Source organism: Cheilinus undulatus, linkage group 10, assembly GCF_018320785.1.
Source record: "Cheilinus undulatus linkage group 10, ASM1832078v1, whole genome shotgun sequence".
NCBI lineage: Eukaryota > Metazoa > Chordata > Actinopteri > Labriformes > Labridae > Cheilinus > Cheilinus undulatus.
This window is the reverse complement of record NC_054874.1, coordinates 18,814,704-18,958,882: the sequence shown is the minus strand read 5'-3', so window position 1 is coordinate 18,958,882 and position 144,179 is coordinate 18,814,704. Positions and strand designations below refer to the sequence as shown.

General features: G+C 39.8%; 6 protein-coding genes across 10 annotated transcripts; 2 read left to right on the top strand and 4 right to left on the bottom strand.

Annotated features, from left to right (window-relative positions):
* Positions 1 to 29,886: 29,886 nt before the first annotated feature.
* Positions 29,887 to 39,153, bottom strand: si:ch73-43g23.1 (serine-rich adhesin for platelets). Its single transcript, XM_041796852.1, has 2 exons — positions 38,918 to 39,153; positions 29,887 to 38,365 (listed from the first exon to the last, which is right to left on the bottom strand). The coding sequence occupies exon 2, from the start codon at positions 38,284 to 38,286 to the stop codon at positions 30,337 to 30,339; it is 7,950 nt and encodes a 2,649-aa protein (XP_041652786.1). The 5' UTR covers positions 38,287 to 38,365; positions 38,918 to 39,153; the 3' UTR covers positions 29,887 to 30,336.
* Positions 39,154 to 43,558: 4,405 nt separating this feature from the next.
* rmnd5b (required for meiotic nuclear division 5 homolog B) lies at positions 43,559 to 54,151 on the top strand. 2 transcript variants are annotated; one of them, XM_041797579.1, is made up of 10 exons: positions 43,559 to 43,660; positions 47,307 to 47,483; positions 47,673 to 47,815; positions 47,892 to 48,029; positions 48,234 to 48,334; positions 48,624 to 48,790; positions 48,874 to 49,039; positions 49,194 to 49,296; positions 49,379 to 49,533; positions 52,000 to 54,151. In XM_041797579.1, the coding sequence occupies exons 2-10, from the start codon at positions 47,345 to 47,347 to the stop codon at positions 52,061 to 52,063; spliced, it is 1,176 nt and encodes a 391-aa protein (XP_041653513.1). In that variant the 5' UTR covers positions 43,559 to 43,660; positions 47,307 to 47,344; the 3' UTR covers positions 52,064 to 54,151. The 2 variants fall into 2 exon arrangements, with proteins under 2 accessions (XP_041653513.1, XP_041653512.1); XM_041797578.1 differs by having other exon boundaries at positions 43,579 to 43,752.
* A 2,321-nt stretch (positions 54,152 to 56,472) lies between these two features.
* On the bottom strand, positions 56,473 to 95,837 carry n4bp3 (NEDD4 binding protein 3). The gene is made up of 10 exons (XM_041797042.1): positions 95,642 to 95,837; positions 61,661 to 61,944; positions 61,396 to 61,567; positions 60,533 to 60,745; positions 60,179 to 60,300; positions 59,868 to 60,063; positions 59,427 to 59,519; positions 59,077 to 59,328; positions 58,637 to 58,895; positions 56,473 to 58,063 (listed from the first exon to the last, which is right to left on the bottom strand). The coding sequence occupies exons 2-10, from the start codon at positions 61,909 to 61,911 to the stop codon at positions 57,672 to 57,674; spliced, it is 1,950 nt and encodes a 649-aa protein (XP_041652976.1). The 5' UTR covers positions 61,912 to 61,944; positions 95,642 to 95,837; the 3' UTR covers positions 56,473 to 57,671.
* Positions 95,838 to 97,465: 1,628 nt separating this feature from the next.
* Positions 97,466 to 105,188, bottom strand: LOC121516693 (platelet-derived growth factor receptor-like protein). Its single transcript, XM_041798082.1, has 7 exons — positions 105,074 to 105,188; positions 104,679 to 104,845; positions 100,761 to 100,903; positions 100,514 to 100,665; positions 100,095 to 100,388; positions 98,121 to 98,260; positions 97,466 to 97,900 (listed from the first exon to the last, which is right to left on the bottom strand). Exons 1-7 carry the CDS (start codon positions 105,138 to 105,140, stop codon positions 97,676 to 97,678), a joined length of 1,188 nt encoding a protein of 395 aa, XP_041654016.1. The 5' UTR covers positions 105,141 to 105,188; the 3' UTR covers positions 97,466 to 97,675.
* A 1,681-nt stretch (positions 105,189 to 106,869) lies between these two features.
* On the bottom strand, positions 106,870 to 118,063 carry LOC121515858 (cationic amino acid transporter 2-like). Of its 2 annotated transcripts, none has more exons than XM_041796784.1 (12): positions 117,922 to 118,063; positions 117,253 to 117,693; positions 112,022 to 112,177; positions 111,777 to 111,942; positions 111,532 to 111,668; positions 110,155 to 110,377; positions 109,756 to 109,892; positions 109,569 to 109,671; positions 109,357 to 109,490; positions 109,097 to 109,263; positions 108,720 to 108,828; positions 106,870 to 108,630 (listed from the first exon to the last, which is right to left on the bottom strand). In XM_041796784.1, the coding sequence occupies exons 1-12, from the start codon at positions 117,974 to 117,976 to the stop codon at positions 108,494 to 108,496; spliced, it is 1,965 nt and encodes a 654-aa protein (XP_041652718.1). In that variant the 5' UTR covers positions 117,977 to 118,063; the 3' UTR covers positions 106,870 to 108,493. The 2 variants fall into 2 exon arrangements, with proteins under 2 accessions (XP_041652718.1, XP_041652719.1); XM_041796785.1 differs by having other exon boundaries at positions 117,253 to 117,623; positions 117,922 to 118,015.
* A 7,907-nt stretch (positions 118,064 to 125,970) lies between these two features.
* On the top strand, positions 125,971 to 143,923 carry anxa6 (annexin A6). 3 transcript variants are annotated; one of them, XM_041797503.1, is made up of 25 exons: positions 125,971 to 126,106; positions 126,975 to 127,030; positions 130,160 to 130,244; positions 131,706 to 131,800; positions 131,904 to 132,017; positions 132,095 to 132,185; positions 132,270 to 132,349; positions 132,438 to 132,494; positions 132,750 to 132,843; positions 133,531 to 133,626; positions 133,710 to 133,768; positions 133,891 to 134,013; positions 134,103 to 134,161; positions 134,443 to 134,521; positions 135,135 to 135,216; positions 135,302 to 135,396; positions 135,539 to 135,652; positions 139,242 to 139,332; positions 139,419 to 139,498; positions 139,726 to 139,779; positions 139,874 to 139,967; positions 140,071 to 140,166; positions 140,263 to 140,321; positions 140,477 to 140,599; positions 143,457 to 143,923. In XM_041797503.1, the coding sequence occupies exons 2-25, from the start codon at positions 127,028 to 127,030 to the stop codon at positions 143,514 to 143,516; spliced, it is 1,983 nt and encodes a 660-aa protein (XP_041653437.1). In that variant the 5' UTR covers positions 125,971 to 126,106; positions 126,975 to 127,027; the 3' UTR covers positions 143,517 to 143,923. The 3 variants fall into 3 exon arrangements, with proteins under 3 accessions (XP_041653437.1, XP_041653435.1, XP_041653436.1); XM_041797501.1 differs by having other exon boundaries at positions 140,477 to 140,614; XM_041797502.1 differs by having other exon boundaries at positions 126,902 to 127,030; positions 140,477 to 140,614.
* Positions 143,924 to 144,179: the final 256 nt, after the last annotated feature.

Genomic DNA, 144,179 nt, shown 5'->3' with positions numbered 1-144,179 from the left:
AAGTGTAGCCTGAGGCCACCTCCTTACCTGTGTATCAGTAGCACCTGAATGGATCATAATTTACACAAGACGGGCTGACTCACAGAGACGTTACTGTTTTACACAGCTGTCAGCCTGCCCTCTCTCTCTCTTTGGCCCGCTGTGTGCAGAGCAGCTGGAGTAACTTGAGTAAACGTATGACGAGGCTGTTGCACTCAGGTAACTTCAAAGCTCCTTTTTCCAACAAACATATCATGTTTCCCTCCCTGCTTGTCCCAACGGCCACAGAAATGCTTTTAGCCGCTTTCAGGCCGTGTTTAAACGCTTTTGTTTGACATGAAAGAGAAGCAGCGGTGAACTCTTTGATCACTGTTAACACATCTCTGTTTGTTCTGACTCTCCAGGGTGGCAAAGGCCAGGTGAAGACCCTGCTGCGGTCTTGTTGGGCTTTATTGAAGTTTGATCTCTCTCATAAGCATCTGGCAAATGTAAGGGATGAACTTTATGGCCTCAGCGCCATGTTCACATAAGCAGAGCGTACATGAATGTCTCTTAAGAGGATGAAATATTTGTAAAGCTTACAGCATTCCTCTAAATACTCAGCAGAACAATCCCTGGATTATCTGAATTGTTTCCATAACATATGTTTGTCTGAGGCCTTGTAAATGCATGTCAGGTATGTTGAACATTTGAGAACCCTCATCACTGAAACCATGACCTGATAAAGTCAAACAAGAGTTCCTGGTGATGCTGGCCAACAGGGAGTGACTCACTGTCATTGCATCATATCAGAATTAGGATTATGATGCAACGTGGTGACAGTTAAGAAAGTGACATGTCACAATCGAATGAAAAATTACACTATTGAGATTAAGAGACTCAAACCAGCAGGAGGAGAGGAACTGTTGAGAAAGCATTTATTTACCATCTTTCATCACCCTTTTCTTGGTGGCAAAGTCATTACACCAAGAAATGCTGCACGCCTTTTAATGTCACATATTAAAAATCACTTTTTCAGGCTTTTCTAACAAAAACATGTGCCCCTGGCTGATCTACAATCCCCTCAAGTAACAGAAAAATCCTCCCCCCCTTCTCTTTCTCCACCTTTCAGAAAAAATGTGCTAAATCAAGCCGTTTTCAGATTTTCTCCTCATGATGTCATGGAGGGAGTTAGCACTGCCCAGGTTTGGTTGGCCCTCCCTGCTTGGAAGAAAATAACGCCCTCCTCTCCTGGGAGGGCCACATCCATTAAGCCACATCCATTTCCTGAGAGGGGCGGAGTCAGGCAGCTCAGTAACATTTAAAGCCACAGACACAGAAACAGTTCGTTCTGAGCAGTTTCACTTCTTGAAATAAATCACAGGAAAAAAACAAACTTTTCCTTGTAAAATCTATTGTAGATGCACCTGTTGCTCATAATACACAAGCGTTCATGTTATAAAGATTTGGATAAACAGAAACTTAACAAGAAGTTACTCACGTAAACAGGACCTATATTTTTTTTAGAAGTGGCTCAAGACAAGAACGTTACAATAACTAGCAACTGATCTGTAGATTGCCTGTAGCTGTTCATTACAAGACTAATCAGGAAAAACTCATTTTGGACCAGCTGCATTAGCAAAAGATGAAATTAAATATACAATCTTAATGAGTGTTTGCAAAAGAAAGAAAATATACAGAAATAGTGCAGCTGTAACCCTCTTAGCCCAAAGCGATTTTTAAACCCTTTTTCTCTCCAGGACTTGTTGTCTTAAAAAGTTTGGGAAACATCAACCCTGTGGTGCACAGTCAAGTTTAAAACATCCTTGTTTCAGGACAACAGTGGCTTTAAGAATAGGTGTGCTGCAGTAATTGCACTTGAATTTCTAAAAAGTTTCAGGAAAGGAAAAACAAAATGGAGATGAAAACTAAAATACCTTTATGTATGACATAAAGTAAACAATAATGACTAACCCCCTTTCCCCCAAGCCTGCTCTTGTATTTCTTTGAACCTTAAAAGTTAAAAAAAAAATCATTCTGTACCAAAAAGTCTTCAAATTATTCACATATTTACAAAAAAATCTTTGCGCTGTTTTGTATTGGCTGTTTTTGAGGCACTACTCAAAACAGTTCCTTTCTGCAGTTTGACAAAACATGACAGAACACCCAGCCACTGGTTGTGACATAATAATGCATTGTGGGACCACAATATGGTGGCTCATGGTAAGCTAGTGGCAGAAACTAACAAAAGTGGATTAAGAGATGGATAAAAAGATTTTCAATGTTGGAGGTAACATTGCAACCGTTTCTGCTTGTGAGCATTGGTTTGGGGTGGCTGAATAGTAGGTTTATGCACAACTGCAAGCCTCTGCAGGATCCTAAACCTTGAGGTTCGTGGGACTCCAGAGGCACCAGCAGCTTTAAATACCTTTTTTATGCTTTGTAATGGCAATTTTAATGGTAATCGTAGCAGCTGCTCTCTTAATCTGGTGAATTTGTCTGGCAGAAACCATCCTCACTGTGCCTTTATCTGCACGAACCCGTCTGTGCTGTGAATCAGCCACAGATTTCTTCACAGTACTATGATCACGCTTTTCATGAAATATCTAAGGTTTTCATGCCTTGTCCAGTGCATTGCACTATTTTACACTTTTCAGCAGCAGAGAGATCCTTTATCTTTCCCATATTGCTGAAACCTGTGGAATGCTTAATAATGTGGAATGTCCTTTTTAAGTAGTTTTCCTTCCTGCCTGGCAAACTAATTATCACAGGTGTCTGTGATTGATTTCAGTGATCCAAAGAGCCCTGGGACACAATACCATCTATGAGTTTAATTGAAAAACAGAAAATTGAATGTTTATGACACTGAAATCCAATTTCCTTTTTAATTTGGAACATGGTGTAGAATGGCACAAAAAGTGGCTACTAATTATGTTTCAAAAGTTTCAAAAACTTTAAATGACCTGTCTCTTTTTGTTGTACATGACAGTCAAGCAGCAGCTCTAACTGATGTCTATTATTTAAAATCCAAACATTGTTAAAATCATCTGACCTAAATACCTTAATCCGCAGATGTCTAATGCTTGTAATCCAACTATTCACACTGCTGTCACAGTAAGCAGGCAGCAGCAGAAAACAAAGCAAGATGAAACCCACAAATTGACTGTCTGGTTCCTCTAGAGGTAGCTTCTTGTCCCACATTTAAAGTTTTAAAAATTACATTTTCAATAACCCCTTACATTGTCAAAAAAAGTTTAAACTGTAGATAATTACTGCCATCTTTATTTCTTTGTAGAAGAATCTCTAATCTTGCAGGTTGTTTTTAAATCTGCAAAAAGCAGAATCATACCTCCTTATCTGAAGATTCCAGCTGTTTTGAGTTGCAATTTTGGATATAATCATTATTTCTTTATTCTTGAACAAAAATTTGAAAATAAAGTTGTTGAAGTAATTCCTCCATTAAATTTTATAGATACAAGCTGGGCTTTCATACCCCAAAACAAAGAGCTTTTGTAATGCATTTCCTCATCCTTTGTACTGATGATTCAACCGGGGGAATTTCATGCCCATCAAAGACTTGGAAGTCTTTCAACATACAGTCAGCTCACATTTTCTCTGCAGAGGCAGGGGCCGACTCTACTGAGAAACCTGCTCACTGTAAATTCCAAGCATTTTGTATCAGTGAGTGGAGACTGAATGAAAGCAAAACTACATTAAAGTCTGCTCCATGTGCAGCCATTACACCTGTAGTCATAACTTTGAATATTCATAGGGATCTTACTGAACTGGTCTGGGCTCTAACTGTTGTTTAGCTTTGCATGAACTCATCCACACTCTTCAGTTGAGGGTTGGGTCAAAGCAGAGCAGGATGACCCAGTGATTCAGGTAGTGTCAGTGGATGATACACCTACAGGAAGCACCAGTGGACATACCTCTGCCACAAACAACATTACATCCTATACTCACACTGAGATTTGAGGTTTTATATGTTGAGAAATGATAATTAACACCAGCCCTGAAAAAGGTTACATCCTACTTCCACTAATAGTGCTTTTTATTTGGCATAACTTCCAGGCTCTGTCAGGTTGCACAGGGATCGGGTGTGAACAGCCCTTTTCAAGTCCAGCCACAAACTGCCTATTGGATTGAGGTTTGGGCTTTGACTCAGCCTCTCCATATCATTCACCTTACTGTCTTGAAATCATTTCTGCGTAGCTTGTATGCTTCAGGTCAATGTCTTGCTGGAAAATAAATCTTCTCTTAAGACGTAGTTCTCTTGCAGACTGTGTGAGATAGTCCTATATTTTGCTGCATTCATCTTACCCTCTGCCTTTACAAGCCTTCCAGGGCCGGGTACTGAGAAGCATCCCCACAGCATGATGCTGCCACCACCATACTTTACAGTAGGGATGGGTGAAAGCACCATTTTGGTTTCATCAGACCAGACAAGAACTTTCTCACCCACTTGTCTATGGAGTCTACCATGTGCCTTCTGGCAAACTCTTGTCCATATTTATTAGGAGTTTTCTTCAACAGTGGCTTTCTCCTTTCCACTCTCCCACAAAGTTTTGACTGGTGAAGAACTCAGACAACAGCTGTGGTATGCAGACTTATGACTTACACTTTTCAGTAAGCTTTACTCTGAATTGCTTTGAGTGTTCTTTTGTTTTCATGGTGTAATGGTAGCGAGGAATACTGAATAACTACTAAATAAGTACTTTTTTTGGGGGGGGGGGTATTTATGCAATCACTTATTTTACCTTATAGATTTTTTTTAATTGACATTATTTTTGTTGAAATCTGTTTTCAATTTGACATTAATGATTTTTTGTGTATTTTTAGGCAGGTTACTATTAATGAGAAAGTCCATGGGTGAAAAAAAAAAAAAACAGTGTAATGACAAACTTTATTTTCCTTTTACCTTTATTTAGCCAGGTTTGTCCTACTGAGATCAAATATCTCTTTTTCAAAGGAGATCTGACCAAGAATGGCAGCAATACGTAGTTCATGAAACAATATACTGGGACTCATACAATACACATGGACTGATAGAAAACAATTATAAGTCACCAGTTAAAACAGTGACATTCAGAAAGTCAAGGTGCTGAGAACCTAAAAGCTATCTTTCCCAATTAGAAACTTGGCTGGGTGTGGAGGAGAAGGGGTGCAGAAAAGAGGAAGATTCATCCTTCCACCCATACATCCAATTTCTACCATGCGTCCGGAGCAAAGCAAAAGAGGAAGATAAAAGGGAAATAAAAGTGAAAACTTGCTGGTTGTGGTTCCTTCTGTATTGCTTTGTTAAGTGTTGTAAAACTCTATCCACCCTGCAGTTTCATTTCTTGGAAAGAAAAAAAAAGGGGAAAAAAGAGACTGTTTCAACAGATAACAAGCTGCATAGCTTCTTATCTTCAGATGTTGGAGTCACACAGGTAGCTTTGTTTTAAGGTTTTGACATTTTTTCTTCATAGATGCCCTTTAAATACACCCATTAACCACAAACATATCTCCGACACTGACCTATGTAACACTGTTTCTGTGGCAGCACTCAGGGCAAATATTGGACCTTGCACCATTGTGATGTTGTGTTGTATAAATTCACAGAAGTGATGGCATCAGCAGGATTTGCTCATACCCTAGTTTCTGCATCAGAAGGTTAAGCTGCTATCTTGTGAAACCACAACCTGCTTGACCTCAGTTAATATTTAATAGAAACAGTAACAGGATGGTTTGTTTTTCGGGCCTTTAAAGGAAGGCATCATTCAGTTTACATGTAGTTGGAGAACGCCAGATTATTGTGTTGATCTGACTAAAACTGGATTTTGAAATGCATGTAAACGTGCATGTTACACTGAAGTTGTACAAAATCACATTTCTCAGCATACCCAGATGATGCAGCTGAAGCTACATCTGATTGGTCTCTACAGTCACGTGACACGGAGAGCAACAAGTGGATGAGGAGCATCATTCAATATCAATACTTTTAAAAGTCAATATCATATAAGCACTTAAGTAAATATTGATATATTGTTATGCCCAGCCATAACTGGCACTCAAACAGGAAGTAGCTACTGCGGTTCACATTAAAGGGCCGTTTGTAGAACAGGCTTATGTGTGAATGGCACATCATCACTCAGTCATGCAGCCCTCAAGGTTTATTCAGTTAATAGTACATCACAGTTTCAATTAAAAGCATGTTTGGGACATAATGAAGGCATCAGCTAACTCCTAGCTCAGTACGAGACTCCTCAGGACTGTTGCTTTCTATCATTTGACAAGACAACACTTGACGCCAGAAGGTCTGCACATGAAAAATTTGTGATATTGGAACAGTTAAATTGTAGGAAAAAAAAACTTTTTTGTAAAGTGTAGGGATCATACTCAATTTATGTAGAACTTCTTTGATGATAATTGTAGTAGAGGTCCCTTACCCTTTCACTCCTTATGACATTCTCCCACTTCCTGACCCCCAAACAGACATTTGGGATCTGGTAATTGCAATCAACCTATAAAAAAAAACCCCTTGAAATAAACATTTGGGGTGTTTCGGGGCCCCCCCCCCCCCCCCCCCACACATACTGAACCGTGACCCCAAAACGGAGATATAAACTGAACCATGAACCATGAAACGTTAAACCCTCATGTATATATGTTTGAGTCTGTAGGCTAGTTGTGGATTAGCCGAGGTGGACATGCTCCTGCCAATAAAACGAATCCCCCACTGTGTTTACTGAGATAGAGAGACTGGTTCAGTCTAATCATGCTATCACCCCCGGTTTCAATTGACTAACATACTGACTGAAACCTCAGTGTCTTACTCACTCATCTCTGATATGTCTGAGACCAATAGTCATAATAAGATCAGAATCTCAGTAGTCAGCGCCTCTCAAACGCTCTCTGTTCTTATAGCTCACACACATGCTCACACTCTTTGCCTTTTATCCAGCTCTCCTCCTGTGCCCATGAAACCAGATCTGACTGTCCAGCCCTTCACAAAGAACAGAGAATGTCACAACGATAGATCAGACTCTCCTGACCTTCACACAATGCTGCTTTTCAAAGGCTAAATGTCTCTGCATACAAGCCGCCAGCTACTTTGTGTGTGTGCGTCCATGTGAGTATATGACGGGGATTCCCTGAGACAAGCTGTTTTTCACAAGCCCAGCAATTTAATGATGTGTTTTGCCAACATAAGCTTTCTCTAGACTTTGCAGACTCTTCTTTAGACAGTGTGGTTACTTTCTCTGTTCACCAAACACAATAAAATACAAGCACAGGGCACGATTGTGTGGGAATAAAGGGAGAAAACCGTATGTCATAACGAAGACGGGTCTGTCTCCTTGTGGTTCCCTGACTGAGTGCTGCCTCCCATGATGAAAGCAAAGTTTATTTTTCTATAATGGACCACACTCTCATCCTGCAGGGAGGGACTAAACTGGTGGTTTCAGCTGCACCTTGTGAATTATGTGAAAAATGTGGAAGGTGTGTGGGAGACAGACATATTCTGTTTGACGTGATAGAAATAAAACCAATCCAAGCAGACAGACAGATTTGGTCTGATGATTTGCCGACACACAGGAGCTGACCACAGTGACGAAGCAAGGTGAGCTCACCAAATTAGATAATATCAGTGTCTGCATCTGAATCTCTTGACACAGCGGTGGGAATTTTATGGCCATCATATTTCTGAACACCTTGGTAAAATACTGTGATGTGTCAGAAAATACATCAACCTACACTATAGTGCCAAAAGTATTCGCTCACCTGCCTTGGCTTGCTTATGAACTTACGTGACATCCCATTCTTAATCTATAGGGTTTAATATGACATCGGTCCACCCTTTGCAGCTATAACAGCTTCAACTCTTCTGCGAAGGCTTTCCATAAGGTGTAGGAGCGTGTTTATGGGAATTTTTGACCATTCTTCCAGAAGCACATTTGTGATGTCAGTAGAAGTCTGTAGCGATTGACTTGACAGAAAGTTGGCGACCTCTACCCACTATGCACCTCAGCATCCGCTGACCCCGCTCCATCATTTTATATGGCCTACCACTTCATGGCTGAGTTGCTGTCATTCCCAATTGCTCCCATTTTGTTATAATACCACTGACAGTTGACTGTGGAAAATTTAGGAGCCAGGAAATTTCACGACTGGACTTGTTGCACAGGTGGCATCCTACCAGTAACACGCTGGAATTCACTGAGCTCCTGAGAGCGACCCATTCTTTCACAAATGTTTGTAGAAATAGTCTGCATGCCTAGGTGCTTGATTGTATACACCTGTGGCCATGGCAGTGATTGGAACACCTGATTTCAGTTATTTGGATGGGTGAGTGAATGCTTTTGGCAATATAGTGTATTTTTTGACAGAAATCCACAGCCCTGTTAGAAAAGCTCTGTAACACTGGTCTCCAGCTATTTATTAAGGTTTTTGGTGGAGTCGTCCTGATGTCAGTGCATGTGTCAAACTGGCAGCAGTGTTTGTGAGAGACTGTTAGCCTGTCAGTGCAGGATGTGTGTGACTGTGCAAGAGAGCGAGAGAAAGTTGGGGAGTGGTTCTTGTATTCAAACAAAGAGAAGTTAAAAACTAGGGTGTTTTGGGAGGTGGGCTGTGAATACTGTGGTGGCAGAAATGAGATCTGTTTGAGGTGTGGTTTATGTTCCTGACCCACGCTGGAATAAAACAATATTTTGATAAGCAGAGGGAGTGAGGTGTCACTGTCCCATCACTTTGCACACATTTTAGCAGCAATCACAAAGATGTTATTGAGGGAGCGTAACCTGACACGCCAGATGGATGTGTTTAACAGATCCATCTGGGAAAGCTTCAATAGGGAACGTTTGAGAAAAGGCAGAGGATTTGAAAAAATTTGGAGTGTGATTGGTTGAACGTTCTGTCACATCTCCACGGGCCAAACAGAGCAACATAACACGTGACGTAGCTGCTATCGAGCGCCGCATGCGCTGCTACCGAGGATTAACGTGAAACATGAAAAGAAAACAACTCCCTGCTGATCTTTGTTCTTCTTTTCATGAAGACATGTCATCAAGTTCTGATAAAACTTATGCTTTAGCAGCATCCACACTAATCTCTTCCTCCATAACTGCCCTAGCTCTTGCTGTTGCTTGTTTACGTCACCGCACTGCCATGCCTGAAAGTACTGCAGCTCCTTGCTGATTGGTCCTGTCATTGTCTAACTGGGCCCAAACGGTTCAGATGGGAGCTTAGCAAGATGGATTCGCCAGTGAAAAACAAGGAACGGGCGTATCCATCTGCTTTGCAAGGTTAGGGGGAGCGGGCATTTTGGCTTCAATAGATGTGCAGGTTACCCATGTGGCAAGCACTAACACACCCCCAGATGCTGGCTTTTAAACTTTTTGTTGACAACAATCTGGTCTTTGTTCTGTTTAGCCCAGAGGACTCGATGGCCATTTTTTCCAAAAACAATTTGACATGTTGACCAAAGCACACAGCATACCACAACTTTCCCAGTATTTTCTAGCCCAGTTGAATATAGGGATTTGCAAATCAAATCACTGTATTCTGTTTCCCAAGTTTTTTTTAATTTGGGTTTGCATTTGGAAAAAAAATCCCTGTTTTTCTAGAGGAACTTCCAGAGGATATCATGTTCATTTAACAGCTACCTATAAAACTGTGAAAAAAGGAAAACCATTAAGTAGGAAAGTATCAGGAATAATTGGTTTCCCTCATGGTAAATACAACTTCATAAATCATACCTGTTTCTGTCGTGTATCTTTTTTCACAGTGTTATCAGTCTAATGCCTCATTGTGGAGGAAATACAACCTTCCTGTCTAGGTTAAGGTGTGCAGTGAGGTGTTGACATCAAGACTCTGCCTGAACATGTTCATGAACGCAACCTATGAACCTGTCATGATGTCACACTGAGTGATTACCCCTCTCACAACTCAGGAATGTAGCAAAGGCTTCCCCATCTTCAAGGAACCCGACACTGGTACTTTTCCAAAGCACAGCTAGAGTAAGTTTCCAAAGAAAACAAGGAGGAAAATAAAAAACAATGGCTCTTTATGTGACTCTTTACTATATTATATTTTCATACACTCTTATTTATATTGTTTTGTATTTTTTCCTCATGGTTTTGCTTCCTGAGACGGTGAGAAGAAACACGTCACAGATACCAGCTATCAACACATCCACAATTTATAGCACCTCTGTATCTGAGCCACTGTCTCTGCTCAGCCCTGAGGTCATAAAAAAAAGAGCTCACCGGGTGGAGCAGCTGTGGCTCAATTTTATTGCCAAGACTATCGTGGCCTTTATATGTTACATTCACTTTTTTAAACCACAGTGCTTCTAAAAATAAACAACCTGCACTGTAGTTTAGCAACGAGAGAAAATGACCTATGCTCTTAAAGAAGGTACAACAAAAAAAAGGTGCTTATGAAGGGAAAAAACATAAAGCAAGGCTAGTAAAGTCAAGCTGCAAGTCACAGCCATTCAGTTAATTTAACTAGACTACGGTCCTTGTCCCAGTATACATGGGGATATGTCTACGGGGACTACGCATTATTTTTTACATTCAAACAGTGCCAATAAAAAGAATTCATGCCCTTGTTTTTTTTTTTTTTTTTTTTTTTTTTTTTTTTTACAATTTGGCGTTTTTACAAAACCCCCTCTTTAATGTCAAGCTAAAAACAAATTTTTACAATGCAATGTCAATTAAAAGATATGTGTAAGGTAAAATAAGTGATTGCATAAATATTCATCTCCTATTAAGTGACTGACCTAATTCAACAGAGGTCCAACTTGTTCTAGTAATCTCACAAATAGTGAAATGAGCTCAGTGAGTGCGGTCTCAAGTGATAGTAATATAAAGACACCTGTGCCTGGAAGGTCCAGTCACCGCTTCATCAGTATTCCTTGCTACCATTACACCATGAAAAAAAGAACACTTCAAGCAACTCAGAGAAAAGGTGATTGAAAAGTGTAAGTAAGGGGATAGACACAAAAAATCCAAGGCACCAAACATCCCCCAAAGTTCAGTTCAATCCATCATCAAGAAATGGAAATGGCTTTATGGGAGAGTGGCACAGAGAAAATCCCTGTTGAAGAAAACTTACATTAAATCTGGACTAGAGTTCACCAAAAGGCATGTGGGAGACTCCATGGTTAGGTGGGAGAAAGTTCTTTGATCTGATGAGACCAAAATAATGTGTTTTGGCCATCAGTTTGGCAGACACCAAACACTGCACATCACCACACACACTATCCTCACTGTGAAGCAGCATCATGCCATAGGCATGCTTCTCGGCAGCTGGCCCTGCAAGGCTTTTAAAAAGTAGAGGGTAAAATGAATGTGACAAAATATAGGAAAATCCTGGAGGAAAAACACAAACTATGGTTAGTGACAAGACTTTGTGTCTTTTAGATTAAGCAGCACTGTAAAAGGAGGAGGCCAGTTGAATCTTATGAAACGATATGTCGGTTTCAGGCATGACTATTATTAGTGAAGTCATAAGCAATGGGAGGCAGTGATGTGCTGATTTATGGTGAAGACAAACTGCTCTCCTCTGACTGTTTCTAAGACTTATGAAGTGTTTAGTATGTCTATTCCTCATTTAAATATCTTTCTTTTCCATTGTAATTCTTACATTTTAGAGCAATGGAAGAGGATCTGTGTCTTGTCTTCAGTGCATCTGCTGAAGCATGATTTCTTTGACTAACATGTTTACATGCATTTTAAAAATTAAGTTTTTGTCAGACTACCACAATAATTTGACTCTATCTAACTGCATGTAAACGTACTGATAGATGATAGTAAACTTGGCATGCATAGCCAGAATTCCCACCACCCTTAACCTGTTTTTAGCACTCCCCCCCACCAAGTATTATCATGACCTCACCATCCAGGAGGCTCGTGCATCCACATGGTCTGGGGACGATGGGGTAGCAGTGGTGTTCATTTACGTGATGTCATTAAACTGACCACACACACACACTTATCACAGCCCAGACTTGACCCCAACATGAACATGAACCCCACACACTGTTTGCAAAGAGTACTTTTATCTTGAACACAGCATGCATGCAGCAGCGATGTGCTTTTCAGACTATCATGATCCAACCAGTTGGCATGCAATGACACCTTTTATTAGCACTCATCAGTATAAAAATTTGCTTGAGGTCATTGTTTATCAAAAGTTGGACAGGAGCGGGTATATGGGTGTGTTATTAATACCCCAGAGGCAGTCCATTGGGGGGATTTGAGAGGCTGCTTAGGTGTCAGTGTTACTAAACTCACAGATAAATATCCCTACATGGCAGTTTTCTTCTCACCCCCCTAATGTGCTAACGACTTGGCCCCACACCAAATATGCCGACTCATCACACCCTCATGCTGCAGGGCATTAATGCAACCTATATGATCTGCAAACTTGCACGTCCACACGTAGTCCAACAGCCACGCAGGGCAGAGTTTGGAAGCAAACTTGGCTCTGGATCAGGAGCTAACTTGTGACTGCAGAGCGGGATAGATGAGACCACTGTCATCTAAACTGACAATAGTTATTGTGGTAAACAAGGTACATAAGCCCTCCAACTGCCCCACTGGGACTGTTTAGTGGTCAGCAGCAGAAGACTGTGGTTACTGTGGGAAGCTCTCAGACATGAGTGTGTATGCATAGTCAGCTTTCTGTCTCTAATTTAAGTCAGCAATAATACAAGTAAAATTTACAGTTGAGTTAAAAGTATGGCTGAATTTGGGCACATGCTGTATTTAGAAGACATTTTCTTTGGTTGTGAAACATCATGTCTCCTTTCTAAAACCATATCATCATGCACAATTTTATTTTGGCTTTACTTCCCTGGCAATAAAAACATACTCTGTGTTTTTTTTTGGAGTAGTCTATGCTGCATTCATTTTTAATCTTTTCTCTGCATTTCTTTACATAGTTCTCATTCAACTATTTTCCCCTCTTACTTTATGTGAAATGTATCTTACTACTATAACTGTAAATCTGTCTGTCTGCCTGTTTGTGTCTATTTGCATGCCACACTGTTGCTCCAGTTGTCCTTGATACCCCTCAGAAAACTTCTTGGATGTACCGGTAAAAAATGGTGCCAAAATAACAAGGTCAGCAACATACTGTATGACAAAAGCCCCAGCCAGACATTAGAAAATGCTACAAATGCGGTGGAGAAAACCACTTAGCCAAAGACTGCAGGTTTGCCAAGGAAAAATGTCACAACTGGGGAAAAGTGGGACACATAAAAAGAGCCTGCAGAAACAAAACAGGGCGTATGCATTCATCTTAGCACCACCTTAACAAAGTTTCTTCTCTGAATGAAGGGGAGGTCTAAATAGCTGAAGTTGTTTACTGACCATATTTATACATCATTTATCATCATTTATTTTTAGGTCATACACAGAGGTGGAATTGTTTACTGATCTCTGGAAAGTTCATGCATCCTAAACTCTGCATCACACTTTCGTCAGCTCTCACAGACAGTAAACTGATCATCACTGCTGTAACATGATGTTACCAACATCATCATTAGATTCTTAATGCAATAAACCCAATTTGCATGGAAAGGGTTGCTTTTCCCCCAAATAACTGCATAATGGCTCAGCATCTCCAAGCGTTGGTGCGTATGTGACACATATTCAAACATGTTTACACAGTAGCTGCAACTGAAAAATAGCAGCAAAAAAAAAGTGATTTCCAACACATGTGACACATCTCCTGTGTTGTTTTGTTTATTATGAGCCTAAAGAAGTGCTTTAAAGAGGGCTTGGTTAATCAGGGATCATGGTGCAGATGTGTCATCTCATCCAGGTGTGCCAAATACATTACCCTGTGGGCGTGTGTCAGCAGAGTCCAGTTGTTTTCCAGCTCTCTTACTTGCCTCTCAGTTATTAAGAAAAAAACAGTATGAGAACAGTGTAGTTTCCATCTTTTACCACGTGTGTTTGAGAGAGAAGGCATTGTGGCAAAGTGAATGATGTGTTATGCAGTGGAAGTGACGCATTGGGGGACAGGGAGAGGGGCAAACTGAGGCAAAGGCGAAACAATTTTGAATTTTGTAGAAAATGTGTGCATATTTTTGATTTGTAGAGGTATCAAGGACAATTGAAGCAATGGTGTGGTGTGTAAATCCAGACAGACAGACAGACAGACAGACAGATGTGCTGCTAATAAGAGTAGTAGGATATCTGACGGAAGAATATTACACTTGTAGTGTGCATACATTGTTGATTTCTATAAGTTACACCTTGCCTCGAGACATTTTGAACTATGGATATGTGGAGACTGAGTTGTAGTTGTGCTTGTTTAAGAGGATTGCCTGCTCCAATTTTGAGTTTGTCTTGCAGGTAAGAAGTTCTGTATTTCATTAATAGGAAATAAATACTTCAAAATGCCTCTTTACTAGCTATGGTTGCTTTAAGCAAATCGGAGAAGGTCCTTATTTCGCTCATTGCTTTGGGCTTCCAAATAACAAACCAGCTGTGAATGGATGGATTCTCTTTGCATACAGGCTCATCTTCCACATAAGTGCCACACTTTTTCTCAAACACATAAAAAACAGGTATTAAATGGTTGTGCCCCCCTGGTTTTGAGCTATGACACAGCATGCCCATCTGTCAGTCATTCTCTGACCTTGTGCCCGTCTGTCTGTGTACTTTAACACTATCTGTCATTGCAGGCTGCCTATCTGTCTAGCCATCTATTTGCAGCAACAGACAGTCTATCCCTCCTGCATTTGACAGTTGATGTGTTATTTTGTCTGTGGGTCTGAGTGATGTCATTCAGGTGCAGTGTGCCCAAGCAGAAAGCCCTGGTGTCATCAGGTTTTATTTATTTTTTATTCCCCCCACCTTTTAGACACCATTACTCTGAGTTTTCAGGAATGCACAAACATGTGCGTGTCAGAAAACATGCAAACAGAGAAAAAGCGCAGGAAAGCACTTTTGCACGTTATGGAAAGCTGCAGACTTTATGCTGCCTTGGGGGTCCAGTTGCACAGCGTGACCTGTGACACTGTTGTGGTCTAACTGCAAAGTGATTTAAATAGGCAAACCCCAAGATTGGACAGTGGTGACTGATGGGCCACACTTTCCCTTCCTTGCTCTTGGCCTGTCTGTGCTTTTGCACTGCGATGATGGATGCCCATCACTCTGTAAATATAGCCTTGCCCCAGCTAGTTAGCATGGTTGGCATGATCCATGCCGGTGGTCACAAGCTAAATATACATCCAAAATAAATACTTCCAGATTCAATCCTCGACTGTTGTTTAGGTAGGCCATAGACTGTATCTTACATAGAAAAGAGTTACAAAACATGCTGTAATGACATGTGGTAGAAACTTACACAATCAGAGAACTTGTAAACTGTATAGTGAAACATTTTCTGGAGGCCAGTGTAGGAAAATACTATGGTTCTGCAGCCATCTTCAGGAGCTTTGCCCAGTGCTGTGGTGACTGTGGTGGCAAGTCACTGCTGTTGTAACAAGTCATTGCCATGGTTTCCGTCCAAACTCTAAATTTGTGTTTAAATGCACTGATACTGTGGAATGGATGTTGTGGGTGGAGAAATGGAGCTGGCAGCCAGTTGTGACCACAGTATGTGACGCAAGTAGAGAGGCTATGATGATAGTGTGGCACTGGAGAGTTCATTCAGGTGTTGAACTCAACCAGCACACCTGCCTGGTGTAGCACAGAAAGGAGAACAATGGCACTACCCTTAGGTGACCTGTCATCAAAGCTCTAACAGGCATGACTGTAAACATTCACGAGCACAGGACATCATGCCACTGCCAGATCAGTGAGCTGGTGTCTGAAAGTAGGCCACAGAGGTATTCAAAAGAAAGGAGACAGTTTGATCCAGCACAACAGGACAAGAGTCTCTTTGAGAGAAGTTCAGAGGAAGCTTATCATACTGCTGACTGTGTTTGTAGGATGGAATCTGACTGTGTGAGAGTTTTTTATTCTCTCCACAATAGAAAGCCTTCTCCGCCTGCTCTCACCCTGCTGACTTGCAGCATGACAATCACTCAAACATGTCTTTTTCTCTTATGCAGCTGTTTGACTTCTATCCCACATTTTCACCTGTAAGGACTAGTGCATCACTAAGATAAGCCAACTAAAATTAAAAAAGCCAAATAAGGTTACCTACTTAAGAACATCTCAACTTACTAGTCTAAAATCAGTATGTTTCCCATTCGCATAAAACCTACAAGATTTTAAAAATCTTTTGAGAGGGGGCCTGGCTGCAGACCGCACATCCCTAGTGGCCACTCTCACAGACCGTTCATCTGGGATGTCATGTCATTCAGAATGGAAATACACACTAAAGAAACTACACAACTTTCCTAATAAAATCCGATTAAACTTCAGTTTAGGGTTCGGGTAAAGGTTAAGGTAAGAGTTAAGATACTGAGAGTTAAAAGTTAAAGGGATACTTCAACATTTTGGCAAATTCGCCCATCGCCATATTTCCTATAGTCTTGGTAATAGGTTTGTTTCCTTTAGTTGTCGGTGCAAGCTGTTTCTAGAGCTGGGGGGACCGATATATCAGCTGCACAGCTAATGCTATGAAAGCAGACAGTATTTTTTGCTTTCCCTCATCAAACTCATCAAATACACGATCCAACAACTCCAAAACGCTCTCGTGGACAAGCTGTGACCTGCACATTCAACACGCTATGAAATGATAACGTGTAGTTATGTAACATTACGACACATGAAGCAAATACTCGGAAGTATTTCTTGAGTAAACCACTGGGCGGAGTGACACAGTGCAGCAGCCATGTCTGGAGTGTAGTTCCAGCTTTGCGTTTAACTTTAAAACATCTCTGTCTCGTAATGGTCCATGATTATTTCATAGCGTGGTGAATGTACAGGTCACAACTTGTCCACAAGAGTGTTTTGGAGTTGTTGGGTTGTGTATTTGATGAGTTTGATGGGGGAAAGCAAAAAATTCTGTCTGCTTAGCGTTAGCTGTGCAGCTGGTTTAACATGGGCTGTTTTATTCGCCCTGCTCAAATAAAATCAAGCCAGGAAATAGGTTAACAACTTACTGACAGTCTAAATCAAGCATTCAGTCACACATAGATCTCAGTGTTTTCACACGTGTACAGCAACCTTATTGCAACACATTTAACGTGTTAAGACACAAGTTTGGATTTTACTTTACATGGACTTGAGATATGAGAACATATTTTATTCATGACCGATTTCGTTGAGTCTGTATCTTGTCACTCAGCAACCATGCTTCAAGCCGTTCATATCACCCCTCCAAACATTTTCCAAAACATACCTTTAAGACTTTTGATGCTGTCTGTTTTTCCTAGGTTGACCTAATTTGCCCGTCTCATTATATCTAATACTAAGACTGAGCAGTGCCGCTTAGCGCTGAAGGGAAGGTATGACCAAGAGCTCATTAATCTGTTATCACTGCCTATCTCCACCCATCAACACAATAACAAAACTGAAGACTCAATGGAGCTGACTTGAAACCCTGATATGAGATGTTTTCAATCATAACTTCTATGGTTACAATGGAAATTCTTGATCTTACACCAGAGATTATGGCAGATATGTTTTAGAATCAAAAACAAAAACAAACCCTGTTTTTGGTTCAGTTAACATAAGCATTGTGTTGCATGCTACCTTGGAAAAAAGACATCATCATAGTTGGAGGTGTAAAAAAAACACTGGGTAATTCACACTTAACTGATGTTTAGCCACAACAATCCAGGGGCAACCACCTGCATGACAAATTATCCAGACAACAAAACTATTAAGTCAGGGTTCCTGTTCATAACAGTGATGTTTGCTACTGCTCCTGCTTGTCCCTGCTTGTCCCTTCTTGTCAATGCCATGATTGCTATGACCACCAGGAGTATGCTGGTTCTTAAATTCACACATTGAACCACAAATTAAAATCATACACATCCACAAGTACTGGAGAAACTTATAAAGATATAAATATTGTAAAAAAAAAAAAAAAAAATCTTTCTTTATATCAATGTATGGTGCTATCAAAAAGTGTTTGCCCTGTGGCTGATTTCTTTTTTTTCTTTTCTTTTTTTTTTGCATGTTTGTCACACTTAAATTTTGTAAAAAACAGATGAGAAACAAAGTCATTGACATCCATCAGTCTTGAAAGGGTTACAAAGACATTTCTAAGGCTTTTGGACACCAGCAACTCATGGTGAGAGCCATTATCCATAAATGGAAAAAAAATTGGAACAATTATGAACCTTCCAGGAGTGGCCAGCCTACTAAAATTAGTCCAAGATCGCGTTAATGACTCATCCAAGAGATCATTAAAAAACCCAGAACAACATCTAAAGACCTGCAGGCCTCTCTTGACTCAGTTAAGGTCAGTATTCACGATTCAGCAATAAGGATGAGGCTGGGCAAAAATAGAAACCAAAGAGAGTCCAAAGCAAAAGCTGCTGCTATCCGAAAAGAACACAAAGGCAACAAATGACATCTTGATGATCCCCAAGGCTTTTGTGAAAATATTCTGTGGACTGATAAAATTTAACTTATCGGAAGATTTCCCATTATTTTATCTTGCATGAAATTAACACAGCATTTCATTGAAAGAACATCATACTAAGCTTACTGTAATTTATAGAACTATAAATTCTACTGGAGGAGGCAGCTGCAATGCCTCCAGCAGGCACTGGGATGGTTTGTTGCTGAGTGTGAAGCAGCCAGGATGAGGGTCAGCACCTCCAAGTCCGAGGCCATGGTTCTCTCCCGGAAAACTGTGGATTGCTCCCTCCAGGTGGGGAGGGTGTCTTTGGCCCAATTGAAGGAGTTCAAGTATCCCAGGGTCTTGTTCACGAGTGAGGGTAGAGTGGATCGTGAGATCGACAGGCGGACTGGTGCAGCATTGGCAGTTTTGCAGCCAGAAGGCAAACTCTCAATTTACCTAACCCTCATCTATGGCTATGAACTCTAGGTAATGACCGAAAGAATAAGATTGCAGGTTCAAGCGGTCGAAATGAGATGTGTCTCTCGGTCGCATCCCTGTGGAGGTCTTCTTGGTGTGTCCAACTGAAAGGAGACCCTGGGGTTGACCCAGGACTCACTGGAGGGATTATATATCTCATCCGTCCTGGGAATGCCTCGGAATCCTGCAGGAAGAGCTGGAAAATGTTGCTTGGGAGAGAGATGTCTGGGTGTGCTTGCTTAGCCTGTTGAAGAAAAAGGATGGACGGATGAATTCTGCTTTCTACCAGAAAACCCTAAAGGTGTCTGACCATCAGTTGGTGACCTCAGGCTCAAGCACAGTTGGGTTATGCAGGAGGACAAAGATCTGAAACACATCAGCAAGTCCATCTCTGAATGGTTTAAAAATGAATAAAGGTTTTGGAGAGGCCTTGTCAAACCTAGAGTTGAAACTAGGAAGCACAGTAGACCCCTGGATTCAATTAATAAAAGACATTATTGAGAGTACAAAGTACACGCATGACACCTTTCTAGCTTTGCCTGCCTGTAACTTTGTCTCTTTCTATCCCTGTTTCTTGCTCTCATCTCTGTCACCTGTTTGACACTGCCCCTGCACTGACCTGCAGTGACGCTGTATAGTTTCCTGTATATTCGCTGGACTGCAGGATCTCAAGTCGTCTAAAGCATACCACAGATTTTCCAGACCACGTTTGAGATTCCACACACTACTTGATGGTTAAGAAGTCACACAGACTCTTATATGAGCAAACGAAAACATGAATATTTCTGCTTTGTCAGAAACAAGGTGGCTGATGCATTACTGTGACTGCTTTCTAATGTCTAATAACTATTCTATTAAATGTCTGCAGTGTGTGAGGCCAAGGCCACCCTGCTGTGACTCATTACTTTTACATCATGCTGGAGGAATCCAGTGACCCATACACAGACTCCTAACAGACCTGAGCACTAAACAAGAGCAAAGGTTGATTCCCAGGAGACTCCCTCACTTTAATAAATGCCAGACCTCTCTACAGTTGGCGACGGCCCGTGTGTGTAATATCTCTGTGAGACACAGTGAGGCAAATAGCTGACATGGCTGGTATCAATAAGAGTTGAGACATGTCATCAGTTGAGAGTGATTCAGGATGGAGGCTGTAAAGATCCCATCCCTGTCGATAACTCAGCCCTCTCTCTCTCTAACATTCTCCCTCTCTCTTCTCATTCCTTCCATTCCTCATTGATCTGCGACCCAGGTCCTGTGAGGAAGACGGCGACGGGTAAAGTGATCAGGCTATGACATCATGTTCTGGCTACATCATCCTCAGCTCTGGAGTGTGTTTATGTGTATAGTGTGAGTATGAGAGCTCGGTCTTAAAGAGGAGAATAGACTCATACTAACTATTTCCTCTCTAGACGTGAGGGGGGTCCCTGGACACAAGAAGGACTAGACAAGTCCAGACAAATGGTTTCCACTATAAATGAAAACATTTCCTTCAAAGCCCCTTTCTGTCTGTTTTTTTGTCCTGCAGGCAGTAAAATAGCTTGGTACAGTGGCTATAAAAAGTATTCACCCTGAGCCTTCAATATAATTTGGCTATTTTGACGAAACAAAAAATTACCACCAATAAAATGATGTCAAAGTGAAATCAGATTCTACAATGTAATGTCAATTAGATAATAATACTGACCTAATTCTACAGAGGTCCAGCCAATTGATGCTAGTATTCTCACAATTAGCAATACTCCATGCAACTCAGAGAAAAGGTTATTGAAAGGTTTAAGTCAGGGGATGGATACTTAAAAAACCTCCAAGGAACTGAACATCCCCCGGAGTTTACTTAAATCCATCATCATAAATTGAAGGAATATGGCACATGTCTTTTGGCTAAAGACATCTTGGCTTGGGTTTGCCAAAAGGCATGTGGGAGGCTGACTGATCAAGTTGAACAATATTGTTTGTTCTGATGAGACTAAAACAATGCTTTTTGGCCAAGCTATATTTGGCAGACACCAAACACTGCACATAATCGCAAACACGACAGTAAAGTACTGTGGTGGCAGCATCATGCTGTGGGGATGCTTCTTGGCAGCCTGCCCTGGAAGACTTGTAAAGGTGGAGGATAAAATGAATGTAAAGTATAGGAAAATCATGAAGGACAGTGTAATTTAGTCTGCAAGAGAACTACAGCTTGGGAGAAGATTTATTTTCCAGCAAGGCAATGACCTGAAGCATGTAGTGAAAGCTACACAGAATTGGTTTAAAGACAACAATGTGAATGTTGTGAAAAGACCAATTCAAAGCCCAGACCTCAACTCTATAGAGAATTTGTGTCTGGACTTGAAGGGGTTGTTCACGCCTGATCCACATGCAACCTGACAGAGCTTGAGTGGTTTTGCAAATAAGAATGGAGTAAAACTGAAGTGTTCAGATGTGCAAGCCTGATTGAGACCTTTCCACGCAGATGTGGATAGGTCTCATAGGTGTAAACTTATAGTACTACTTCTTTTAAATCAGAGCTTCCGACTTTATAAGGATTTTTTTTTCATGACACTGTTTAATAGAAGCCAGCAACAATGTTTGTTTTTCTCGATATCCTTACTACAGTGAAACACAAACATGTTTCATTTTTAATGTCCAGTTTAAGTCAGACAAACAATAATTCACTTTTTCTACCTTCATGTTGATGTGCTAAGTCTGGAGCTCCCAGTGAGATTAATCACCTTACCAATGACAGTAAATACAAACACAGGTATACATACAGGTGAGTCATGTCAAACTTGATCATTTATGTCTGATAGATCTCATTAACAAGTCTACAAGTGTTTTGGCTGAAGCAATCCCGGGACATGACGTGAAATCTACTCACACAGACAGGTAGGCACACCACCTGCTGGAGAGAGGGAGGTCTGTATGACACACAAAGTGGGCACACGTACACACAGGGCTTTCAACACAGTTATTATTATGGTCTGTGGTCTCTAGGCAACAAGGTGAATGCCGGGAGGCACGGTTTCAGGTGTACAGCAGTGTCTTACATAGCCCTTCTGTCTCTTATCATACGCTCCTCTTGCTTCACTCATGAGCTGTCACAATCTGCTCAGCATGTGGGCTGTGACGCCGCCCATTTCCTGCCGGAGGAAATCCTTTTATGGGCATAAACCTGGGCGTGAAGGTGTGGCAGCTCTTTGGATAAGCAGCTTATTCTTTACTCTCTCTTGTTAAATGGCATCTCTTTAAATGTTTCGTCTCTCTTTTTTATGGACTGTTTGGGGCTTGAAGGAGTGGTAGTCAGGCGGTAAATGTTCAGTATCCAACAGGAAAAGGCGTTGCTGGTAGGCATCACTGAAGGAAAGTTTCAGACGTTTTTTTCAGGTTCATAATATAGCAGATTCCACATACAAGTCTTTAATTATTCAGGCTTTGTTCTTAAAAAGTTGGATCCAGACAAAATGATCCTGATTCTGTAATCCACTTTTTGTATACAAAGGATCATGTAACCCAGCTCACTTTTATCCTGATTGTTCAAAGCAAAACTGGATAGGATTAACCTGATGTTATGCACTATCAGCTCTTCTGCTATGAGGTTTAGATTGCAAACAGACCTAATGTAGTTGTCTGATTTTTTTTACTGCATAAACTCTACTAATTCAATTATATATATTTTTTGCAATTCATACCTTTTTTAATTCATAGTTTTTTAACTATAAGAATGCTGATGATATGGATGGTTATCTAACAGCTGTTGGCACAAGTATAGAACTGGTTACCAGTCAGAAATGATAAACACTGCAGCCATGCCCCCATAGGTCCCAGACCTTCAGAAAGTACTGTCCCCTGAGCAGGGACCATCAAGGGGTAGATTTTGTACCCAAGAACTAAATTTTGACCCTGTTCCTGCAGGCAAAAAGCAAGAGGTCAAAAGGAGAACTGTGGTTAAAAGTGCAACTTTTGATACTGAAGTACAACTGCTTTCACGTGCAAATACATTTCCAAAAATCCTTTAACATACCAACTTTGCAAAAATGTAATATTGTTTGATGTGTTCGATGTGTGTGAAGGGTCCCAGTCATGCAGGTCATGATCATTTCTAGATGTGACTCAAAAGTGAACTGGACTTAGTTGACATTTTTGAGGACCCTTCACCTCTCTTCTGAAACACTCCTCTGGTTTGAAGACTTACAAAGGAGAGATGAATCATTTTCAAGAATTTCAACCTAATCTAGTTGGCCTTCAGATCAAGCCTAGGATTAATTTATTTGGCCAGTATAAAAATTTACCCTTTAATTCCAGGTTAAATACAGCCTTCTCCTGGGATCAGGGTTATCCTGATTCTTTGGATTAAAATAATCCTTACCCTGCTCAAAGGTTTTGAACAACCTGATCCCAGTCTGATAACCTGATCTTACCTGATTATGTAAAAAAAAAAATTTAATTTGAAGGTTTAATCCTAGCTGACAGCTGGAATCCTGTTAAATTTCCCTTAAACAAGTACCCAGGTTACAATAAGACATACTCAGTAGTGGTTTTCACTGATTGGGCCGATGATAAACCTGAAGGTTACAAAATTCTTACTGGGTCAGGATGGAGGAAAAAACATCACATTATGAAACTTATCATTTGTATGAATTTATTTTCTTCTTTTCTTTGGTCTTATTTTGTTCTTGTGAAACACATGTATACCTAATTATTCGACTTTCTTGTGGGCATAACTACTGCACTCGCAGGCCAAAAATTTCTGTCTCCATTTTTCATCATTTTAATTTGTTTTTCATAGGTCAGTACAAATAAATGCCCTTTAGATCTGGGAGAGTTTCTTTTTTTCTTTTTTCTTTTTTTCTTTTTTTTTTTTTTTTTTACAAATCTTAAACCAATATAAAGTGGTTCTCTTGGAGATATGAGGTTTTGGCCCAACACCAGCCACTGGTCTACCAAGGCTCCCACTACTTAATTTTTAGCTTGGACTAAATGTAGTATACAAATGTAGCATAACCTAAATTGGCTATAGATAACGTAGATACGTAGCTGCTTAGCTATCATAGATAAAAGGTGGCCGTCAGAGATAAACAGTTTGCAGCCAGACCCCTCTACAATATTAAGACAACCTAAGGGTAGAGGGACGTGGTTCACACCCTAAAAATGATTATAGGCACACCTTAGGAACACACACTAATCTGTGTGTAACCTCACTAGTACAGCTTAATCACTTCCAGACAAACACACACTTCCCCACACCTTGGGCCTGTTCCAAGGTGTGTGGAAGACTTTAAAAGCTTCATATCCTAATAACTCATTTTACTAACAGGCACAACTGCAAAGCTTTAATTTGATTGTGTTTTAACTAGTGTTTGATTAAAACAAGTTAAATAATCAATAATTTAAGCAATGTAGCTTTCTCTTAATAAATATCTATCTTGATGCACATTTTCCAGAAACATCATCCACCTCTTTGTGTGTGAGTGTGTTGAATTCCAGTTGAATGTACATATAAAACAGACAGCATGACTTCATAAGCATGGCTCTGGGCTCTTTCCAGAGCGTCTGTTATTGTTATGATTCTATTACTGCTTTTTTACCCCCCATCCCACAGTGACACACACATGCACACATACACACACGCTGTAGGAGTCCAATCATTTGTGCTGCAACCCGGGATGAGTGGGCGAGTGACTCCAAAGCCACGTTTGATGTTGACCTGCTTGGGGGCTGATGGTCAATGGAAAAGTCTGCTCCTCATTGTCTTTTGGTATCAGGAATGTAGAAAAGAGTGGGTGGCATGGGCATGGTGGATAGATAACAGGGAGGGTTCTAGGTGATGGAATAAAATGTGCTTCCTGATGCTTTCCAGTGAGCACCCTCTGTGTGTGCAGGCTGAGATGAGAGGAAAAATGTTTTAAAAGGTGAAATTTTAAACTAATGGTGACTGTATCTCCAGTAAAAGCGTGTGTTACAGGTCAGTGTGTGCGTACATGACTGTGTGTCATATATCGGCCAGTGGGATGAAATCGGATCATGAGGTGGATGTCTGGTTTTTGTCATACATTGATATTAGTAACCTCTGACTGGATAGAAACTCCTTTGGTTGAAAGTCCAGAGAAAGGTCAATCACCATTAATGAGGCCACGTTACCACTTGATTTTTAACTCCAGTCATATTCCCTCTTTTGGGTTTACAGATGCATCTCAAAAAATTGGAGTATCATGCAAAATAAATTTTTTCCCGTGACATCAAAAAGTTAAACGTATCTACGTTATCTACAGCCAGATAGTTTAGTAACTTGAGCAATAGCAAAGGCAGCTAAAGCTAGTTTAGCTACATAGATAGGATAGACAAATGGCTGCTTTGTGAGATTAACTTTAGCTATATTAGCTAAGCAACTATGTAGCTACATTATCTACAGCTGATTTAGTAATTTGAGCTTTAGCAAATGTAGCTTAAGCTAATTTAGCTATGTAGATCATGTAGATACATAGCTTAAGTAATTAATTGTGAGCTTAGCTTTAGTTACAATAGCTATGTAGCTCCATTATCTATAGCTAAGTGAGTTTTAGAAACTGGAGCTTTAGCAGATGTAGCTAAAGCTAATTTAGCTACACAGAAAACATAGATACATAGCCTATGTCACTGCTTTTTGAGCTTTACTATTCTACCTTCGCTACATAGCTATATAGCTACATTATCTATAGCTAAGTTAGCTTTAGCAACAGGAGCCCTAAGAATGCGAGCTTTAGCAAATGTAGTTAAAGCTACTTTAGCCATGTATATAACTTAGCGACATACCTTATGAGCATATCTTTAACTACATTGGCTATGTAGCTCTGTTATTTATGAAGCTTGCACAGCTAACAGAGCTACTTAGGCTATGCTAGCTGCGTTGGAATGTTTTCATGGAGTTTGAACTTTTTTCCCTGTCAGCAGACTATTAACTCAGCTTTATTAAGCTTAATTTGGTTTTGTAGGTCATGCTTTTAACTTTTGATATCCTGTTACCTTAACCCTTACCCTAACCCCAACTGAATGTGTAACCTGATTTTATTTCAAAAGTTTTAGCATGCATTTTTGTTCTTAGATATACGGCGTCCCAAATGAACGGTCTGTAAGAGTGGCCATCAAAGATAAACGGCAGCCAGACTGTCTTGTAATGTTGTGTCTACTGCTGCTGTGTCTGCTTGCCCTTGAGGATTAAAGCAGCTTACACTGAAAAAAGTACAACAATGCTGTTGTTGGATTGATGTGATTTTTCATTTTATAACAGCCTAAAATTATTGATTTGTTCATTAAATCTAAATATTCTTAATTATCTTAATGGTTGAACCTGTATTTTTTATTTAAACTGGCAGCTGGACCCCAAATTCAAATCTATCATTGGATCAATGTATTTTTATTGCATTAAGCCTGCTGTGGGCATGCACATTTGTAACAACATCCCGTAGGTCCCAAATGGATTCAAAAACACTTGATGCAACAGCAGTCATCACTTTCTGAGTGGCTCTCCCTCTACACTCCAGCACAGGCATCCAGCGAACCGACTTCAACTGAGAAGAAAGTGCCAAGTTGATAACAGAAAGGAAAAACATAAGCTTTGTGTGCAATTGAATTAATCCAAATATAATTTATCCTTAGCCTTCATGGCTCCCTCTAAGAGATTGTGGTTATTGCTGAGGTTTATCTCCAGAGGTTACAAATATGACAGTCCAAGTTCAGAGACTGTCAGCTTCTTGTTTTCTAAGATGTTCTTATTCTTAAATGGTTGCAATTTCACTGCAGCATTTTAAAGGGGACATATTATGCAAAAATCATTTTTTAGGTTTTTCTGACAAAAATATGTGCCCCTAGTCGGTCCACAATCCCCTCAAATACCAGAAAAATACATCCCATTCCACCCTCTCTTGCTCCACCTTTCAGAAAATGTGTGCTGAAACAAGCCGTTCTCAGATTTTCCCCACATGATGTCACGTCTGAGCCCCAGGTTTGGTTGACCCTCCCCATTTGGAAGAAAATTCCACTTTCCTCTCTTGATCCTCCTCTCAGCTACCAGCTGTGATGCTGGATAGCTCAATGGGTTACCCTGCTGACTTTAGACTGGGAAGTTGATGGTTAAAAATCCAGTCAGGTCCCAAACTTTGGATAGAAGTCCCTGAAACTTTAAGAGAGCTATATCCATTTCCTGCAAGAATCCTATACTGCTGATTTTTCAGCAATAAACTTCACAGGCATGTTTTGGGGACCTCTGAGACCAATATGACCATGTCTTAAAGGGCAAAATATGTCCCTTTTAATACATTTCTGCTCTCCCATCGGGACAAAGTAGCAGGAGTTTTCAGGAAAGGCACGGCAGCACAGCAAGAAGGTCACTGGTTCGTTTCCCAGTCAGGGCCTTTCTGTGCAGAGTTCGCATGTTTCCCCCGTACGCACGTGAGTTCTCTCATTAGGTTAAATGGTGACTTCCAAATTGGCTGGGATAGGCTCCAGCCCCCACCCCCACCCGCAACCCCCAATGGGATAAGTGGTATAGAAAATGGATGGATGGATAAAGGAGTGTGCTGTATTCTCTATTTAACGCATTTTTAGAAAATTTAATTTGCTTTACTTTAAATTTAAAATAAAAACAACTATTATTTCTTTATTGAAACAACCTTTAAAAAAATTACATTTCTCCAACCTTTATAAATGGTTGTATGAACTTAAATGTCATAATTTAAAATGAGTGGAATAATTAAATCGGTTGATTTAGGGAAATTTCTATTTTTAGTTTAGGACAATCTAAAATAATTAGGTTTGCTAAACCTTTAAAACATTGTTTCTATGAACTTAAAAAATGTAAATTTACCTAATCAAAAAAAAATTAATTGATTCAATTCAAAATGTTTTGTGTGATTGATTACTTCATTTTTTTAAAGTTCAACCAATGTTTTACTTTTTTCAGTGTAATTGAATATCAAACCCAAAATATATTTTAAATACAGAAAGAACCTTCTATTCATAACAAGCTACAACAGTTCTCTTTCAGTGTGTAGCAAGATGGCAAAATATCACTTGAAACCACTTTATCATAACACTCACTGTAAGGGTTTTCTAAACTTAAGTTATGCATTCTTATTATCATTACTGCTTAAATTACTACATTGTCACATGACTATTATTCTCAGGGATATTTAAAGAGCATGAAGAAGTAGCAGATATTAGCTGGAATTTATTTCAGTGCTGGCCAAGGTGGCAGGCACCAATAAATAAAATGTATTTTTATCATTATTATATTCACTGTGCAATGAAGAACCACAAACATTAGTCATCTTATATTTTTTTAATCATCACTCTGACACGGACAATGTAGGCAATAGATGAGAATAAATAAGGAAACTTGTTACAAACTGTGAAAAACATGATTAGGATGGCTCATTTTTTTTTACCATTAATATTAATATTGTGCTTTTTACAAATTCAAAACAAAAAATAAGCACTTAAATGACTTTGGAGAACCTGGCTCAATGCCCTTGGTGATTTATTGGCTTTTGTTGGGATTAAACCATTTTCTTAATAACCAGAAAGACATCACATACTGGCTTTTTTAGCACAAAAAAGACCTCCAAGGCCTCCACATTTTGCCAGGTGCCGTCAGCGTGCACATCCAGATGCAAATACACACACTCACGTTGCCTTTTCCAGATGTTTTTTTATTCAATCAGGCAGGTGCGCATACAAAGCAACACATACACACGCACTAAGACCCTCATAGCTACTGGTCAGACCTCTCATTAGTTTTACTGCCACCCACATCAAAGACAGAAAGCCAGATTTTGTCCTTCTGGGCTAACAAATTAGGTCCTGGTTTAAGTTAAGGGTCAGGTTTTGATTAGGAAGTCATTTTACTGCTCTTTATATGACTGTGTCCTGTCACGAGAGAGAAGCCCTCAGAAAAACCTGAAACGGGAGACTTCCTGTAATGCTCCGGTGGTCTGTGGCACCCTCTAGTGGTCACAGTCCTGCAGTATCCTGTAACAGAATCACAGCTGCTAGTGGGAGCCAGACTTACTCACTGAAAAAAGGCATTTTTTATGGTCTTCAGTGAATTTGTGACCTTTGATTATTACCATATAAACTTATTGAAAGATCAGCATAACAAATTTAAGCTCATGATTTTAGAGCCATTTTTGATTGCAATCCTCTCAATCAGTCGTTTCAGAATGTAGAAATAGCTTGCATAGATCGCCTTCCTGTCTAACTTCCTGTCTGCTATTGAGCTCTGCATTAATTTGCAGATTGCCCCCCAAACTATCATTAGTAAGGCAAACTAGAAATCAGAGAAAGATGCTTGGGCATCACTGCAATGTGAACATGATGCCTATGGATCGATTTTTCCTGCAAAATAAGTGTGACACTTCATGTTCAGATACATGTGTGGGTTAGGTAGAATTCCCCAGCTTTGAAATTCATTTATGCTGTTACTCACTCGTAATTGTGATCCTGCTTTTCAAATCAAGGAAAAGTGCTTTGAAAATAGTGGTAAGAGCCTAACTAGGAACTCACCAGCAGTTAAAGAGGAAATGTGAAGTGTTAAGAGAGTTAAAACATTTTTTTAACATTGCAATCTGTATAACTTTATACAGAGTCATGGATTGTTGCAATATTGTTTAGGCTGTAAGTACAGTGACAGTAGAGTTACAGTATTTAACACCTTGCTTACATGGTCTAGCAGATGAATCATAAAATAGTTAATTTTGAAAGAATTGACATAAAAATAGGTCAAAAATCGGGGCACAGATGGCCTAGTGGTTAAGGTGGGTTCAAGTCTGGCCTGTGGCTACTTTCCCGCATGTCATTCCCCGCTCTCTCATCGCTGTTTCCAACACTCTACCCACTGTCCTCCTCTATAATTAAAGGCATAAAAAGCCCCAAAAATATATATCTAAAAAAGACATGAAAAAAGAGCAATACATGTGAAATATTTTATTGGCATTATTTTTGAAGACATCACTTTTACCATCCAATAAGCAGAGACACAATAATAAAATAAATATGAGGTTATTTTTCAAACAGAATTTCAAGTTTTTTGAAGATATTTGTTGTAAAAATACACACATCAATAAACCGGTAAACTTGTTGATTTGTGATGCCTTTGCATTACATCTGAACTTTAAGATCTTCTTATCCTGTATCAAAAATGAGAAAAAATATCTAAATTTAAGGTAATGATTCAGGAAAAACACACACAAGAAATGGCTTACTCCCTCGTCTTTTCAAAACCATTACCTTAAGAATCTCGCTTGTTAAACCAGCAGAACAGGAAGCAGTAAATGAACAACAAACAAATTATTACTGTCTTCAGTTGCTATGCGAAAACTCAAATAACATTTCAGGCTAACATTAGACAGCCCCTTTATACACGGTGTATTTAAAACCCAACAGGCTCCAGGAAGGCGGCCTCTTTCCTCTATTTCAGGACCTTTTCCCCCCTGTCGGGGGTAGGTTAGGGGGGTGTTTGTGGTAATAGTCTGGTGGGGTGGGATTGGGGCTAGCATTCATCCCTGTAGGGACATAATACATACTCTCTAGATAGCTCTGGTCCAGTGGTGGATGATTCTGGGGCTCTGGCTTGGACCCCTGACCAGAGGGATTCCTGTAGCTGACCCCAGGCCCACTTGGGTGCATTGGTGCTGCTGCAGCAGAGGGCTCAGGATACCGAGGTGGCTGAGGTTGAGTCTGGGGATGAGCTGGGGGAGGAGGAGCTGCATAGGGCATGTATTGTGGGGCAGGGGCATACATGTTGGGGTTGTGTAGAGATGGGTAAGGAGCTGCTGAAGGAGGATACAGGCCTGAATGTGACATTGCTTGCTGTGGAATGAGTACTTCCACATATTGGCCAGTCTCTGGGTCATACAGCATTTTCCTAAGTGGTTGAACAGGCACCTCTATATAAAAGTACTTCCCTGTTTCAGGATCCAGGAGCACTCTGCGTGGTGCCTGTCCATAGCTGCTCTCTGAGTATAAACTGGAGGTGTCACCCCCATATTCAGAGCCATAGGAAGGCCCCAGGCTTTGAGGGCCACAAAGGTACTGGGGATCCATAGGTGGAAGGGCTGGAGAGTGGCCATGGACAGGATCACTGTAAGGCGCCCCAGATACACCTGGTGGCTGTTGCTGGGGGGATCTGTGGACAGGGGCTCGTCGTGGGTCAATGTGCTGAGATGGCTGCAGAGGACGCTCAGCAGGGCATGCATGCATTAGTGAGGGGTGGGGAGGACCGGGAGGAGGATGAAGAGACTGGTACATGGCTGGTGGCTGGCTTGGACCAAGAGGGCTTGACTTTGGAGAGCCAGGCTGGTAGGTCATTGGTTGCGGGTCTGGTCTGCACTGGTGTGGACGAAGAGGGGGTTGAGTGACTGGGTAAGGTAGTGGCTGGCCAGGAGAGTGAGTAGGGGCAGGAGGGGTGAGGTTATGGGGGCTGCGGTGATAGTGAGGAGGGGTGAGACCAGGATGGGAAGGGCAGCCAGTAGTGCAGGAGCAGGGAGGAGGGCGGGTGGAGGGTTGGTAACGGTTTGACCTTCTTGTGGCCAGGTCTGGGAGCATTAGGGGACTGAAGCTTTCTCTGTCATCGTAGCTTGGTGGATCATCTGAAGCATAAAATTGCATATCTTCTGTCCTGTGGGAGCGCTCACCAGAGAGTGACCGGCGGTATGTCTGGTGTGTGTATCCTGGCACTTGTGTTGTGGTTATAGGAGGTGGTTGTTTTGCATTGCTTGAAGCTGCTGGCATAGCTTGTTCATGAGGATATGCCATTCTGGGATGGGGTGGTCGGAAGTCTTGATCCACAACAGCTGGCTGGCTTGGCTGGTTGGCTCCAGTTGGAACAGGGGCAGGGACTTGGTTTGCATTTGGAGCAGTAACTGGACTGGGATCTGAGGTTAAACCTGTGCCAGTGGCTGACGTTTGAGGGACAGCTAAGGTTGTGGCTCTTTGTGAAGAACCAGAGCTCTGAGGAAGAGCTCCTGGCTGTTGACCTCTGTCAGTAGATGTGTCTGTATCAAATGATGCTGCTGGCTGGTTTGAGAGACTGGTGATGGTGGTGGCTGCAGTTTTGCAAGGTGGAGGTTTAATGCTGGATACTGCAGAAACAGCCAGCTTTCTTGCACTGTGCGATGTTGATGTTGAGTCACTAGAGATTTTTCTATAAATAGTTGGTGAGGACACAACAATTGTTTGAGACCTTTCCTCACCTTGTGGCTTTATAGTAGATGTTGCAGATGGTCTCTGTGCTTCATTTGGCATCATCCCTAAATCTGCAGGTTTAAATTTGCAGGTGGGTTTTGGAGGCACTATTGGCTTTTGAGAGTTTTTTGCTATTGATTTAACTTCTATTGTTTGAGGCATATTGTTTCCTGTACCATTTGTGGGTGTTTCTTGCTTCTGTGTATCTTTAGACAGTGACTTCACCTCAATTGCCTGAGGTCTGAATCTCCTTATTGCAGGGGACCTTGGGGGGAAAGTTGGATCGAGTCTTTTCACTGCTTCAAAATCTCCTAGTTCCTTAGGTTTGGTGGGAGGTTGTGTTTGCTCATTCATAGTCCTAAACGGAGAAGGACTTTTCTGTTTTGCAGGGTCTTTAACGGTAGGCTTGATGCTTACTCCCTCATCTTCTGTCTTTGTTAGGATGTCTGTATTTTCAGACACTGCTGAAGGAGTGGACTTGTTAGATGAGGCAGAGAAAGTCCTCTCTCTGTGAGACTGGATCTGACCTTCATCAGAAGAGGCAGTAGCTTGGAGAGGGATTTCGAGACTGTTTACATGCTTACAGGGAACTCCTTTTAATCCATTCTCTTTATCACCCATTACTGCTCCGATGTCAGCTTGGTAGCCTTTTTCCTTTAAAAGCATGGAAACTGAGTGACCACTGGTGCCAGGAGCGCTGCCAGAAGTAGCAGGTCCAGGTGAAGGTGAAGCAGCTGGGGCTTGGGTTTTTGTAGAAACCTCTTCCTGGGTTGCAGTTGTCTTGGTCTTGCTGGAGCCATCCCTTATCAACACTACAGCAGTGGACACCTCTCTTTCTTTACTGGACTGTCTGGGGAGGCTTCCAAGCATGGGAGGTTTTCTGTCCATTCGAACAGGTTTGCCCTCATTGTCCAACACTTTATCCAGTACTGTCACAGTCTCTGGTCTTACTGATGTTGTATTCGGATCATGTTGGCTTGGACTTATGGTTGCTGTTTCTCCACTTAATAAACTGTTTGCATTTGATGACATCTGTGATTCTGTGCTTGACTTCATGGGAAGTTTTGGAGAAGCTTGAGATTTGTCATCTAGGCTTTCTGAGTCACTCTTACTGCAAGACATTTTATTATTCCCGTCTTTTGAACATACAGCTCTATATTCTATTTGCATTGGCTGTGGACGAGACGGAGGATTTCTTTTTCTCTGAAGAGGTTGTGAGTCTTTTACTTCCTCTTTTTGTTCCTTTTTCCTCTCCATGAAGTCTTCTTTTCTGTCCTCCCTCCTCTCCTCATCTGCTTTGACCGTTTCTATCCTTTGCCCCTCTACTTTGTCTGTTATTTCCTGGTTAAAGGGCTGCATCTGTTCTTCATTTACAGTTGATGGCGCTGCAGCTCCAGTCGCCTTGAAGGAAAGATTGTAAGTGTTTTTCACAAGCCGCCTCACATCTCTTACTTTGTGAATGGGAACCTTAACTTGACTATTTCCATTTGCCTCCTCTTCTTCTATTTTGTCATCAACACCAGCCTCTTCCCTCTCCTCCTTTTCTGTAAAAGACAGATCTGGTGAAGGACCCTCAGGTTTGTCATCTGCCTCAGGGGTGAGGCAGACATTAAGAGAGGCTTTCTTTTTCTCCACAGCTTTCACTGTGATCTCCGGTGTACTTGACGTGTATGCGCTCTTGTCACCTTGTTGCAGTTGTTTATGGTCCTCTGTGTTTTCACATTCCTGGTCTCTATTTGTTGTTCTGGCTCTAGTGACAGAAGGAGCTCCTGTGTTCCCTTCAGAGGCATTTGCTGACTCACCACCCACAGTTTCGTCCCATGTTTTCTTGTCGTCTACTTTTTGTGCTTCTGTCCTTGGATGTTTGTAATCACATGGCGACTTCTTTTCTGATTTGCTTTCAAATTTTAAGGAGGTTGCATTCCTGGTGTCAGAATCCGTATCTTCACTCTCAGTCTGAGAAAAGTTCACACTTCTGCTACTGCTGGATGAACTTGGCCTGTTACTGGACTTTACTCCAAAGCTTTTTGTCATCTTGACTTTATCCTTTATGTTTGGTTCTCCTTTCACAGAAGGACCCTCAGATGAAACACTAAAATCTGACTGAAGACTTGAACTTAGAGTAGGTTTTGGGGACTCTTTGAAAGGGGACGCTACAGTCTCTGTTGGTGGGGCGGCTTCCTCAAAAGAAGGGCTTACTTCTTCACCTGCCTGCTCATTCTGTTGTTTATCCCCGCTTTGTATTTTCTTGGACAGCACACTTTGGATGAGACAAGTGGCCATCTTGGTTTTAGCACATGACTCATCCAGAGAGGCAGATTTCTGGAGTTTGTTTTGTTGATTGGGCTCAGGACTGCGTTCAGAAGGGTAGCATTCTTCCATCGCTGCAGGTGTGATCTGCTGTCTCATGAACGTCTCACTCGAGTGACTCTCAAGAGAGGAGCTTTCCACCATCACTGGTGCCCCAGGACTACTATTTTCACTGCTCTCGTCTTGCTTTACTTCAGCAGCATTCTTTCTCTTCAGCTGAATCTGTCTCTTTGGTACTCCTCTTCTCACCTTCCTATGGTCTTCTCTTTCCATGGCCACATCTACACATTCAAAGCTACCCAACTCATAGCGCCTTGATGGATCGAGGCCATCTGAGTAGTACGGATATGGCTGCTGGAAGGAGAGGTCATCATTGTCTAGTTTTTGAGCAGAACCCCTGAAGTCAGCATAGGCAGGCCAGGCAGCATTAACCCCAGCTGGACTCTCCTGTGTAGAAGATTGAGAAATGTTTGTTGATGAGTGGTGGCTGGAGTTGTACATGTCTAGGTAATCTGCCTCAGGGCTTGACAGGCTACTGAAAGCCACATCTGTAAACCACTTCACTTCATTGTCTGTCTCATCAAGTTCACTTCCCATGCTAGAGCTGGAACTCCGGCCTGGCCTGTTTGAAGCCACCCGTCTGGGAGTAGTGTTCCTGTTTTGCAGGGCAGGAGGTTGTTGCCGTCTGCTAGATCCAACACCTCTGTGGTCTTGTTGGGAAGCAAGCAGACTGTGTTGCTGTAGTCGTCTGGTTGCGAGCAAGCTCTCTGAATAGGAATGCACCGTTGGCAGTGCCTGACGAATCTCTCTGCTTGTGGGAGCTGTTCTGCAACTCACAGGCCCTTTTCTATTCCTGGCATTGAGTGACAGCTCAGCCTGTTCCCCTCTGTAAGTGGCGTCCCCCTGCCACCCCTTCCCCTTTTCAGGAACCTGCTCCTCCCTCTTTCGCTCTTTCTCTATCTCCCTATCCTTTAGCCTCTCCCTAACAACCTCTCTATCCTCCTCCAGCTGCATTTGCTTCTCCATCTCCAATTGCGTTCCTTGACTGACCCAGTGAGCCTGGCTATTATTGTCAACAAGGGCAACATTGGGTTTTTCCCTATTTGTCACCACTTTCTTTAGATTACCACTATTTGAGGATGCTAAAAACTGAGAAGGGCTACGGCTTCTGTTCTGCCACTGTCTGTATGGTTTCTCAGGGGCTATGATGTGGACAGGTGTAAACCTAGTGAGTGGAGGAGAGGGAGTTCGTCTTCTGTTTGCATGATGCGCCATGTCCTCCGTAAATATCTCTCTGTTTTCACGTCTTATAATGGTTGGGAGCAGTTTTCTTCTGCGCCCAGGTGTAAAAGCTGGTGAATTCAGGGAATATGAAGTGTGTTTAGTCAACGGGGTCCCTAGTCCTTGCAGAGGTGTGATAGAAGACGCTTTGTGCACAGTTGAAATGTTTGGACTCCTGCCTTGGGATCCGACAAGATCAGGTGAAGAAGACTTGATTTCAATTAGAAGGTTATTATAAGGTTCTTCTTTCTGAGAAATGCTGGGACAAATGGGCTCCTCTGAGAAGGAGTCCAAACTCACACTCTCTTCAAGATGTGCTCTCTTTGGTGTTGCGTCTCTCTCCAAGCTTTGTCTCAGTGAATTGTCCTCCTTTTCTTCAGGTGAGATAGTTACAGGTATAACCACTGTTGACAGGCTTTTGTTTTCTGATTTCTCCCCCCTGTTGAATGTGAAGGATGGTGACACACTTTGTTTTTCCAAAGATGCTGGTAACACTGTGTCTCGAATTCTACCTGAGGATTGATTCTCCTCAACATCAGGTGTATTTCTTAGAGGAGGTGAAGGCTGTTTATTATCTGAGCAGAAATTTGATGGTGAAGGTTGATAAAACCTCTGCTCAGGAGATTCGACGACTGATGATGGATCTTTACTTCTTTCCTGGGGTGAAGGACTGTGATACTTTTCAGTTGAGATGGTTTGATATGTCACCTCAGGAGAAGGTGTTAAATGCTTTGGCCTTGGTGAAGGTGTATGGTATCTTCGTTGCGGGACAGGGCTTGATAAGCCTGATATGTGTGTTGAGTCTTGTTGTGTGTCACTGGGTTCTGCCGTACTGCTCTGTAAACTGTCTCTGCTTGGGCTTTTTGCCTCAGGGGAGCCTGATAGTGTCCTATCAGGCTCTGGGGTGGAGAGACGCTGGAGCTCTGGAAACGGCGGACTGTCCCGATCCTCGGGCTGAACGACAGAGTAAGAAATTCCAGTGATATGAGGGGATGAAGTTGGGCTTCTTGATGAGGCCAGACTAAACTCTCGAAGGGGAGAGGCTGATGCAGACTTCACTTCAGAGAGCCACTCTCTCCTATTGGTGTCAGGTGAGGATGCTATAATCCTAATTTCAGGTGAGGGAGCAGTGGGAGAGCAGTCCCTAGTAACTTCAGGTGATGGTGATAAACTGTAACTTATTACAGGTGAAGACACCTGTGTTCCAGGTGTTGAAAATTGTCTTATTCTATTTGACTGGGCAGGAGAAGGACTTCTTGTTCCAGTTTGAGTTAGAGAAGCAGCACTAAGCAAGCAAGGTGAGGGAGACGTGTTTCTTATTTCAGATGAGGCCCTGCTCTCCACAAGCTCAGGGTATGCTGCTCTTGAAATAGGTGAGGGAGGGGTGTACTGTGGGGCAGGTGTGGACACAGTACTTAAAGGTTCAGTGGATGACCTCCTATTCTGGCTTGCAGGGGTAGTGGTTATTTCTCTTCCTGTGGTGGAAGGAGAGTGGGTAGAAGCTTCTCTATCAGGTGTGGAGCCTCTGCTGAAAAGATCAGGCAGAGAGATCCTCCCAGTAAGCTCTTGAAATGGGGATGATGCTGGTGTATCAGAGGTGTAGGACTGAGCTGATGAACCTCTTGAGTGGGGGGATGACTCTTTACCACTGAATGAAGATAGAGGGGATGAAACAGGGGTCCTAGATTTACAGGCTGGTTCGGAAAAATCTGAAGAAAAATCTTCAGATGGTGGACTTCTGGATTGACTAAAGTAGCTGCTACTTGGTTCAGGTGATGCTTGTGCTGTGACTTCTGTAAAAGATTGGGTATTTGATGGTTCAGCGGATATGCTGGCACAATTTCTAGGCAGAGAGGAGGTACTTGAAGTTAAATCCTGATCTGTATTTTTTTTATCTTTAAAGGTAGGGGTGATTCTACTTGATTCTGAATTAGCTTGCCTGGGATTATGTTGTGATGGTGAACATCTTTTTTCAACTGAGGAAGATGAGGATGATGGACTTCTAGCTGGGGTGAGGTTGAATGGGCTTTTATGTCCAGGAGGTGGGGTCCTCTCACCTGTGTTGAGGGCTTCAGATGAAGGGCTACCTGCACTGAGCTGTTGTAAGGGGGATTTGCTTTTTGGTTCTAAATTTGGGTTACTGTCCTCAGAAACCTCTGAGTGCCCTGTGCCCCCAGTCTTTGTCCTCTGTGAGTCCTCGTTCTCCAACGTGGGGCTGGAAAGCCTTTCTCCTGAATCGTCAAAGCCTTCCTCTCCTTCACTGGAGCCGTGTGCAGTGTGATAAGAGCCCGATGAGTCGTTCAGATCATCCACCGGGGGTGATGCAGCTGCCGTCCCCTCCACCTCCCTCTGAGGAGGGATGAACCGTCCTACTGCAGGGCTGCTTGAAAGAGATGGTGACTCACAGTCGTCTCCAAAAATGTCACACAGGCAGGTGGTCTCAGATATGGCACTGCTTTGATTAGGGACGTTAATGATGTCAAAGATTTCAACGTGGTTGGGGGTACCGTCACGATGGCAAAGGGAGAAAGTGCGGGGCGCACTGCGCAGGAAGGAGTAGCTGTCCCCCTGGAGAGTCCAGCTGTCCATCGCTTGTCCACAAGCTCCAATTTATCTCTGTGGCCAGTCCAGTCTGCTCTTGGAGTCGGCTCTGGGCTCTGTTCCTGGACTGGAAAAAGATATGATCACCTGGGGTGTGTGTAGCTCAGTCATTTATATCATCAGTAATAATGATGATCATTTAAACTCAAACACTTAGCTAAAGCACATATAGCTGCTAATCACTGTAAGGTGTTTTTGTGTTGTTGGCTTACCAACAGCAAATGTGGACTAAAATGTTATGAGAATACCCATGGTTCCAGGGTAACTTTAAACCTCCTAAAGGTATTCCGAATATAAATATAACTATGTCACTGTGCCTTAAAAGGTAGAGACAAGCAACCTGAAATTGTTACAAGGGACTATACCAAAATACTTCAAGTATTAAGTAAGTATTATCACTTGAAATGCAGATTACATATACATGTGCTCTCATAAAGACATGATGAGCAACCTCCTCTGAATGCCACCAAGATATAAAACTCATATATATTTCCAAAGTTACATCTAGTACACACATACCCTTTTTAAAATTTCATGACAACCTAGAGGTCAGACTGACAACAGAAAGATAGCCCACTTCTTGTGCAAATACAGAAAGACAGAATGATTGGTACTGTACCTTTGGCTGATGCGGTTTTCCTAAGGGCATTGAGTTCCTCTGTGTTGTGATATCAGCTCCTCATTCAGAGAACTGTCTCTTAAATCCACAGCTGAATCCAGGGCTGAGCAATTGGTACAACTCAGTCTGCCACTCTGGTAGACAAGTTCAAAATGCAAAAGATACTGCCATGTCCCACACTTGAATAGAAAAAGCAAAGCGGGGCATCTCACTCAGGCCCATTTCATCCTCTAACACTCCCCTCTCCATTTCTGCCCCCTCCCTCTTAAGCTGGCCTTGGGGAAATTGCTTACTGAGTTAGCCTATATCTTTTTTCTTCTCCAGGCAGGAGTTTGGCTGGACATTGGCTTTCCTGTGTGAGCTGGGCTGGGGTACAGTGCTGGGGGTTGGTGGGTGGGTTTATAGTTAGCAGCAGGTGCTGATCCGGCCAGGATAGATGACTGCGCCTGGAATCTGACACTTACCGCCAGCTCAGTCACAGGGCCCATCTAAATATAGACCCATACTATCAAGGCCAGATAGCCATTGCTTTAGCTATTTGCCTGGGCTTTGTGGGATAAGAAAGGAAAAAATACAAAGCTCCAAGTACAGCTTTAACATGTCATATATGTTCGTGATTTAGTTATTTACTCCAGTAATTGTATGCTTATAGTTACGTGCACGTGTATTCAGTATGTGTCAGTGCATGTTAATGCGAAGGTGTAGCTGGAGAACAACAGGTCAAAGGTTGACATAGACCACCCGACCTGAACATTTAACATGCAGAGCTCCTGTGCATGCATGGTGGCTGGCAAAACTTGTATAGCATGGGTGAAGTGCTCTCACATGTTTTTCCTTTTGATCTCTGGATATCTACCACAACATTGACAAAGAAGTAATCTTCCCAGTCATATGGCATTTTTTTTTAAATGTGGATCATATTATCTTTTTATGCTAATTATTTTTGAGACTACAGCAGTGTCCTTCCAGCCACATTGACACTGTCTAGGCATGCAAGATCATAGTGAGTTTGGATAAACCCTCTATGCCTCACCTAATGCCTTATGGGATTACCATTCATGCCCAGTGATTAAGTCAGTCAGTCACTCAGGGCAAGCCAATGGAAAATCTCTGATTGCAGCCGTGACTGAAAGTTGCTTGCATAATGCTGTGACTAAGGGTTTATTTTACTGTACAAGCTGGGAGATCACTTCTAACACTAGAAAGTCACCAATCTTTAAAACATCTGATGACTTTCACTGGATGCATTTAAATTCCTGTGCAACGTAAATGTCTAACTACACTGAGACCTTGGTGTTGTTTTGCAATGTGAATCTTTTCACCAAGTGGTTACTTTATTACATCATTAATGCAGTAAAAGCAAAACATCATTATCTTTCATGAAACAAATTTCAAAAGCTATACCCAAGTTTCATGTTTTCACAAAAACATCATCAATTTTTTTAATTTCCTAATGGACTTTTCAGAATTGTTTCAAGCTTTGTAAATTTGTTTTAGGCTTTTTAATAGTGTTCCAGACTTTGAAATTTTATACTGGGACTTTGTAAATTTGTTTTAATTTTTGTAGAAGTGTTTCAGACTTTGTGATTTTGTATTGGACTTTGTAAAAAGTGTCTCAGAAATTTCATATCTGACTTTGTAAACTGCTTTGAGTTTTGTAAAAGGCTTTCAGACTTGGTAAAATATATTGGACGTTATATAAGTTTTTAATACTTTGTAATCATTGCACTTTGTAAATTTGTTTCATGCTTTTAAAAGTGTTTTGAACTTTGTAATTTTGTATCTGACATTGTTACTTGTTTCAAGCTTTGCTAAAGTGTTTTGACCTAGTAATTTTATATAAGACTTTGTAAATTAGTTTGAAGCTTTTAAAAAGTGTTTCAGACTTTTTTATTCTGTATCATACTTCATAAATTTGTTTTGCCATCTGTAAAATTATTTTGCTGATGTAACTTTGTTTAAGGAAATGTTAATATTGCTTTGGTTAATGTACATTTGTTTCAAGCTTTGTAAAAGTGGTTCAGACTTTTTGATTTTGTATTGGATTTTTTAAATTTGTTTCCAGCTAATTAAAATGTTTCAGACTTTGAATTTTTATTTCTGACTTTGTAAATTGTTTTGAGTTTTGTAAAAGGGTTTCAGAATGAGTAATTTTATATCTGAATTTTGTACATTTGTTTCAAGCTTTGTATAAATGGTTCAGACTTTGTAATTTTATATCAGACTTTGTAAATTTGTTTCAAGCATTTTAAAAGTGTTTCAAACTTTTTAATTTTTTATCTCACTTTGTAAATTTGTTCCAAGCTTTTAAAAAGTGATTCAGACTTTTTAGTTTTGTGTCAGCTTGTAAATTTGGTTTTTAAATTCTAAATTTGTTTTGTCATCTGTAAAAGTCTTTTGCTAATGTAAAAGCGTTTCAGACTTTGTAATTTTGTTTCGCGCTTTGTAACTTTGGTTTGTAAAATGAAAATTTGTTTTATCATATGTGTTTTGCTAATGTTAATTTGATTTAGGAAAGGTTAATAGGTTTAGGTTGATATAATTTAAAATTGTTACAGACTTCTTAATTTTTTAATTGCGCTTCCAGGCCACCGTGTATGTGATTTGTTATTTCACATTTCACTGGAGACTCTGATGACATGTTTAATATAAATCATTCCTCTTAAATGGTATCTAAAACCTATGTTATAAATTTTATAGTAAAATTGTGGAAATTGTTTCATTATGTGGTAGAAAACCAGAAATAACTGTTAAAATGCATGAGGCAAAAATGCTTGATACAATAACAAGATTTTAAAAGATTGTAAGCAGATATGCATGCAAATGCTCAGTGTATTGTGCTTGTGCTGGACTGAAGTGTTTAGGGAGATCCAGTAAATCTGAGCCTCTGTGGCTTCTGCAGTGCCATGGACAGGGGGAGGACTCAGAGGGAAAGAATGATGAGCACCTCAGCAATGGGGAGCTTTAGGCTACATCACTGATAGATTAGTCAGCCTGCTCCAGTCACAAGACCTCACACACCCTCACCAGCAGCAACACAGAGTTCAACGAAGTGCATCATTGATATGCTGCACAGGTATAGGTGTACAATGATAGAGAGACTGATGTTCACTGTCCACCTGTCGGGCAAATGTTGAATGCAGATCATCTCCTAAATTGTGATGGAAGGTAAACATGATTTACCCTGATAAATTTGATATGGTTACTTTTCTGCTTGTGGTCTATCTATGGGACATGGATCTATTCAAGTGCTGGTATTAATGACAAACAGTAAAAATATATAATATCACATTACAAACCCATCTTTTTTGAACTGACCTAGTTTCTTTTCCAGGAGGTGCATAAGAATATGTGTGGCTAGCCCCATGCTAGATGCAGGTCTTCTGTAAGTGAAGAGCTATTTTTTATAGGAGTGACCCTGAATAGTTGAATATTCATTGATTTGTTCAAGGGACTCATTTGACTGCAAATCTCATAGTTGACCATCTCTAATCCATCCTAGCTACATGGGGGTGTAGAATACAAATTTTTAAATAGATTTCACTTTTTTGTCCAAATACAGAGTTAATTGCAGTCTATCTTGGTATGCATATCAAGACATTAATACTTTTGATGCAATTTTGAAAATAACTCATGGACTTTAAATCCGTCTCTAGTGTGTCAGCTGCTTAGATGGGAGAGACTCTGCATAAGACAACTGTTGCCTGGGTTCTTTACCAGTCAAAACTTTATATGAGAGTGACAAAGTAAAAGCCACTGTTGAAGAAAACTGATATTAAATCTTAAATTGAATTTGCAGATAAGCATATGGGAGACTCCATGGTTAGATTAAAGTTCTATGTGGCTTTTAGGCAATCAGACAGGATGCTATGTTTGGTGGACACCAAATACGGCACATCACCACAAACACATCATCCCCACTGTGAAGCACAGTGGTGGCAACATCATGCTGTGGGGATGCCTCTTAACGTCTGCATCCACTGAATACTGACTTGAAGGGGGTGAATATTTATGCAGTCTCTTATTTCACATGGTTTTTAAAATTATTTGAGTTATTTAGTAGAAGTCTGTTTCCACTCTGACATTACAGATTTTATTTTATCCTCCCCGCTTTAATTTTTCTTTCTTTTTTTTTTTTTTTTTTTTTTTGTTATTAAGAAGCAGCATGCTCTGCACATTTGACTTAAACCGTGATGCACTGCTAAAGGCACGGGGCTGAATTCCTGTATGTCTTCATCAGGGTACCAGGATAAGTAAAGAAAACCGCAATACCACGGACTAGCTTCAACGTGATTTGAGTAAAAACGCGATTAAGGCATTTGAGATAGTCTATTTCATTTGAATGTCAGACTTTTTAGACGTTTGGTAGATACAGACTTCGCATACAAAATATAGCTAGCTGAAATGTGATGCCCTGTCAGACATTAAAGTTTCTAAATTTGCTTACAATTAGTTTTACTTCAGTTAATATGGAAGCATGTTTGTTCGCATGGGGGTGAATCAGTCTGTGTATAATGGACCAACCTTTACAGTTTAAGTGATGACAGTCTCAAATCAAAGGAAACTAAAGTGGCACTCAAAAGTTGTCGGTCTCTGATGTAGCAGAGCAGAAAGCTTTTATTTTGACATGTCCAGCTAGCCCACAATGCGACACAGGAAGATCCGCATTACGACTGCTGCCGAAGTGTTGCCATAACAGGCACTCGGCTAACGCTAATGTTTGCTAACCAATTAGAAGAATAGGTGAGTGTTATTTGTCTAAACATTTCTTAAATTGAAGCTAAATCATCCCAGGCGCTGTCAGTGTTAGGACGCCAACAAAACTGCACGGACAAGTAGGTTGTCACTCTTTCCTGAAATTATTTGGGCCTTGTCAGACAGCAACTGGCTATAATCTGCCTGCTAACTCAGTGACTGCTAGCAATGGCGAGTCTTTGTAGCTATCCGGCCGCTGTCATACCGTTTGTTTATGTTAGCTGTGCGATAGCTGACATAGTATGTCTATGATACTACACCTAATCAAAATACATAACTAACACGTTGCTTTAAGTGTACATGTTCTGTGTTAAAACATTATTAAAACTAATAATTTCTTAAGGAACACACAAATGTAGCCTGCGTTTATGCTTGTTAGCTCTGTTACGGTGTCAGTTAGCTCGGTGGACATTTTCTACAGTGAACTAGCGGCGACTTAGCGAAGCTATCAACGTTTTGTTTGATTAATAGCTGAGTAGGACGTTATAAAATCATACCAATAGCTCCAAAAAAGTCATTGATCAACATTATCCTTTATTATCTGGTGATTATAACGTACATTTTAGTCGCTAGTGGCGACAGACGATGGTAAACAGCAGGCCGCAGAGTACACTGTGTCCCTTTAATATTGTTAGGGCCTGGTTAGTTGTTAGCAGTGTTTGACCAGGCCAAACTTTAATCAGGGCTGTATAGTGTCAGCTCGCCTGTCATGATGAAGTTATTTCTGTCCGTGTTTTCAAAGCCTTGGATCTTAGGGTATCTCGTTTAAGAAAATAATCATGTGATTGTCAAAATGAAATCAGCTTCATCAAGCCTTGGTGGTACCTGTTTGTGACTGTAAACAATGGACTATAATCAGACTTTTTCATTAAGTCCTCTGGTTTACGGGACCCAATCTTTTCCCAAAGCAAGTATACCCACATATATGTGTCCATATTCTCAAAATCCAAATAAGGAGATTGTTAAAGTTGTTATTTAAGAAAAAAAATTGACTGAAACAACTTGCCAGTCGACCAAAGATAAGATTTTTCCATATGTTTTTAACCACGTAACTCCACATCAACCATTTGTGGTTGATTTATTTAATTAAGATTCGAGGTAGAGGTGGAAATTTATTTGATTTTGTTGATATCAATGCCATTATTGATTCTGCTTATTGATTTAATTCTTTATCAACTCCCTCCTTCCTTTCTGTGGTTTTTTTTTTTTTTTTTTTTTTTTTTTGTAAAACAGGCTATGTTTGTTTTCATGATTAACTCAAATTGTACTGCATCTCTTTCTCTCTGAACACTGAACAAGATGTATGCCACCTTCAGTGAGAGTTAATGATAAGCACAATTTAATTACTGGGTATAATAAACAGTTTTAATAACAAAAATGTTAAACATCAAGTGTTTGGGAGGAAAATGTGCTAAAATGTCCAAAAATTCTCTTTTTTGCTGTAAAATTTCTCAATCAAAACAAATTGCTCCCTGGATCGTCAATCTCTAAACTTGAATTATGATACAATACTACTGCTCATTTTCTTTAAAAGACAAAACCTTAAAATGTATGTAAAACTAGTCTTTGGGTCCTAGATCTCTGGCCATATCAAATAAATTTAAATCTTGTGGTAAAACATCCATGCCTTGCATGGAACCGCTGTTCCACAGACTGCACATTGTGCTGTTTGTTTTAGAAGTAAACTAAAACTGCTTCAGCCTGTTTTTGTGACTGTTCGCAATGTTTACTTCCTTGACTTCTTCGCACGAGGCTGTGTTTTTCAAGCCACATGGAAGAATGACATTGATCAGGGAATTGTGAAGATTAAATGTGAATGACGTTGATGGATTGAATCAATTGGACCTGGTTCTCAACTGAATCCGGTTCTCGATTCCCATCCCTTTTTCTTCTTGTTTTGTTGCACTAATTTCTACCTAGACAAGCCACTCATGTATGAGAGATATATTCAAGTAATGGTCATCAGGAAAATGATTAACAGAATTATCCCTAAATAAAGTAACTAGTCTAAATGTTTCGCCATTAAGTAAGTATGTAAACAAACAAAAACAAAAATAAATAAATGAATAAATGCATGAATGAATGAATGAATGAATTAAAATACATACAGGTACACCTCAAAAAAATAGAATATCATGAAAAAGTTCAATATTTTTTGTCACTCATTTCAGAAAGTAAAACCCATATATTATATAGACTCATTACAAATAGAGTGAAATATTTCAAGCCTTTATTTCTCGAAATGTTGATGATTATGGCTTACAGATAATGAAAACCCAAAATTCATTGTCCCAGAAAATTAGAATATTGTGAAAAAGTTCTTATTGGAAAGTCATGGTGTCACACCCTAATCAGCTAATTAACTCAAAACACCTGCAAAGGTTTCCTGAGCCTTTAAATGGTCTCACAGTCTGGGTCAGTAGGCTACACAATCAAGGGGGAAGACTGCAGACTTGACAGATGTCCAGAAGACAGTTATTGACACCCTCCACAAGGAGGATAAGCCACAAAAGGTCACTGCTAAAGAAACTGCTTGTTCACAGCGTGCTGTACCCAAGCATATTCATGGAAAGTTAAGTGGAAGAAAAAAGTGTGGTTGGAAAAGGTGCACCAGCATAAGGGATAACCGCGGCCTAGAGAGGATTGTCAAGCAAAATCCATTCAAATTTTTTGGGGGAGCTTCACAAGGCGCGGACAGAGGCTGGAGTCAGTGCATTTTTGCATATCATTTTGAAATCAAGATCCCAGAGTCTGGAGGAAGAGTGGAGAAGCACAGAATCCACATTGCTTGAAGTCCAGTATGAGGTTTTCACAGTCAGTGATGATTTGGGCTTCTTGGCATTTGCTGGTGTTGGTCCACTGTGTTTTCTGAAGTCCACAGTCAACGCAGCCATCTACCAGGAAATTTTAGAGCACTTCATGCGTCCTTCCGCTGACAAGCTTTATGGAGATGCTGATTTCATTTTCCAGCAGGACTTGGCACCTGCCCACACTGCCAAAGCTGGTTCAGTGACCATGGTGTTACTGTGCTTGATTGGCCAGCAAACTGGCCTGACCTGAACCCCATAGACAGTCTATGGGGTATTGTCAAGAGGAAGATGAGAGACACCAGACCCAACAATGCAGATGACCTGAAGGCTGCTATTAACACAACTTTGATGCAGTAATTTATGCATAAGAAGGCCCAACCAAATATTGAGTGCATATGAAGAACATACTTTTCAGAAGCCTGGCATTTCTGTTTAAAATATACTTTTTTTATCGATCTTATGTAATATTCAAATTTTCTGAGACACTGAATTTTGGTTTTCATTATCTGTAAGCCATAATCATCAACATTTCAAGAAATAAAGGCTTGAAATATTTCATTCTATGTGTAATGAGTCTATATAATATATGGGTTTCACTCTCTGAAATGAGTGACAAAAACTATTGAACTTTTCATGATATGCTAATTTTTTGAGGTGTACCTGTATATGCACACACATTTACAAAAATCTGTCACTAAACTCTTTCCAGATCCTTGAAATTTGGTTTGGATGTTTGCCTCTGAAGTCAAAGGTAACTTAAGCTCGCTTAGTCTCGCTTTGACCTTTGTATTCTTCCTCTTGCTGTTTTCTTCTCTTATATCTAGGTGTTGCTGTCATTTGTGTGAGTGTTCCAGTCTGAACCATGGAACAGTGTGCATGTGTTGAGCGGGAGCTGGAGAAAGTGCTCCATCGCTTTGTAATGTACGGCCACCAGTCTGAGGAGAGGCTAGATGAGCTCCTGCGCAGCGTTTGTGAGATACGAGGACAGCTAGTAGCTTTCGGTAAGGGTAACTGATGCATTGTTGTTACAAATTAATGAAATTCTAATTTATCTTATGATCAATTGCTATGATTTCCTTCAGACATGGAGTTTTCCTAAATTATTTATCTCAAACTGCTTTTTATAACTATTCAGGGACATGCCATTGCTGATTTGCAATAGAAAGACTGAACCTTTTTGCCTCTTACAGGAGTACAAGATGCAGACTTATCTGTGCTATCTCAGACTATGGCACAATGTTGCAAGAATATCAAAGAAACAGTGCAGATGTTAGCATCCCGACATAAGGACATCCATGGAAGTGTGTCAAAAGTGGGAAAAGCCATTGACCGGGTAAGGACATTCAACCCCTTTCCTTTTGAATAAAGGTCTACACCACATGCATAATCTCTGATATCCTTCTCTACAGAATTTTGACGCAGAGATCAGTGCTGTCGTGGCAGAGACGGTGTGGGACACCCCAGAGAGACAGAAATATCTGAGTGAGACCATTGTGGAGCACCTGTACAGGCAAGGGATGCTCAGTGTAGCAGAGGATCTTTGTCAGGTAAATAACTTGAGACTTAAACTATTTTTTTGTGGTTCAGACATCACTTGTAAATAGCTTGAGGGTAATTTTTGTTTGAATCAATACAACACAACAGAGTTCTTGATATATTTAGAACTTATGGATAAATATATATCCTTATCCTTTTTGCCTTAAGGGTTGGGTGCCTTTTAATGAAGAAGCTCTTGTTTCCCTGTTCTCTAGGAGTCGGGTGTTGTTATAGATATGAGCATGAAGCAGCCTTTCCTGGAGCTCAACAGAATCCTTGAAGCACTGAGAATGCAGGACCTCAGGCCAGCATTGGAGTAGGTTTTCTTTTTTTCTTTTAACCAGCTTCTAACCAACTGTCTAAATAGACAGTTGCAAACTTTTCAGTGAGAATGAAATGGCTCTACTTTTTGAACTAATTAGCAGAGGTTAAAAGTGTGAAGCCAGAAACCCTCTGGCAAAATCCTAAATGGATTCTATTTAGAATATTTTCACCACTTTTTAACACACAATGAAAAAATACAGAACGATAAAGGGCTGCTGTTTATAATTTTAATTTCCTTTCAGCATAGTTGACTGTACTTATGTACCTCTATTCCTTCCTAGGTGGGCGGTGACGAATAGGCAGCGGCTTTTGGACCTTAACAGTAGTCTAGAATTCAAGTTGCATCGCTTGTACTTCATCAGCCTGCTCAGTGGGGGTATCAACAACCAAATGGAGGCACTGCAGTATGCCCGGCACTTTCAGCCCTTTGCCTCCCAGCACCAGAGAGGTAGACACATGAACCTGAGCCATTACTCCAAAAACTCTTCCTTTTGTACTTGTTAATACCTTTACTGTTTTGGGTCCCTGCAGATATTCAGATCTTGATGGGAAGTCTCGTGTACCTGCGTCATGGTATTGAGAACTCTCCGTACCGCAGCCTGCTGGAGACAGATCAGTGGGCTGAGATCTGCAACATCTTCACCAGGGATGCCTGTGCTTTACTGGGCCTTTCTGTAGAGTCACCACTCAGTGTTAGGTAGGAAATCCAACAACATCACACCAGACAGCCTTTCTTATTTCCTTTAAAACTACATTACACCAATATTGAAAATTAGGTGAAAGCAATAAAATTGGAATAAAACCTTCATGCTTCAGTCAAAGATGACCAGTACTGCCATGTTTGTCTGCAGTTTTGCATCAGGCTGTATGGCTTTGCCAGTGCTGATGAACATCAAGCAGGTGATCGAGCAGAGACAGTGCAGTGGAGTTTGGACGCATAAAGACGAGCTGCCTGTAAGTTCCTATATAATCACAAAGCACATCTATGGCTTCTTTACTGTTTCTTCATCGTCTTGTCTTGATTCTGTTCATGCAGATTGAAATTGACCTTGGGAAGAAGTGCTGGTACCACTCTGTGTTTGCCTGCCCAATCCTCAGACAGCAGACCTCAGAGAGCAATCCTCCCATGAAGCTAATCTGTGGTCATGTCATCTCCAGAGATGCCCTCAACAAACTGACTAATGCTGGGAAGTAAGTCAGACATACATTGTCATGGATATTCATATGTGTCTAGTAATGGGAATGGAAATTCTGAAAAGACAAAAAAAATCATGTTTTGTTTTAATGGGGAAGTTATTCAAGTGATAAACTACATGGAAATTATAGCATTGTAGGCAGCTGCAGAATTACAATTTTAACCACACTACTTATATTTAACAAATACCTAAGTAGGACAAAAAAGGATTATTAACACTCCCCCCCAGAAACTTTCACTTTTTTAAAACTATTACCCAAACACTGTTAAACAGAGCAAGAGATTTTTAACACGACTTTTCCAAGCATCCTGCTTTTATTTTGGATGCTGTAAATTACTTTACTTTGCTAAAAAAACAAACCAGTCAGCACTCTTCATAAAGTTTACACTTTTTATTTAAAGGAAATGTAAGCAGCAAATGAAAACGTATGCGTTTCAGCCCAAGGCTTTCATCTTGATATTTATAACAACCAACACCAGGTGGCAACTCATTGCCAGAACAGTCCAATAGGGAACCCAAATAATACAATAGGAAGCAAACAATGAAATACAACTTGATGAGGATGTGCGTACATCAGCAGAGAAAAAAGAAATTGATGATAATAATGATAATAATAATACCAACAAGGCATTTAAATCACATTATACAATCCCCAAACGTTTAAATCTCTGTCAACTCAGGGAATGAAGTAAAGTAAAAAAACAAAATCTCAGACAGAATCATAATATGAGTGACCCTTCCAAATAAGAATGTATCAAAACATGTTGATTCCTAGTACATGTCAGTCAAAACAAAGAACCCCACTTAATAATGGCAAGACTTATAAAAGAAATGGAAGAACCAGCTCCTCATTTAAACCTCTAGGAAACTCAGTCTGTAGATGATGAATCCAGAAGGCTTTCCTTAGGGGGAGTCTTTTGTCTCTATCACCTCCTCTCAGGCGTGGCCCCACAGACTCAATCCCCATAAACCTAAACATGCACACTCCATGTCCAGCAGAGTTAAAATGTCTGGCAAGCAGTGACCTTTTGTCATGATTTCTTATGTTACTTTTATGTTTGGATATACAGATCCTGAGTCCCCTTTTGTTTTCCTGTCATAATAAAGCTGTATGGACATTTAAGAAGATAATCCACATGTGTGCTTCTGCATGTTATTCTGCCTTTAACTTTAATTTTTCTCCCAGTATGAGGATGTGACAGCTGATCTGATCTAATCATGGCATTACAGTTCACACAGTTAGAACAGGGGTAGTTATCTGGAGTTGAGTTGAACTTGCCTTCTTCAGTCAGTTATTTTACTTTGCACACTGAAACAAAATTGTAAAAAAAAAAAAACAAAGAAAGAATGTTTATCCCCCGATGCTAATAGTCAGTTGTGCCTCCTTTTTGCTGGATAACAGCCTGAATTCATTAGTTGTAGTTTTCAGCTAGTCTCTGACACATCTTCTGAGGAATCCCAGCCCATTCTTCTTTAGCCAATCTCTCAAGCTCCTCCAGATTTGATGGTCTTCTTAAAGGACTTTGGTCTTCAGTTCACCCCACATCTTATCAATGGGATTAAAATTGGGGCTTTGTGCAGGCCAGTCAATAATGTTCACTTTGGTCTTCTGGAGGGAGTTCTTCACCAGGAGCAACTTATGTTTTGGACGTTGTTGTGTTGAGAGACAATGCAACGACCCAGACCTAGTTTTGAAAAACATTAACAGACTCTTCCACTCCTCAGTGGCTGCCCTTATGTGGGTCTCTGTGGTGTGACAGTTTCATAAGAACTCTATTATTAGTGCTGAACACAAATCCAGAGTTTTAACTTCTCTGCCAGCACTTTACAGATTAGATACAGATGTCATGGAGACTTACTCATACAACCTGTTTCGCTTTTAATTTTGTGCCACGATAGTTTTATTTTAGCTCAACGATTACCTTCAACTTTACAAAAGTACTTTAACTTCTCTGTATGGGTGGCATCTCAAAGTCGCATACCAACACTCCTAGCAGATAAGCTGAAGAGGAATTTTGCCTTATTTTAAGTTTCATCATTGGGATTTTGAAAGAAGAAAACTTTGAGCAAGTTATTTTTTGTTTTATTTTAGAGCTCCTGATCGAGTTTTAAAGTGTTAACACACTGACGTCACTTTACTATCGGATCACTTCACTAGTATTCTTCTTCATTTAATCATTAATGCTATTATATAACCAGCAAATTACCTGGCTGGAAACCCCTGTTGCATGGTCAATGGCAGAGTGGGAAAGAAAGGTGATTTAAGTGAATTACAACACTGAAAGCTACAAGTGGCAGCTTGTGTCATTGTTTGAACTGTTTAGATATTCAGATAACTTTTTCATTTCTATATTCATAACAAAATAAAATAGAAATTTCCAACTTCACTGGCAATTATTTTAGTTTAACTTAGCACTCAAGAAGTCATACCCAACCCTAACATCTGGTCCCCTCTCCTCAGGTTGAAATGTCCGTACTGCCCCATGGAGCAGAATCCGTCACATGCCAAGCAGATCTACTTTTGATACCGCACACCCTCCTCCCGAGTAAGGATGAAGTTCCCTGGAGCTATTTGCTTTTCCAGGACCATTTGCTCTGGCCCTTTTTCTTCTGTCCCTGGCCTCTCGGCCTGTTTCTGTAAGCATTAAGGTTTTACCCCAGTGCTCCTCCGGACAGCCTCGGCCACCCTTTAACCCACCTAGGACCACCCAACTTTGCGTAATATACAGAGACAGTCCAGCGGGAAAGGTCCAGCTACAACCTTGTAGTAGAGTGAGGAGTCTGTCAGTAATGAGAAACCTCCTCGTGAAGAAGCACCTCTGAGAAAGGATCATTCATTGAGAGTCATTTGCAAATGCCTGCAGACTTATAGGCTTATCTTTTTAAAGTATGTGATACTTTATAGTGTTTGTTTTCTCGGCTTAAGCGACTGTTTGAGTTGGATGACTGCTTCTTTTTTTTCTTTTGTTTTTGTGACAGAAGCAGTTGAATGGTTGTGCATGAGTGAGTGTGGGTGAAAGTGGTATAGATCAGCAGTTTCTGATTTCAGGAGGTTAAAAACGTCTATTTAACATACCACAGAGAACAAACTGTTGGTTTATTATTTGCAGGTAATGGGACATATGGAGGTCTATCTTGAATTGAACTCTATTGTGACCCTGGATACTACTTCTTAATGTAATAAAGGCCTCACGTAGCTTGAAAGTCTGATTTGTTGGCTGATGTTTGATCAGTTAAACTCATCAAAGGTGGAACAGCTTTTTTTTCTTTTTGGACTGAGTGCACCAGCAAGAATTTTCCTCATTGTAGAAGCCATTTGTCTTGTTCCATGTATGTATTTAACAAACAATGACAACAAGGAAACACAAATATATACTACTGTGAAATGTGCTTTGTTTCTACTTCTCATTGCGACCGCCACATGTAAAATAGTAACTTAAACTGAACAGAAAAATGCATTTATCAACACTACTGCGTAACTTACTCAACTAACGACCTGACAGCTTACAACTCAGCTGTGCCATCGCTCCCCTCTGTCCCGCGTTATGTACCCTAAGCTTGCACGCCATGTGATTTGAAGATGTTAAAGTGGTGTGATGGTAGCCGTATGGTCTGACTTGCAGTGGCTGTAGGCTTGTGATTCAGCTTTACTTGTCGTGGGTGGGGGAGTCCTCTGATCATTGTGGCTGTTGTTTATTAATATACTTAGAAAATGCCTCTGCTGCGTAGGTTTTTGCTTTTGTTTGGGAATGAGTCAGATAAGAAACATAGAAATCCATACATTTCCTCAGGGCTCATTGTTATGGTTCAAACCACACTTTGCAGTTAGTATTAGAGGTGTACATTTATATAAGGAGCAAATCTTGATTTTAAACAAAGATTACACAGATTTAGAGGCTGATAGTTTGGGGTGTTAAAAGGAGTTTGTAAATATAATATTCATCCGATGATGTGTATTCATACACTTGGGTAAAGCCTGTCACGACCTCCAAGGCATGGATGTTCAAAGCGTAGAATTCCTGGTGTCATCTTAACAATAGTGATGTCAGCTCACGCTCAAGTGAGGCTCATTTGTTCAGAAAGCACCGCACCAGCATAGCTCACACAGATGACGCAACATTACACTCGCTTTCAGTTCAGAGTTTAACCATTTTATCTCGATTTCTTTTGGAATGAGTTTAAGCACATGTTTTGTGTGGACTTTCACTGAATTTCCTGTTTTTCTTTCTTTGACAATCATTCATCAATTCTTCCAGCGTTCCCTCAGATAAACTGCTAGCGCTTTCTACTTCTTCTGTCATTAATTTTGTTGAATGTTTGCATTTCCTGCTTTTGTGTGTGCAACTTTTATTGTAAATATTTATCCTCTAACATGTTTCATATACTTGCATCTGAAATTAAAATAAAAATTTATACTCCAAGGTGACATTGGAGGTGTTTTCTGGCATTTGGTGGTAGCCTTCTCAGATCCTGACTAACTGATCCTTTCCCTTCATGGTTCCTTTTAAACACATGGACAAAATTGTTGGTGCCCTGCAGTTACAGAAAAAAAAAAAGAAAACACAATGGTGACTGAAAAAACTTAAAGGAACAAAAACAATAATTACAGAAAATTATTAAATTGTGGTTCAGCAGAATTATTTTAAAGAACAAACTAATGAAACTGGGCTGGACAAAACTGATGGTACTGCTAGAAAAGATTGAAAATAATTTTACCATGGAGGTATGTTTAACTAAGGTGTGTCCTGTAATCAGAATCGCAGCTGTCTTCAAACTTGTAACCAGTCAGTCTGGCTGTGTAAAGAGGGAAAGGTAGTCGCTGTGCTGTTTGGTATCATGGTGTGTACAACACTGAACATGGACCACAGAAAGCTAAGGAGACAGCTGTGACAGGAGATTAGAAACAATTATAGACACGCATGTTAACGATAAAGGCTATAAGACCATCTCCAAGCAGCTTGATGCTCATCTGACAACAGTTGCACATATTCAGAGGTTTAAGATCCACAGGGCAATAGCCAACCTCCCTGGATGTGGCAGCAAGAGTGAAATTGATGTCAAATTAAATTGACAGATAATACGAATGGTATCCAAAGAGCCTGGAACAATTTGGTGAACTCGAAGGTCAAAGTACATCAGTGCCAGAACGCACCATTGGTTGCTGCTTGAGCCCAAGTGGACTTAATGAAGACAACCAAGGGAACTCCACTGTTAAAAGCAAATTGCAAAAAAGCAAGACTGGAATTTGTCAAAAATGCATATTGACAAGCCACCAAACTCCTGGGAGAATGTCCTTTGGACAGATGAAACAAAGAGCTTTTTTTGGCAAGTCACATCAACTCTATGTACACAAAAACAAAAATGAAACATACAAAGAAAAGAACCTACAGTGAAACATGGAGGAGGCTCGGTTATGTTCTGGAGCTGCTTTGGGTATCTTGCATCTGCAGGGTGCAGGGTACAACATTCAGTTGCAAAATGTGCTACCCAGTGTCAGAAAGCTTGATCTAATTTGCAGGTCATGGGTTCTCTAACAGCATAATTACCCAAAACACACAGCTAAAAACACCCAAGAACAGCTAAGAACAAACACTAGACTATTCTGAAGTGGCCTTCTATAAGTCCTGATCCAAATCCTTATTGAACATCTGTGGAAAGAGCTGAAACATTCAGTCTGGAGAAGGAACCCTTCAAACCTGATACAGCTGCAGCAGTTTGCTCACAAGGAGTGAGCTAAAATACCTGTGGACAGGTGCAGAAATCACTTGATTGCAGCAATAGCCTTAAAAGGTAGTGCAACAAAATATTAAGTTAGGGGTACCCTCAATTTTGTCCAGGCCAGTTTTATTAGTTTGTTTTTTAGATTGATTCAGTTGAACCACAATTCAAAAGCAATGTTTGATTCTCAGTTAATTTTCAGTATTTTTTTTATAATTACTTTTTGTGAGTTTCAAGTTATTTCAGTGACCATTGTGGGGTTTTCTTTCTCTAACAGAAGGGCACCAACAATTTTGTCCATGTGTTTATCTCCACTTGGTGGCACCATTGCTGCATTTTTCAGACTTTGACCTCCTAGCCTTAATGTCTTTTAGATCTCAATCCAAACGTTTAAATCTAGGTGATGCTCATTTGCCATTTTTATGATACATTGATTTTTAATAATCTGTAAATGTAATAATATGGAGATTCATCAGATAAAAAAGACTGCTGTTACACTGCACTGCATCCCTCCTACATAGTGAAAGATAACGTGTGAGATTTTCTCATCCCACTTCTGCACACCACTCCTGAGCTGTGCAGTTATATTAAGCCCAGTTTATATAATGTTTTAAATGCCAAAGTAAGGGCCATGTGAGTCAGCTGCAGCTCTATTTAGTTTATGAAACAGCATAAAATAAGTAAATGTCTATTGGACTTGCATGTGCCCTGTTCCTTTTCATGCTTTTACAGTATAGTCTTTCTCTCACATATGTTCCTATGAGCATAACACATGGATAAAAAAGTATCAAGATAACCCTGGCATTTTATTGTACTTTTTACATTTTTCCCCTCCTGTATTTCTAAATCTGCTGACCTCCCACCCCTCTACCGTGCAGGAGATGATACGTGAGGACTGCGCTGGGGTTGAGCAGGGAGGGCCTTAGGGAGAGGCTGAGATAAGGATTGAAGGCTAAACCTCTAAAAGCCACATTAGTCCCAAAAGCCTCCACTGCTCTGTTCATTCTGTCATAAAGCTCCTGTCCTTGGATTTTATTGGCACGCTCTGTGGAGATTTTCAGCCAACTTGGTGCAGGCGAGAGTCTGAGCCCTCTGGTCAAAGCATCAGTTACACCTCTTAAATTTTCACAAGTGATTTCTCTTCAGACAGAAAGGTCTTCTTTAGAGCCTTTTGCAGCTTTGATTAAAGCATCATCTTCACATTTTTTTACACCACTTCATAAATGTTTATTTTGAATACAAACCAAACATATATACTTATACTGTACAGGTTTTATTCCAGTAAATAGACAAGAGTCACAGTATGTTGAAAGGTCGATAGAGAGCTGGCTTTTGAATGCTTATATATTAACAATAAACAATAATAGAGAACAACTTCATTTAGGGCATGCATCCGATGTTATTGGCTGGATTTGAGCAACAAATTGAACCAATAAGCAGGGCAGACATGTTCATCCTTACTTATTGATCTTTTTCATTGCATTTAAAGGATGCAAAAACATACCCACTTAAGACGACAGTGTGCTTTGAATCAATGAAAAAAGGCAAATAAAGTCAAAATTACAATATGTACAAAAAGTATAGACCTGACACAGGCAGGAAACCAAATGAAAAGTTCCTTAAGTAGGGTACAGTGTTTTCTTAATGGCAAACAAATAGTATTTGTACCTTGGCACCGAATCGCTCTAATCCACAACACTTAACCCAAAGATGCAGCCTTCCGCCATAAGCCCAGGTGGATCCTTAATCAACAAAAACCTCCTGCACAGACTGAACAGGTGCTTACATGTAATAAATCCCTTTGAAGCCTTTGGTTACTGTCAAGACTGTACAGCAGCCCAAACCAAGAAGTAACTCAACATAAGGTTAGCATACTAATCAAACATTTACAGGTTTATTACAGATAAAACATAAATCAGTTCAGGTGCCTGTTTTATTAGTTGACAGTATTTCTGTGCTGATAACTTCAGTATTATTGAGCACTGCAGAGGGTTGTTGGTCTGGTCTGTGCTGGATAAGGGCTTCACATAGTTAACAAAGGTGTGTGGGTAGAGAACTGCGAAAGGAGGGGAACATACTCAACCCATTTCACCAGAAAAAGAAAAAAATTGTATGCCTGATATAAAAGGGAACTAATCTAGTCAAAATTAAAGGATAAGAATCAAACACATTCAGTGTTTTGACCTTCAGGTTTGAAGCAACAGTTTAACCAAGGTATAAAATTAACCGCTTGGTATCTTTTGATGTTTTTTTTTGTCCGAGTGAATTCTGAAGTTTCTCACAATCTTGACTTTCTGATATTATTCATGTAACTCATCTTAAATGTTCAGCTTTTTTTTCTGTTCCTGGTCAAATAGGCTTCTGTGGATGTCTTACTACAGGGAGAAAATAGTTTGCATTGCAAATCAGCCACATTCAAATTTCCGATGATTCAATTCTTTCTATCCAGGGCAAACCAGAGGAAGGCCTGTCCTCTTGTTTTTTGTCCTCCCGCTCACTCGTCAGGTCTGGTACTTCTTTTTCCAGTGTCCCACTTCTGCTCCCTCCACCCCCACCACCTCCTTCTCCTCCTCCTCCTTGCTCCCTGCATAACCTCAGCTGGTGCAGCTCCCTCTCCAGCTCCTTGTTGCGGTAGTACATGTCTAAGTAGCTGGCCTGCAGCTCCTTCTGGTAGCGGATGACCTTATCTTTTTCTGTCTGCCATGTCTGCTTCTCCTCCTCAAAAGCCATGGCCTGGGCCTCGCTCTGGCGTCGCTCCAGCAGGAGCTCGGCGCGCAGACGCTCCTCCGTAGGGCCCCCGCATCCTCCTGCAATGAGGTTCACATGGCTTTAACTTAAAGTTCAACGGAGCCGTAGGGGAAATGTAATGAAAGACACAGGCTGCTTTTTAAAGGCGCACAAAATTCTCCTGATGACCTGGTTAGTGGAATAACCTGATTTTACATCCAAGAATGTAAACATCAAAACCTAAAATAGCCCAAACAACCCTATCCATGTTGATAAGAAACCCAAATTAGATGCCTCACTGACTGAAATGCCATAAGGCAGACATGTGACATGTAATTATCTTTACGACTTGTTTTATCTTAATTTTAAAGTGCACATGAATTTGGTTTATGTAAGGCTTATTTACATCTGAAATAGCTTTTTGTCTGGCATTGCACAGGTTTATTTTTCCTTATTCCATTTTTATCCTTTTATTTAGTAACTTTTGAGTCTTTGAAACTTGATTTTGCTTGGGTGCTATGTCAACATATATCAAAACCTTTTCTATAGCTTATGTATGACTCATGTACAATGTTTTCCTTTGAAGCATTGAAGTATGCCATTTAGACATCAACAGTGGAAAATGTAATCGCAGGTTAGAGAATTAAAATCACCTGTTGCCCCAGCTGAAGGACTCTCCTCAGATCCTTTTCCATCATCATGTGCAGTCTGTGAGAGGACTCTGCGTCGCTGTGTCCCCTGCAGAACCAGCTTCAGTGCATCTAGCTGGCTCTCCTTGTTGCGCAGCTCTGTGCGAGTCTCCCTGAGCTGCGTCTTCAGCTGGAAGAGCTCACTCAGTTTCTGGGTCACCTCTGCCTGGGAGTCCCTCAGATGCTGCTTCAATAAGGAGATCTCCCCTGACTTCTGGCAAACCTGAGAGAATATAAAGACAAAAGGGACAAGGAGTGGATGGACACACATCTTTACAAGCCTTGTGTGGATCATTTTTACGGGACAAACAAGGAAAGAATTCAGTTATCTCTGCCGTCCCCTGTAATTACCAGCCCTTCTCCCAGCTATAAAATGTCTCTCCCCTGACTCTCTAAGGCCTCACCTCCCACTGCGTCTCCTCCAGAGTGGGACTGGTTGGCTTTACCATGGCTACAACCTCCTGGGTCCTTTCCCTTCTCAGGTTGTCGAGCTCCTCTTGCAGTCGGCTCTTCTCCTGCTGGGCCCTGAACAGCTGTAACTGCAGGTTGCGCTGCGAGCGCTGTGCATGCTGAGACACCTGACGCAGCTTGGCAGCATACAGGCGTTTTAGCTCCTCCACCTCCTTCTCCCACAGACGCTGTTTTCCTTCGAAAACCTGAATGCAGCCAGCAGATGGGGGTCAGACTTCAAAAGATAAGCTGATGGATGTACAATATTTATGGCTTGATGAAAAACAGACAGAATGAGGTTCACCTGAGCAATGGCTCCCTCACTCTCATCCAGGTTTCTTCTCATCTGTTTCAGCTCATGTTCTTTCTCCACCAAGCGCTCTTCTAGATCTCGAACCTGAAACGACAACATTTATAGCTTATACATCTGTAAAACATATCCATCTACCTGTCCATCTATCTATCCATCCTTCCATAAACATCCATCCTTCCAAAAACATCCATTGTTTCATCTGTCCATCAAGTCATTTTCCATTTATGCATCCATCCATCCATCTATCGATTGTTCCAAATTTATGCATCCATCCATAAACAACCATCCATGCATGCACCCATCAATTCATTTTCCCAATCCATATCATCCCTTCCTCCTATTCTTTCTCACCATCCATCCATCCATCCATCCATCCATCTCTTGAAGCCTCAAATTAGCCATTCTCTATCTTTCCACCTGCCCTTCACTCACCACTTCTTCAACAGACATGGAGAGTGTCCATTCATAAGGAGGTGGAGCCTCTCCACCATATGGAGCCAGACGACTAAGAGTTGCCATACTGCGACAGGCCATCTCTCCTATGACCACACCCCCTGACCCTGCACCCTTTGGACTCAGAGATGTTCGGTCCAGAGATCCGATGGTGTTGATGTGGCCCATAGATGCACTTCAGTAAGAAAGGAAAAATTAAAAGTCTTACATCATCACTGCCTACACAGTCATTAAGTACAAAAAGTCAATGACAACAACACTGAATAAAAAGTAGAGCTGCAGCAGCAGACCTGATGTGAGCCAGGTGTGGGCGGAATGGAGGCCGGTATGGCGGCAGGCTGCTCATAGAGTTATGGCCTGAGTCTGACAGGTTATCATCCTCCTGGCTCATCCCACGCACAGAAGAGACAGCCTGCATGGTCAAAATTATAGTTACTGTTCATTGTTAAAGTAAATAACTGAGAAAAATACACAACAGTCACAAATTAAGTTTAGTGAAATGAAAAATATGGGCATACAAAATGAGGAGATAACTGATTTGCTTGTTTCTTGGCCTGAAGCTCAAATTTCGAAACAACTGAATATGAACAAAGTTTCGAAGGTTTTCTGATCAAGCCTTAAAGTTATATAGTGTGTTAGGATACCTTGTTAGCACTAGATGTAGGCCCACCATGGCGGGACGGTGAAGACGAGGACGAGGAGGTGGAGACAGCCTTTGGGACATTGGCATATGCTCTGTGTAGCCCATTGGACACGCCATGGTCCACATCTTCTGACTTGGAAGACGGATAGAGGTTTTGCATGGAGCTGAAATTTTTGGGGGTGACAGGCTTGAAGGCAGAGGACCTAAAACGAGCCTAGTGAGACAAAAAAAAAAGTTAAGGGCACCTTAAGAAGAAGCAAAGATAAAAAAGTAGCTGAAGAACACCTTGTTTTCAGTAGAGGGGCTGTGCTATGGATCATAAATCTTAATGTTTCTATTAAATCAATACACTTTCACCTTCTGTGTTCTTAGTGTTGATCAATCCAGGCAAAAAAGGTGAGATTTTATTGCTGCAATAAATTCAGAACATGGCAAGTGGCAGATTTTCAATCTAGGCTGCTGAGCTGGAGAAGAATAAGGCTGATTTATGCCGGTAAGATGCTATGCTATGAGGTTGTTGCATCACACTGCCAGAGATGTATAAATGTGAAACTCATCAATTTAACATTGCCTAAGAAGCTAGACATGGGCTTTAATTTTAAGAAGTCATTTATCTGAATCTGTGCATGAATCAATGAATGAGTCCCCCTCCTTCTTATGCCTGCTGCTTTAAAGAATCCCTAAGGGTACAAAAAATGTATTACTATAAAGCTGGCTGAGCTGAAAATGAGATTGAACTGCTTTCTTAACCAAATCAAGGCTTTTAACTATTCAGAAAAAGTTTAATGGTTTAATGCTTCAATAAGTACAGTAAATAATTACAGTAATAGATGTAATATAAGTAGTAAGTACAGAAATATTCACCTTTTCATACTTGCCCGAGCTTGGCAGTGAATTTTTAGTCAAGTCGACCTCAGTGCCGTCTTTATTGTACACCTTTGCATATAGGTTCTCGTTGTCTAGTCCATCGGTAGAGCCGACACCAGAGATGATGTCCTTCTTGCTGTCACTGCTTTGGCTTGCTTTAGGCTCTTTCCTGTTACAAGCACAGTCAGTCAGGTCAAGCCCTGTCATGTTTAAGTATACCTTGTAAATGACTCTGCAGCATGTGTGTGTGTTTCTTCTTCACCTGGTGATATTGAGGTAGTTGAGGAGCTCTCTCTGGGTGAAGCCTTTCTTCAGGAGGCCGTTGGTCTGTTTGGGTCTCACCTGGGGCACCGCACGACTGCCTTTAGTTGGAGAAACATCTGGCCGCTCCACCAGACTACCTACGCTTCCCATGCCGCAACGGGATGAGGAGAGGGGTGGGGCCGGGAAGGGGTCACGGAAATTTTTGCTGGGGCCACGGGTCAGAGGAAGTGTCTGGACTGAGGTTGCCATTGGTTACAGGACTCTGTAAGGCGGTGAGGTGCTCTGTAAAAAAGAAAAAGGAGATATGAGCTGAATGTTCAAAGGACAGAAGAAGATGTTGTAATGAGTTTATGCCTATAGTTTTGAGGGCAGACTGTGTTTTTTTTTTTTTGTTTGTTTTGTTTTGTTTTGCTTGCAGGACCGATTCCACTGCTGTCAGTGACCCTAATGAAGACCCTTGCAGGCTGCAGCACATTGGCTATTTTTAATACATTCTGCCAAGTAAGCTTACATTATTTTCATTATACAGTAATCCACAATGCACCTTGGATTGCTTTTTAAAGATAGCTGCAGTTTGCAATTGAATTTAAGTTTCCAAAGGGCACCGGTATCCCCATTAATCTTGCAAAGCAGATGGATTGGCCAGATTCATTCCAAATTTTGACATTGATGGCAGAGGCTGCTATGAAGGACTGATAATCAGTCTTAGCTAATCCCATTCACACCGAAGCATACATATTTTCATGCCACAGATGCAGTGGTGGAAGCAAATTGTGGTAAGTAAGTGTCTTGCACAAGGACATATGGACATGTGAGTGGAGGAGCTGAGGATCCAACCAGTGACCTTCTGATTGACACAACCTACTCTACCTACTGATCCACGGTCGCATATATTGGTAATATGAGAAGGACTGCATTACAAGTGTATTTAATAATACTACTAATGAATTGATCTGAAAAACATGCTTCCAAATGACATCAGAATTTTATACAAGCTTTGTAAACAGCAAAATAGATTCATATTAAAGGCTTATATATATGCGTTGAAAATACATACGGATGCAGACAGAACTTTTGTCCGTGTTTGTGTTCATTTTGTCTGTATTTCTGCATGTTCTCCTGCAGCTAACAGATATGTATCAAATGTTGCAATATCACTGTTAAACGTGGGGGCAGTGTTGAGCAATAAAGCAAACAACTCAAGATAGAGTAGCATAACACAACAAAGAAGAATAATTTGGGGAAAAAAATGGCTGAAATATACTTGAGCTTTCTTGGAGAGGGGTCTGTCTGCAGACTGTTTATTTCTGAGGGCCACTGTCACAGACTGTTCATCTCAGAAAGCAAGTGCTGTAATTTGCCGGTACATCTAAATTCCGGTTTTAGATTTTTCTTGAATTCAACTTTATCCAGAAAAAAAAATCTGGCTGTTATATTTATGAAATAACCATAAAGAAAACGTTACAGACTAAGGAGCATTTCATAAATAAAACAGAAAAAGATCAGAGATCTAATCTAGGATTCAATAATGCATCGAGCAGTTTTACAGATAAACGGTGGCTTGCTTTAGCTTTGCTAGTTTTAGCTGAAGCTAACATAGCTATGCTAGCTATGCAATTAATGTTACTACATTTTAAAATGTAGCAAATTTAGCTTTAGCAATGTGAGCTTCAACAAACATAGCCAATGCTAATGCAGCTACTGAGCCTTTCTGTGTGGAGTTTGCATGTCCTCCCCGTGCACGCGTGGGTTCTCTCCAGGTACTCCGGCATTCTCCCACCACCAAAAACATGCTCATTAGGTTAATTGGTGACTCTAAAATTGGCCGTAGGTGTGAGTGTGAGTGTGCCTGGTTGTCTGTCTCTATATGTCAGCCCTGCGATTGACTGGCGACCAGTCCAGGGTGTACCCCGCCTCTCACCCAATGCCAGCTGCGATAGCCTCCAGCCTCCCATGACCCCAAACGGGATAAGCGGTATAGCTTTGCAAGTTTAGCTTTAGTTACGTAGATCAATATCAGTGGCTAAGATAGCTTTAGCAACACAAGCTAAAAAAAAAATAGCTAAAGCTAATGTAGCTATAGATAACATCTATGTAGTTTACATTGCTGCCTTGTGAGCTTAACTGTAGAAATGTCTGCTATGTAATTCTCTTATCTACATAGCTTACGCAACAAACAGAGTCACGTAAGTTAGGCTTGCTGCTGTAGAATGCTTTCATGGAGAACAAGCTTTTTTCCCTGCAACCAGACAGTGAACTCAGCTCTATTAAATGTTAAATATCCTAACTGTTCCTGTTACCTTAACCTTTACCCTAACCCTAAACAGATGTTTAATTGTATTTTATTTTCAAAGTTTTAGTGTGCATTTTTGTTCTGAGATAGACAGTGTCTGAGGTGAAAGATCTGTGAGAGTTGCTATCAAAAATGATTGGTCTGCAGCCAGACTCTCTTTGAATGTTGTGCATGTTGTTATAAAATACGAACATATCATATAAGCGCACCTGGGCACAGACAAACTACAAGATAACAGCCAGGCAGAGGATGGACAAAGCTGCAGCAAAAGAGTTTTAAAGGTCCATGTGAGACTGTGACATCAGAGGATGAATTTTTAACGATGCTGTGGCAAAACAGGTTGTATCATTTAAAATGCACTGATTTATTTTTGCATGCAAAGGGAGCATACATAATTCTTTAACAGGAAGGAATGTATATTAACATGTAGATGTAGTTTGGATAAACCTCAGAGTTGGTGTACTGTGCACCAAAGCAGCTGTGAAGCAAAATGACTATCATTAAAGTCAAGCTGCTAGTGTGGCTAAATGGTGAAGATCCCTGTCTCTCCTTCTTTTCTGAAATAAACCCTACCCAGTACCTCTTTACAACCCTGGCTGGATGTTGATCTGACGTTTCATCAGCTGTGTTTCTCTTACTGACAGCTGTCTCAAAGCACAGCTACAACAACTCAGCTTTCCACAGCATCACAGCTTAGCAAACACACACAACATGACCTCCATAAAAAACATTTTTCCCTCTTTCATGGACTTTTTTTTTCATCCCAAATCCTCCACTGCCAAAACTAATTTAAAAATGTCTGTTTTACGATGCAGATGTTGCAGCATCAGCTAGTCCATCTGAATCTCATGTCATCGTTTCCAAAGGGCAAATCAAGAGACCACAGGATCGCTAAAACATGTAGTCTGTGGGGGTTAGTTTGTTTTTCTCCGGGGACAGGCAGCATATGTCCCATCCCAATCCTGTTACGTAACTCTTATCCAACTAGGTTACTGCAGCAGGTCTCATCTCCTCTACAAATCAGTGAAATAAATCAGACAGAAGTGCTTTGGTAACAATACACATTATGGACAATTTAATCAAGTTCTGTGGCGGCTTATTTTGTCTGCGTATTTTCTGTCTCTTACGAAAACTATGTGCTTCTAAATATAAAATATTCATACGCAATGTGCCCTCTTATGTCCAGCATGGCCTCAATACATTTTAAACTGATTTGATGGCTGTCCATGTGAGATTGGGTTTCCAGCCAGTCACAACAGGCAACAATTTTATGCCTCCATGCCATGGATCACGGGGGCCAGAGGTGCTTGGTTTTGGGGTTGTCTGCATGTCTGTAAGTCAAACTGTCTGGGCCTGAACATGATGTGTCAAGAATGCTTTAAAGATTTTTTCCAACTTTGCTCAAATGTCCACTCTGACTTAGGGATGAACTGGTTGGATTTTAGAGGTCAAACTTCAAGGTCATTGGGCCTCATATCCATCCCTTGATATCTCAAGAACACTTTGAGGGATTTTCTTAAATTTAGCATGAGGGTCCACTCTAATTCAAGGATGAACTGATTAGATTTGGATTGTCAAAGTTCAAGGTTACTGGGCCTTATGTTTGTTCCTTTCTCATGAATGTGAGATCTGAAGAACACTTAGAAGGGTGTTCTTTAAATTCTGCAAAAAAGGTCCATCTTGACTCAAGGATGAACCAATTAGATTCTGGAGGTCAATTGTCATTTTGGTTGAATGTGATATCTCAAGAACACTTTGAGGGATTTCTTCAATCCTAGCTCAGTTGTCCACTCTGATTCAAGGATGAACTGACAATGTCAAGGTCACTATGACCTCAAAACTCATGACCAGGGCCTGCTCCAGGCAGTGTGCATAGGCAGGCAAATGCTCTCGGGGCGTGGCCCCCAAACATTACTGAGACAGCTTTTTTTTCTTCACTACCATTGACGGTAATATTAAATGCACAGTTACATGATTACTTTCATCTATTCAGGGAGACAGCTGCAGATGATAAAGAGAGGCAGGAATAGATTAGACAATGCAAGTTCACACACCACTAATCACACTGTATCTGAAAACTTGAGGAAACATTTTGTTGTAGGTCTTAAAATTAGTGCCATGATACTGTGGCATATATAGCAGGGCTGTCAAACTCAAGGCCCGGGGGCCAAATCTGGCCCATGGCACAGTTATACCCAGCCTGCAAGGTCATATCATATTCTTATTATAAGTGGCCCACCAGTATGAGGTCTTCAGAATTCCTCCAGCATAAAAATTTAAACATAACCTTGATGATCTCAAAAATCCTGAAGTCATAAAAATGTGAACAAATACTGATTAAAAATAATTACATAAAAAGAAATGTGGGAAAAGAAATTCATATGTGTTTTCATTTCATATTTTCAATTTTGCATTGCACAGTTATGACTTCAACCTATTATTTGGGCTCTTATCTAATATTTTGGCCTTTTACATTTATTATTTTGACCTTTTATCTCATATTTTGGCCTTTCACGTTTATTATTTTGACTCTTTATCTCATATTTTGGCCTTTCACATTTATTATTTTGCCTCTTTATCACATATTTTGACCTTTAAGGTACAAAATTTAAAATCTGAAGTCATATTTTTGCCTTACAAACATGATTTGTCTTCCAATTTTACATATTTGTATTTTAAAAGAAGTATTTTGACCTTTTGAACTAATAAGTTTGACTTTTATGTCAGATTTTGAGCGTTTTAAACATATCATTTTGACTGTTTAAATTTCAAAATCATTTATCATCAGTGTTAATTTTCCCCCATAATTTATTACTGGCAATAATTTGGGTGACAGTTTTATCAAATGTTGACCCTGTTAGGCCCTCAGGTTAGATCTAAATTCAGAATCTGGCCCCTGCTGTGACTGAGTTTGACACCCCTGGCATACAGAGTACCTTCTTCTCCAACTTGAATTATGAGGCTAAATGTTGAATGTAGCAGTTGTGCATCAATTATGTATTAATCTAATGTATTTGGACATAAACAAGGGGTCCATAGTTAATGAAATGGCATCAAAATAGAGGATAGTTATCTGAAAATGTTCCACATCAAAAATTCCCTCCATATCTTCATATCCTATGATAGGTGCTAGGGGTGGGGGCACTGAATCATTATTTTGCCCAGGGTACCAAAATGGATAGAGCCAGCTCTGCTTATGAAAATATTTCAAGAAAGCATTTGCTTTGTTTATTTGGAATCCCTTTTATTACTGAAGGCTTTTTGTCAATTTGCCATCAACCTACACTTGGACAGTATGGTGAACCTCTGTCATTTGGAGGTCATTTTATGCATTAGATAACAGGGGTAGACTGATTATTGGCCTGGCCTATTATCAATGCCGATATCTCAACTGACCCCTTTGTGGCCACTAAATGAAAATGATTTCTATATTAAATGGTATAATGGTAGTGTTCTTTCACCATTTCACAATTTTTCAACTGACAAAAGGTAATTCTAGTTTTAAATTTTCTTTGTTGTCTGTCAGAAAATCTTAACTAGTTGCCAAGTTAGCCTAACACCTACCTAAGAGGCTTCACTTAGAGCCTCCTCAGTACTACAGCAAATCCCTCCTCTTCACCTCCGATCACCCATATATCCCCTCTCTTCTCAGACAACCTCATTAAGGATCACTATTGATTTCACCCTTTTGACCCTCTCTCTTCCCGTGCATAAACACCCCCAGCAGCCATAAAACCTTCTTGAGACCATAAAAAACAAACAGGCTGCAGTCTTTTCCACTGTGAACAAGACCAGGGGGAGGTGACGTCTCCTTTTGTACTCAGCTTTTACAGAGCAGGCAGAGATTAAAGGCAAAATATTTTAAATCACCGCCCATATCATATATTTTTATGACCATATCAAAAAGTGTAAAAGTCTTTTTACATTTATTTTTTGCATGCCTGTATTGTATTTAATCAACTCAAACATATCATCAATAGACCACCATCATACAACTTTTTTTCCTCTACTTAAGCAGTTATTCAGCTCTTGAATGTTTAACCCTTTTATTTATTTTGTAAATTAACCATCGTCAAAATAATTTGGCTTTTAAGAAAAAAAAAAAAAGAAAAAAAAAAGTCTTTACTGTCAAAGTAAAAACAGATTTTTACAAAACAATGCCAATCAAACAAAAACATGTCATGTAAAATAAGTGACTGCATAAGTATTTACCCCTTTTAAAGTGACTGGCCTAATTTAACAGAGGTTCAGCCAACTGGTGCTAGTAGTCTCACAGCTACTGAAATAGCATCACCTGAGTGTGGCGATTGTGTCTCCAGTGATTGTAAAGCACCTGTGTCTGGAAGGTCCAACCACTGCTTAATCAGTATTCATGGCTGCCATTACACTATGAAGACAAAAGAACACTCCAAGAAATTTTTGAAAAGCATCAGGATACAAAAAAATTTCAAGGCACTGAACATTCTCCTGAGTTCTGTTAAATCCATCATCAAGCAATGAAAGGAATATGGCACATGTGTAAATCTGCCTCAGACCGTCCTCACAAACTGAGTGACCGTGCAAGATGAAGACTAGTGAGAGAGGCGACGAAGACACCTATTACTACTTACTACTTACCTATTACTATCACTGAAGGAGTTACAAGCTTCAGCAGCTGAGATGGGAGAGACTCTACATACAACTGTTGCCTGGGTCCTTCACTAGTCAAAGCTTTATGGGAGAGTGGCAAAGAGAAAGCCACTGTTGAAGAAAACACATATCAAATTAAGGCATGTGGGAGACTCGATGATCAAGTGGAAAAAAGTTGGTACTTTTTAGCCATCATACAACACGCTATGTTTGGCAGACACTAAACACTGCACACCACCACAAACACACCGTCCTCACTGTGAAGCACAGTGGTGGCAGCATCATACCGTAGGTGTGCTTCTTGGCAACCAGCCCTTGAAGGATTGTAAAGGTAGAGGGTAAAATGAATGTGGCAAAATATTGGAAATGTTCTGGAGGACAATCTTTTTCAATCTGCACAAGAGCTACAGAAGGGGAGAAGATTTTATTTTCCAGCAAAATACAGTGCTTAAAAAATGTATTAGAATACCACCCAAAATAAGGTTTATGCCACAGAGACCCTAAATCAACAGCATTGGTAAAAATTGGTAAAACCAAAATCATTTTTTATGTTTCTGAAATGGTTAATACACCAATATGTAGAAGCTCTTTAACCAAAATGATATTTTTAATGCAAAAATATAATTATCATTGTTATCCATGAATTTTCAAATGTACTGATTTACAAAAAAACTAAAAAATAGCAAAGCACATTAATATTTCTTGATTAATATTTCAAATTATAGCTATTTACTTACATTCCTGGACAGAAAAATTAGTTTTAGTGCTTGAATGTTATGCTTGATTCATTTCTGACTTCTCAGGGAAGCCCAGTAAGCCGGCTCAAATTTTGGTATAAAAAGCTGAATTCAGTTTGAAATTCCTCATTCCTGTTCAAAATGGTAAAATGTGGAGAGCTCACTGAAAATGAAAGAGTCTGCATTAAAGCACTTCATGATGCTGGATGGTCTCTGAGACAGGTGGTCTAATAAATTTGTTAAGCACTGTATATATTGAGCAGTCTTGCAATGAAGAACTGAATAAAACTGCAGTTTCCAAATGTGTAAGCCTAACTGAGACCTATCCACACAGACAGTGCTGTGATTGCAGCCAAAGATGCATCTACTAAATAGTGACTTTAATGGGGTGAATAATTATGCAGTCACTTATTTCACATTACATTTTATTGACATTAATTTGTAGAAATCTGTTTTCACTTTGACTTTAAAGATTTCTTTTGTATTTTTTTTTTCCAAAAAGCAAGATTATATTGACCACAACTGATTTATAAAATCAATAAAAAGGTAAAAAAAAAAGTCCAATGGGGTGAATACTTTGTATAGGCACTGTACCTCTGGGGAGTTTAGAAATTAGACAAATATATTGCTTGGATGTGAGTTTTTGGAGTGTGGGCTTATCTGCACTCATGCCTGGGCCATCCTGCCGCCTCACCATCAGCTCACACTCAGTTCACCCTCATGATTTGCACGCTACCTTAAAGCAGTTTCTCTTTCTCACTGTCACACCGATATACACACAATCTGTATGAGCACAGATTCCCGCGGTGACACTCTTCTGCCTCTAATACTTTCCACATTTATCAAGTGTTTTGCACTGCCGGCCTTGACAGTTATAACAATTATGCAAATGGTTAAAATAGGCAGAGAGAGCTGTGCAAAGGCAGCTCCAGCCCACTCCACTCAGGGCTCTCCGCCAGGCTGAGATCAAAGCAGTCCAAGCTGCTCATGTTTATATTCATGAGGTACTATTTCCCCTTGATGTAAAACTTTCCACTCAAGCATCCGGCTCCTAATAAGCCCGTATGATACAGCCAGAACAATAATCATCAATATAATCAAATCAAATGTTACACTCTAGGGACTTGGACTTCCTCTGACCAGGAAGTATTCCTGTCTTACTGTTCCCTGGGTCAGACTGAGACATGATGGATGCAGGTCCACGCAGGTCATGCTGAGTGTGTATGAGTCTGACACCATATGAATAAAGCATGAGTGTGTCAAACTTAATGGCCACTAGCCAAGGTCTGACACAGTATTTTTAGGTACGCTGTTTTACTCTGTATGTGTCTTGTTTCTGTCTGCAAAAGACACAAGGTAGATCGATGCTTTACAGGAAGCCAGGGTGGAGGTAAGGGCAGCTGAGGCAAAGCAATTCCTTTAGGGTAGATAGAGGAGTAAGAATCCTGTTAGGGCTGCAACCACAAATCTTACAGGACTGAAGAAATCCTGAATCCAGTTGTTTTCCATAATTGCCTTCAAGTTTATGGCCCTGAGTAAACCAGGAGACACAGCTAGATTTACAGCCCAGCCTGAAAAACCAAGGGGCCCTGATGTGCAACACACCTCCTTAAATCACACACGCAGGCACACGTGCATCAAAGATGTGCTTCCACGCAGCCTTGAACAGTTGTGGTCTAATTTAAAAGTGCTCTGTTCTTGATTTATGTTCATCTCAAAGCAGTGACGAGTTCTTTCAGAAGCTGTTACCTTTTATCACACATAAAAAAGTTTAAGATCAGTAGATAAAAGTGCTGCGTAGGTAACAGATGAGCCTCTCCTTCTCATGTGGAGCACTTTAAACGGCAGCTGCTGAACATGTTTCTGACAGCCATGCATGCAAATATTAACGCTGTAAACTAGCGCTGCAAAATTAATCTGATCACAACCCCGTCAGGCAATTAGATAATCACAAAAAAGGCTGCAATTATTTTTGTATTAAGTAGAACCTGTAGGGTTCACAAAATGCCTGCACAAGGGCCTTTAAGTTTACAAAAAAGTCACCAATGCACTTTGTAGAAGTACCTTATTTTTTGGAAAATACTGAGCAGCAGTATTAAAACTTCAGGTTTTTAATTTTTTATGCTACTTAATATCTGAGTTGAGAAATGCACACTTTAAAACTATCTTGTCTTTCCTGCATTTTCCTTGATAACAAAGCAAATAGACTTATTACAATATAATGCATTATATTGTAATCACAATTGCAATATTGTCCAGTAGTAAACACAATCATGCATTACTACCAAATCGTTTAGCATTACTGTACCTGACTCTCTCAAGCAGAGACGGGCAACTGACTGCCTGTGGGTTGCATGCAGCCCCCCTTCTCTTGAGAAAATAGGACAAAATCTGCAACTATTAGATAATGCACAAAGATCAAATGCATAAGGAGCATGAAAAAAACAAATATTTCTACAACATTGGAAAACTGGTATATGTTTTTTTTTTTATCTTTTGGGATATTAAAGATATGATTGGTTGTAATTCCTTTTGTAAAACTCCTTTATAAAGCATTTTAAATGCAATAGATAAAACAGATAAAATGTAGGTAAAATATACTTTAATAAGTGGTAAATAATGTTTTTCACACTGAAAAGAAGGGGCTTTATCTGCTATAAGTCTGTGTTTAGCTCACTGAGCTCTAGCAACTTGCATTTCAGTTTAAAATAACCATTTTTGTACAATAGGAAGCTATACACTTAGCAGAAACAGTAAGACAATTTGTGTTTGGTACATTATTTCTTTCTTGTGACAATGCTTCTTGGCAATAGATCTTGTACAGTTGGAGAGCCTGTTTATTTCCCATTTAAATGGTGCCACATTTGTAAGGAACATGCATTTGTGGGATGAGCAGCAGAGCTGAGTATGTGGGTTGTGCCCATGAAAAGTTTACCCATCTCTAATACCAAACAGCTTATTCTGCCACTTGACTCTTAGTTTGTGGATTAGATGATTTAAATCTAAAGAAACAAGACACATTGGCAATTTAACAATTAATTAATTATACAAATAAAAGTGGAGGACCACACAGCGACAACAGCCTGGCACCTGCTCCTGATGTTGGTTACACACTGCTGTGGGATGGCACCCATTCTTCAACTAGCATTTGTCACAAATCAGCCAATGTGGATGTGTAGCACGCCTGAGCTGGTCCTACATGTGTGAACGTGGAGCATTCATCTTGGAGGACAGGGACTGGTCCCAGACTGTGGAGATATAGGATTGCCCCTGGTTGCAGAATCTCATCTCGATATCTCCCTGCATTGAGATTGCCTCCAATGATGACAACTGGGCACCAGATTGTCAGCACCTAGGGGTACCAGATGCTAAAAAACAAGAGTTAACTGCAACAGCAGAATAAGCTGTTTGCCATTGGCAGAGCAGATTTTGCATATTTTCATGGGTGCAACCCACATACTCAGCTCTGCTGCTCATCCTACAAATGCATGTTCCTAACAAATGTGGCATCATTTAAAAGGGAAATTAACAGGCTTTTCAGTGGTCTAAGATTTATTGCCAAGAAGCATTGTTAAAACAAAAACGATATACCAAACACAAAATTCATTACATTTTGTGCTAAGTTTATTTGTTTCTTTTGTTAAATTGTAAGCAGTGCTAAACACCAGCTGTCAGCCAGTCTGCTACTTACTGAATTACATTCACCTCATTTTTTCCTGTTTTTAGCTTAATAAATTAGTTTGACTAACAAGTTGTGACTCAATTTTCCTGCACACTTAAGATTTATTTCAACAATGTAGCAACCTAAACCCCCTACTTTTAACCCCCCTTTAGCTGGCTCAGTATAAGTAATCGTAATTGTGTTCTAAAAGTGTTCTTCATAACAATTGGCTCTCTTGGAAGGCTTTTCACAGACACATGAATAAGTCAGCGGGAGGGCTTCTATATCCCCACACTCATACTCTCAGGGTTGACACAGGCATTATTCTCATCTTCCTTATGAAAGTAATGGTGCAAGTGGAGGTAAAATGTACAGGAAACATGAGTCAAACTACATAAATAGGAAAAAGCAGCCAGCTGTGATTGAGTAAGTAGTTGGCTGTTTGGCTGACAGCTGGTACTTGTGGAAAGCCATGCCCGTCGGTGACCAAAGTTGCCCATACCTGGGGGTTGACAGATTTTAGTTTTTCAGGGCTGATACCAGTAATTAGTAGTTCATGAGATGCACATAATGTACTTCATTGCACGGTTAAAAAAAATGAAGAAAAGGTTTGGTTGCGTTAAACCTGTGTTGGTTTGAGTGTTTATGTAGTTAGCATCTTTACCTTATGTATTCCTAAAATATGTCTCATGGATCATCATATTTCTTTATTCTGGGTCTGTGCTGTGCAGTGTCAGAGCACTAGAACATCACATACTGCAAAGGAACCATGTGAACATGCTGCTGAGAGGAGGACTGCTTTAAAGCTATACACAGTGAAGGTCTTGGCTTGAGTTTTCTCAGGATGATAACCCAACTGATGTTGAAAGCCATAAAACTGCCACTTTCCAGCAATCACAAAGAATACAAAGCATCTAACCTTCAAGAGAAACCTTTCAAGGACGCTCTCTCCTAAAATATTGTAATCAGGTGTCCTGTGGAGCAAACAAAGCTTTCAATGAAGTGCTTGAGCGTGAAGAGGGAACATTTCAAACCCTCAGAGACACACAGGTCATTGGTGGGACTGAGACAGAGGAGAGAAAGACCGGGAAGCCAAATTCCAAAGATGCTTTGCAACAACACAAGCTCAGGCTCGTCATTTTTTTTTGATGCACAAAACGCTCACTCCCACGGATGCTCACTCACACTTGTGTGTGCGCGTGGGTCACTCAACACAGCCCCGAAAAAAGCATATGCACGGCTCGCAGCGCTGGATCCTCTGCCCTCTTCCCTCAGCGCGTTCTCTCCCCGGCTCCTTGATCAAAGTTTATTTACGTTTGTGGGGTAACTTTGCAGGTTACATCTAAAACTCCCACACAGCGCACATTCTGTTACATTATATAAGCTCTATCAAAGCTGTGTGTGCTGGTTTTCACAGCTGCTGGTTGTGTAAAAGACTATAGAGTCATTACAGTACCAAATCAGCCACTGGCCTTGTTTTATCTACTCTATAGACAACCGCAGTATTATACTGAGAGACCAACAAACCACTTCACTCTCATCCTTAAAGCCAGCACAGCTGGGAGGAGACATTTCAAAAATATAGATATAATCAGAATTCACAGACAGAATCATGATTATGCTGGTAATCCCTCATCTGGTAAAATCCTCAAAGCACAGAAAGAAAGCTTTTGGTTTTGCATTTGTAAATGTTCATCTATTTAGAGTGCAGTTTCTAGACAGCAATGGTGTGTTTTTTAGTGTTATAATCACTTCTCCAGTAAAATAAAAGGAGAAATGAAAAGGTTGTGCATGCCTTATAATCATCAAGTAACACCCAAAAGCAGATGTAATGTAATCCTTTGAGCCCTATCAAAGGGCATACACTAAAAGTGGGGATGCATGTTTTTTTTGCTGCTAATACTGATCATCTTTGACTGAGATCAGCAGATTTTTTGTCTTTTGATATGCTACATCATGAAGACTTTACCATCACCAAGTCATTTTAATGAAGAAGACAAGGATAATTAAGTAGTGTTTGTGTACTTGTACTTTTTAAGTATACTCAAAATCAGTAATACTTAAGTAAGTTTTAACCAGTGTAGCTGTAATTTTACTTGAGTACAATACTCTTTCCACCTCTTCTGACCCCCCGAGTAGCATATAGTAGGAGAATGATTCCACATTACATCCCAAAACAGCTGTTGTGCACAGCAAAAACTGAAGTGTTGATATTTCAGTGTTAGTTCCAATCCATTCTGAGTGAAATGGTCTTCCCTGTAAAGCATCAAAATAATGTAAGCTCTGCTCACATTGATATCAAATCTGGGGAGAGGTGTGGTGGATAGGGTTGTCCCGATTAGCACTTATGCCTCCGATCCCGATCCGATTTTTTAATATTAAATATCTGCCAGTACCGAGTCCCAATCCAATATTCATAGAGTTTCAATTGTTTTTGTTTACAAAAATAACTGAATCAAACAGAACTAGGGCTGCAAGCAGCACTGAAGGGCCATCGCACCCCGGCGCATGTTGGGGTGTGGTGCAACTGCCCGTGTGTGGTAATAGTTGGGCTTAAGCAAAGCCATATTTTGTGCCGCAGCACAGCAGAGAGACCATGTAGATCCTCCTTTGCGTGTCCTTACTTTAAAGAAAGGCACAGTGCACTCAACAGTAGGACGCAGTGTGACAAAGGTGGATGTTGATATGTAAAAGTGATGACGGAAGGAGTCTTTATCATGTAAAATAATAAAAAGATTGGACATTTAATTTTTAATGTGCTCCTGGCATCTTACACTTGGTGGCATTAAAGCAACACCTTGAAATTAACTTTGAAATCTATATAGAGGCAGACCCTGATCATACGTGTGAAATTTGAAGGCAATCATTATGGTTCATATGAAATTCCAAACCATGCAAAATTAGCTTCCTTGATTAAGACTAAATCAAAATACTCTTCTAGGCGTCCACTGCTAACTTTTAAACATGTAAAAACAAGGATCTGATAGACCATGCAGATAGTAATGGATGTCCTGGATGACCCATTTCTGCCACAGAATGTGCAAAATCAAATTCATGCACCCAAGCATGACTTTTATCAGATACCATGCTGTTTCAACTGTCTAAATTTGTCAGTAGTTGAAGGGTGAGCCACGCTGGAGGCTGAATAGGAAGGAATCCTCCTACATGTGAAGCAAAGAAGCACTTCACTCTCTGATTGACTTTTACTCTCTAGCGTGTAATGAGTGAGTGTGTCTCTGGCTGTGGGGCATGACAGCAGTGAAGTGCTGGGCTGCAGCCTCTAATTGTTAGCAGGTTATTCATTATGGATGGGAGACAATCAGGCAGACGGACCTCTTTCCTCTCCTCAGAACCCGAGGCCTCTCAGAGGAGTCAAAACATTCCCAAACAGGGCCATGGAATGCTCCTTTCTGTGTGCTCTAATGGCCGTTTGTGTGTCATCTAGCATCATAAATCTGCAGAATCTAAAAAGACACATGCTACACTGGAAATTAGTGGGGATGTTGAGCATCCACACTATTGATATTCTAGTCTGATGCCTTGGGCTTAAAAACCTTGAGGTGCTTCGTGTCGTCTTTTCTTTGAATGAGAGCAGACAGTGCTGTGCAGAAAAGATCGACTTTCATTTCAGGACACTAAAGATGAGGAGCAGCCTGTTGGAAGTCACTCACTGTTGGATGCATGACCTAAAGCCGAAGACCCAGTGTTCACACTCACACTGTCTCCATTGATGACCAACACTTGAGTCTTTACAGAGGTCAGCAGGTCTTATTTGGCCATGGCGGTGGACACAAGGAACTATTGAGTGCTCAGACAGTTCAGAGCTGATGCAAGAAGATTTATTAGTTCTGACCAGAGAACTGAGGCATTTTAGGAAGGACTGAAATTACTGCAGTTACTGAGTAGCTTCCAAAGAGGGGTGTTCAAACTATGACCAACTGTGGTCCTTTTTTAACTTGCTAGCAGCATATTCAAAAAATAAAAAGAACTATGGCTGATGTAACTTATCCTTGACTGTATTTTACTGCTTAGTTTCCACACCAGATGCTCTAATTTATGTAAACAATCATTTTGATGAAATAAATTTACTCATTTGCTCTTTTTCATAACTAAATAAAAACCAGTGGTGCACATACAGCCATGGCACCTTTGGGATGTGGTGGAACAAGAGATTCTCATCATGGATGGCCAGCTGACAAATCTGCAGCAACTGTGTGATGCCACAAAGAATTAAAGCAGTTTTGAAGGCAAAAGGGATCCAACTCAGTGCAAACAAGGTGTGCCTAATAAAGTGGCCAGTAAGTGTAAATTCAGTGCTTTTGATGCAACATTTTAAAATGATACAATCTCTGTAATCTTAACAATTGAGAGTATCAAAAAGCATAGCAGTTGAAAACAAAACAGATCTTCAGAAATATTTTTACCAAAAGCTTCAACAAGTGAAAGACAAAGGGAGCAAAAATGTAAAAATATGCAGGACTGACATATTTGTGCAATTAAGACAGCATGCTGAATTTTAACTTTCATTGTTGGGGGTTAATAAACTCTTTCTGTGATGAATTCAAAATTATGTTATGTGTTTATTTCAACTGCTGACAATGTGTTCACGAAATAGTGATTGTTATAGGCCAAGACTGTTGCCACCATGTTGGTAATACACTATCAGATATCAATTCTGGAGAATTCAACATTTTCAGAGCAGAAGAGACAAACAGAGCAACAACAAGAAGAAATGGGTCTCACTGCTGAGTAGAGGAATGTTAAGTCTTATTCTTGGTATTTATAATTTTTATTTTTCCCAAAAGACTTCCCAATTACTGACCCAGAAACTTGAGAGAAAAACAAACTTTGTGAAACAAGACTACTTTAGAGGATTTACAGGAGTTACACTAGGTTTTATCTTTGGAAGTCCTTAATCTCTGTTCAAGAGCCTAGCTGGCTTGCACTTACTCCTCTCTGCCTTAGAGGTGGGTTTCCTTGCATCTATTAGCCTATTGATGGAGGTCTGCAAAGTGCCATGGCTTTTTACAGCCTCTGCTGATTTTACAGTATTGTATTTCTGCACAGAATTCAATTACTGGCTCGACTACAGTAGCAGTTCTAGGGTTATCTGGGGTGACTGGTTGTACTGGTGTTCAGTGGAACTATATTGATCTGTATCAGGCTGATGTTACATAAGACAGTAAGAGAAGAAGCCATGCCTGGGGGGGTGTTCTCATGAAGCCATCACTTATCTCCAAAATGTATAATTCTGGTATTATTTATGGGAATATTTATTCAACAACAAGCCTGATCTGGATCTCTGCCAGCAGGGCAAAGACTTTGTTTTGTTAAGTGTTTTCATTATGGTGTGAAAGGGGATTGATTACATAATCCTTAACACTGTTTAGATGAATGTCTGTGTTGATCCCTCTGCGAGGTTATAAGTTCAACCTTAATAGATCTGTCTGTGTATGTGTATGTGTTTTGGAGAGAGATTAGAAGACTACAGAAAGCATTAGGATAAGCTTGACCTCTGTCTTGTTTAAAGTAACACCCACGTGCCCTCCACTCACTCACTCACACGTTCACACTTTCTTTAAAACCTAGAATAGACTTTAGTTTTTTAAGAAGTATTCAGCAACATGACCATGTTAGACTTCAGCAAAAATGTCACATTGAATTACACAGCTAAATCCTGCACCCTACTGTTACTACACCTGCCAATGTTACCTTCCCTTTTCGCAAAAGTTTTTATCATTTTAAATGACTGCGGTTTTAACTCAAAAAACGTGAGATGTAACAATTCCTAAATTTCAACAGAAGAATAACAATACCAGTCATTCAATTTTAGGACTACTTTAAAATAACTATTTGTAACAGCAGGGAGAAAAGTTTTGTTTAAAAAATGGTTGTAAGCAGATACAACCACAAAGTCTAGGAGAGTTTAAGTAGTCAAACAGGTTTAGGAAACCAATGGCAAAAAGGGGTTTCATTCCAGTATCAGACATTCCAATCATGATGCTATAAATGACGATACGCTGACCACTGATTGGTCAGTGGTCTCTTGACGTGCTTGCTTAGAACCTCACAAAAGTTCCAGGTACAGTAATGATCTCTGATGGATTATTTCAATAATCTGCACAGAGGCAAGATGAGTTGAGCTGGTGCCACATTAGGCCTGTGCTTGAAAAATCTACTCATCATTATGTCGTCACAATCACCTTGCTGATACATGTATCAATACAGATTTTTACAGAACTGATAAGTAATTCATAAATTCTGTGACAACAATTTTAAAATAATTGTCCTCCATGGTGCAGTTACAAAAAAGTCGGTAGATGGCAGCAGTCGTAATACTGCATGACACAGCGCACCAAAATGTCAGCCTACAGTTAAAAGCAAAGATACTGGATAATTCTGGGTTTCTTCAAACACGAGAAAGTCAAGCACTGGATATGAGTCATGCAAGTTGTAAGAAGGTAAAACACTGTAGCAACACCAACCTTCATCGACACATGATACCTGGCTTGTTAGCAGTTAGCAACAACAGCTAGACTCACCAGGCTAGTCTGTGTCATCCCAGCCAGCACTGAATGATGCCATTAACTCAAAATTTACTACAGCTTCTCATCAGGTATTCATAAGCAGCACTTAATGCTTTATTTGTGAAGACATGAGCCGAGGAGCAGCGATGACAATGGCTTCAGCTGCTGTGCCAGGCAGTGTGACTATTACTGTTTAATACTAACTTGCAGAAACAAAGGTGCCATTTTATCTAGCAGTAAAGCAAAAAGTCATTCTTAAAAATGCAAGTGGGCTTATAGTAAAGTTAAAACAATATATGAAAATTATGAAAAACAACAGGAAGAGAAAAAACAGAGAGTTAAAATTACTGTATTTATGTTATGTTTATTACCCCAAACCAACGTGTATCACAATGCATACTGTAACATGGCTTCTCTATCATGAAATGCATCATATTGTGGCCTCTGTATCGTGATACATATGATATTGTGGACTCTGTATTGTGATACATATCGTATTGTGGCTTCTGTATCCTGACATGTATCGTATTGTGGCCTCTGTCTTGCTATATGCATTGCATTGTGGCCTCTGTATTGTGATACATATGGTATCGTGGGCACTGTATTGTGATACGTATTGTATTGCGGCCTCTGTATTGCTATACGTATCATATTGTGGCCTCTCTATCGCCATACGTATCGTATCTAGGCCTCTGTATCACTGTATGTATTGTATTGTGGCATTTGTATTGTGATATGTATCTTACTCTGAGGCTGTGGGAAATACCCAGCCCTATACCACATAGTGGATTAGCAATATACAGTGCTTAACAAATTCATTAGACCACCTGTCATATTTGTCTCAGAGACCATCCAGCATCATGAAGTGCTTTAATGCGGACTCTTTCATTTTCAGTGAGCTCTCCATGTTATATCATTTTGAACAGGAATGAGGGATTTCAAACTGAATTCACTCAAAGTTGAGCTGGCTCACTGGGCTTCTCTGAGAAGTCAGAAATTAATCAAGCATAACGTTCAACCACTAAAACTAATTTTTCTGTCCAGGAATGCAAGTAAATAACTATAATTTGACATATTAATCAAGAAATATTGATGTGCTTTACTATTTTTCAGTTTTTTTTTGTAAATCAGTACATTTGAAAATTCATGGATAACAATAATAATTATATTTTAGCATTAAAAATATCATTTGGGTTAAAGAGCTTCTACATATTGGTGTATTAACCATTTCAGAAACATACAAAATGATTTTGGTAATTACCAATGCTGTTAATTTAGGGCAGCTGTGGCATAAACCTTACTTTGATGGTCTAATAAATTTGTTTAGCACTGTATGATTTCACCATATCTAAATACAATGCTTTCAGTCTTAAGAAAAAATAAAATACCCTTACTCTTAAAATCACTGTAATTTTGTACATCTTATCTTTGCAGTGATTGAGGCACTACATTTAGGTGTTAATATGTGAAATAAAGTGATTGAAAAAATGTTACCATTATTAAAACAAATGACCAAGTTTACTCCATTTGAGACTGCATGAAATGATTTGTTTAAATTAACCACATCTAAGAATTTAAACTGGAAAAACAACAGTTTCATTTCCCATGTTATAAAGGAAGCCAGAAAGTGGAAAAAAGTGCCCTGTGCAGACATATTCTAACACCTCACTACACTGGAATTTGTGAGGAAGGAAAAATCAAAGTGGCACAGTATTTATTTCAGCTAATGTTGAACCCAGTTCAAGTTCTCTGTTTGGTTTCTGTACACCGTGTTAGCTAGCAAGGTGCAGTGTGCAGTGTTTGCCAACTGCTGCTATCAGCAGGGACGTGTTTTAATGCAGAGCCAAAGTTCAGAGTGAAGGATGAACAGGGAGAGATGTGGGGAAAGAAAAGCGCATTCCTTACATTTCTCACTTGGTAATTATTAATGCGCCTTCACATAATGTATACAACACTGATTTGGTTGAAGTGGAGCGCCCATTCCTCTGCTACAGGCACTGAATCATTGTTATTAGATTCTTTAAAGACACACCAGTACTGGAATCCCCCCAGTTCACATGAGAGCCTTGTTGGTAATATTAGACATTTAATGGCTGATAACTGCACCTCATAATCAGAGCTGAGGAGCCATATTGTGTTAAATTGAGCTAATAAAGACAAAAGCAGGAGAGCAAGGTTCTTATTAAACTCATTACAGTGAGGATTGGGAAGCTGAGCAGAGACCCTCCTTTTCTTTCCTCTCTATAGCTTCTTTGTTTCCTGAAACGGTTCATGTAGGAGTCACCATTCTGTGATTACAGCGGTACAACATCGAGTGGTTCCCACATCGACCCACACCTAAACCAGTCTCACTTAACCGCTGCAGTGAACGTGAAAGCATCTATCTATCCACACACCCTCACTGTTAGACCACACACTCAGCACAAACACTAACAGAGGAAAGTGTGGACTGCAGCTGCAAATTGAATGGGATTTATGCAGACATGGACTGATCCAAAGGCTGTGTTTAAATTTCATGTCTAGGTCAAAGAAAAGCATAGATAGTAAAGCTTTCCTGTTCACATCCCAAATGTTTCTTTGATCTCCTCCACACCCTAACACCAGCAGAAGAGCAGAGCAGGCTGTGTGTCAGGTAGTAAACACTGATGCTGACACATGCTGGCACCCATCAGAGCATCAGCACTTCTTCCTCCGGTGGAGTTTCACTGTAAATAAACCAAGTGTTTGGTGTTTGTGAGTGCTAAGCAGCAGAACAGTGGGAACTTCTGAAAATCAGCTCGATCAGCCCGCTTTGGCCACAACTTTTCTGTCAACACTGACCACGAAACAACAAGAAAAGAGAAGAGAAATGCCAACTTGATTTCACCTTAAATGAATATATACAGGCAGCTGTGGACCCAGGGCAGAGTTGGTCAGCTCTCAACAAGAAGGTTGAGGGTTCAGTCCCCTGTCTCTGCAGTAAAATGTCCATGTGTTCTTGGGCAAGACGCTTAACTCCAGATTGCACTCATCACTGGATCATTGCTCTGCGAATGTATTTGAATGGGATTAGTTAGGGCTGTCAAGATTAATCACATTATTAAGGTCCACAATTAGTGCACATTATCTTAAAATTGTTAATAATCTTATGGTTTGTTGTCCCTTTCAACACACTGTGAATAAGCCACATCAGCCTCTCCCTGCAGCCATAGTTACATAAATTAAGGGAAGTCATTGGTCATCTTCACCTTGTGCCATCAAACATTTACCTTTCTGCTGTCCCCTTATTTCCTTTACAATCCATAACAAGTTCCTTTTCTGTGGTTAAGTTCATGCTATAATCTTTACCTTTAAAAGCAGGTCTATATCCAAGCAGGAAGTCAATTACTCCTAGTTTAACACAGTCGAAAAATCCAAAATGACAAAAAACACAGTTCTGAATGCAAAATAGTGGAATTTCAAAACCTGATCACCAGGATGCAATTAACTACAGAAATTAAAGGTTGCTTGCAATCATGTGATCTGAAATGTCCATTGGGGGTCAGGAAGTGGCAGACAGCCATTATGAATGGGAATAGAGGACAGTTTACAGCTCTAAATGGATCTCTTTGGTACAGTTATCATCAGAAAATGTTTCTACATACACTGAATATGAACCCTAAGCTTTACAAGAAAAGACTTTACTACAGTTAAACTGATATCTGGCGTGGAGGTAATTAATATCGCAAATTACTCAGTCCTGCAGGCCTTTAGTGTGGCCTAGTCAGAAAAATGGAGACAGGAGTCCAGTAGAGTCTTGTACTGATCTAAGATGTTAGCTGAACTCCTTTAGCATACAGAAAAATCCTAACTTCATCACAAACATACTTTTGATCAAAACGGTACTGAGAGAGACTGATGTTCTCTCAGCGGAATAAACCACAAGGTGTACCTACTGAACAGTAAACCTCCGTTTTCATTACATATATGAGTTTCATATAATGAGGAAGAATAGAAAACGTAGACTTCCTGGTTCACCACACCAGCATCTTCTAAATTAAAGCCAATGTCAAAAACACACAGTATTGAAAAGGCTGAAGATTCAGGGATTGTGAAATGCCTACAGATGTGTAAATAACAATTTAGCTTTTTGCTCATTCCAGTACTGATGCATTTTCTTTTACTTCCTTGGTTTACGACTCCCACACTTTAAGGCTTTCTAAATAAAAAAAAAATCTTCTAATCTGAACCAGAAGTTAGGTGAACAAGCTTTGCAGCATTAAACTAATATACAGCAGAACAACATCAGCTACTGACTTCTGTTTATATTATATTATTTGCCAATAGGCCATTGTCTGTCAACACAGCTGATATCAGCAGAAACCCATGTTAAACCAATGCACTGGTGCTTCCCTAGAAAAATGTTTTAAAAGTATTAAAGAATCCAAGATTTTGAGAGACTTGTCAAGCAAAACAACTTTCAAAAACCAGAACAAAGACATTCTGAAGAAATCTTGTTGTCCAGCACGGGTCCAACTCTGAGCTGTAAATAGTCCTCAGGGGGAATTCCACACACACAAATAGATCATCAGACCAACAATCATTGGAAAAACAAACAAAAAGAAGGCATGCATTGGAAAGAGGGTTTATCTCTGACATCAACACAAACAGCTCAGCGGAGCAAATAATCCTATACACAGCTCTTTAAGCACAATTAGCTTCTTTATGGCACATTCATTAATAAGCGCAGAATTTGCATATTTTTTTTGTCCTGAGAGTGGAAGGATGAATCAAAAGCTGCTTCTCAGTGTGACGTCATTCCCTCAAAGAAGAGGTTTTGTTAAAAGGTTGCTAATTCCAATGCAGCACCATTGCAAACAAGCAAACCCCTGTAGGAGGAGTAATTAACAATCAGGCTGCTTTCCTCTTCTTTCTGCAGCTTAAGCTCTTCTTTGACAGTGCAGACTTAAATCACTGCCAGTTAAGAGCATATCCAACACGCTGCCATGTAAAATTGGCACTGACAACCTCAATAGGATTGTCAAAATTTTTGATACCTTGACACTTTCTCAATACTAGAGGTTTTTATACGGTACATTCTCCTTAGTTTAATGAACAACAGAATCAGAAAGAGCCAGGGAGGAAGGAATCCAACAAAAAAAGCAAGCACATACATAAGGCAATCCAAATTTCACAAATGCACTGGAAATGTGTCGGTACTTGATAACTCTCCATAGAGGATGCCATAGAAGATTTATTGGTATCATGATGCCATTTTAAAACTTTGCTATCTTTAGGACTGTTAAGTCTGACCTTTATCCATAAAACCATCAAGATAGCCAAAATCATGAGCCAAAAAGATAAATATGAAAAAGAAAAAGACATATTTACCTGTCTGTCGTCCACCTGAAACTTTACTTCTCTGCTCTTGATCCCATGCTCTCTCTATTTTTCAATCTGTTTGTCTCATACTCGCGCTACTGATTATCTCGCCACATGACTTCCTGTTCCTCAGTCTCAGATGGCAGATGGGAGGTGTGGGCTGGAGGGAGCTGCGTGGTCTTACCCGCTGACCTGCAGGCCATGACAGGATGACTCTGCATGGATCTAAATAGACGACTAAGCTGATCCTAAGCTGCGTGTGAGGATGGTACTGATACAGGCAGCAACAACACATGAGATCTACCTGGAAACTGGGAGAAATCACTACGATGACCACTGGAAAAGCTAAATGTAAGCGTTAGTTCCCTTGGCGCTTTCTGGTACTTTCCCACATTGCTGTACAGCTTCTCATTTTCCCTCACTTTCCCCGCCTCACCTGCTCATCTCTTTGTGCACTTTGAGCCTCTCAGGGGCCGGTGTTGTCCAACTCGTTCTCCCAGTTCCAGAAACAAAAGCCCCGCATGTGAAGCAGCTTTGAGGCGGTCAATCCAGACCCTGCGTTGACATACAAGAGCCAGAGACACCGGACAAATGCCAACAATGCAATCTGTGTTGTTTGCTCACAGACAATAATGAGGGATCAGACTTTGGTTTAAAGACAGATAGAGAAAGAAGGCTGAGGGTACGAATAATAAGAGCGCACATGAGGAGCAAATGGAAAATGACAGCATGTGGGGTTTGTCCCAGCATGGACCGTCTGGACAATACACTGAGTGTAAGTCTCCCTTCTTGAAGCTGGACGGGTTCTGCACAGTCTCATATTACATAACTCAAACTGGAGACACTCGAATTTTGAGGAGGGAGAAAAGAGAGGACATTGTTCTGGCTACTTGACCAAGAGAGAGCAGATCCTTTCTTCTTTCTCCTTATTAGATGTAGGCCACAGAGCTACAGAGGGGAGAAAAGGAGGTATCTAGACTGCGTTAAGCTGGCACCAATAGGTGGGCATGTAGGAATCCCAGCTAATAAAGCACCTTGCCAACCAGAGATGCACAATGTAGAGATTGGCAGGCTCTTAAAGGCATTCCAGAACAAGAATGTGAGTTTTTTTTAATGGCGCCCTTTGGCCCGCCTGTGCAATTGAAGAAAAATCAGCTGAAAAATGAAAAGAGGGGATAACCCCATCAAAGTTTGGCAGCCCAATCTAACACTTGAGCAGGTGCCCCTGTCATTACCTCTGCATGGGCCCCACAGGCATATCCAGGCTCAGATTCCTCAGATTCCCAGTTGTAAGTTTCCCAGCTGACAGACAGAGCAGCTACAACAAGAAAGCTCTGTGGAGCTGCAGGGATAGTGAAGGTGGCATGAATGGATGGAAAAATGTCAGCAGGAGGCAGGAGGTCAGGGTAACAAGAGAGGAGGAATGTGGAGATGTATGGATGGAAATAAGAGGCAGAAACAACAGAGGGACTGTACCTCTCTGACCAGTCGACTAGACAACAGGACAACCTGGGCTAGACTCATTTCCTCTGCATAAGCTCTCCAGGACAACAAAATTACAGGAAGCTGCAGACTAACTGTCTGGATCTTTGGAAAACGTTATCCAGGGTCAGACACTCACCTGAGCTTGGCAAATCTCTCAATTCTGCATTCCCCTCCAAAAACAAGAAATTAGATTCTTGAATTATGTCAGTGAGAGGTAAGAAGAAGTGTTCAGGTGTCCCCTCTTGCAGGCCACTACTTTGAGACGTTGCCTGTCATAATGGAGATACAAACTAAAACTTTCCAAATAAAATCCAATGAAACTTTCAGTTAGTGTTAAGGTAAGATACATTTTTGTTACGTAACCCCTCTGTCCCTCTGTTCCTTAGGTCCTAAAAAAAGCACCTTCACAGAGCCAGGCTACTGTCTCGTGTATTTGATTCTGATTGTATTGTCTGATGTTTGGGAATGTTCACTGTGCTTTGTTACTTGTCCTGTCTGTGTTGTCTGGTTGTATTATAATTTAGTAAAACAAAATAAAACATATTATGAAAAAGGCCCATGTTACATTCGTTAAAGCTAGCGTTGCTATGTGACTAAAGTTAGCTGTGCTAGCTTTGTATCTTCATTGGCTTTACCGTAAGTTATGTCAGCTATGTAGTTACTTTACATACTCAGCTAACAGAGATACTTAAGTTCAGCTATGTTTGCTAAAGCTCATAATGCCAAAGCTAATGTAGCTATGTGCTAACATTAGCTACATTAGCTATATTAGCTTTAGGTATGTTTTTAATGTAGCCTAGTTATGATACTTAGCTAATGTACTAAATGTTTTTGCTAAGTTAGCTATAGCTTATGTTGCTAAAGCTAATCTATGGCTTAAAAAGTAATAAAGATTAATCAAGACACTGTTTGGTTAGCTACTTCTAAAGCAGGTCTATACATTAATTAATTCTGGATTAGACCTGGGACCTATTTCTATTTCATTTATGAAATGTTCCTTAGCCTGTAATCTTTGCATTGTGGTTATTACCTCCAACAAGGAGGTGATCAGATGGGTTTGTTTGTTAGCAACATAACTCAAAAAGTTATGGACGGATTTTGATGAAATTTTCAGGAAATGTAAGAAATGGCATAAGGAAGAACTGATTAGATTTTGGGACTGATCCGAATCACCCTCTGGATCCAGGAATTTTTACAAGGATTCTGTACTATTGGGAGATAGGGCTAATGGCAGAGGTCTGCGCTGTTACCACTTTACACCAGGAGATGGCGGACATGAGTAACTTCAATCCCAGCAGCATTTTGGGTGTGTTTCTATTCAAAGTTTTGGAGTTTATAGAGTTTAAAAGACACACGCCCGGTCGAGGAGATGTGTCGGAGCATAACAGAGAGAGAGACAACGAATTGTAGCAAGAATACTCACAATGCTGGGAGGAATCGAGGAATATTCACCCTCTGCCATGACTTCCAGTTGTCCGGTGAGACCATGGGTGAGACTGTCAGTGCATCTGTTGGCACCGGCAGGCAATGCTTCCACCATGACAGTCCACCTATAGCGAAGCCAACGCATTGCCGGACCATGTTTCCACCCCGCCGAGGATGGAGTAATCGGCAAATGCTGGGGTGGGGGGAACATGAGGACGGATCCAGAAAATTTTTTAAGGATTCTTCACTTTTGGGAGATAGGGCTAATGGCGGAGGTCTGCGCTCTCAGAGTGCTTTTCTAGTCTTATAAATGAAAACACCGGACTTCATTTATAAATAGAGTTAAATTAAAAAAGATTACTAAAACTGGTTGTACAAAGACAATGCAAATTATGTCACTTCCCCTCTGACAGGGGCAGCGACCACAGTAATGGTCTATAACAGGGGTGTCTTAGATCTTCAGTCTGCAGTCAGACCTTTCTCCTACTTTAAAATTGTGAAAAATACATTTTTTTTTCTTTTATTCTGCAAAGACAACGAGAATGGATGACTCCTGGTCTCCTGTTAGCTCTATAAACAAAAAGCTAACACCAGAGGATGTTTAACTTAGCCTTGCCCAAAACTAAAAACATGGAAAACCAGCTAACCTTGCTGTAACAAAGGTATGCCACAAAAAAATCAACCTAGCAACAGCATCGCTTAAGCTCATCAGTTGAGAAGTTGTGCAAGAGTTTCTTTTTATATCAAAATGTAAATGCTAGCTGTTCTATGACAAAAATTACAGTAGAGATTTTTCTATTTGCTGTTTTCAAAGTAAATTGGGCACAGAATTAAAATTAGACTGGCTAACTAGACAACATTCATGATTCAGTACAATTTCCTTAACCCATCTAAACAAGGAATCACAGTATCAGGAATGTGGCTAATGGTACGTTAGCAGTGTTAGCGTGGTTAGTGTCCATTTGTCTTTGGTGTTTAGGTATTTCTCCCATCAGTTTAATCCAAAACAACCTACATACACCTTTATCTCCCTTTCCTCTATCAAAATTCTGCCAAACAGCTCTTTGCTGTGAGATGATATCTATCCACTCTGCTGGTTTAAATTAAGGCAGTTTGGCAGCCATTAACCAGAGTTTCAGCACCAGCTAGTGGCAGATATCTGCTCCCACCTTAGTTATGCTGTATGTTAAATGTACATTATGGAAAAGGACAGAGCCTTCTGTCCATACTCTGCATTCATATATTTTCATGCAGATACTGACCCAACTTTGCAATATCACCATCAATCAGGGGAAAGTATAGTCATTTAGCCAACAGTTCATGCCAGATTAGCATCACACGATGTTAGCTCACCCAGTACATACAGATCTGTAGTTTAACAGACCATAATTCTGGTGCAGTTAGGTCAGATTAAGTTATAGTTGGCTAACTGCTCACATACTTGATTTTTTACAGCTTTTGAGTGCGTATAAATAATTTAAAGACATGGGTTTAATTTCAAACTTTTCATCTCATGCTTGCCAAGAAATTAAAAGGTTTTAATTGTCAAAATGTTTAGACAAGTAAATGAGCTAGACGGGTTCAAGTTCAATATGAGTGGCCCATTAAGTCTTAACCTTTGCTCCTAATTGAGTGAGATGTGTGCAACATGTGTAGGTTATGTTAACTGGATGTAACCTTTCCATCCCCTGTATTGATTTCATGTAAAGGAACGGTATGTGACAGTAGACTGCAAAGCTGTTTTTAAGAGAACAGAGCTGCAGCTGACTCAATGACTGCTACCTGTGTACTCAGATATAAATAAACAACAATGCCCACTCACAGAGGAGGGCTCCGACTTGTGGCCTTTTGTGCTGCAAAGCTACAACTCGTCAGACTGAATAATAGAGACAAGGGCCAAGTACTCAACACACACATAATTCTTCTAACACACACACATGCTCTAACATTGCTGCTGATAGCCTATCTATAGAAGGCAGGTTAGTGCGGGTGCTCCTCACAGAGAGATAAGGTCGATCAATAAAAACACAAGGAAACGATAAGGCTGAAGCTGGAGTAAACACGTGAAGGCTGACTCACCGGGGGAATAACACCACATTCGTTAACAAGACAATAGTCCCAAGATGAGATGTTGCTCCAGTTTGTGGGAGAAAACGCCTATTTCTGTCTGCCCTCTCAGTTTGTGACATTCAGAGACAATAGTACAGCAGGGGTCTGTCCACCCTCCTACACTCGCAGACCTTTCCCCTGTGAAGGTCAGGGGGTCTCTCCTGTCCCATGAGGTTAAAACCATTGTTCAGCTGTGAACGGAAAAGTGAACTCACCATACAGTCTGTAACAACCCAGAAAACACTGCAAGCAGTGGAACAGAATGAAATATTTAGTATATAGCAGGTTTGGTCCATCTGGCAGAACAAACCTTGATTGACAGGAAAAAACATGTGGGCCACCAAGCTAGGTCCTCATTAAGCCAAATCCACCCATGCATATTCACACATACTCTTATATATTATCAGCCAGTGATAATTCATGCCCTTAATGAGTTATTTTGTGAAAATCTTTACAAGTATTTCCTTCTTTGAAGATCATTTTAGTTGCATCTTAAATTTAATCCTTTAACAAGCAGATTGTCTTTTTTGGCCTTTTTAAATTGACATAGATACATATAGTAATGTTCCTTGGTGAATAAATTCACATCAGATTAAATTGTAACTACATTTATATAGAGTCCGCTTTGCTCTTGGGAACTTTCAGTACAGCAGACATTTTTGTAGCCTTCCCCAGATCTGTGCCTTGCAACAATCCGGTCTCTGAGCTTAGGGACAGGATCCTTTGACCTCATGGTTTGTCAACTGTGATGCCTTCTATAGAGTGGTGTGTGCCTTTCCAAATCAGGTCCAGTTAATTTAATTTACCACAGGTGGACTCCAATCAAGGTGTTGAAACATCTCAGCATTGAGAGAAAGATTGAGAGAAATGGGAGGAACCTGAGCTAAATTTCAAGCGTTTTTGCAAATGGTCTAAATACTTATTAATGAAGCCTATTCATTTTTCAGTTACTAAAAAATCATGTAAGATGGTCTTGTTTGATGCTTGTTTTGTTATCATGTCTGTAACCTTAATAAGAATATGCATTCAATCACAGATACTCAAATGAGAAATTGTTTAACACTGTCTAGAGGATAGCTACTTTCATTTTATTTTCAAGAGGCATGTAATCGATGGAAACCTACCTTCAAAGATCCATCTTCAGCTATAAGGAAACACCTGCCTCTTTAAGGTAATGATTAACATGGGTGTGCACTCTGTCTTGGTATTTGAAAAATAAGCTTGTGAGCTCAGCATCTTGACCCAGCTAAATTTGTGTGGAGTAAATCAATGTTTCACCACGGATAAATAAAGCTGAACTGCTGTGAAACTCACAAGATGGAGTATAAACACATTTTTGTGGACTGGACAGTCAATGGGGCTTAACAACTGATTGTTTTGTTTCGAATTTACATATTAATATGTCTGTGCAATACTTCATTGGAGATCTAAACATAATAAACATGTTTGATTCATCATCACTTACTGTTATAGCTTTAAAATAAACAGCCTCTGATCTAACAGTGGCAGAACCCAGACAGGCCGCTTTGCACGTCCAGCCAAATCCCACAGTGATTTTATTAACCAGGCCAGGCTTTAATCGCAGCGACAGACGGCTCAGAAAGCGTATCAGGCCAGCCACGGGCAGAGGGATGACCGCGCAGTGAAAGCTCTAAGTGTTTGAGCATGACACTTTCTTCTTCTGAGCAATCAGGCATGGCCTTGTCTATAAAGAGTCAATGAGATGAGTGCAGACAGGAGGGAGAGAATAGGAGTAAGGATAAGGCAAAGACGGGGAGTGAACAATGAGAAAATAGGGAGAAAAGAGGAAGATAATCTGAGGAGTGAAAGAAACAGAGGAAAAAGACCAAAGCAGTGAGTACAAGAAGGGCTGATTAGTGTTTGATTAGCTGGCCTGCCCAAGGGGAAATCTCTGTCAACCAGCACAGCGCCTTCACAACTGTGCTCTCCCTGCCACACCATCTGGACTGCACCATGCATGACTGACCTGCTTTGCACCTACACGCAACAAGAAAAAAAGCAGTGTATAGCCTTTATTTCTCACAGTGGTGAAAGTATTTTGGGTTTTATGCTCCTGAAAGGTCAAAGTACTTCCCAGAGCTTTTATTTAAGCTTTAAATCAGACCAGTCAACAAAACAGTGTGGGAAAAAGATGGGGCAAAGTTTATGAAAATCACTGTGCCCAATGGAAATGAGTTTGTTCCCTCATCTCTGTGTGTAAGCAGCAGTAAGCAAATGGTCAGCAGACATGTAAGGGTTCAGCAGAATTAGTGTTTCATCAGCTGTCAGTGATTTAAGGAGATCTAGCACACACATACACACACTCACACATGGGAGTGTCAGCCCCCTGGGAGCTCAAACAGCTGAACGAAGACATCACATCAGCTGTCTGAGTGAAAAGCAGTGAAGAGACAGACCATGCTAATAGGTTGCCATCAAAAAATCTTCAACACAGCTTTCAGCTAACAGATGGGCTTTGATACATTAACAGAATGCACAACATGACACTGTTTAAAAATATCATTCTCGATAATGTGACGAATATCACAGATTAAGTAATTGCTATTTACTGTTTATGAGAGGGGAGGTAACCACAATTATAAGAATTCTTTAAGTTTTTACATTTTTGCTTTAAGCTCCTGTCAGAAATGTTTGGGGTATTTCACTCTTGGTGCCCCTTGTTGACAAGGTGTTAAGGCCAACCAGTGTTGGTTTTTCAGGGTCTATACCGACATTGATTATTAGCAGATCATCAAAGCAATAACCAATATTTGGAATCAATATGCATTTAGGGAAGGAGGTGAAGACACACCTTCAGAGGAGTCAAAGTAGTACACTGTTTGATCAATTAATTTTACTGGTTATCTGTAAAATAAAATGCCGATACCAATAATCAACCAAATTCCAAATATCTGCCTCAATAATTGACCAAACCATTCGGTCCCTACAGCGTCCATAGATTTTTTTCCCCTTTGGGATTCCATGCCTTTATTTTATAGACAGGACAGTAAGAAGAATCAAAGTAGAATCAGAAATAAACACTACTTCATAAGACAAGTGCACCGAACAGAAATGAATCCATCAAAAACTGCAATTTTTCTACAACTTCTTTGTAGTGTAAGATTTACTCTCTAAGTGTAACATTTTAAACTATTAAAGTGTAATCGTCACACTAACACTGCAAGGTGAAAATATTTCTGTAATTCATAAGTAAAAAAATTATATATTGCTAAAATAAAGATTTAAACTCAACGATGGGCTATTTCCTTTCACGTCAGGTGTAATTCTTACATTTCTACAATTTTAATCACTGACTCATTACAATGCACTTTTCATAGTCAACTAAAATTGCTGTTTCATATTTGACACCTGTGGCAAAGTCAGGTGTTTCTGGAGGATGGTGCAAAAGACAAATGCTGAGATGAGTAACACCCTTTCTTAAGAATCATCACCCTATCCAGTAGACAACCCCTTGCCCCAGACAGGAAGTCAGTAACTCAATTCAATCTTACTGTAGAAGTGTTTAAAAGAGTTTAACATCAAAAGCAACAATAAAACATGGGCAAACATGATCAAAGGTTTACCCCCAGTGAGTACAGGCAACATCTAAAATAAGGATGTTCCTAAATGTCTTTTTTCCCATTCGGCTAAACACTCATTTAAATTTTGCTTAGCTGACTGGTCTGAAGAAGAGAAAATCCTTAGAAAACAGTCAAATTCCTCATTGTGGGTATGATGTGAGCCTGATATACTCTGTACAGCAGAGCTAACATTAGCAGCTAGCTCCACAAGCCTCTGTGCCTCTTTCGTGAAGTAATGCTAGGCTTCATCCGTTTTAGATAAAATGAGCTTACTATTGTTGCTCGTATTGCAAATGTCATGTCATTTGCTTTGTTTAAGGGCATTATCATTTTCGTCACTCATTTTGATAAAGAAAAACATACATTAACACAAAAAGGAGGATTTTTGTAAACTATTATAAAAAAAATTGACACTTGAATGTTTGCATAATGTGCATAAAACCTCTGCCGCTGCAAAAAATCGATTTATTAAAGTGGTATTTTGACACATTTCAAGTAAAAGAAATATTGCAACTTCTATGATTTGAAAATTGCAGCAGGCCATATTGCAATTTAATCTAATGTGCGATTAATTGCCCAGCCCTAATACAAATACATCTTAAAATATCTGAAACATGCCCAAGCCCAGCTGACTCTACAGAGTTGAACTAACACTGAATGCATTAGCACTGTTAAGTAACTCCAACACTGAAGGCCATTTAACTCTGAATGGAGTTAAAATCACACTCTGGGAGTTAAAATCAACTATAAAATGTTTACCACTGAGAATTAAACACTCCAGTTTTTGCTGTGTGGTATCAGAGGCGTAAAAGAAACCAACATGGGCTCAACAGAGGGAGAGCAGTGCTGCGCTTTAACGCACTGGGAATTAACATAGCGAGAGTGTGGAGTATAAAAATATGATATGATGTACGCAGGACATTTAGTCAGACTGTGGAGCAAAAGCACACTGTTTAATCAATTAACTTGATCAACTGTCTGTATGCTGATTCCGATAATCAGCCAAATGCCAAATATTGGCATCAGTAATCGGCCAAATGGATAATTGGTCGACCCCTGTTGGATAGAGTTGAAAACTTGGGAAAGGAGGGCTTGCATGAATAGACACCATAAAGGCTGATAAAATGAACTTCAACTGGTCCATCTCTGCACCGTTTTACTGTTATTATTTGGTTTCAGTTGATGATGATAAAGGAGAGTTAAAGGCATGGCATAATCTTTCATCCCCCGCTCCCAGTAGCCTCTGTGTCACAGTGAAGTGGGCTGAATGAGGTAGAGGAATGCATTTTTGTGTGCCGACTTTAACCGTAAACAACACTTAAACTGTCTGAATGATTGCTGTGCAGTGATTGGTCAAACACATGACAGCTGTATATCACAACAGTGTGCCCCCCTCTTTGAATCCTCCCATAATCCATCCCTGAACTACAGGAGCAGTTACCACGCAGTCTCCAACAACAGCTAACACATCTTTTGTGTCTCCATTGTCAGAGGGTCTCCTTCACTGACGTCAGCACGCACACATAACCACCAACGCACTCACATAAAAGGAGTCTTCCTGCAACGCTCCATGAGTCCTCAGACCAGAGGTCACCTGTGGCCTCTGGTCTCCACGACAACAGTCTGGAAGTCCCCAAGACTGAGTTGGTGTCTCCCCCTCCACCCCACACACTCTGACTCTCACACATAGAAACAGCTTTTGTCCCTGAAGTCTTGTGCACCAAAAGAGACCCAGGAGAGTGAGCGTCAACCCAAACATTTACAGCCAAACACTTCAATACACTGCAGAGAAAGTTAAAGGGCCCACCATAGCTGCAGAGAGACAGGAGATAAATTGCAATATAAAAAAGACCTTTTTCTTCATAAGTGTTTTATTTTCTCTCGTTCCAGCACACACTTTAAAATCCCACAAAGGCCATAAAAACAAATTCTTAGGGATTAACTCTGATTTAGGGACCAGCATTGTGATTCAGCTAAAAGCAGCAGCCTTACATTTGTTGCAGACTTTTTTATAACACAGCAAAGCATCTGTATGAGTTATATATTCATATGAATAACGCAGAAAGTTTTGAGCATGCCACCCCCACGGATCACAACAACCTTTGCACCAGTTCTGACACAGATCCCGGCTTAATATGCACTGCAGAGTTGCAAAAGAATTCACGAAAAGATGAAGAAAATTTGACGCTCACCATATTCTGCATGCAGGACATCTCTCGGACCAGCTCTGGTTCTGTGCTGCAGTTTGGTCTCTCACTGGTTATATAATGAAACAAAGTGTGTTTGCCTGGCTCCGCAGGATATTTTCCACGACTTAAAGCAGAGCAGCAGACAGGGAGCAGAGACAGCAGGCAGCGCACTGGGCTATGGGACGGTCTATTTTCCCTCTCGGAGGTTTGAACAGCGCAGGGCAGAGTGAGAGGAGGAAACACGAGAGACAGGGAAACATGTGCCTGTCCCCCAGTGGCTGGACTGACACACATAAGGATATAAAGAGAGACGACGCCATCTAGCGGCCAGGTAGGCAGGTGCGCTGTATAAACAGTTCTGGTCAGTAGCAGGGAAGGAAGGGTAAACTCATACTGATTGAGACACAAGGTAGAATGGGACTGTCACACACAAGAGTATTTATTTCTCTCATGAAAGAGAATAACAACTTTATTTTATGAGCCCAAGATAATTCCACGATGGAAACAGCTTTTTCTCATTGGTGTGACGTCACGTGAGTGAGCGGGCAAGCATTAACAGGAAGTTGACTGTACGAGGGAAAATGACTTAAAGCTAGCTTTTGGTTGGCAACTTTTCATCTTTAGGTCTTCAAAGTGTCAGGGCTAATAAAGTGTTAAACATTATGAAACCTTGATGTATAAGTTCTACAATAAAACTAAAGCCTAAGAATAAAAAAAAATAAAACTTAAAACCCAGAATAACCTAGACAGATCTAGGCAACATAGCAATCCAGTTACATAAAAAGAGACCTATTTAAATTTAAGAGCATTAAAATAATAGGAAGAGACAGAAAGGAACATTAATCAAAACAGTAAGAAGTAGAATAAAACAATTAAAATGTGTAGAGATAAATGAGTGATAATACAAAAATTAGAAAGCTAGTAGTGGTAAAATATTAGTCATAAAAAAATCATAATAACGATATTAATCAGCTATAAGGACACAGCAGCATAAAGAGGTAAAAACAATAAAAGTGGAGGGAGGTGGTAAAAGCTCTGAAAATAACAAGAAGAGAAGAGATAAAGTAGCAGTAAGAAACAAGCCAGGCAAAAATACAAAGCAGAGAGGAGCAGACACTGAAGCTTTAAGGTAAAATTTGAGGAAGCAGAGGAAAATTTAAGAGAGAAAACTGATAGAAAGAGGGATGATACAATAAAAGACAAATGACTTCTTATTTCAAGTCTACATTTTTTCAGTTATAACTACCAGATTTCTCTCTGGCTGGAGCTTTCAAAGTTAGAATAATTACATCAAATCATCTCCTTACTAACCTGAACATGATTATCTTATAAGCCAACCACGAGGTCATAGGTTCCCAACCTGGGGTCCAGGAACCCCCAGGGGGGGCGCCAAAGATCTTAGGGGGATCCGAGGTTTTGTCTGCTCCTAGGCTGCCAAATTAGATTTGCAAATATTGACTAAAACTGTGATAAAACAATTATTAAGGTGTTTATACAAATGTCTTTTGGCAAGAAAGGCATGCATAGACCCTTTTTAAGAGTTTTATCAGTGAAACAATTAAAACCAATGTTGATTTTTGACAGCAGTGTGCCAATTTTTCATCTCTCTTGGGTCTGTCGGGGCGCCACTTTTCTTAGGTACATGTAGGGGGGGCTTCAAGGAAAAATGGTTGGGAAACACTGCACCAGACGGTATTGGAGACTGTCTCCCATGTAGGGGAGGTGTTTGTTACTGAAAGAAAACCACATGTTTTTTTAATGTTTTATTTTTAGTGTCACAATCTTTACAGTCATGCAAAAACAGAAATAAGTACAAAACAGCCACAAGTATCCTATAAAAAATATAATACACAACCCTGTATGCATATCACTTTAGGTACATTGATCAAAGCCATAAAATCTCCTGTGTCTGTTTACATAACAGCAGGACAGAAGGAGAAAGATTGGTTTAGTAACTGTGACTCATATGCTGTTTGAGATACAGCAAGATGCTGCTCCTAATATTCTCATTCCTCTTTCTTTCTCTCTTTAGTTTTCTCATGCACTTTTGTTGGTTTGTCTCTTCTTAGGTTTGGACTTTGGGACAACTTTAACAGTGGTGGACACTGATTTGGCTCCTTGCAGGTTCTGTGCGGTGCAGGTGTATGTCCCCTGGTCCACGTCCCTCACTTCATCCACCAGGAGGACAGACTGAGACTGCTGCTGAGCTGCTCCCCCACCCACTGGATTGATGCTTTCTTGTGTGTACAGAGGCCTCCCAATCTGCATGCAGCACAGGTGATAGGTTTATTAGGGAAGGATCAAATACTGTGTAGAACAAGAGAATTTTTTTCAATCAATGATTGTCTGCAGCTGTAATATCATTATGTATTTGATACTTAGTTAGAATAATGGATTCTCTGCAGTTCACACATTGGACAACCTGTCATGTCAAAGGATATTCTCTAGTTAGACTGATCCTTCAGTCTCTGCAGTGTCAGACCTGCTGTCCTGGGTATTCCCATGTGAACTCCACACCCACGTCACGCTCTCCCACCACAGAGCAGCTGACCTGTAGATTCTCTCCCACAGGCACCGACGCCGATGAGGCCCGGATCACTGGAGCAGGAGGAGCCATGGGATCTGAAATGAGAATTATCTTTGAGCTATGTTTGTTGGTAAGTGGCACTAAACAATAATTGCAGAGTGAACCAAAAAGACTATTGGTTTTGGTAAAAAACAAAAAAATCCTTTGGGGCTTTTATATAGTGTTTGTTTTCTTTAAAAGTTTAAGAAGGCGTGTGCATGAGATATGGAGTACAAAAATGCCCTCCTAAAGTTCTGTAATAGAACCACTTTCTGCTCATTTAGTTACTCAGTGACAGCAACAATGGTGCTATTACAACAAGTTACTTCTACAGGATTTTTTAATATATCATGCAAAGTCAACTAAAGGTCATAGAACAAAAGTGCATTTAGAAGACTAAGCTTGCTGAAATAAAACGAAATATTATTTTTTATTTGAAAGTTTTTGTTAAAGTTGCAGCCTAACTACAATTTCTGAAGGCAAGTGAGTTAGTGTGTTAAATTTAAGTGCTGAATGAGGTTGAAGTGTACTTTGAAGTGCAAGTGCTAAGGGAAAGTAAAACATTAAAAAGCAAGGTCAAAGATTAGGCTCAATCATTTCAACTGCCTGTTTGATTTCATCCGAGATTACAATGTCCCAAAAGTTCAAGATGGTTCATAAAAGCTAGAACCGGCCCAGCCATCATGGGGTGATTGTACTGTGCCTTTAAAAAGTGTTCACCCCCTTAGATATTCTACCCTTTTATTGATTTTCTAAACCAATCTGGTCAATATGATTTGGCTTGTTTAACAGAAAAGGGGAAAAAAAACAAGTGAAAACAGATTTCTACAAAGTAATGTAAATTAGATAAACATATATGTAGTGCAAATTAAGTGAAAATATGTTTCCCCTATAAATTGACTGACCTCAATTAACAGAGGTCCAGCCAATTGGTGCTAGTAGTCTCACAATAGTGAAATGGGCACTACCTGAGTGCAGTCAGTGTGTTTCAAGTGATTGTAAAGACACGTGTCTGGAAGGTTCAGTCACTAGTTAATCAGTATTCCTGGCTACCATTACACCATGAAGACTCAAAGAAACTCAGAGAAAATGTTATTGAAATATATAAATCAGGGGATGGATAAAAAATGTTCTAGGCATTGATATCTGCCAGACTTCAGAGTGTTAAATCACTGCACATCACCACAAACACCATCCCTACTGCGTAGCATGGAGGTGGCAGCATCATGCTGTGGGGAGGTTTCTTGGCAGTTGGTCTTGGAAGCGTTGTAAAAGTAGAGGGTAAAATGAATGTGGCAAAATATAAGAGAACCCTGTTGGACATGACTGTCCAAGGCATAAAAGTCTAGTTGTCTTGACAAAAGTGAATATACTCAAAGAAAAATTGAAAAGAAGCAAAAAAGAGACAATCTGAAAACCTGAACCTCCTGGCCTGTTAGCCTTTAGGAACAACAAAAACTTATTACACCTCTGCGCCAGCAATGCTCACAGGCTCAGCCATTCTTGTGACTGTGATATCTCTAGTATACTTAGAAGGATTTTATTATAACTGTACAAATGTCCAATCTGACTTAGAGATGGAATGATTTGGGGGGTCAGAGTTAATGGTCATGGTCGTTAGGTCTCATGTAGAGAGGATCCATCAACAATGACAACAATGATAATGAACTGTTTAAGGATTTTTATACTCTTTGTGTATTGTGCTCTACTTTTTGTGTGTTGTGATGTCCCTCTTCAGAGGCTTTTGAAAGTTTGTGTCTTTTTCATGCATCTTTTCCTTTACTTTTACTTTTACTGTAGCTGGAGTGTTTTAGTTTTTATATATGAAAAAAAAATCAGCACAGTCTCTGACAACCAACAACAGATAGACAGCTAATTAACAGCACTCACAGTTGACATAAATAAGCATATACTTGGTGGAGCTCTGCCTCAGGTTGCCCAGACTGGCAACACAGAACAAAGCTCCTGCGTGATAAGGTCGAGGTCGATTGATGGTGATGCCCTTCTTGACATCAAAGGAGATCTCCATTCCATCCACTGCCACCTCCCCTGGTGGATACTCGCGGTGCAGAGTCACTTTAGCCTCAGGTGTTGTCACCTGGCAAGGGAGGACTGTGGGCCAGTTGGATCTCAGCTGAATCACCTCGTAGTAATCAGATGAAGGAACAAACAGTTCATGTGGGTCTGAGAGAAGAAATGGCAGATTGAGAAGATAAGTGATTGTAAAAAGGCTTTCTGTCACGCTTGTGAGGATAAAAAGCCTGCAGTTAAGAGAGGAGTGGGTGTAAGCATCAATAAAGTCATCATACCGGGGAAAAAGACGAAGACTTTAATGGCTTTGTTGTACTCCTTCCTGCAGTCTGTGTCTTCACAGTACATGGGATAACATGTGTACTCTCCTGTGTCTGCACCAGTTGTGTTGACTAATGTCAGGACGCCATATCTCTCATGTTGGACAATTCTGCAGAGCAAAAACAGGAAAATTGTCTCATTTTGTCATTTGAATGTTTGACTACACATCATCCATGATAAAGATTCATGGGCCATGAAGTTTACCTGAGCCTTCCATCATCATCCTCCTCCAGGTAGGGAGGGACGCTCCACTGCACAGGTTTTCCCCTGCACCTCAGCTCCAGAGTGTCTCCAGACTGCACACTTATGGTCTCTCCCACCTTCTTAAACTTCCCTCTGTTTAGCACCTAAAATATCAGAAACATGATTGTATAGTTGCTGTCTGTCCATTTTTGGGGTATTACACCATGAGGCTGTGCAGTGTTTAGCCACAGAAATCCTGTTTGAAAAGGCTACCAAACAGGGAGAATGAGCAAATATGCTGCTACAGGGTAATATGTTTTCACTTCTTTTGAGTGTGCATAACAGCCTAGCTGCAGTATTCTGTGGTGTAAGGAAACCTCACTGTAGAAGTCTTCAGGTTAGCAGTGCATGAATTATGTTTTCAGAATCTTAAGGTGATACAAAGCTCCTGATCTTGGATTAATTCTGAGCATTTCTGGAAAAATGTCTAACCTGAGACCATTGTTAAAGGCATTTCCAGTGGTCTAATGTTATGAGATGTACTGGGTAGATGTAGTGGAAGAGTTTGGTGTATTGTAAAATGTAATTTATGTTTTGCTTTTGTTTAACTACACTGTCCCTTCAGAGTTTAAGATCATGCTGACATGATGTGAAAGTGTCCTTTTTTGTCACATGATAACATAAAACAAAAGAAATGCATTTTGTGTTGCATTCACTTTGTGTAGAAAGGACGATTTTTAGGCTCTTACAATTTTTATTTGATGTCAATTGGCCAAGAAAAACAGGACATGTGATCAATTTAATTTGATATTAAAAATTAATTTTACAACGTCCCCTACTGAACAGGACAGGCTCTTCTAATTTCTTCATAATTTCAGCATCTAATGTCATTTTTTGAAGAAAAAAAAAATCTCATACTCTTAAAATCTACTTATCATTCATTCTTTAAAAATGCATCCCATTCAATTTAATTCTATAAAATCGTGAACAGATTGGGGAATAATGGAAAAACTGTCTATGCGTATAATTGTATTTTACTGTTTTTAGCCTGATTTTGGCTTTTATATGCCTTGTTGTATGTTTAGTTTGCACTGGTTGGGAAGCCCTCACATTGTGGGAATGCAAAGACCGCCATATTGTTCTCCATATACCTATGTATGTCAATAATTTTAAACTTGGGTATGTGTGGAGGAGAAAGAAACAACTATAGATACATACCTATGTACTGTGTGTAACAAAAAAAATCTCGTTTGTCGTTTTACCACTTTTAAGTGTAAATTTATAACTTCCTAAAGTTCAAACGCTTAAAAGAACGACTTCATCATATTTTGACATGTTTTCTAATTACATATTTTTTGAAAATCCGTAGAGGTGTCTGGCTGCAGACCGTTCATCTCTGGCAGTCACTTTCACAGACTGCTCATCTGAGGCACAGTATATCTCTGGAAGGAAGTGAAGTAATTTGCCGATAGCCTACAACATATTTCCAGTTTTTAAATTTTTTAAATTCAACTTTATTCATAAACAGAGTCTGGCAGTAACATTCATGTAATAATCACATTGCAAACATCACAGAGCAAGCAACATTTCATGAACAAAACAAAAAGGTCAGAGTTCTAAACTGGGGTTTAATTATGTCGAGACTCATTTTAGAAGTATTTAGACAAACAGTGACTGCTTTGGGTTCGTTAGCTTTAGCTAAAACTAATATAGCTAAGCTAGCTATGTAATTAAAGTACTACATAAGCCAACGTGGCTAAATTAGCTTTAGTAATGTGAGCTTTAGCAAACATAGCTAAAGCTAACATAGCTACCTAGATAACGTATTTATGTAGCTTACATAGCTGCTTTGTGAGCTTAGCTTTAGCTATGTTAGCTACGCTATCTACAGTTAAGTTTGCTTTGCAACATAAATAACAGATATCAAGCTTAAGATGCTGTTTTGTCAGCATAGTGTAAGCCGAATACCTATGCTAGCAGCATCAGCTAGGTAGCTATGTTATCAACATAGCTTACGCTTCTCTATCCCGACTTCAACTTGTTCAAAATGCAGCAGCTAGGCTTCTAACTGGTTTTAACAGATGACATCACATCACCCCGATTTTAGCGTCTTTACACTGGCTACCCATTAGTTTTAGAATTGATTTTAAGATTTTACTTGTTACTTTTAAGGCACTGAAGGGTCTGGCTCCAGAATATATTTCAGAACTTTTAATCCCCTATGCCCCAGCCCGAAGCCTCAGATCCTCGGGGGGGGGGGGGACCTCCTGGTCGTTCCAAAGTCGAGGCTCAAATCTAAGGGTGACAGGGCCTTCTCTATCAGAGCCCCTCGACTTTGGAACGACCTACCTGAGGAGATAAGGCATGCAGAATCATTGACATCTTTTAAATCGCTTCTTAAAACTAATTTTTATAGACTTGCTTTTATGTGATGTCGTCTTCTTCTTCTTCTTCTTCTTATTTAGTTTTTATGATCTCACAGATTCTTGCATATCTTCGTTTAACTTCCTCTTAATCTGACTTTTACTCCCTGTCAACCTAATTTTATTTCCTTGCCTCTTAGCTGTTTTTAATCGTTACTGTCTTCCTCACTTTATTGCTTTTATATTTTTATTGCTTCCCTTTTGTTTACCTCTGTTATAATATTGGTCAATTTTACTGCTTTTACAGTTTTAAAGCTTGTTTTACCTTGCTCTACTATCTGTTTTTGCCCTCTTAATTACATTTAATGCCTTTTCTTGTTTATCCCGTTTTGTTTTTACTCTTTTCTGTTTGTCTTTTAATGTCCCACGTTTTTAATTTTGGTCCTCGTCTCAGCCTGTGTAGCTGGGTTCCTGCATTGCCTGGGTTCCTATCCTATCGCTTTATGGTACTGATGTCTGTCTTGCCTGCATCCTGATGATGTTCATGATGTCTTAGTTGTGCAGTATGGCTCATGTCTGCACTCTGATTGACGTCTGTGATGTCTTAGCTTGCATGGCATCTCATGACGTCTAGAATTTGTTTATATTGCTGTTGATAAATTATTATCTCATCCATATTTTTGGTCAGTTCTTTTTAAGTGTTGAATTCTGCTGATGTTGTCTGCCTGTCACATTATGTCAGACGCTAAAATGTCTTGAACATTTTCTGAGTGTTTTATTATATAAAAACTAATGGCAAAATGGCAAAATATAATTCTGAGGGCTATATGAAAGTTGTTGACCATCTGTTTTTTATTTCCTAAATTTATTCATCAAAGGTAGCAATTATAAGCTGGTCATTGGTTGGATGAAAGCTAGCAGGGTTTCATCAGTGTAACAGTAAAATGAGGATAAATATTTAAGACTCATATATTATGATATAGAAATATATTAGATCATATCATTCCACATCATGCAGCATCATATCAAATCATATAATAGATCAGATCTTACTATATTGTATCTTATTGTACCTTATTTTATCTAGATGTATCATATGGTAGCATATCCTACCATATCGCACTGTCTCATGTTGTCTTAGTGCATCAAGAATATAGTATTATATTGAACAGTAACATATTGTATTGTCTTGTACCCAACCATAGCTTATTGTATTGTATTGTTTCATGCTGTGACTTTAGAGGGCAATTTTGTGCTGAAGCACACCTCAGAATTTGACTGACTTTCTAAAAAGTTTGAGAGTTTTAAAATATTTGCTCAGTAAGACCAACATCATTCATTTAGGTGTTGAACCCCACTTCCTTTGAACCAGCATGGGATGTGGCCTGTAGCACGAGAAGTTAAATCAAAATGTGAAATGCTCAGGTCAGTTTAATCTAATCGGCCTTTCAGGAATGTAGTTGGAGCAGCGTCAAGACACCAGTACACCAGACACACAGTAATTTATTTAAATAAATGAAGAAAGGAAAAAAGCAGAACATCACTTAATGTCCTACTAAAATATAACATTGTGTACCTGTGTGAGTACAGTCTGTGCCGAGGCTGCAGGTGTAGCTTTAATCTTTGGTTTTGCCGTCACTGATCTGGGTCCTTTATTTGTGGGTTTGCCAAGTTTAGTTTTGTTATTCTTTGGTTTCCTCCCTGGAGTGGTCCTCTGTTCTTGGGCATCTTTTTGGCAGTGAGCTACACAGTGTAAAGAGAAGGTGATACATAGATGATAACATACTGTACTGTATCTTAGAAAAAGACTGAGTGGAATTGTTGTTTGACACAATTTCCATCAGCTGTCAGCTTCTATTTGTCAGTTTTTTCATTCATTAGGCCAGAGGGAGACCTCAGAGAACACATAGTAAGTTATAGAAACACATGCTCACAGAACTACTCTACAAGTAAAAAAAAAAAAGTACTTACCTAAATCGAAGATTACAAGACAAATAAGTAGAGTGCTCAGCAACAACCTCCACTTTGACCCAAGCATGTTCACCAAATAAATGATTAATTACAGGAGTATAAAAGCAGTTTGTAGGTTGTTAGTTCACACTCTTTGGCCGTGAGAGCAAACAGCAGAAGCCATGAAGAGGCGAGGAAAGTGAGTGAAGGGGGCAGAGCCTGCAAAGTGAGTGGTCAGCTGTTTACCACAAATTCCTCCTCCTGAAAGTGGCATTAGTACCTCAAATACCTCCTGACTGGCTCAATGGAGGCTTTTAAGCTTGCCCAGACCAATGAGGGCCTGGAGACGGAGGCCCCTCCATGTGGAACAGCACAGCTTGTTTGCTTAGCTGCTGGAGCTAGGAGCAGGAGTCTAGTCCCAAAGAACACACCACACATCCCAGACGAAGTCTGTGGTGCTGTTATTACAGGCGTTTGGTGCCCAATAAACCTTCTGTCCCTTGTTCAATGACTGCCCACAAAGATAGGACAGTCAAACAACAAGCCTGCACAGCTATTGAATTTTAATGGAGAAAATGATGTATAACTTTAGTGGAGTGTACCAACATGTACAGTGCCTATGAAAGGAAATTCACCTCCTTGGATGTTTTACCCTTTTATTGATTTCATACATCGAACATGGTCAATATGATTTGGCTTTTTTTACTGCACATCACCACAAACACACCATCCTGACTGTGAAGTAAGATGGTGGCAGCATCACAGTAGTGGCAACATCATGCTGTAGGGATGCCTCTCAGCAGCTGATCCTGGAAGGCTTGTAAAGGTAGAGGGTAAAATGAATGTGGCAAACTATAGGAAAATCCTGGAGGACAATCTTATTCAGTTTGCAAGAGAACTACGGCTTGGGAGGATATTTTTTCCAGCAAGATAATGACCCAAAGCATACAGCAAAAGCTACACAAAAATGTTTTAAAGACAACAATGTGAATGTTCTGGATTGGCCCAGCCATAGCCCAAACCTCAATCTAATAGAGAATTTGTGGCTGGACTTACAGTGGGCTGTTACCTGACAGAGCTTGAGCAGTTTTGCAAAGAAGAATAGAGTCAAATTTCAGTATCCAGGTGTGCAAGTCTGAGTGAGACCTATCCAGACAGACTCAGTGCTGTGATTGCAGCCAAAGGTGCATCTACTAAATACTGACTTGAAGGAGGTAAACATTTATGCAGGGACTCAATTTGCCTTCTATATCTTGATATAATTGAAATTATTTTATAAAAATATTTTTTCACTTCAACATTAAAGCAATTTCTTTTTTTTATATTTTTTCTTGTCAAAAAAGAACTTCATGTTTCATGTGAGGAAATTTGTTTTGGACCTTTGAAACACTGGAATGAGCTGAGTCAATGAGCTGATTTTTGTGCAGAGAAATCTAACACCTCAAAAATGGTTATTATCTAATCATGTCAAATTCAGTTAAGAACTTGAGATTTTAGATTTTTAAAATCTACATTAAACTTCTTTTAACTGCTCAACTTCTTGTTTGAAGATTATCCTTTATGGAATTTCATGTCTCATGACGGGGAAAGGGAAAGGATACACGTTTGTTTAATTATGCATCATTTACTAAGAGAAGCCAATGTAAAGCCTTCTGAATTCTTCACTAAGCCACAGTTTTGAACATGACACAGGTAAGCCACCGTGAAAGGTCCTTTTGTTCTCAGGGGATTCTGGGTAATGAGCTGCCTCTGGCTCTTTATCCAGATTACAAATGAAACTGGAATATTTTTTAATAAAAGGAGTACATTAGTTTCAGATTGTTGAAGGTTTTAATTGAGGAATTCAGAAAAATATTTACAGTGCATGATGAGAACACATTTACAGCTTCGGTATTTACATTGAAACAACAAAAAAATTAAGAAAGTAAAAGTTTAAACAGTCTGAGAGTAAATAAGTATGACATGTCTATATCTACAGCATACTTTTATACAGTCCAATTCAGTTTTGAAATGTAATAAATAATTGTTGTCCACAATCAAAGTAGTTAGAATTGTATAAAATTACCAAAAAATTCAGCATTGTACATATCTGATTGATATTTAAGGCATATTCATGTCACTTAGATGTAAAATGATGAGTTTTAATCTGATGTAAACTTCTCTGATAGCAGGTTTTAGAGAGATACTTCTTTTGTTTAAGTGGGGTTGTACTTGTGACTTGGCATAGTTACCTTAAGATTCTGAAAACATAATTCATGCACTGCTAACCTAAAGACTTCCACAGAGAGGTTTCCTATACACCACAGAATGCTGCAGCCAGACTGTTATGCACACTCAAAAGAGGTGAAAACATATTACCCTGTAGCAGCATATTTGCACATTCTCCCTGTTTGGTAGCCTTTTCCACACAGGCTATAAACGTATAGCCTCCAGATGGTTCTTCAATAAAGGGGCTATGCTAACTAGCATCTCTTGTCAGTCAGAATGTTTGCATGCAGTTAGAAAACAGTTTATTGTGTTAGTCTGACTTGAACTGAGCATGCAAACATCTAACACTGACTAAAATAATGACTGAAATTAAAGGTCGGATATCTTACATTCAAGCTAAGTGCTAAGGGGTTAACTCACACCAGGCTAACGATACTGTGGCAAAACCCATTTGACCCCTGAAGTCCTCTTTATTTGGCTAGTGTGAGTGCTTCATACCGCATTCGGGCACAGTTGCTCATGCACATGCAAATCCACGGGTGCACAATGTGGTTGTGACGAATAAAGGCAAAATTTCTTTTCTGTAATCACTGCAAATAATTGAGTGTTTGAGGGCCATATCTGTCTATACAAAAAACAACTTACAAACCATGGATGTTCTTTTGTACTCAAGTCTGCTTCGGTCTAGTCTGAGAGTGTGCTAGCGAGGGGCTGCGGAAGCAAGGCAACTGTGCTTCAGCATGGTACGGTGCAACTGTTCTGACCAAGGTCAACCAAAAGAAGGTTAGGTAGTTATTGGCTTAAGGGTGGGTATTACCACCTACCATAATGAAGGTGGATAGACTTCAGTCTCCCACAGTGCTTGTATTCAAGGACAAAGTAATTGAATTAAATTGCCTAACTGAGCTGACTCTAACTGGACTTACTATGGAAAAGCATCTTGTACAACCCCACTGTAAATTAAACTTTACCAAGTCTTTAAAGCTGCAGGGCATGCAACATTGGGCACAGGTCTGAATATAAGTGGCATCATTTCAGTGTTAGTAGGAAATTCCTACATTGTGTCATAAAGTGTCAATGTGGAATAAAAGCTACGAAGTTTGTCCAGTGTTTTTGGATTTCGTTACACTTTCAGAAACACGTCAGCACTGGCACATTACAAACAGCAGTCACACACTTAAGGCAGTTACTCACTGTAACATCTCAATAATTTTCTCTCCACTACTGCAAAGCTTAGAATTTTTCCTCATTAATGACCTTCGCTTCTGTTTTTTCGCTGACAGTTTCAATGTTCATGCCCTGCAGGTCAGACCTCCGTCCCCTCCTCTGGTGGCTGTGCCAAATACCGTAGATAAAATAGATTATGAATCCTGGAGAGTAAATAAAATGAGATCATTACCGGTCAGTCATGTTCTCAGTACAAACCTTCTGAATCTTTAAAACACAAGCACAGTCTTACCCACTGCCATCCAAATAGCATATCGTAGCCAGGTGTCAGCTCCTAACTGGACCATCAGGTATATGTTGATGAGTGAGCTGAGTAAAGGCAGCACAGGAACCAAGGGCACCTGTGAACAGAAAAGTGCTGTATTGAAGGCCACGTTCACACTGAAAAAACACACTGAAAAGTGATTTTTTTCTTTTAATTTAAGGCCAAAAGAAAAAAACCACTGACTACCCAAACCCTGACTAAGCTCTTCTGTATCCTAAAAACATCCTGTAGTGTAAATGAACAGCTAAAACAACACCAAAGGTCACTGTTTTAAGATAACTTGGCCCAAGTTCTCAGATACAAGAAAAGGGTCTCCTGTATCATATACGCAACTAAAATCTCACCATGAAAGATGCCTTTGTTGGATTTTGTGGTTGCCTCCAGATGAGGAAAGTGTTTAGCAACAGGATGACTGCAAAGACACAAACGATTGCCACGCTCCATGCTTCCATACGGGAAAGAGCGTCTAAGGCTTGGGTCAGGGTGACACACAGTGCAACCACACAGGCAACTACAGGAGAGGGGGCAAGGTCATTGAGGGTGGTTGAGAAAAAAGAAAAGATTGAAATGCAACAAGCGTCTCAATAATGTTTACCATACATACCTGAGAAAACTGTCATAAATATGACTGCTTTTGAGGTGGATGAGTTTGGAGAAGATGGAGGCTTTAGGATGTTGAACTTCTTTGATTCTATGATATTCAGGTCATTCTCTGAGTCTGACGGGCTCTCTCTGTACCTTGAATGCAAAAAAAAAAAGTACATGAATCAAGTACTTAAAACTTTGCGATAGAAGAATCAGATGAGATAAATGTACCTGAGTATTAAGATGCATATGGCCACAAGTGTGTAAGCAAACAAGGTTCCGATGGACATCATTTCCACTAGAGCTTCCAGGTCAAACAACAGAGCCATGATGGCTAAAAACAGAGGGAGAAAAATTACCTAATCGCTGTAAAAGTCACATGCACATACAAGCAGATGAAAAACTAAGGCTTCTGTACCAGCAACGACTCCAGAGGAAATGGTAGCAATAGCAGGGCTGCCTTTTGAGGTGACTTTGGTCAAGGGTGTGAATAGCAGACCATCTCTAGCCATGGCGAACAGCACACGGGGCATCGGGAACATGGAACCCAGTAGGCTGGAGAGGCAAACACAAAAAAGGTCAGGAATGTCATCTTACTCACTCTGGCATAGTTATTTATTTAACTCAGAAACAGATTGACTTAAAGATAGAATCCTGAAATATCAATTTTCATTTTCTCTATTGCTTGTCCCATTTGAGGTTACAGGGGCTGGAGTCAATCCCAGATATTATTGAGCAAGAATGTTCCTGGTCCCCCCAGTTCACATATTTCAGACTGATGAAAATTGGATTGACTTAGCTTGGTGTTGTTTCATACCTGGTGGAGAGGGCACACAGTGATCCCACGGCCACAACATATCTGGCGGGATCCCAGCCAACATAAGCAAAAGCCACGGGTAGGGGGCTTTCTTCGTCAAGCATGTAGTAGGGCATCATCACCGTGAGGGCGGCAGACACAGCAAAGTATGCCACAAAACAGATCAGAAGAGAGGCCACAATACCCACAGGGATAGACTTCTGAGGGTTCTTCACCTCCTCACCTATGGGAAAAGAAGTTTGCTTCACTTTTAATATGGTAAGCAAAACAGTACCAAACTCTCCATTACGCCTGGTAACACTCTGCAATGACAGGACTCAGTTTTATGTTTTCTGGGCTGCTTTGAGTTGGATTGTTGTGTTAGGTTAGGCCTTTGTGGAGCATCTTGTCTATTAACCTTGACATTTGAGTTCTGAAATTGCATTAGTCAAACTTCATTATCAAAGAAAATAACTACAGGAGCTTTTAGCTTTATCTCATGGCCTTAATCATCATCATCAGACTTTTATCAGCTGTCGGTTTTGTTAAGTTGTTAAAGGGTAGGTCGGTGCTGCAGTAGTGGACTGGTACTAAAACATGTTGGCCCTTGGAAAGGGAAAGTACTGAGATGTGTTTTCTATAAAGCATATACTTATCCTGACATGTTTTTTTATTTCATGACACTTGGCCAATTACTCAGTACCTCATTTGTAAGGGGTGGACTAGCTTCTGTGCTTGCATTATGGCCAGTCACTCCTTTAAGAGGCCACACTGACTAGTATATCCTGTAGTTGAAACACTTAGTATTGACAAGTACCTCATAAAAGCTTAACAGTCACAGAGTTGCTCTGATGACAACTCAACAGTCACACCCACAGTGCCAGTGGGCATGAGCCTTTGCACATAAGTCATCAAGTCGTAATACGACACTAGTTTCAAGCAACATGGTCTCAGATGTAGCATGACACCAGCTTGACTGATTTTGTGACTTATTGATTTGATAGGATACAGCCTTCTAAAACTCCTGGATAATTGTGGAGAGACACTAGCACATAGATTATATGTTATGTCCATTTTGCGTGACCTGCTTGTGCTCATGTATAAGCAACCATACTGTGCCAAAGTCCACCTCTTCCAACCATGCCAGGGCCAAGGATGATGAGTACTCTCACAGTCAAACAACTGAACTTTGGGGGTCAAATGTGCTTGGAGACAGTACAAATGCCTTAAGGTCAATGCCTATTAAAACTGATGGATGCAAGGGGCTCCTGCTGATGTAGTTTGTAATTAGGATAATGCATATTGCAATGTACTGTAACATTTTGAAACTTACATTGATTTAGTAAAAGATAATCTAAGAACAGTTGTTCTGATAACATTTTGAAGTGTCTCTCTGACCTGTTGTGGCGATGCAGTCGAATCCAACAAAGGCATAGAAACATGTTGCAGCTCCAGCCAAAGTTCCACCAAATCCGTAGGGAAAAAACCCTCCAACTCCGTACTTGCTGGTCCCATTGACAGTGGAGTGCAGGTTTCTGCAGTTTGGAGACAGCCTTACATTAGTAACATTATTTGCAAAATATGCTTTATTTATGTGTGTCTGCCCTGCAAAATGGAAGAATAATTAAACTCTTTGACTTTACTGTTCCGCTGCTGTGGCATTTATCAGGGTCTCTTCACTGATCTGCCAGTTTGAGATGTCACCCTTGATAAATCCAGAGATGGTTACAAACACCAGCACCAGGATGTTGATTGCTGTGAAGATCTTGTTGATTGTTGTTGATTCTTTCACTCCAAAAGCCAGAACACCTTCATAAAATAATAACTTAACTTAAAATCTTTTGTATGCATTACTGTCACCATAACAGCACAATTTTTATAGTTTTACCTGACAGTAGAAGCACCAGACCAGCAGCAAACACATTTGGGTATGGTGCCAGGCCGACGGCTGCCATCGGTGCATTTTTCTCAAAATAATTGGATATCACGCCCCCTATGAGGTCGTCAAAGGTCCCACTCCATGCCAGTGCAACACTAGATGTTCCTTAGGAGATAGTAAAAGATGGAATAACCTTATCAACCTGAGTCACCACTTTACTGTAATCATAAAGTAGAAAGAACATGTTGCTGCTTTCCCTGTAACTTTAATTTATGGCTCTCTTATTTCAAACCTCAGCCCTGATTTATGGGATTTCATGGGCTATCAACATAAAAGAAAAAAAAACATTTAAAGGTACAACGTATAAACTTTGGCATTTTAGCGACATCTAACATTCAGATTTTAGAATGAGCCAATTTGTTAACAAAACGTCACATCACTAAATGACGAGAGCCTGTGAAGACCAAAAAGGATCGTGACGCGGACATCAATTACAGCAGTGATGAGGTGAGGGTTTATTCATTCATTTTTGCAACCATTATTTTTATAGATTATAGGTCAGTCTTCTTCTCCACCTGCCTTCCAGGTAGCTTTCAGGACTGGCGGGCAGGTTCGTATTGAAAAATCGCGTTTTGCTCTTTCTGTCCCCAAAACGTTGCCGTAGACAAGCAGTTCGTTATGTCAGCCTCTGTGAGGGCGACCCGCGGTAATGTAAATTTAAAAAGCTTTTTTCTAATTTTGTGAAAAGAAAACGAAAGTTTAAAGGGGATGATTGTGCACTTATTTTAACATACTTCACATAGATATATAAACATTATATCCCATGTACACCGTTTCTGTTTGGCGAAATGCAGCCAAATTTTACACATTGTACCTTTAACATATGATTTTAGAGGGGAAAAAAGCCTCCACTTAAACTGTCAACCTAATCTTTCACTGTTAAATGAGTCATTAAGAATCTGCCTCTACAGCAGGTAAAGGTCACTGAAGGCTGCCATGTTGATGGTTAATCATTTATGGGTTTTAGTGTAGTGAGTCAGAAAGCACATTACATAAGAAGAAAGTACATCGTCAGACTCGACACTTTGAAAAAAGTCAATAAAACCAAAATTGAAGTCATATTTTTAGTGCAACGCTTTTCATTTTCTCTACAAAGTTAATATAAGAGAGTTTTAATAATTTAAAGCTCCTGCGGTGTCAAACATGGGCAAGCTGTTATTGATCTGTTCATGTGTGAGTAGTGTTTTAAGAACCAACGTTGTACACAAACATTGTAAATGAAGGCTAATTCTACCTGTTGACACCTACCTGACTACAGTGTTTGGAAGCATCAAAAGCACGAGTGGTACTGAACATGGTTCGGACCAGTCAGTGTAATTTAAGGAGAACAAGGCTATAGCTATGGGTGGGGTTATCCATTCAAATCCTAAGCTATTTTGTCTCATCTGGACTTACTGTCTTTAAAAGCTTGTAAAACATCAACACTGTGGTGCACAGTCAAGCTCTAAACAGCCCTTTCTTCAGGACATCCTAGGCTTTTAGTATATTTGTGCTGTTGTGATGCCACTTGAATTAAATAAAAGGTTCTAGGACTATCAAGACAAAAGAAAAATAGCAAACACAAATAAAAACTCAAAGATGTTTATGTGTGAAACAGTAAACAATAATGACTGAGACTTTTTTTTGCAAAAACTTGTTCTCTCATCTTTTGGGGACCAAAAAGTGAAAAAATAATCATTCTGTGACAAAAACGTTTAAAATATTGACACATTTATTAAAAAGTCCTTACACTTCTTTGTACTGGCTGTACGTGTGCCATTTCTCAAAGCAGCTCCTGTCTGCAGTGACACAGAGGGCCACGTCACCGTCTCTCTCTCTCTCTCTCTCTCTCTCTTTCTCTCAGTTATGAGCTATTCGGGGCGTCTCCACCATGATCTAAGTATTAAGGCATGCGCAGTTTGACACAGCATGATGCAACAACAGAACAGCCTGCCATTGGTTGATTGCCCCTTGAAAAGCATTCTGGGGAACAATACAGCAGTTAGCATAGTGGCTAGTGGAGGTAAATGATTGAATATTGAGTAAAAAATGGATAAGAAAATGTTCAATGTCTGACATTGATTTTTAAGTATACAAAAATTCACCGAAGTCCCAGGCTCACTAGATTGGCTTCTGTTAGGACAGCGTTATTGGAATGGTGCAACTGCCAGCTTCAAGAGGGACAAAAAAGTAAGAAGCTATGATTTATAGTTCAGAAGTTATTTAACTTCTAATAAGCGGTGCTACTTGTTGTATACAACAATGCTGGCTGTTGGGAGGGTTTGCATTGTACTCGAGGCAGTTTGCAATAACTACTGGCAGTGTAGCAGTTAGCTCAGATATAGCTATCTTGTAGCGTCAGTTTTATCAGTTGCTCTTCTCCTGACCTGCTTTGGCATGCGTTTGCACAACAGCAGCAGTGGGATTGGGAGGTTGTTGTAGTCGGTATATACAATAACGAGGCAATTAGCTCATATGTAGCTATAGTATAGCAACAGTTTTATTAGCACTGGACACAGTGAAAACAATTGCTACTACCTCTGAGGTGATTAGCTCAGATTTAGCTTTAGCTATAGTGGCAGCTTTATCAGAATTGTTCCATATTACTTAGCAAAAGATCACTGAGACACTGAGAACTTCTCTTGGTTTAGAAGATGTTTTTACTCTTTTCTCACCTGGCCTTGGCATAAGTTTTATCCACATTATCATCTTCCACTGCTTATATACAACGGCAGCGTTTGTCTGTCAGTTTGTTGTGGAGCGGCGCATGCATATAACCTTAGTTTGTCTTGTCGCTCTGATTGGCCCTTTAATAAATGGGACAGACAGAAAGTTTATCCAGTCCTCTTCCAAGATTATTTTAAAAATTCCTGCCCTTCCCAAACATGTTCTATGAGAGGTTTCCCAGACTAAATATAGCCACGTGGCTATATGAACAAGTCTATCTGGTGTGTCAGGGCACAAAATGAGGCCCTTCCCCATTAAGCTAGCTAGAAGCAATCATAATAAGTAAAAAATATATTAAAATACATGATTTTTCAGCTAACAAACAACCAAAAAAAAAAAAAAAAAAAAAAAAATACAGAGGACTATACAAATCTAAATTACGAATAAACACCAACAACCCAACGGCATTTGCTTATCACCTGAGCATCATCACTCAGAGTCACCACATTTTAATGTTTTTAACTTGGGATTTTAAGAGATCAGAATATTCAATCAAGATGAATCTCAGAATTTCTGTAGTTAATTGCAATCAAGCTTTAGTTGTCACATTTGAAATGCTTTTAATCAAACCATTTGCAAAAAACTTTTACAACTCCTGGAACAAATTTACACACAACTGTATCTTACAGAAAGGAAATGTACAAAATGCTGTAAGTGACAGAAGTTTACATTTTATATTTCAGACGTTATTTTGAATCAGACTTTGTACGTTTGTTTAAAGTTTCATGAAAGTGTTTCAGACATTGCAATTTTGTATCTGACTTTGTAAATTTGTATCAACTTCTGTAAAAGTGTTTCAGACCTTGCAATTTTTTTTCTGACTTTTTAAATTTGTTAAAGTGTTTCAGACTTTGTAATTTTTGCTTCTGACTTTTGTACAAATGTTTTAAGTTTTCTTAAAGTGTTTCAAGCTTAGTAATCTGATATCAGACTTAGTAAATTTGTCTCAAGTTTTGTAAAAGTTTCAGACTTCTAAATTTTGTGTTTTAGCTTTTTGTTATATTGTATCAGAGTTTTTGTAAATTTGTTTCGTAAAATTTAAGTTTTTTGTCATTTGTAAAAGAGCTCAATTAAGTTCAATTTGTTTTTGAAATGTAAAAATGTTTTAGTTAATGTAAATTTGTTTCAAGCATTCCAGACTGTAATTTTGTATTGCACTTCATGGCCACCATACATTTAGCAGAAGTGATGGACTAAAATGTGCTGAAAGGGACTATAAAGCATGCTATTTTTAAATTAAAAAAAAGTGCATTTATAATGGACCACAATCGATACATTTATGCTAAAAGCTCTTATTATTTTTTTGTTGCATGCCATTTTACTACAGAGTGATCCACAAATTCATTGGCATTGAAATCTACCTACCAAGAACTGGCTTGAAATTAGTACATTTTAGGGCTTTTTGGGAGGCCTCAATATTTGGCCAAGGGGTTCTCCCTAGAGACTTTCTTGGATAATCAAAGCCTGTGTTAATGCTGTTTTGATTTGAATCCCTCATGGCCCCTTATTTATGTTAAAACCACATGCCTTAATCATTAAAAGCAATTTTAGATGTATACCTCATATTAGGACATGTGCCTTAAGTTTGACGGCAATGATTACCCACGCAGATGAAATCGGCAGGTTGTTATGTAAAGGGTTCCGTGTTTTTGTTTGTTTCTTTGTTTGTATGTGTACAAGATAACTTGAGAACGGAAAGTTGGATCTTCACCAAACTTTCAGGGAATATTGGTATAGTGACAGGGAAGAATCGATTAGATTTTGGTGATGATCCGCACACCCGTTCGGTTTTTCTCGGACTTCGAAATTTTGAACACCATAGTCATCAGTGGGAGTGTAAGTTCCTCGGTGGCGCTGCTTAGGCGTGGGTCTGCCACCTCAGACGGCCATTCTAGTTTGATAAGCTTTAAAGTTAAGTCACAAAAAAAGTGCATCAATGAATTATTGTGTCAAAATGTTCCTTTACAGAATCATCACAGTAGCCTGGCCTAGTGCTGAAAGTAAAACATACGCTAATGCAAATAAATTTATACTGTCTTCACGAACTACAATTTCTTCTGTTTTCTATTGACAGACAAGTGTAGTTTTGTGTTACCTTCCTGAGTGAACCCCCAAGGTAACAATAAAATGTACTCGTCTATCAATGAGAAAACACGGAAAACTATACACTACAGTAAAGCACAAGTTTCATGTTCTAATGTGGGCCATTTTTCATTCATGTTTTAGAACTTGCTGTGGGCCGACTGAAAATAAGCAAAAGACCACATTTGGTCCCAGGGCCATAGTTTGGACACCCCTGGCTTAAGGCAATTGCTTAACTTTGCCATTGGTAAAACAGTCCATGATTTAAAGTACTAAAAGGGAATAATCACTTTCTTGCTGATGGTTTTCTTTGATCCTGTAGGTCCTAAAAAGCACCTTAGCTTTAATGACAGCTTTGATTACAGATATGTAGATATGTGTATTAGACTTACCTATGACATAAGAGAGCAACAGATTCCACCCGGTGATAAAAGCCAGCAGCTCTCCAACAGTCACATAACTGTACAGGTAAGCTGAGCCAGTTTTAGGGACCCGGGACCCAAACTCTGCATAGCACAACCCAGCAAATATTGATGCTAGAGCAGCTATGAAGAATGAAATGAGGATGCTGGGCCCAGCAGTGTCTCTGGCCACCTCTCCAGATAGGACATAGACCCCGGCCCCCAGAGTGCTCCCCACACCAAGGGCCACCAGGTCCAGGGTGGTCAGGCATCGGTTGAACGTGGACTGCTCCCCATCAGGCTCCAGGGGCTTCCTCCGGGAAATACTGACCAGGAAGGCTTTCGGCCCGTACGGCATACTTCTGCAGAGAGTATGTAAGAAAAGACCGGTGGGAGTGCTGGTTGATGTTATGAAGAGAGAAGGAGTGAAGGCTGAGGAGAGGAGTGGGGAAGAGAGGGCGGATCAGTTAACCTGTCGATGAATAATTGTCAGGTCGGCTGAAGGAGCATTTTCTCATCAAAGAAACATCAAAGTCATTCTTTTAGTATGAAACTATTCATGCAGCAGATCAAAAAGGGAACATTTCTGAGTTTAACAGATCAAAAATTTAAAAGTGTATATCTGAAACAATAAAGATAAAAAGGACTGAAATCACTTACCTCTACTGTTATCTCCTGTCTTACAGGTGTGCTGGGAAGAGATACACAGAATCATTCATTTGATTATATCTCATTACTCTTACGTGCATGTGCTCCTTTATCATTCAGGTGATATGAGAGTGCTGATGTCTGGACTTTTCACTGCCACCCACAGCACAAAAACAACTGTAGGGCTGCAATTTACTCAACCCTCAGTTCACTTCCTTGAACATGTCTGAGGGGAGCAGGACGTTCTTGTGCAATTTTTTATTATTATAATTGCAGTTATATCTAATGTTTGCTTACCTTATCAGAGCAGTATCATGCCAGAGATAATGCTTCCTCTCTGCTCAGTGCTTTTGATCAATCAGTGCCGCAAAGAAATGGAAAAAACAATGAATGGAAAAAGTCAATGATAACGAATTTTGGCTGCATGGTTTGGTTGTTAATTGTTCAGTGATGTCATACAACCCACCAATCCAGGTCATAAAGGAGAAAGAAAGCAGTTAAACATAGGAAAACCAGCATAAATATTTAGAGATAATGGCATAAACAAGTCTGGAAAATGAAAGAACTTCTGAAATGTATTCAGAATGTAAGCCTCAACCCTTGAGTTCATTCAGACTAACAATAGGCTAGCTGCATGTAGGCTCAAGTTAACGGTTTGCAGTTGGGTGGGCTTTAACTACATTTGGCTACAGCTAACCTATTGTCAGCAAGCAAAAATATTAAGACTAAGTTGAAAAGATAATATGAAATTTTTTTGTGAAGCTGGATGTGTGAGTGCATTGTGTAGCATTGTCTGATTGGGTTTGGAGGGCAGTGCACAGGAGTAGTTGAAATTAATTACATGTTTTGAACTCAAGTTAACTCCATACAGCTTGTTAAAATGGGTTGAATGGACTTCCTCCAACTGCCTGCTATTTATGGAAGGGGTTTTTAGTAGGTCCTATAATTTGTTTTCCAGTGTAAGCTTCCATAGAATCTCTAATCAGTTTTATATTCTTAACTGATCTTATTTTTTGTGTGTATTCTGCACAACAAGGGGGGTGCTTGTCTAATGGGTAATATGTGTTAAAGTGAAAGATAGGATGGAGGCTTTTTGTGATTATGCCATCCATCCCTTGTTGAACTCTTGTCCCATTTGTGGTTGCAGGAGGCTGGTGCTGAGAGATATAGTACACTGTGGACTAGCTACCAGTCAGTTCAGCTGAATCTGGCTGCAGACCACACATTTATTTTTTTTTTTAGATTTATTTTTGGGCTTTTTTGTGCCTTTATTGGAGAGAGGACAGTGTCGGAAACAGGGAAGAGAGCAGGGAGAGACATGCAGGAAATAGTGCCACGGGCCAGATTCGAACCCAGGTCGCCTGCGTACATAGTGCGCGCCTTTACCACTCGACTACTGGCGTTCCTCGACCACACATTTCTGACGTCATGGCTCAGACCCTTTATCTGAGATGCGGTATCCCAGAAAGGAAGTGCCATAATTTGCTGGTACAAGGTGTTTCCAGTTTTTGATTTTTTTTTAAACTCAACTTTATTCATAAAGAAAGTCTGACAGTTACATTCATGAAATAACCACATTGCAAACATTAGAAACTAATAAAAATTTCATAAATAAAACAGGAAAAGGTCAGGGGTATAACCTTGGATAAAATTATGTATAAACTTGTTTTAGAAGTAGCTACATTGATGTTGTCTTACTTTAGCTATGCCAGCTTTAGCTAAATCTAACATAGCTATGATAAGTACACAAATGATGTTACAACATAAGCCAATGTAGCTACGTAAGCTTTAGCAACAGGAACATTAGCTACTTAAGCTTAAGCAGCATGAACATTAGCAAACATATCTAAAGCTAACATAGCTAGATAAATAATGTGCCTACATAGTTTAAATAGATGCTTTGCAAGCTTGGCTACATATTTCCGTTATCTATAACTAAGTTAGCTTTAGCAACATGAGCATAGCTAAAGCTAACTAAGCTATCCAGATAACATGTATAGATAGATAGATAGATTGCTGCTTTGTATGTTTAGCAGCATAGCTACATTAACTACGTAGCTTCCGTAGCTAACAGAACTACAGCTATGCTAGCTGTGTAAGAATGTTTTTATGTAGGACAAGCTTTTTTCCTGTAAGCAGACTGATTACTCAGCTTCATCAGTCAGGTTTTACAAGTCAAGTTTTTAACTTTTGGTTTCCTAACTGTTACCTTAACCCTTACCCTCACCCTACACAGAAGTTTAATCTGATTTTATTTTAAAGTTTTAGTGTGTATTTCCTTTCTTAGATCTACGGTGTCTCAGATGAAAGGTCTGTGAGAGTGGCCATCAGAGTTGAATGGTCTGCGGACTGACTGTCTTGGGTCACTCACCAATTAACCTGACAAGCATGTCCTTTGGTCTGTGAGAGAAAGCCACAGAGATCCCATGGGTGCACAGTAAGTACATGCAAACTCTACTCAGAAATTTGGCCAAGTCACTATGGAGATTCAGAATAACAACCCTCTTGGAGCAAGGCAACAGCGCTAATCACTAACACACAATACACCCCTTTTTAAATCAGCCTTCAAGATGGGCTTAGCATGAAAAGAGGAGAGCACATTCAGATGCTGAGAGTACATTTGATCAAACCAGAAGTTCAGGTTTCCTCTGTAAATATCTCACTGGTTGAGAAAGGGTGTTAGAGTTCTAACAGAGAAATAGTGTGGGTTTGCAGGGGTATGCCGACCCCAGCTGTCATTGGGCTAAAGGCAGGATCTGCCCTGGATTGGTCAACAGTTAATCACAGGGCTGACAAACAAGCAGTCATACTCATTTATACCTATGGTCAGTGTAGCAACACCAACCAGCCAAACAAGCATGTCTTTATTCTGTGAAAGGATGTTGGTACCTGGTTAGAGCCCATGCATGCCCAGGAAGAACATGCTAACACCACACAGCCCCTGTCCGATGGCCATTCAAACTAGGAACTTTTTTGCTCTGTACAGCCCATCGTGATTGAATTTGAAGGTAATTCTGTATTGGACATTTTTTATTTTTTATGAAATGTCAAAATATTTGGTCAATGTGACTGAATGTGAATTTTTTCTAAGCTTTGTAAAATTGTTTCAGACTTTGTAATTTTGTATGACACTTCCAGGCCACCGTGAACAGTTGTTGCTTTTTAGCCAACACTTCTAAGAGTGTGATAACATTCGTGTGTTGCTTTGTAACAATCCTGTGACTTTAAAGCTGCCACTGTTTTGCAGTTTTCCTGTCCCCCTTTATCGGCCCTCTCTACAGAAGGTGTTGGCCTTCAGGACCTGTAGCCCTGTAAGTTAATGAAACACAAGAGGACAAAGCAGCTTTCAAGGCTCATACATGCATCAGGCAGCACACTTCACTCTTTGAGAGCTAGCATTTACTCATTCACATTTTCAGTCAGGGAATTCCAGCTCACCTAATCCTTCCTGGCATCCACAGCAGCAGGAAAGAAGCGAGCATATTACACCCTCAGAGTACCTTTGACCATACTAGAAGCTCAGGCTTCTTATCTAAAGATCTCACTGATTGAGATAGTGTTTTCAGGAGTACAAAAGAGTAATGCTTATCTAAATATGAGCTACTACACGTGTGATGTACGGTTTCTGATCAGGTTCTCATGTTCACATTCATGTGTCATTTATGACTCACAGTGTGTTTTTGAATAAGCCTGGTTGCAGATTTAATTTATTCTCATTACTACCTTAAAAGCCACATACCTAAATCAAAGTAGAGGTCAGTGATGTCACTCTGACTCAGTGGCTATTTTAATCAGTAGATACACAAGTTTCTTTACCTTCAGTGCCTCCAGAAGTGACAGGTGCCTGTGAGCTGAAGACAACGCAGTGATGCAAAAATATCCGTGCAGTTGACTCTGATGAAGGAAACATGATTTCAGCTGCGATATATACAAGCCTGGCCTGTGTGACCCTCCCACTCAATGGAATTACTCACAAAGTAGCCTTTCTCACTCCGGACCAGTTTGGACCATAATGTGCTCATTATTGTAACGAAGGCAAAGGGTGAGAACAGGGGACTGCAAATCCCATTCAGAATGACAAAAATGCTGTTGTGCTCTCTCATTTTGTTGATTTGTTTTCATTATTTTCATTGTCATTATTTAAATTTAAAATTTTGTTATGATTTCATGGAATGAGATAAAAAACTTCTGAGATATAGATAATAAATTTGCCAAATTAACCAAATATCTAAATGCATTATTATTTAAAAAACAATCATTGACATAATTGTCTAAAAATGTGTGTTAAAGGGGGAAAAAACATGAAGACTGGGAAAGCATGTATATACTTTAAACCTAGTGTTATATATTTAATCATAAAACATCAAAACATATTTTATACCTGAAAAAGAAACCATATTCTGTTGATAATAGCCTTATTAACCTTATTTTTTGTCCTTAGAGAGTTCAGAGATTAGGGTCAAGTTCTCGTGATCAGTGTGCAATGCCATTATGAAACAGAAGAGGTCAGTAAACAACAACCGGCACATTTCCTCACTCATGCCTTCGGTCGCATTATGACCTCATATGTCCCCTGTCTCAGAGCTCATGGTGGGGAAAAAAAAGAAGCTCAAGCAAAATAAAGACAATAATTGGGGAAACATGTTAAACAACCCAATCTTACTTGATATCATTGAGTTAAAATTATCTTTCATAAAGTAGAGGCATGTTTAAAAACTGTCCTTGATGTTTTTACTGTTATCTGGGGTCGCATCATGCCGTTTTTAGTAATGCCAAGTTGAAAGTGAAGCCATAATCTTGAGATTACTTCTGGCCGGAAACATGCAGTGCCTAAGAGGTGTCCATCCCCTGTGATGTTTACCCTATTATTGATTTTAGGAATCAATCATGGTCAATATAATTTGGCTTTTTGGGAAAACAAAAGATTTACTTCTTTCAACTTAGTATTTAGTTGATTCCCCTTGGCTGCAGTCACACCAGTCTGTGTGGATAGGTGTCAGTCAGGCTTGCCTAGAACATTCACCTTGTTGTCTTTAAACCGTGTCTATTGCTGTATGCTTTGGGTCATTGTCTTGCTGGAAAATAAATCTTCTCCCAACATGTAGTTCTCTTGCAGATGGAATAACATTGTCCTCCAGGATTTTCCTATATTTTGCAGAATTTATTTTACCTTCTACCTTTACAAGCCTTCCAGGGCCAGCTGCTGAGAAGCAACCCCACGGCATGATGCTGCCACTACCGTGCTTCACAGTTGTGATGGTGTGTTTGTGGTGAAGTGCAGTGTTTGGTATCTGCCAAACATAGCGTCTTGTCTGATGGCCCATAAAGCACCGTTGTGGTCTCATCAGACCAAAGAACTTTCATTTGACCATGGAGTCTCTCACAACTCTAGTCAAGATTTTCTTCAACAGTGGCTTTCTCTTTGCCACTCCTCCATAAAGCTGGTGGTTGTGAAGACTGTTGTATACAGAGTTGAACCATCTATCTCCCAGACCAAAGTCAGCAGGGTAACCCACTGAGCTATCCAGCATGCCAGATGGTAGCTGAGAGGAAGATCAGAGAAGAGGAGGGTGGAACTTTCTTCCAAGAGGGGAACCTGGGGGCGGGGCTAACTCCTCGCATGATATCATGAGGGGAAAATCTGAGAACTTGGCTTGTTTCAGTACACATTTTCTGAAAGGCACATATTTTTGTTAGAAAAACCTGAAAAAGTGATTTTTGGATATGTCCCCTTTAATTGACATTACTTAGTAAAAATCTGCTTTTCACTTTGACATAAAACAAAATGCCATGACCATGATTAATTTATAAAATCAATAAAATGGTACAATATCCAAGGGGAAGAGTATTTTTTTAATTGGCATTGTAGCTGTGTCTGCTATCATTATTATTATATCGTTACCTCGCTGTGAACAAGAATCTCATCTACAAGAGTGTCCTAGCCAAGACAGGCAGCAGCACATGAACTATGTTTAGCTCAGAACTGTCTGTAAATGCTCTGCTTACAGGAAGTCATGTTTCCTCTCTTATCTTCTTTTCTGACGGAAAAGAGTTAAAAGAGTGACACCAAAATGTATACGGTGGTACAAAAACTCTCTTCATAGACTTCTGCAGAAACTATATAAAACCGTCAAAAGTAACCCTGCATATTAAAACATGTTAATTAGTGCCTTTAAATACACTCTGTTCCAAAAATATCCACTAGTTTTCAGCATTTCGAGAAAGTTTTACGCACTCGTGGTTGTGATGTCAAATGGATTCAGTAGTGTTATCTTATCTTTTTTTAAAATTTGATCCCAAATGCAATTTTAGTGTAAAGGGCAATAAGAAAGATGTTAATTAAATGTATGTAAATGAAGTAAATGCAATCAGAAAGATGAGGGAAGATGAGCTTTGTAACCATTTGGGGCCTCCAAAAAAAACTTAAACCACCCTTGAGTCTTATAATATATGAACAGATTTGTATTTATATTTGTCCCCCATGATAGAACATTTACAGTAAACCCTGCCTGCAAGTGTCTCAGTGAAATTTGTTACACAATCTTTAACTTTCTTCTCCCTGTGTAGCCCACAGTGCTGACACGGCCTCCCTCTCCCTGTAACTACATGTCAGCCTCTCTCCTCTCTCTCCCCCACTTACTGGAAAACCGGACAAAAATAGAACAAGAAAACTCTCACATGAGTGCCAACAAAGCGCCCCTCACTTTTGAACTCTGACTCGTGACAAAAATGAGGAAAAAACCTTACAACCAGGTCCAACAGTCTAGTGAATGTTATGCCAAAAAGGGTTAAATAAAGATGAACAGTCTGCAGGTAGTTTGGTTACAGTATAAGCCAAATGTTCCCCAGTGATACACTGAAGGCGTAGTTGTCTCTTTGCTGTTAAAACACGTCTCTGTAAGGAAAAACTAGGATCGGTTGTCACCTTTGTTATTACAGACAAAAGATGGAGCTCTGTTTCATCATCCATCACTTTTCTGTACCGCGTATCCTGTTGGGGGTTGCAGGGGGGTTGGAGCCTATCCCAGCTGTCATTGGGCGAGATGCAGGGTACACCCTGGACTGGTCGCCAGTCAATCACAGTGACATACAGAGACAGACAACCAGGCACGCTCACACTCACACCTTCGGCCAATTTAGAATCACCAGTTAACTTAATGAGCATGTTTTTGGTGGTGGGAGGAAGCCAGAGTACCTGGAGAGAACCCAAGCACACAAACTCCACACAGAAAAGCCCTGACCAGGAAGTGAACCAGGGACCTTCTAGCTGTGAGGCAACAGCACTAACCCCTGCACCACCATGCAGCCACCTGTTTCATCATGTCATAACAAATACTTGTCCCTGCAGACTCAGAACAATGAGGTGAAAGGACCCCAAAGTGATGGCCTTAAAAGTCAACTGCAAAATCAATTCATTTAATGTAAACATATTTGATAAAAAAAAAAAGATGTAAAAAGAAAAATTAGAAAATATTTAATCTAGAATATTAAAATGTTTGAACAACAAGAAAAAATTTTTAAAAACACATCTCTTAAACACAAAAATGTTTATAAAAACTGCAAAGTTTTATACAAAGAAAACACATTTATGCAACACAAATTAATAACCACTTCAGTGATCTTTTCCCTATTATATAAACAAAGTATAGTTTATAGTTTAAACAAATACATATATATACAATGTGTAATGATGATCATAGCTGTTGGTTTTGATTTAGAGTGTATTTTGTGTCGCTACCTTTAGAATTAAAGAAGTTACAAATATTTTCGAATCTCTTTTTTATTTCTAAGGACCAACCCAGAGTGTCTCTTATAGTTTATAACATGTTTAAATTATATGCATGAAGGAAAGGGTTGAACATTTAATCCAAGACCTTAAGCTTCTGTCTAAATAAGGAATGATCACTGTCAGATGCATTGAGCATGAGTTATACTAGAGTTGTGACAACCAACCCCGGTCTCCCCTACATCTTACCGTAAAGACATGCTATATTCAGGGTCTCCTCCGCACGCGCTATAGAGAAACCACGGAGGAGAGCGCCGCAGTCGTTACGTCACAGAAGACACGTAACGGTACAGGACGGCCTGAGTCTGACTGGAGACCCTGACAGTGAAGACCGGCTGAGAGGAGACTAGCAAAACCAGCCGGACTGGAGCACATTCTGAGGGGACATTACAGACTCCCTGAGTATTAAAGGTAAGCACTTTGAGACATTTCCTGCACGAAGTTAAACTGCCTTGGAAGAAGTTTGGTGATGCGTCACTATCAGATGTGCCACTTTATTGTATTAGTAAGCAAGCTAGCACAGTGAGACCGTTGTAAATGATTAAAGTGGATTACAAACTAGCGACAATGTCTTTGTTCTGCCACGTAGACGAGTTTATAGTCATTAAAAACAACAAAAAGTCTAAATATAAAGCCTGACAAGTTAAATGGTGGGGCGCAGAGAAGGGTGTGGCTCTGTGTAGCGGCCCAGTACCCCCAGACCTTGATTCTGACATTAAGTTAAACCACGTATGCTATTTTTGGAGAGCTTCACTCCTGCCCTTAAACAAACAGTAGCACCTAAAAGAGGGTGCTGGATTTCTCTGTATGTCTGTGTGGAAAAGCTGAATAAATCCAAGTCTATATTTATACTTTCATTTATTTTCCAATCTGCAGAATTAGAGGTGAAGTAGAGTAGCAATGCTATGCTAAATTCAGAAATATATCCAGTGATCTAAGTAGTTTTTAACAGGGCTTTAGTATGGTAGCTTTGACTTTGTGTCTGAATGGCTCTGTTATATGTTAGAGGAGGCAGCATGGAAAACTTGACTCAGAAGTTTCCTGCCACTAAGTTGCTTAATGTAAATGTCACATACCAGAAGAGCCCCCTCATTTTTATGTGCTGTTCTGCAGAATTACTGTGAATGAAGGCCTTACAGGCAGTTAACTGAGTCTGCCTCCTCAGATTGATGCAGGAAAATGAGTACATTCTGTTTGTGACTCTAGGACACCTTCACTGGGCAGGGAGGTTTTGCAGTGCTGCTGTTCAACTCGCCATCAGCATTTTCTCTCTCCTTAGGTCTGAAACTATTGATTCCTGCACAGAGTTAAAACAGAAGACCAAATATAGAAATGGTAAGTGGACCTCTCTCATCTTGCATTATGTAAGTGCTGTAAGATGTGGATTGTATCGAACTGCTGAGTAACCTTAAGGGTTTTGTGCACCTATGAATGAGGCGTGGACAGAGGGAGGTCATTTTTCTGCCACCTGCCACCATGTGAGCCCTCCCTTTTATTACAGCAGCAGTGTAGGGTGTCATTGCCACCTATGAAGACACACATAATAGCATCAGTCAAAAAACAATAGCTTTGTGGAACCATCAAGGGTCATTATCCAGTTGTCCTGGTCTCACCTGAGCTGAAACACTCACTTCCTCTTAATTATAGGCTGTAAAGCAGTGGCCTTAGCAGCAGAGGATACGTGCAACATCTATTTTAAAGAGGAAACTATAACAATAAATCAACAGAATGACTTTGCCCCATCATAAGAAATATAATTACTTTGGTCATAGGCCTGTTGTTAGGGGATTTTGTTTGTGTTCCTGTTGCTATGTGGGTGAAGCTCTCCAGCTGTCGTGAGGAGTGATGGGCGCTACAGACGATCTGAGCATGTGCAGTGGCCCCTGAGCAGGATAGAGAGCACATTTGGCAGCCTGCCTTGATGCAGTAATAATCTTTACAGCAGAAGCTACAGTTAAAGCTCCCTTTTCCTGTCAAAGCTTTCTTATTTCCTCTCATAGAGTGAGTTTGCAATATCAGTACAAAGTATCCAATGAAATCATGCTGTGTGGTATGTAATTTAAACTTTATTTACATTTTTTAGCAATCATCTTAGAAAAGCTTTTAATTTCCCTAATGCTCTCCATTAAGTTAGTATGTGTTGTAGTATGACAGACCCCTGCAAAGGGTGCAACCTGAACCCCCCTACTGCTCAGACACACCCATCAGCCAGCCCCCTCACTCACACACACACACACACTGCAGGATTTTGTCTGACCTCCTGGCAGGGAGACAGGTGCAGACAGTCAGCTGCTGTAATCGCAGACTTGGCTTCACCTCCTTCCCTGTGTTCCCGTCACTGCCACTTTAACACAGTCTGCTGCTCACACCCTACAAAGGATTGCAGGTCAAGTCAGTCCACTGTTAAAAAACTCAAATGTCATGTGAGTCCAAACCTCCTGACTCATAGTTGGAAAGGTTTACATCCAACATGTTTAACCTTTTGTGGTTAAGGTGAGCCGTAACCGCAGGGGCAAAGACAATATTGGAGTGAATATTAGCCCCCACTTTGTACAAAAACAAAATTACAGGCATGCAAGCAAGCAGCAGGCTGTAACACTGATGCTTTGAGACAAGTGCTAACATCAGCATTCTAAGGTGCATGGGCTGACAATGCTACCATGCAGTGATTCAGCAAGAATACGAGTGAGAATCTCAGAAGCATGAAGGTTGTGTTGTATGGAAACCATAGTAATACACCCAACTAGTAAATGAGATTGAGCTTGTGTAGAGCTTATCTAGTCTCACTACTTACAGTGCTGGTACATTACTTGTCATATTCATCCATTCAGACCACATTCACACAATGATGGATAAGAATACTACGACAAGTGCCCATAAGTATTAAATAATCCATAGACCCCCACACTGACACCAATCAATGATGTAGCAATGGGAGAAACTTGGGGTTCAGTGCCTTTCCCAAGGACACTTGAGCTTGTTACTACAGAAAACTGGGATCAAACACCCAACATTCCAGGTGACAGCTGATTGAATCTACCGCTGGTCTACAGTAAGACATAAGAAGAGTCACCGAGCTGCTAGCTTAGCAGAAGAAGGAAACAGTAATGCTATGCCCAAAGTTACCTTTTCTTTTTCCATCATGTTCTGTATTTTGGGTTGAATTTTAACAGAATTATTAAGTGTTGAAAGTCTCCACAGTGTAGTTTAACGTAAAAAGGGAAGTTAACCCATCATCATCATGCATGAGTAACCTGAATTGATATAATTGAAAGTAAATACATTTGACTCAAAGGAACTGAGTTAATACAGCTTGTTGATTTAAGGTGGGATAATTTAAGACACCCTTTGTGATAATTAACACAGGAGTGCCCCATGGATCAATCTGGAGGCCAATTCTGTTATCATTGCATAGACTATAAAAATCTTTCTCATGTTGATGACACAATTTCAGATACTTTTGCACCTTTATACAGGGAAGCCTTCTCTCATTTACAAACTGATTTCAACTCATTTCAGCTTGCTCTGATTAGTCTAAAACTAATGCTTAACCCCACAAAAAAAAAAAAAATAATAATAATAATAATTGCATGGTTTTCCTAAGACTAAACTTTGGCCCAGTTGATACTACCTTGTCCACTTTAAATTTTAAACAATTTGAATAAAAGTGTGAAGATATGGTGTCTATTAGAGTTACTTTAGAGTCTTGTTTAACTACAAGTGATACAAAAAAAGAAAAAGGTGTTCAAAATACAATATGGACCATTTTGGACTATGGAGGTCCAATATACTCTTGCAACTGCTTCTGTCTCGTAGCCACTGGATGCCATATGTCTTTCACAGTTGACAAACAATCTCATCATTGTGACGTATGACTGACCCTGGGTCAGTGAAGAAAGCAGCACTGTATTCTGTTTATTTACAGAATGCTCATTGGTTAATTCCCTTTTAACCTGACTTCTCTTCACTATAAACAACCAAATCTCTAAAGTGGGTTGCCTTAAAACTACCAAGGTTTAAGGCTAAATGGGGAAAGACTGTTTTTAGTATGACTGCATCTTTTTGGAACAATTTTCAAATCATAGCTAAGCTGTCCTCTTGTATCTTATCTTTTTTTTTTTAAAGAGCTAGCATGTGAACTTTTAAGGAAAGCAATTGCAATGCTTTGAAATGTGACTTATGAACCAAAGCGTCTTTTTGCAAGAATGAGTTTGTGTTAATGGATGTATTTGTAATCATTTTAACAGTCTTGCATGTATTCCCTTGTTCTGTCTTTTTATTGTATTGCTGCAGGGTACCCCTAGAAAAGAGACCTCAGTCTCAGTGGTTTCCTCCTGCTAAAATAAAGAATAAAAAATGTTTCAGAGATCCAGAAATCCTTATCTGAGAGATTATTTTGTTCTTGAATTGCCAACTTTAAAGAAGTTTTGCCTCAAGTTTTCGCTCTAATTTTCTTTCTTGCAGGTGTTCAGAGGCACAGTAACAGATGCTCCAGACTTTGATCCAGCTGCCGATGCTGAGGCTCTTTACAATGCTATGAAAGGCATCGGTGAGTGTTCCACTTCTCTGTGATGTTTTGGCCACAGAGTTAAAGGTGTTATGTTTTATTTATTTTGTTATTTTATTTGACTTTTTTTTTTTACCAGGGTAAACTCATTGAAATAAAAAATATCATTTACAAGAGTGTCCTTGCCAAGGCAGGCAGCAGCACAATTAACAAAGACAGACATAAAAACAGAGCAGGTACAATCACAGAGATACCAAATCCTGAGTCACAGAGCAGAAAGTCATCAATGAAAACATCTGCAACCTGATTTATCTTCCTCTAATGCCTTTAATCTAACTCTAAAAAGATTTAAAGAAACCAGCTCCTCTTGACATAAGGTCTCCTGTAGCAGATTCCAGGCTGCAGGAGCAGCAGACCTGAAGCTCCTTTTACCTATTTAGATGAATTTAGGGCACAGATATCAAAAGTAAGTTTTGTTACTGAGTCACAGAGTGAAGACTGTAACATCAAGCATTTTTTACATGAATAAGGTCATACAAGTATGAGGGGAGCAGTTTTGATCAAGCCTTATAAATAAGGATAATCCAATGATTTAACCTACAAGTAGTCAAAGAAAGCCAACCAGCTGGATCATATAGAACACGATGATCAGTGCCCCATGGCTTACAGTATCCAGAGATTTAAGGCATTGAGAAGATGCATGCATGTACAGAACACTGTCATGATCAACCAGAGGTGTAAAAATGGCACAAACAATCCTTTTCTTTGCATCAAAAGAAAAACAGGAATCATTCCTGAAATAAAAACCCAGCTGCAGCTTCAACTTCTTTAGAAGTTGCTCAATATAAGGCTTAAAAGACAGCAACTCATCGAACAATGATACAAAATATTTATAAAAAGACACAGACTCAATCACATTACCCTAATGTGTAGTAACAGAACGCAGGTTCAGCTCCTTTGTCTTTGAGTTCAAAACATATGTTTGGTTTTGTCAGGATTCAGGACCAATTTTAACTCATGCTGTGTGTCCTATACAGTATCAAAGACTTCTTGTAAGCAACAAAGATCCTGATGCTGTGCAGGAGCTGAGCAATAAATGACAGTGTCATCTGCATATACTGTGTGTTACATTTTGTATTGGGAACATATTGACCAATACAGTTAATATAAAGTGTAAATAACAGAGGCCCCAAGGCTCAGCCCTGGGGCACTCCATTTTTAACTTCAAGATATTTAGAAGAATAGCTTTCAGTCTGCATACAGTGTCATCTGTTTGATCAATAATTTCCAAACCAACAGACCGACTGTTCTGAGAGAACGATATTGTGCATTCTGTCTTTTAAAATGACGTGATCAACAGTATGAAAGGCCCTCTACATATCAACGATATGTTGGCTAAATAATCACACAAAGAATTTAACACAGCAACCCTGACAATGATGCTGTCAGAGATCCGTTTTATTGACAGTGAGGTTCTTGAAAATGTTGCTCTGTTTTCATCAGGCAGTGATAAAGAGGCCATATTGGATCTGGTCACCTCAAGAAGCAATGCACAAAGACAGGGAGTCATTACAGCGTATAAATCCAGCTTTGGAAAGGTGCAGTTGTTTTTTTCTTCACTATAACAGACATGTCATACGTTAACTAATGCCACATTTAAAGGAAAGTTTTTATTTCATTATGTTACTGTTTTTTTGCCAGGACCTGATTGAGGATCTGAAGTATGAGCTGACTGGCAAGTTTGAGCGTCTCATCGTCAGTCTGATGAGAACACCAGCCTACCATGATGCCAAAGAGATCCATGATGCAATCAAAGTAAGACATTAAACTCTGAGTAATATTCTTAATTGGATTACTTCTATCAAAGTGTCTTAATGCTCTTTGTTTTTTAGGGAGCTGGAACCAATGAGAGATGCCTTATTGAAGTATTGGCATCCAGAACCAACAAACAGGTTCATGAGATGGTTGCAGCTTACAAGGATGGTAAGGCTTGTTAAAAAAAAGATCGCACTTTTTACAAGCATTTTTATGATATTTTCTTTCATGTTTAAAATTTTTTATCTTCAGCCTATGGAAGCGATATCGAGGAAGATGTAATCACTGACACTTCAGGTCATTTTAAGAAAATGCTGGTTGTTTTACTGCAGGTCAGTGTACTGGAGAATTGAAACGATCACATGTGAAGTTTCCAGAATCCTTTACTGACTGACTTATGAGTGTTTGAATTCATTTCAGGGGACCAGAGATGAGTCAGGGGTCGTGGATGCAGACTTGGTGGAGCAGGATGCACAAGTGAGAATTCAATCATTTTTGACATGTAAAAAGGGACTCAGAATGGTCTTAGTAAAGAGTCATTAACTTCTTAAACGTAGATGTACCTTGCATTTTAAAGCATCATTTTAAGTGACAATTTCAAGTAATACATAGAGGATATCAGGTTCAGGTTTAGGTTTAGGCTACTGTATTTACAATTTAACAAGGTACCATGCTGTTATGATCACACTACCTGTTTATTTTTAATATCAACACTATCTCTGTTCTTTGTAGGACCTTTATGCAGCTGGAGAGGAGCAATGGGGCACAGATGAGGCCAAATTCATCATGATCCTGGGAAGCCGCAGCATTACCCACCTACGCATGGGTGAGAACAACTCTCAGAAATACTAACACAACAGTGAGGCATTGGTGCAATCTTGCACTGACCTCAGGTCTCTAAAGAGTTAACACTAGATTAAAAGTTTCTGTTGGAGTTATGCAGGATTGATAAGATGCTGCTAAATGCAGTAACACTACTTTAATACAGTCTGAGGCTTGCTTTAGAACAAAAGTGCAGACTGCACTTGAAAAGCTGTAGCAAAGAGCACTTAGTGGGCTTAAATAAGTTTATACTTGAGATATTATTTTAAAAGCAGGGTTGTGTAAAGCACACTTGGACACATTTTGGCATCAAGCCTTTGTCAGAAAGTCAAAGATACTTAGAAACAGTAGACTTTTCATATATAGGAATTTTCCACCTCATTTTTACGAGTTCGGGCCTACAGAGGGTGTCAATGTACAAAACGTCCAGCAGATGGTGCTATACACGTTAATAAATGTACAAAATACACGCCTACAAAGCTAGACATATTCATGTGATAAAAAAAAACAGGTTGATTAGGAAATGATTCTTTCTTTGAAGGAAAATTTGAAGAAAGATAACATAAGACTGAAAACTGTTTCCTCACTTAGTGATCGGTCTTGTTTTATCAGGAATTTTAGACAAACCTCGAATACAATCAAAGAGCACATGATTTTTATAACTCCTGAATGTCATCTTTTGTTTGCATAGTTTTTGATGCATATGAGAAGATCGCAGAATGCTCCATAGAGGACAGCATAAAGAGCGAGCTGTCTGGAGACTTTGAGCGGCTCATGCTGGCTGTTGGTAAGACACACATCAGCGCTGTCTCTTTATTATGATACAGTCAAATCATCAGTTTAACACAAGGCTGTCTTTTTTTCTGATAGTTCAGTGTATAAGAAGTGTTCCGATGTTCTTTGCCAAACGCCTTTACTGGTCAATGAAGGTAAACATCCTCAGTGTAAAAACAGTCCTAAATAATACATAGAACTGATTAGAGCTAGAATTTCAATACAATATATTTAAGATTAATTAAATGTCACTTGATTGTTCTTTTTTTGTTCTCAGGGTCTGGGTACAGCTGACAACACTCTGATCAGGATCATGATTTCTCGCTCTGAAATAGACATGTTGGACATCAGAGAGTGCTTCCGTTTAAGATATGAGAAGTCTCTTTATAACATGATTAAGGTTCGGTAAACACTAATTGTATATTTAGCATGTATTTAGAGGAAATTGCATGCCTACAGACTCATTCTGTTTATGTTTAAACTTGTCAGGATGACACATCAGGGGATTACAAAAGGACCCTGCTGAATCTGTGTGGAGGGGATGACGAGTAAGTTTCAACATGATTGCAAGCAACAGCAGCAGCCACTTGGGGGCAGTATTGCCCAGAATTTCAGGAGTTTTGGTTCATGAAGGGAGTGTGGATTTTAATTCTCTTAGCAGTAAGTTTGCAGTTCAACAATGAAGAAACTGCTTGGTGGAGATGATGTCTAAAAGTTAAGACGAGTAATTGATTACTCATAAATCAATATACATAGAAATGTCACACACTGGTTTGTCACTCTTTGGCTTTGCTGAATTTGCTGTCTTCTGTCAAACTGATTATTACAGCTTAGCTGGAGAGTTCTTCCCTGAAGCTGCTCAGATAGCCTACAAGATGTGGGAATTAAGTGCCATGACCAAAGTCCAGGTTTGGGCTCCATCTGCTCCCACATTAGATGTGTCGTTGCATGTTTGGCTTGGCAGTGGCATGCATCCTAATTACCTGCAAAGACCAGCTTCTTGCAGTGCCAAGAACTTGTGATGGTGACACCGCTATGTCTGCACAGTGAAGGCTTTGTGTATCCGTGGACAGGATCAGAATGCTTTTCACTCAAAAACAAATCGTTTTTGTTATAGTTTCCCTCGCTTTGTCACAGGAGTAAAGGTCAGAAAGATCTCAGCATTTTTGACAACAAAAGCTTGTCTCACTAACACGCTATAAAACAGATTTTTTTCAGTCCGCCCACCTTTTTATTGTTGCTGGTGTCATGGCCTTTAACCTGGGGAGGGCATGCTCCCACTCAAATGTCAAGAGATTAATATCAAATATCTCAGTGTGCTAGAATTGTGATGTTCATTAAATAAGCCAGTGTTTCTGCATATATTATACAGTTTTGCATGTCAAATGCTTCGTCGCACATCAACTGTCACATTTTAATTAATCTAATGTGAATTTAAACAAGCAAAAATGCTACTTTGGATTATTTATTTGTTTAAAATATAAGTCTTACACTTTTAATTGTGTCATCTGATTACTTTAGCTTAAACCAACAGTCCGTCCTGCATCCAGCTTTGACCCTGCTGCTGATGCACAAGCACTGAGGAAAGCTATGAAGGGATTTGGTAGGTGACCCTATTAAACAAGAGGTCATTTAAATTGCTAAAACTACATTTTATCACAAATGTTACTGTTCTGTACTGCCTACAGGAACCGATGAAGATGCAATCATTGACATTGTTGCACAGAGAAGCAATGCTCAGAGGCAAGAGATCAGACAGACCTTCAAATCTCTTCTGGGAAGGGTGAGAGAAACAGTTAAAGAAAGCAGCTATTTTTTCATACAAATGGGCATCTATTACTGGTAATGTTGAACATCTCACTAGCCATTTACTTTGAACGGTTTCCTGTACAAAGTTTGTAAAAACTATATGTGTTTGTCCTTAGGATCTTATGAAAGACCTCAAATCTGAGCTGTCAAAGAACTTGGAGAGGCTGATCATTGGGCTTATGTTGACGCCTGCAGAGTTTGATGCCAAAATGATGAGGAAAGCAATGGAGGTATGATTCACATAAATCACCTATGATCACCTTCTACTGGCTGTGGACATGTTTATTGTTGACATTAACATTTATTAGGAGGGTGAGCCCATGGGTCAAGTCTGCCTTGTTGCTGTATTTTAGATATTGTGCTGTCTGTTGAATGCAGTACCTAAATGGGTGTGATGGAAGCAATAATCATTACTCAGCATTTTTTGAAACTTAATAACATTGCGTTTAATGTACCTTAAAATCTTGTGTATAAGTCACACTCACACTTGTTTTTTCAACCCAAAATTTGCTGTATCATTGCAAGTGTAGCTGCCTCATTACACGTTCAGGTAACCAAAGGCAGTTTGACTTTAAGGTAAAGGTAGACAATTGCCTAAGGCCTCATGCTCCAAGTGGCTTTAAGATAAAGTAGGGCTGTTAAGATTAATTGTAATTAACTAAGGTCAACAAGTAGTGCACTAATACTTTTGAATGCGATTAATTGCATGATTTAGTGTTTCTTTCAGCACACGTGAAGTTAGTCCTTATCAGCATCTCCCTGCAGCTACAGTGATGTAATACAAGTCCAGCACCACTCCTTAATGTCTCATTTCACTTTAACCCTCAGACATTATAAGATAAATTCCTGACCTCGAGTGGTCATAACCAAAAATAGAAGTATGAATAATAAAAGTAATACACATTAATTTTTGGTCAAACTTTTTGATCCATGAACTTTTTGTCAAAATCTTAGATATTACTCAATCAATAACAATCAAAATATTAGATATTATTTTTTTAGGGATTTAACCCTTTCAGTGCCGGTTGAATTGCAAAAAAACATTATGTTTGTTATGTAAAAAAAAAAAAAAAAAAAAACACAAAAACATTTTTTTGTTTAATATATGCAAATTGGATTTCCTTGAAGGTAATTATCACAGCCTTGAATATGTTCACTATGAGCTTGAACTTTGATTTTAAGTTGTTGTTTTCTTTTGTTTTTTCTTTTGGAAGTTTTAAGATTTTAGTTAATTGTTACACTCAGGATATGGGTGGCCAAAAATGGACACCATAGAAATAAAAATTCTACACATAGAGAAAAATAAATTTACCACCTTTTTGCATTAATTCTTCCATTAAGATCAGACCTGATCATTATATCAAATATTGATAGAAGTTTAGGAATTTAACTAATCTTAAATTTCTTCAGAATTGAGCAAATCTGAAGCAATGAATACAGAATGAAAGGTTTTCTTTTTTTTTTTTTCTTTTGTGTTTTTTTTTTTTACTGGGATGGCTGTAGCATCAAAAATGTGGTTTTAATGGGGCTTTTTGGTCAAGATCTGCCTGGGTATATACAAAAAGTGTACAGAGCTTATTATTGACCTGTTGAGGGATCTGTATTAAAGTTTTCCAATTCTGTTGAAAAAAATCTTACACTCAAAAATGTATGTTGTTAGAATTCATACAGTTGAAATCATTAAAAAAAAACGTGCAAAATGACTTATACACCCTCTATGGGTTAAAAGAAACAGATAGCTCAATGAACAAGTCAAAAGTCATCTGAACCTTTGCATTAAAAGCATTTACTTTCTTACCGTTCACTTATTTCCTTTAAGATCCATTACACGTTCCTTTTTCCGTGGTTAAGTTCATGTTAAAATCATTGATCTATCTATGAACACAGGTCTGTATCCAAACAGAAGTTCAATTAGCCATGGTTTAAGACAGTTGAAAAATCCTTAATGACACAAAAAAAATTTTTAATGCTAAATAATGAAATTTGAAAATGTGATAAAAGGTTAATCGGGGTTAACCATAGAAATTCTGGAATTAATTGCATTTAAAATTTTAGTCTTTTGATAGCTGTCAGATACAGTCATTAGAGAATATATGGTATTATTACTTTCTATGAGTAGGTTTTGTTGTTAATGTAAATAAGGAGCCAAGAGTGGATAAAACAGCATCATAAGTTCAAGGGAGGGTCCCTGGTTTCAACAGGAAAGTCTAAGGCCCTCACAAAGGCCCAAAATGTATTTATATCAAGAAAAGTATTGATAGGTTGATACCTATAGACATTATGAAATAATGAATTGGTGGATCACTGTGCGGTAAAATGGCATGTAATAAGATTTATGGCAGAAGAATGTATATAGCACATATAGTGAGCATATATTTTTATTTTTTAAGTTCTGCCAGGCCTAGAGCCATGTTGAAGTATTACCATGTGGTAAATTTGAGTTATAATGCTCTTCTAAGAGCTTGTGAAGGGCTGCTGGCTGTATGGGAATTTATGTTTAAAGGTATATTTTAGTATTTTTGAAGCTGCGTTGTATAAGGTAACTGGCATTGCCCCTTCAAACAGGAGGCACTTGGGGATGTTAATCTATACAGTGCAGTCGGGTACAATTGCTTCAAGAACTTTAGCAAGTTGAAGGGAAAAATGGGCCAAAAAACCATGCTGGCTCAATTGTATGCTACATCAAAAAATGTAGTGTACATTTGGAGGCTAATGCCACTTCTTGAATTTATTATTTTTATTGATTAATTATTGAATTATTTTATTGAATTTCCCTTTGGGGATAAATAAAGTTCTTGTATTGTATTGTATTCTATGGCAAAGTGCCTTATACAATCCGTCTTCAAAAATACCGAAATATACCTTTAACATTTTGGTAATGACCTGTAGTTCTTTTTGCTTGGTTACCTGAAAAGAAATGTTTTCAAGTATTTTTTTCCCACAAGCTATGATTGCTTTTAGCTAAATGGGGGAGGGCCTCACATTGGTCTATGCCTGGAGCCTCAGAATTACAAAACCACCCCTGCACATGACCTTACTATTGGAAAAGTGCTTCCTTTCATTGCAGGTGGTTGCTTTAAGGCTTACACAGGGCTTGGGAACACAGTGACACAGACCACACCAGCAGGGATTGGTTCCACTTTTACCATCCTTAGGTCATAATTGTGCATTTGAATAATGAAATAAAATGAACAGGAGTATACTGAATAATCTATAAACCATGTTGGGTGCTGATTTGATTGAAAAGACACCTCATGACAAATGACAGAGGAGGTGGGCAGTGCAAATGACAGCATGTCTGTTGACTTCATAACAGTCTTGGCAGGCTTAGAGCTCAACTACTTTATTATAGCTTGCAGCAATGCTAACTCTCAATGACAAAAACAGGTGGCTCTAAAAGAGCTAAACAGCTCTACAGAAACTGCACTTTGTGGACTTTAGCTGAATGCAAAAGAAACTGTCACACAGGAAGCCAGTTTAAACCTTGTTTGCCTCTGGGAGATCCCCAAAAACAGGGGGCAGCTATAATTAAACAGGAATATCTTTTATGTCTTATCAAATACTGATTGAACACATTCATTCAAGAAATGGCCAAATACTTTACCCGGAACTAGTGAGAATTAAGATGTTGTTTTGCATTTCCCCTCCTGGATTCAATTTAACGCAGTGATAGTTGTAGTTCAGCCACAGAGAGGGTTCATATAACAACACAAGACCTTAATGGTTAACACTACAGCTTTTTCAGGGACAAAATTTGCACAGAAGGGCACATAAATGAAAGGGCAGTTCAGATGTGCTTTTTACTCCTCATTTCTATAGGGTGCTGGGACAGATGAACATGCCCTCATTGAGATACTTGTCACCAGGAGTAATGAGGAAATACATGCCATGAACGCAGCATATCAGGGAGGTGAGTTGATACAACAAAGGCTGCAACATCTCTTTTTTGTTCTGGAAACTTTAACGTGCAGCTTTGAATGTACCTACAATTCACAGCCTACAAGAAGTCTATGGAGGAAGCCATTCAGTCTGACACATCAGGCCACTTCTGCCGCATTCTTATTTCTCTCGTACAGGTAAAGTTCATCACCATGAGAACCTAGTCTGTGTTTAATTTCCACGCCCACTCACTTCTGTCTGACTGTCTGATGACTGCATTACAGATTAAGAAAGGTTCTCTGACTAGAAGTTTTCTCCCCAGATGTCTCATTTTAGATGTTGAATAGAAAATAAATGCTCTTTATGAAACACTGAAATCAAAATATTCAAGTTAGATTAAACTAACTCTCTTTACTCTGTGCAGGGTGCAAGAGAGGAAGGGCCAGCAGATGTAGAAAGAGCCAGCACAGATGCTCAGGTGATTTAGATGTGGTTTATAAGAGTGTGATATTTTACTGTGCAATATCAAAAATGAATTGGTTAAAATGTTTGTCTGTGTTATTCCTGATCAGGATCTTGCAGATGCATGCATTGCAGAGTCAGATGACATGGAGATGAAGTTTATGAGTATCCTGTGTACCAGAAGCTTCCCCCATCTAAGGAGAGGTAAACTCATATCAGCTGCATCACACCTATTATGACTTTTAATGTTTTATATTAAGAAAATGAATCTTGCTAATAAAAACTGGAATTGGTTACCATTCAACAGTATTCCAGGAGTTTGTCAAATGCACCAACAAGGATATTGAACAGATTATCAAGAAGGAGATGTCAGGAGATGTCAAAAATGCCTTTTATGCAATTGGTAAGAACTGGTTTCAACCTTTAATGTTATAATATTGTCACATTTCTTCAAACATGCATTCTCTGACTCCTTTCTTGTTATCTTTTTGCTTCATAGTTCGCAGTGTAAAGAACCAGCCCTCTTATTTTGCAGACCGGTTGTACAAAGCCATGAAGGTACTGTTTATGTTCAGAGTGCGCTTAATATGTTGATGTAAATTGCAGAACATCTTCAGGGCCTTGGAAGTGATACAAAGCAATTATAAGGTCAAAATTGTTGGTGCATGCTCTGTTCAGAGAAAAAATAAAGTACCAGTTGATGTCCTGTGTAGGGCCTTGGGACGGATGACAGAGCACTGATCCGCATCATGGTGTCCCGCAGCGAGATTGACCTTTTCAACATTCGGAAAGAGTTCAAGGAAACACACGATGCCTCTCTCCATGAATTCATCCAGGTAGAGACCATGCTCGTAAGTCACAGTCTTCGTCTACTAACACTCCTGTTTGGTTTGCAGTGTCCCTGTCTTATGTGTGTGTCTCTGTGGAGCTTTTGTCTCATGCCTTTTTGTCCTGCTCTGTGAGTTGCACATCCTTTTTCTGCTGCTGCTGCAGTGGGGTTGGTGGGGAACGGTAATCTACAGCTTCCTGCGGTGGACTACGGGTTTGTGGCTTTAGCACAGCTGTTTAGGAATTTCCCTCGCATGTTTAACTTCCTCTCTGCATCCGCTGCGTGATTGGCTGACAGCCGCAGAGACAGGAAGCACCAAAAAAAAAAGTTCTATAATAACTTGCAGATCAAATCAACATGACACCAATACAAACAAGCGAGTAGGGTGCCCTGGATTGGTTTTGCAAAAAAAAAAATCTGCTTATGCAATTGCAAGGATTGCCATATATTGTTTTCTCTGAAATGTGTTTATAGTGGAAAATTAAAAATGTGTGCTTCCATCTGTTGAGCAGGTTAATGCCTTTAGTGTGAGAGTTTATTTCTATGTTTACTTACTGCCTGAATGAAGCGTTTTTGCTGTTTATGAAAATGCATTTTAATTTACACTTTACAATTTAGATAAAACAAGAAACATTCTCTGGCATTAAAACCAGAAAGGTGCATTGAAAAATATTTTTTATTGAGGTGCTCTTTTCAGAAAAATGGTTTTTCACCCCTTTTGGATAAGACAATCCATACAATTCCTGTCTGTGAACAGAAATCCTCTCATCAGCACCCTTAAAGGTTCCAGGTCTAGCTCTAGAGATGGTAGTATGAGCCAAAATGCTGCATGTTCAATCATGTTTCTACTCTGGTAAGCTAAAGCTGCTAATTTGAGCCTTACTTTGTAAAACATTAACACTACAGTGAATGTGGTATGAATCCTCTCATCTAACACTCACAACACAAACTGTCCCTTGAGAATGTTGCCACATTTACACTTTTCTGCTGATTATTAGATAGAAATCTTCATGTTTGCCTTTCAGCTGATAATGTTGCACTGAAGGGTAATTCCACTTTTTGCTCCGTTGTTGATTTTGCCTGATTTTGTGAAGTTTTGACCAGCATCATTTTAAAAGGAACCACACACATTAAGATGGGTTTTACTCACTGGATTAACAATAGTGTCTTTATATGTTTATTTTTAGAAAATACACTCACCGGCCACTTTAGGTACACCTGTTCAATTGCTTGTTAAAACAAATGGCTAATCAGCCAATCACATGCATTTAGGCATGTAGATGTGGTCAAGACGACTTGCTGAAGTTCAAACCAAGCATCTGGATGCGGAAGAAAGGGAATTTAAATGACTTTGAATGTGGCCTAATTGTTGGTGCCAGACGTGCTGGTCTGATTATTTCAGAAGCTGCTGATCTACTGGGATTTTCATGCACAAGTATCTCTAGGTTTTACAGAGAATGGTCAGAAAAAGGGAAAATATTCAGTGAGTGGGCATTATATGGACAAAAATGCCTTGTTGATGTCAGAGGTCAGAGGAGAATGGACAGACTGGTTTGAGATGATAGAAAGGCAACAGTAACTCAAATAATCATTCGTTACAACCAAGGTATGCAGAATACCATCTCTGAATGCACAACATGTTGAACCTTGAAGCAGACAAGCTACAGCAGCAGAAGATTACAGCAGGTGCAACTGCTGTCAGCTGAGAACAGGAAACTGAGGCTACAATTTGCACAGACTCACCAGAACTGGACAATAGAAGACTGGAAAAACGGTACCTGGTCTGATAAGTCTCCATTTCAGCTTCAACATTTAGACGATACGGTCAGAATTTGGCGTTAACAACATTGAAGCATGGATCCATCCTGCCTTGTATCAACAGTTTAGGCTGCTGGTGGTGTAATGGTGTAGGGGATATTTACATGGCACACTCTGGGCTCCTTAGTACTAACTGAGCATCGTTTAAACACCACAGCCTACCTCAGTATTGTTGCTGACCATGTCCTTCCCTTTATGACCACAGTGTACCCATCTTCTGATGGCTGCTTCCAGCAGGATATTGCGCCATGTCACAAAGTTTGAATCATCTCAGACTGGTTTCTTCAACAAGACAATGGGTTCCCTGTACTCCAGTGGCCTCGACAGTCACCAGATCTTAGTACAATAGAGAACCTTTGGGAAGTGGTGGAACAGAAGATTTGCATCATGGATGTGCAGCCAACAATTCTGCAGAAACTGTGTTGATGCTATCATGACAATATGGACCAAAATCTTTGAGGAGTGTTTCCAACACCTTGTTGAAACTATCCTGTGAAGAATTAAGGCAGTTCTGAAAGCAGAAGGGGGTCCAACCTATTAAGAGCAAGGTGTACCTAATGAAGTGGCCGGTGAGTGTAGATTTACATGTAGGCTGCAATTGTAAGTGAATTCTGGGTAGTGATGTCAAATGGTTGCATTGGTTTTTTCCCCCACATCTCTCTGAATGTACTCACCCCAGTCTACATAACAGTAATGTCTTCCTTATGTCACCTTAAAACTGCACTGTGGTTCAAATTAAAAGGCTTTATGGAAACAGAATATTACATTACTACCCAAAACAAGGGTAGACTACGTGGGAATTTATTTTTCTAAAATGTAGCAATCTTGTGTGTTTCTGTGTGGGACATATATGAAATACACTCGAGTTACTCTAATAAAGCCAACATGTCTCAGTATACATGGTTCCTTTGAGCAACAGTGAAAGATTTCGTTGATTATTTTTGTAATTCCAGTATAAACTCCAGGTTACCAGCTTTAAGCAGACAACAAAAAAAGAGTTTTCTGGTACTTATTTCTCCCTCTGTTTGTTTTCTCTCATGTTTCAGGGCGATACCTCAGGAGACTACCGTAAAACCTTGCTTTTGCTCTGTGGAGGTGAAGACTAAACTTTCTCACGTCTCTGCAGCTCCTGCTGAGACGTGAGACCTCAGTTAAAAAAAAACACGAGACAAGCCTGATCACAGAGTGAAACTGTGGTGGTTGACATCAATATCTAATATCAGTGTCTTTTAACTGCTGCTACTCACACCTCAGCCAAACCTTTGACCTCCCAACTGTCCCAAGCTAGTTTTGCGTTTATGTTTTATTATCCAGTCTGTCAGGATGATTTTTCCTTCTTTTTTACAGAGTAAAATATTTAAAAAGAAGATGGCCATGTGAGTGTGGGAAGGTGCTTCAACTGTACTGCATATTGTAAAATTGGAGAGTCAAATAGTGCCTTTAAATTCAGGCCGTCCAAAGAGTTCTGTGATTTTAAGGTGTCATAAATACTTGAATAAAAGGATGAAAAATACAAGCCTTTTTGTCTCTTTTTTCATCGTGTAAACTATTTCAGTAAATGTTGGCGTAAACTGAATTCATATTTTATTATACAACCCTTAGTTCATTGGGGTGCATGGTGGAGAAGCGGTGAGTGCTGTTGCTTCACATGAAGGAGGTTTCTGGTTTGACCCCCCATCAGACAGGGCCTCTGTCAGTTTGCATTCTCTCTTTGTGCATGCGTGGGTTGTCTTCAGGTGCACCTGCTTTCTCCCTCGATCCAAAAAAGT

Bases quoted from the DNA above. Each gene is read 5' to 3' on its own strand.
- si:ch73-43g23.1 (XM_041796852.1), bottom strand. From the start codon at position 38,286: ATGGACAGCTGGACTCTCCAGGGGGACAGCTACTCCTTCCTGCGCAGT.
- rmnd5b (XM_041797579.1), top strand. From the start codon at position 47,345: ATGGAACAGTGTGCATGTGTTGAGCGGGAGCTGGAGAAAGTGCTCCAT. The intron at 48,791-48,873 runs GTAGACACATGA...GGGTCCCTGCAG, and splicing joins TGCCTCCCAGCACCAGAGAG to ATATTCAGATCTTGATGGGA. The intron at 49,040-49,193 runs GTAGGAAATCCA...GTTTGTCTGCAG, and splicing joins GAGTCACCACTCAGTGTTAG to TTTTGCATCAGGCTGTATGG.
- n4bp3 (XM_041797042.1), bottom strand. From the start codon at position 61,911: ATGGCAACCTCAGTCCAGACACTTCCTCTGACCCGTGGCCCCAGCAAA. The intron at 60,064-60,178 runs GTCTGCTGCTGC...TTCTTACTGAAG, and splicing joins CCACACCTGGCTCACATCAG to TGCATCTATGGGCCACATCA. The intron at 58,064-58,636 runs GTGATTTTAATT...ACCTCATTGCAG, and splicing joins TCCTTCAGCTGGGGCAACAG to GAGGATGCGGGGGCCCTACG.
- LOC121516693 (XM_041798082.1), bottom strand. From the start codon at position 105,140: ATGCTTGGGTCAAAGTGGAGGTTGTTGCTGAGCACTCTACTTATTTGT. The intron at 100,666-100,760 runs GTAAACTTCATG...TTTGCTCTGCAG, and splicing joins GATGATGATGGAAGGCTCAG to AATTGTCCAACATGAGAGAT. The intron at 97,901-98,120 runs GTCTGACACTGC...TGCTGCATGCAG, and splicing joins GGGAATACCCAGGACAGCAG to ATTGGGAGGCCTCTGTACAC.
- LOC121515858 (XM_041796784.1), bottom strand. From the start codon at position 117,976: ATGATTCTGTGTATCTCTTCCCAGCACACCTGTAAGACAGGAGATAAC. The intron at 117,694-117,921 runs GTAAGTGATTTC...TCCTCTCCTCAG, and splicing joins GACAGGAGATAACAGTAGAG to CCTTCACTCCTTCTCTCTTC. The intron at 108,631-108,719 runs GTAAGACTGTGC...TTTACTCTCCAG, and splicing joins TGCTATTTGGATGGCAGTGG to GATTCATAATCTATTTTATC.
- anxa6 (XM_041797501.1), top strand. The intron at 132,844-133,530 runs GTGAGAACAACT...TTGTTTGCATAG, and splicing joins CATTACCCACCTACGCATGG to TTTTTGATGCATATGAGAAG. The intron at 140,167-140,262 runs GTAAGAACTGGT...TTTGCTTCATAG, and splicing joins AAATGCCTTTTATGCAATTG to TTCGCAGTGTAAAGAACCAG.